Source organism: Xyrauchen texanus, chromosome 32 (genome assembly GCF_025860055.1).
Source record: "Xyrauchen texanus isolate HMW12.3.18 chromosome 32, RBS_HiC_50CHRs, whole genome shotgun sequence".
Taxonomy (NCBI): domain Eukaryota; kingdom Metazoa; phylum Chordata; class Actinopteri; order Cypriniformes; family Catostomidae; genus Xyrauchen; species Xyrauchen texanus.
In genome coordinates this window covers 37,653,265-37,797,443 of record NC_068307.1, presented here as the reverse complement: position 1 = coordinate 37,797,443, position 144,179 = coordinate 37,653,265, and the positions used below count along the sequence as shown (strand labels likewise).

Sequence of the window (144,179 nt, the reverse complement as noted above, 5' to 3'; positions counted from 1 at the left end):
CATGTGCTATTAGACCCCTGCAAATGATCCAGAATGCAGCAGCACGTCTGGTCTTTAATGAGCCTAAGAGAGCACATGTTACACCACTCTTTGTCTCTCTCCACTGGCTGCCGGTTCATGCACGTATTCAATTCAAGGCCCTGATGCTGGCATATAAAACAGTCACTGGGTCTGCTCCAGCATACCTAAAAACATTTATGTAGAGCTACGTTCCCACCAGAAGCCTGCGGTCGGCTAAGGAACGTCGCCTTGTCGTACCAAAACAAAGAGGCACCAAACCACTTTCCCGGACTTTCAGTTTCATCATACCACGGTGGTGGAATGACCTTCCCAACTCAATCCGGGAAGCTAACTCACTCTCTATCTTCAAAAAACGGCTAAAAACACATCTTTTCCAAAAGCACTTAACCGGTCACTAAAATAAATAAATAAATAAATAAATAAATTATTTACATTTCTTGTTGCACTTAAATCTGTTTGGTGTACTATTCTGATGATAGTGAAACTTTGTAATATGGCACTTTTTGTACCACTGTCTCCCTAAGATGATTCGCTGATGTTCTTCCTCTTTTGTAAGTCGCTTTGGATAAAAGCGTCTGCCAAATGAATAAATGTAAATGTAAATGTAAGTCATGGATTTAACCACTGGAGTTGTAATGACACGCAAACTCATGAGCTGAGATGAACCCAGATGCGGGAGTTTATTGCACTGAACACAGGAAAAGAAGATAAGAAATGTGAGGTGAGTATTCAGGTAAGGAACAAAGTCTTTGAACACAGTCTTTGGTCATACACCTCTGACTAAGGCACAGATCCACCAATGGTTAATTCCAAACCAACATGTGCCCAAACAGGTAACTTAAACTTCAGACAGGTTCAAAAGGTGAGTCACTTTCATAAATTGAGGAGCATGTTTGTATAACAAGACATAATGTTCTCAAAGTCACGTTTCCAGCACATTCAGAGAAGTGTGTTGTATAACAGACAAGTTTCAAACAGGTAAGTGAATATGTAGTAAACTCAAGTTTCACAAAGTCACTTATTCTTGCACGTCTGGAGCAGATCGTTGACAAACAGGTGATGGGTCAGGAGGCCTGGGATGTGGCCACAGAGCAGGGATGGGGTCAGGAGAACTGGGAGTGAGAACGTGCAGAGACTGAGGAACGACCTCCATGGTCGTGAGCACAGGCAGAGACTGGGGAACGACCTCCGTGGCTGTGAGCACGGGAAGAGACTGGGAAATGATCTCCATGGCCGTGAGCATGGGCAGAGACTGGGAACAACCTCCATGGTCATGAACAGGGGCAGAGACTGGGAACGACCTCCATGGTCGTGAACATGGGCCGAGACTGGGAAACGACCTCCGTGGTCGTAAACACTGGCAGGGACTCTGTAACGACCTCCATGGTCATGAACAGGGGCAGATACTGGGAAACAAACTCCATGGTCGTAAACATGGAGAGCGACTAGGGAATGACCTCCATGGTTTTAAACATGGACAGAGACTCGGGAACAACCTCCGTGGTCATAAACATGGACAGAGACTCAGGAGTAGGAGCCCTTCTTCTCCTCCTCTTCTTCCGGACAACTGAGAGCATTGTTACAGGAACAGTCAAGGCTACTAGCATTGGCTCTGGGACAGTCGAGGCTACTGGCACTAGCTCAGAGACGGTCAAGGCTACTGGCACTGGCTCTAAGACGGTCGAGGCTACTGGTACTGGCTCTAAGACGGTCGAGGCTACTGGCTCTGGGATGGTCGAGGCTACTGGCACTGACAGTATCCCTGGGAGGCTTGGGATCTGGCTCGTTAACCATGGGAGGCATAGGCACTGGCTCATTAACCGTGGGAGGCATATACATGTCTTGTCTATCTATGTCTTTGAACACAGTCTTTGGTCATACAGTGAACCAAGGCAGTAGGCACAGATCCACCAATGGTTAATTCCAAACCAACATGTGCCCAAACAGGTAACTTAAACTTCACACAGGGTCAAAAGGTGAGTCACTTTCATAAACTGAGGAGCAGGTTTGTATAACAAGACATAAAGTACATTCAGAGTTCTCAAAGTCACCTTTCCAGAACATTCAGAGTAGTTTGTTGTATAGCAGGCAAGTTTATATTTTGAAAGCTTTTCGGAAAAAATTGAGGATTTTGAGAATCGTAATCGACCAAACAATGTCCGAATTGTTGGAATTCCTAAGCATGAGGAAGGCCGAGATATGGAGAAATTCCTAGATGAGCTCCTCCAGAGTCTGCTCTGCATAACAGGCCATAAGCTGGAAATCGAGCGAGCTCACAGAGTTCCGGCTCGCAAATCCGCTGAGGGAGACAGGCCCCGATCAAATCTAGCCAAATTTCTGAGATCATCCGATAAAGCTCTTGTGTTACATGAGGAGCAAAGGAAACCTTCTTGGAAGAACTACAGCATTTTTTTTATCCAAGACTGTGCAAATTTGACAAGAGAGAAACATGATTGTTTCAAGGAATGCAAGAATCTCTTACAATCTAATCAACAGAAGATTGCTTTTGCACTGATGTTTCTTGCCAGCAAGCACTGTCTTTCATAAAAACATTGGTGTGAGTATGCTATTTGGTGATTTTCATGTGGCCGTCTAGTGGAACTGTCACAATAAACATACGCTCGACTGTTCGAGGAAGCTGGGCACCTTTTTTGTGCTGGTTCCGACTAGCGGAGTTTTTTTTATGTCGAATAATTTCTTCGGGACAGCTTGTGGATACATCTGCTCGTTTTGGGTGCTTATGCCTCCTGTTGGCTGGAGTTGGTTTTGTGGAATATGTCTTGCAAGACATTGTTTTGAGTTTGAATCAAGAACTGAATGGCCATTTGTTTTTGTTGTGCTGGTTACGCCTGTGGCTGGAGCTTGTTTTGTGGAGGCACACACCTTCGAGACAGTTAAGTGGATGAATATCATGTTTTTTTTGTGTGTGCGCTTACGGCTGGAGTCTGTTTTATAGACTACCTTCTGTTGTGTATTTCTGTCTTACAAATTTTTGTAAAGAAAAAACGGAGTTGAGCAATCAGACGGCAAAGTTGTCGTGGGGGTTCTCATAGGTGTACATGGACTGTTTGTGTTTAGCGGGATATGCACACGTTTTTTCTGTTCGTTTTATTCTGGGGAACGTTTTGGGGGTTAATTGTTGCACCAATGTCGAATGTGGTCTGTATTATTTTATTTTTGACAATCTATTTTTTCTTATATGTCAAAATGTCAAATGTTAATATGAGTGGATTGTCTCTCTCCACATGGAATGTGAATGGGTTGGGGCACCCCATAAAAAGAATGAAGGTTATTTCTTTTCTTAAACGTAAGAAATATGATATAGTGTAGAAACGCATCTTTCCCCGCAGGAAGATGTTACATTTGGGAAGATATGGGTTGGGCATATTTTCTTTAATACAGGCTCAAGTAAGATCAGGGGAGTCATTACTATTCACTATTCACATAGTGAAGCAAAAGTGCCAGAAAGACATTCACTAAAAAATCCAAAGCACGAGAACTCGTGGAGTTGGAAGGGAGTATTAAAAGTGCAGAGGCAGAGCTGAAGCAACGAATGGCCTCAGAGAATTAACCCAATTGAAATACAGATATAATACTATTTTGTCGCAGAAGGTGTAGTTTTGGCTATTCAGGGCAAGATAGTCATACCTTGAGTAAGGAGACAAGGCAGGGAAGCTTTTGGCTAGATATATAAAGTAGAGAGAGTCTTTTCCTACCATTCCCTCAGTGAAATCTGCTGGTGGTAAAATATGTATCTCAGCCATTGATATTAATAATGCTTTTAAAGAATTCTATCTTGATCTTTATGGATACACATCTTTGTCTACTGATCTTATGCTACAGAACTGGCTCAAATTTTTTTAGAAGTCAGAATCATTAAAGAATGGAAAGCTTCCGCCAACCATGACACAAGCCTGGATCCATTTGATTCTTAAAAAGGACAAAGATCCAAGTGAATGTAAGAGTTACCATCCAATTTCTCTGATCCAACTAGACGTACAAATATTGTCAAAAATCTTGGGGGTCAGGACAGGGAATTTGTGAACACAGATGGTGGGAAAATAGCACAGAAAAAGTACAGTTATAGGACTTAAAATGTACTCAAGTAAAAGTATAAAAACATTTAACTACTTAAAAAAGTACAATTTCGAGTATTTTTAGTTTGTTACTTTACACCTCTGGTTTGAAAAAACGAGTAAATGCTGACAGAATTTTATTTTTGGGTGAACTATCACTTCAGGGTCATTTTATAGCACCCACTATGGAAATTTGTCATATGATGTAAATCCATCATAGAAATGAGGCCCAGATTCCTTCACTCGTTATCACAGGTCTGGTGCCCGGGGTGCTGCTTGAAGATGCTGTAATTCATCCCAGATGAATATCAGTCAGCAAGACTGCCACTGGTTCAGGGGTCACCAGAGGTCATAGAGAGGGGTTACATTTGCACGAGGGGGCCAGAGGTGACGGCAGCTCTGAAACATAGACACTTGGGTTACTCCTTACTTGGTGATCACTTCGACAAGGAGCTTTGAGTTTTAGACAAGTTTGAATGATAACCGCCTGTATCTGATTCTAGATTTGATCTTCATCAAAGCACCGTTATCAGACCTTCAACCACACTTTTACCTTCAGTCATCTGTCATTCAGTGACCCAGACAGACAAAACTGTGTTTAATTAAATCTGATAGTAGTCCTTAACCTTGTCACATCCATCTAAACACATTAGCCTGATTATTTTAATAATAAATGCATTCACTTTGTATAGAGCAATCACTGACCATGATTTTTGTTTTTAACTTACAAAAAAGCCAACTGAAATGGCGTTTTTTGTGAAAGGTACATTTAAAACTGCTAGAGAAACACTTTGCCCTTCAAGTATGGTTCTGAGCTTGGACTTGCTCCATTGATGTCAATGCATGTGTTAGAATCAGTGTGCAGGGCAAACAGAGATGGTGTGTAGTAAAATGTTTGGAGTGTGTAGAGTGTTTTCAGTTAGGCTGGTGTGTATGGTGAATGTAAAGTGTGTTCAGACTAAGCACAAACTAATGAATGAGCTCTGGACCAGGCTGACATATGGAAACCATATGGTGGAGATACAAGAAGAAAGAAACAGAAGGATTAAAACATTTTTAAATTGTATAACCATGATTGTGGTTATTCTCCACAACAAGCCACTCAATTTTAGAAATAATTTAGAGTAAAGAAGGACTTAGAATTGCTGAGAAACAGAATAATATTTAAGTAAACTTCCCATCACCTTTGACGGAATGTAATGTGAAGGTTGTACAAAGTAACATTTATCTTTAACAATGCTATCAAAGTCAATAGCAGACACAACATCTCTGCTACAACATTGGCCGCCATCTTGATTGTTTTGGGTTGAATGGATAATATGGCTGCGTCACATGATTTCTAATACTTCATAATGTTCAGATATCTTCATTTCCCCTGTCCACACTACAATGTGAAGACAGCATTTTCAAATTTGGAGGGAGGGAGAAAAATATACGTTTTAATTTTAAACAAATTAGTGTGGACATGGCCTTAATGGAGAGCAAATGCAGACTTTTGCTTCTCAGATTATTCTCCTAAGAAAAAAACCCTAGTAATCTTACATGTGTCTCCTCATAGTTCAGAAGAGATCTCAAAAATGTCTCAAACTGTGCTAAGACTTTCCAAGATACCAAAGTCTGTGATTAAAACATGGAGATGTTATTAAGAAAGGAATATTCAGGGTTTTGTACAAGATAAGTTCAATCAACTGCATTTGTAGCATAATGTTGATTACCACAAAAATGTATGTCATCTTGCCCCTTTTCTTTAAAAAGCAAAGATTTGGGTTACAGTGAGGGACTAACAGTACAATGGAAGTGAATGACTTCAATCCGTAAATGTTAAAATACTCACTGTTTCAAAAGTATAGCCACAAGACTTAAACAATATGCAATGTGTTAACATGATTATAGTGTGATAAACTCATTTTCTAACCTTTTCTGTAAACAGTATATCCAATAATTTCTTCACATTTCTGCCTTTAAACCCTCCATAAATTGGCCCAATTCACTTCTTTTGTAAGTGCCTCACTAAAACTTTTTTTTTTAAAGGAGGGACGAGATGAAATATTTTTTTGTGCCAATTAATATTATGCCACAAATCCTGTCGATTGAGTTTAACTTGTATTGCACTTGGAATATTACTACATTAATAAAACCAAATTATCTGAGCCTTGCTATCAAAATTGTATTGTTTCATATACTATACATGTCATATATTGTCATATTTGTGTCTCATTTTATGTCTTCTAAGGAATTTTAAGAGAAACATCTGAGACAAAGTTGAAATTAAACAAAACATAATTGAGAACTCCATTAAATCTTCTGAGCTATGAAAGAGCAACCCATAAGCAATAAAAAAAAATCCCTCTGAGGTGCCTTCTTCTCAGTTTAGCTAACATATTTATAACACTCTGAAATTGTTGCCAAGTTCAACTCCCTGCTGCTGCCACATTAAAGATTCGTTGTTTTCCCTTCCCTGTAGAGGTGAAAAATGAGGGTGAGGTATCAACAGATATTCTGGCACGCTGAAATACAGCCGCGTTAAAATAATTACTGTGATTAATCAGAGAGTAAACACACGCAGGTCTGCTCATTATCTCTCTAAGAGAGGGAGTTTGATGACATCCGCGGTCTGTTCTGCGGAGCTCAGCTGGAAGTCTAAAGAATGAAGCCGCTTCCTCTGTCGCACGGAGATGAATAGAGGCTCATTTGTATTTGGTCATTATCTACATGTCCAAACGAGAGAAAGCAAAGAAAGATAGAGGATCTTGGGTAGACTTCAGTCGTAGTGTTACAGACAGATTGCACTTGGCTCAGACAAATCATAGTGTTCTCGATGAAGAAGTTGTGGAAAGAGATTACAGTGGTGTTCTGTTTGAAAACCTAGTGAGCTGCATCATAGGCGCGCTCCCAAGTTGTTGGCTGTTCCAAAAAGTAGGCAACATAATTAGGATTATCCTGCCTTGTCACCTAGGCTGCATGATGGTACTGCGGGCCCTAGGGCTCACTGCTCTGCTGGGCACTCAGTCTCTGTGTTTATATCTCCGCCTCCCACTGAACATGTTTACAAATAAATCTAACCTTCAGTGGTGATTCATGCTTATCACTGATAATGCGAATTCCTGGATTCAATGCGGGATCCGAACCTGAGTCTCTGACACTGTTGATGAAATGCGAATCCGTTTGCGCCACAAGGGAAGGTAAATATGCTTGATCCGAAGCAAAAATATCTGATGAGAGATGATGCTTGTTAGAGAGTCAACATAATATGGCCGATCCTAGAGTACTGGAACTCTCTGAAACAACATGCCTGATCAAGCATGATCCTGAATCCGTGCCTTAAGAAAGTAGATTGACACACAATTCACTTGTTTCATTGAATTGTAGTGTAATAGCAATAACATAATATCACAAAAAAACATGCTTTGGTCCATACATCAACAGCTGTGGTTACCTGCAGCCTAGTCCCGATGGGCGAATCACAGCCTTGCTGATGTACGGTAACAGCACTCTTGCTTACATGATTTTGCTTAAATATATATATTAACATGGCAACAAAATGGCAGACAAGTCAACAGAGATATTGATTATACGGTAAATATAATGAATTAAATACTAAGAAGTTGGTCCAGCAGTATTTTAGCACAATAGCATGTCATTTGTGAAAGGCTGAAATGCCTGCCCCCTCTCTGCTGTTCTAGATATATATATGCTTCTCTCAGATACTGCTCTTCCATAGGACAGAGCGTTACGGTCAACTTGGATCATGTGTGCCTTTTTAGCCAATCATATAATGGCCCTGATATCAATAAACCAAAGTAAATCACTGTTTGCAGATACCATACAAATAGCTGGAAACTGACACTTACCTGTCGCAAAATTGTACATGGCTTATCTTATAAAATAGTCGTTTTATTGTAGGAAACTCCACACATAGTTCACTACAAAAGGACTTTTTAGTGTAAAACATGTTAAACATTAGCAAACAGGTTCATTGAGTGTTTCCTCACAAAATCAGTCCTCTGGACTTTTTGCTAACTTAAAAGGCTCCCCCTGGCTGCTCTTGTTGTTTTGATGAGGTGCGTTGCAAGCTGAGGTGGTGCAGACAGCCACCTACTGGCCCGGATTGGCCCAAAACATCAAGGCAGGACTGCAACCTTAAAATGCTCCAATCATAGAAGAATTCCTTATTACGGCATTGACTATGTTCAGGAGCATGATTCATTTTTTTACGTGTCATTTTTCAAAGAATTAAGTACATTAAATAAAATTAACACAGTAAATTTGATAGCCATAATTTCAAAAAAAAATGTAGTTACACACTTTAGCTTTAATATAAATAAAAAATACTATTTTACCCCAAATGTTGTGTGTGCTATGAATATTTATGCTTAGAGTATTGTGTCATTATCTTAGCAGCAGGGTTGAGTCTCCCGAGTTTTTTATTTGAGGAGCATTATTTGTATGTTGCACAGATTTGCTATTTACTGTATGTTTAGTGTTCCAAATTAGTCACTGAGTTTCTATATCAGTTAGGATGCTGCATAGAAGACAGCTGCCTGTAGGCAGTGAGGGAGCTCACTAGGTTTTAGAAACAGAGCCTGGGTGTATGAAGAAAACAGACCCCTCTGATGTGCCAAGAAAATGCATTGCTCATGGTGAGTGAGTATGTGTTCAGCAGACTTAGAAAGAAGTCAGGCAGTCTGTCAGCTATGTCGGCCGGGGTCTTGGCGAGTGGCCCTTATGGGTGGGAGTTGAATGTGTGTGTATGTCTGTCTATGTGTGTAAAAGTTCCAGACCCTGTTTCCTGTATGTTTTAAAGTGGGTTTCAGGGTGTTTCCGCTGTGTGACGGGTCCCAGACCTCAAGGTCAGCAGGATGTCCAACTCCAGAGAAAATCCAGCATTACTGTAGTCCTAAACCTAACATTCATCCAAGGTCCAACCCAGCAGGGTTTCATAGCTTATGGCAGTGCATCTTTTCACAAACAGCCAAGCCAGGTGGAAGAAAGTCATAATCTATGTGTGTCTATGTGCTTGACCCGACTCCCTCACACACTCCCTTGGCAGTCGTGTGAAGGCCGGGCAGTCCTCCAGAGACGGCACACATAAATATTTTCAAGGACACACACACACACACAAACACACAAACACACAATGCATCTAACAAAAGCATTTTGCTCATTTGCACATTACAAAAGCTTCCATTTTAACTCCTACAGTACATTCACAAAGCTTCAACAAATTGTATGTCTTTTACAAGTATATAGTCTATACTTGCACGTTGTTAAAGCGATAGTATACACAAAAATGAAAATTCTCTCATCATTTACTTACCCTCATGTTGGTCCTTTCAATGCAAGTGAATGGTTGCCAAAAGCAGATAAAAGCAGCATAAAAGTAATCCATTATACTTCAGTGGTTAAATCCATATTTTCAAAAGCAATATGATAAGTGTGGGTGAGAAACAGATCGATATTTTAGTCCTTTTTTACTGTAAATCTCCACTTTCACTTTCGCATCTGAAAGTCACACGTAATGCCTGTTTAGTTTCACTTTCACATCAGAAAGGATTTGGGCACGTGTGAGGTCCGTTTCCGAGTTAAATGTCCATGGAGGGCCGCCAAAAGTGAGTTCTGAAGCACGTTTTTTCTATTTTTTTAATTTTTTTATTTACTGTAAAGGCTGTAATAATGTAATGTTAGAGGGAAAAAGGCAACCTCCAAATCACGCTTGTCACTGATTATCTGAACGTGAATCCTTGCTGGTTTCAATGCGGGATGCAAACCCGGGTCTCCCACACTGCTCATGCCACAGGAGAGGGTCAACACAGTGGAGCCAATACAAAAATGTCTGATAGGAGATGGAGCTTGCCTGTGAGTTGGCATAATGTGGCCCGATCCTAGGTTACCAGAACTCTCTGAAACAAAATGTGAATTCCTGTGTGATCATAGGGCTGTCAGGGGCATAGTGGTGATATGGTTATCTCACTAACTCTCAAGTTCACAGGTAGGGTTGCCACCCATCCCGTAAAATACTGTAACATCCCGTATTTAAAGAGAAAATGCAATACATCAATACATCAATAAATTCTATATAAATGTTCAATAAGATCAAACAATGTATGAATAAAATCACTGAGTTATAAAGACAAGTACAGGTGGAGGAAAACTTTTTACTAATAATATAAATAAAATATATATATATAAAAAAAAACATATAAACCAACCAAATTGTATGCATAAATAAGATAAAGAAGACAAATAATTGAAAAAAAAATTAAATAAATATATTTTTTACATATTAAAATATTTTTGTATTTATAAGTCATGGGTCAGGAAAGTTCTCATTTTAGCATATAAGAAAGGATATACAATTTTTATTAATAACGCATATTAACAACACATTTACTGCTAAAACTGTAGAAGTGGTTAGGAGCTGTGGTGACAACCTTATTCACAGGTCACCCCCACTTAGTATGAAACCTGTGACAGAATAAACAGTATATGCTCTCATACTGCAGACAGAGAGAAAGAAGACATGAGTAGGTGGCTTCTCTTCAGCATGTTCAGACAGTTCCAACGAAACTGACAAACCACACTAACTTCAATCAGCAACTCTCCTGCCTATACCTATACACACACACACACACACACACACATTCTGAATCACGCTGAATGAAAAGCTGAGGGGCCAAGTGCCAAACCTCATTCAATGCAATTCATAGCTGCAGGGCAGGTGTGCACAGGTTCACACACAAATACACACATTAACACATACTTAGTTAAGGGGGATGGTGTATTCTGTCACCTCTCTTTTCTTTCTTGACTGAAGAGAGCTTGTTTGTGCGTGTGTAGATCGTGCCAGTTTTTATCTCCTCCAGTTGAATTGCCTTTGGCTACATATTTTTTGTATTAGAGGGCCGTGCGCAGTCATAAAGCCAGCAACAAAACCAGAGTGGTTTTGCACAATAGGACTTCAGTCATTTAAAGGTTTAGTTCACTCAAAGATTAAATTTGTTACATTTGTTAATAAAAGTAACCCATTTGACTCATGTGCTATATTTCATGTCTTATTAAGCCATACGATGGTTTAATGAGGAACAGACAAATATTTAAGTCGTTATTTAGAAATGTCGAAAAAAGAAGTCTGTTTCTCACACAAAGCTCCCATATAGCTTCAAAAGACTTATAAAGTGCACATGTTTTATGAACTATCTTATGGTACATCTTTTTCTTTATTTTTGGAGTGCAATAGTCCCAGTCCCCATTCACTTTCATTCCCCATTTAGAATCTTCTACATTTCTAATTTTGTGTTCCACGTAAGCAATAAAGTCAACAACATGGTGTGAGCAAATGATGACAGAATTATAATTCTTTGTTAACTATTCCTACACCTCATCATTCAAGTGACTGAAACAAAACACAACATTTCATTCATATTATTTCTTAAAAAGAAAGCCTTTGACTAGATTTATGATGCTGCTTGAAATGGCTTAGAAATGTTTACTAAGCAAGTAAGCAAACGAATACAGTGTAATTTTCATAGAGCAGCTACAGACTGACTTAATTGTGAGTGAAATATTGTCGATATGAGGTCACTCTCCTTGCATGCATGTGGGTTTAAAGACTCAATGAAGTGACTATCAGAGCCAAGGGGCTATATGCTGGCTGTCGTCATTTGTTTTTGGGAAATCCGATACCTCTGGAATCCCAAAGCATTGATTCTGTTCATTGCTAGCCTACCTGCACAGGTACTTAAGGTTGGTGATGCATGCTCCAAACCAACACCTCCAATCTTAAGTCATGCGTCCACTATGCACTCCGTCATCTCTCTCTCTGTCTGCTCACTCCCGGATCTGTGTCTCAGCTTCAGTGTGGGGCAAAAGCAGAGCTTGGAACAATGGGACCGTCACTCAAACCAAACTCCTGCAGTAGGGTATGTGTGTGATGCTTCAAAGAATGGAAAGACTGTGGTGTCATCTAACTGCAAGGGGTTCTTCAGAAATCCATGTATGATATTTTACTGGAAGCTCCCTTATCTCACCTCATATTCTTTATTCTGTTATTCTATTCATTTTACACTTTAAAATAAAACACACACACACACACACACACACACACACACACACACACACACACTTTGGGGTGCTTTTAGTGTGGTGCACAGTAATGGACTGGAGGAAAGAGAGAGAGAAAAAAACAACAGAGAAAGAAACCTTGTCAACAAAACTTAAAAAAAAACAAAAAAACAAAGAGGAAACAAAATGTGTGGGTGATTGATCGAGAGACACATAGAGAGGGTCCTCTGTCTGTTCATCGGTAGCCTACTGCTTACTGCACATCACACAGTAAATACTGCCTACTATTTAAACTAGTATGTGAAACAGTATGCAATATGCAATGACACAGCCTGTGTCCCAAATCATGCAATATACACTTATACTATATGCACTTAACCATCTAGTGTATACATTTTCAAATTGTGGTATTGTATTAAAATAGAAAAATATTGGGGTTTTTTTACTACATGGAAGCATTTGCCATTTCATTTGATGAAAGTGATGTTTCAAATGCACGTGATGTGATGCAGCTAGCTTTAACACATTAGCCAACCTCATTCTAAGGCTACGTCGACATTAATCCAGATACATTAGAAAACTAATAGATAAACTAATAGATTGGATAGATCACATGACTAAATATGCGTCATCATTTTCCAAAGCATCCGTTTTCACAGTCCACACTACAAAGTGAAAACAGCGTTTTCAAATGTATCCACTTTGGAGTGTGTTTTCAAAAAGCTCAGTTTTCACGGACAAAAACGCCATCTCATTGTGGACGGAAGGCCAAAACGGAGAGAAAAAGATGCGTTTTCAAACGAAAACGTATTAGTGTAGACTAGGCATAACACTTAAATAACGTACATATTCACACAACGTAGGGTGATGGTAAAGCCTTCATCTCACATTTGAAATTGCTGTTTTCACAAATATTTTGCTATTTGCCACATTCACAATAGTTTAGTCAGGCCAGCATCACAGCCATATAACCCTGCCCCTTCCGCTAAGAGTGTACGAAGCGTCTAACATTCCACACTCAGTTATTTCGGTTGGAGTATATCATCCAAGTACTTGTAGATTAGTGTGAACTCTACTACTTATACACTACTTACACTACAATATGACAAAGAATAATACAGACGTATGAGACTTGGGAGGCAGCTTATTATTGCATACCACTCTTACTAGGGGTGTGCTGTGAAGCCATCATCTGTATCTGTATCTATTCATATGACAAAATGATCTGTCTCTGTATTCAGATAGAACTGGATGTGGGCGGGGCTTAAACCGGAAATGTGTCAAAACGAAATAAAAACGCGCATTTTTAAGTGTTACTCTTACATTTATAAACATGCCTTCAAATGACACCATTATTTATTTAAATACTACTACTAATAATAATAATGTCAAATTTATATAGCGCCTTTTAGAGCTCAAGAGCACTTAACATTTTCAAATTTAGCACAGTTTAAAAAAGAAGAAAAGCATGTTTGAGTTTCTTCATTTACATGAGCAGGAATATTCTGAATAAACCTTTATGGAGCATTTAAAAAATTTCCGGAATAAAGTCTTAACCAAAAAATTATCTAAATCGCTGATGTGAATAAACATTTGGTCAACTTTAAAAGACGAGTAGACAAACTCCAACGTGAAATCATCTCTTCAGGTCAGGAATTTAAGATTGCGCTCAGGTTTAGCTATAAATAAATACACGAGAATCATGTGTGACTGGTGTGATAAATGAACATAGACATTTCAAGAAGTGGAATGTATATATGATGTCGTATCTTAGTTAATGTTACACTTGATAAGCTCCAGACGCACACAATTAACAGAGACTGCAATCGGAGTCGAGAACACGACCATCCGATCTGAAATCGCAATGTGCACATTTTCATTCATAAGGTTTACACTTTAGAAATGTTGGCTGCACAGATTCATAAATTCATTGTAATTTTGGATATGTTTATTTAAAATGTCACTTTATCCTTGTGCAGACATTCAAAAATCTAATTTTTCATATAAATCTACCAAGGAGGTCTTTAATACCTGGAAAAATCAATCTAATAATATTTGCGATTTAACCTGTTGATACGCAATGTCACCGCACTCGGAAGTGACGTCACTCTGATTACATTTACAATATAATTTACCATATATAAATGTAATTAATGTGAACAAATTATACATCTTTTCAAAGGTCTAAGGGTTCAACATTGATATCTGATCTCTGTTTCACAATAGCAATGCTACAGAAACAGCAATTTAGTTATTTGTGCAAGGAGTACAAATGAAAACATGCAATATCAAAACGGGACTTCATAACTTTGTTATGAAAACGCGATAGCCAAATGAATCCAGTTCGCCACACTTGGGTCAATTGTCCATGTCAAGCGTTCATTGAAAAACATCCAGTAGCACTTTTTGTCCATAAAAGTGATAAATCTGAGAAATATTGATATATTCTGCATTGTTTACAAGCGATCTCGCCTGAAAGATTTACCCTTTGTCATCGTTCTTCAACAAACTCAGCATTCTGAGCAGCATTCATGTTGTAAAACTGTATATTATCTTATATATTAGAGCCTCAAAAACAAAATGAGCCTGTCTCCAAAGTCTATTTTTAAAAATACAGCGTAGTTTTACGCATAATAGCCAAGCAGTGCAATCAGATTTTGTGCCATCTTGAAATTTTACCCTGTACCCCGGCAGCGATTTTCAGAGAAAAAAGATTGCAGGAACCTCATTCTTTGTTAGATCATCTTCAAATTTGAAACATAACTTCTTTAGACTTGTGGCTTTGAGAACATTGTATTTTTGGGTTGTATTGGCACTTTTATTATAATTGTTTTAGATTATAAAAACATGTTCAGCACAAAATATTTCCATTACTATATACTTCAGCTTCTCTAACTTTAAAAAATAACAACATACATTAATTCTTTCAAAAGATACTACAACTGTGTCCATACTCCAAAGGGTTCAGAAAATACAACCATTTAAGTTCAGGTATGTCATTTTCATGGTTTGTGCTCAAAAATGGGGTGCGTATCAACAGGTTAAATGTTGCTTGCAATAAATTTAGTTTCGTCAGGGTACAAGGTTATGCTGCATTCCATTCAAGTTGGATGTGGTTTTCTACTTGATATATCTGACCATAAATGCATTCTATTCCCCGATATTTGGAGCGGCAATGCTCCCGTTAGCTTAGCAGCAGTTTGACTCTCATTAGAGATGTCGCCTAGCATCCCAACTGAAAACAATGCTGCAGCGCTAGCAGTGCTTCAGGTGTATGATTATTAAAAGAGATTATTATGTTTTATACACCCGTTTCTGCAAGCCTTTGTTAAACAAGCTTTAATATCATGTAATGTGGAAACAAACTAATTTATCAATACTTAATAAAGTTAATGTTTATCACTTACTTTGTATATCTCCCTGAGTGTCAACATGTTTGTGTGACATCATGCCCCTGCATCTTGGTGAAATCTTGGTGAGAATTTCTGCACAAGTTGTAACAAGCTGTAATTGTGACTTCAAGATGCATTCCATGGCACTTTCCTAGTAAGAAGTTGTAAAATCTGACTTTCTGTGTTCAAATCCATAAGGAAATCTTTCTCATGGCGATAGCGGCAATAATGACAGTCGACTAGTCAGCAAGATCTCGCGCTCTTCATTTTCAAATTACGTCACTTAATGCGTGATTGCGTCACTCAAGGCCAGCTAGAAGGCCTCGACCGGGACATATCCTAAAGATCACACCTACCAAGAACAAATAAATCAATCTGATTGGCTGATGAATCTGACAGTCTGACTTTAGATGCACATTAATTTGCACTGTTGAGGGATTCTGTGGAAATTCTGAAGGCCTGAGGGGGTGGAGCTAAGACTTATGCACTGCTTCGGGCATGTGATTTGTGAAACAGTTGTCACACTTCGCTTGTAAGCATCAAAGAAAAATTCTGACTGGATAACCTTTTAGTTTTTCTCTCTATGTTTATAGATTAATTAAGAGTGGAAAGCGATTCAAAATACAAAGGCAAAAAAAAAATAATTTTTTTTGTTTAATTAGTCTACAAAAGGAATAAAATCTACTCATATACTCTAAAGTGCCCATTCACTCATGTGCCTTCTGCAGTTAAAGCATTCACACATCTGCCCAAAATAAGATATGCATATCGTCATTCTTTTGTCTTATTCTGTACATAAACACTTTTATACACTCATTTTTGCAATAGTATTGGTGTCATCACAAATTACAACAACAGTGTAACCAATGCATTTTATGGCAGCGTATAGTGTGTTAGCGCATAAACTTCATTAATTCAAAATGCAAATGTGACACTCCTGTTCTATACGCTCCGTATGATACTCGAACTGACGTCTCTGGCATGGAAGGCAGGTGAGCTTACTAGGAGGCTAAAGGCTATAGCCTCTAGTGTCAGTTGCTGGTGCACCTCTTGATGTCAGGAGAGTGAGGTTTATACACATTGCACAGCTATCTATCAGCTGGCCACCGTTACACTCACCCCCTTAAACCTCACTCCCATCTGGGTCACGGCAACATTGTAATCGGCCCTGGTCACCCCGCTCCAAACAGGACTTCAATTTAATTTGAAAACACTGCTTAAGTGAAGTGAAGTTAATTTTATAGTTTCACAAGCCAAACACAGTAATTGGTCTGTGCTAATGAATGAATTGGTCTTTTCCCAAACACAGTAATTCCAAAAATGGATAATTCCAGAAGTACGGAAAGCAAATGGAGTGCACAGGCATAGCCTGCCCACACATATAGTTTTTGTGTAGAGCTCAGAAACCAAACAGGATTTGAAATAGCGCATGGGTGCGCTAACATGGAGGCTAAAGGATATAGCCTCTAGCATCAGTAACTAGTGCACCTCTTGAGGTCAGGTGAGTGAGATTTATACACATTGCACAGCTATCTATCAGCTGGCTCCCATTACATAAACAAGACAAATTAAAAAAATGTTTTATTTCTAATGATGCATAAAGTCATTGATAACACAATTTAATGTCACATTTGTTAAGGTTTTACAAGTAGTGTCCTCATCTTTAAATGTACTACTAAACGCCTCCCACAGCAGTGTGGCAGATGTCTGAATGTTCGCAAATAGTATATTGTTGCTGTTTAGAACATCTTTTTTCCCCTAAATGAAGAACAAAGAAGAACTTCTCTGGAAGTAAATCAGGGCCTTTACTCTGCTCTTACCGAGTTTTCTGTCTCTTACACACCAACACTTCCACACTACCCCAATTCTGAGGAGACAGGGATCTAGATCAGGCTTTGCCTGATATGTGAATAAACAAACCTGAATAGTCAGACTGGGTTTGATCATGTATGTACGTAAGATATTAGTCACCTGATTTCTGTGAACCTGTTGTCTATGTATTTTCATTACTTGCTAAACTGTCTGTTATGTCACTGAGCAGACAGGCCCAGACATGGATCAGGTCAGGTGAGAGGTGGGGTGGCAGGACAGCCCAAAAGGCCAGTATACGATCACCCGGAAACAAGTGGCTTTTTAGGAGTGTTCACCATTGTTGTGTTGGAAGGGAGGGTCAACTTGTTTTCTCTGGTTTACTGATTGACTAACATTTTGAGTGGAGATAATTTTTTGCCTACTTCTGTTTAAAGGTGCATAATATTTTGTAGGTTTTATATAAAAACAAATTGATAGCACTTTTGAAAAATATTTTTAAAAATGAAATGACTTACACTCACATTAGAAGAACTCTAGTAATATAAGCATTCCAGAAAAATGTGTTTTATTCTACATAAGGGTGGTCACTCCTCATGGTTCAAATCCAGCCGAGCCGAACCAGTGGTGGACAGTAACGAAGTAAATGTAATTCGTTACTGTACTTAAGTAGCTTTTTTGCGTATCTGTACTTTACTGAAGTATTTAAATTTGGGGAGACTTTTACTTTAACTCCACTACATTTCAAAGTAAAATATCTTACTTTTTACTCTACTACATTATCAAAATCAGTCGTTCCTTTTTATTTATGAGTGGATAAAAACGTAACTGGTCAAACGAGCCACCAATCACAGTACAGCGCACGCATGCTTTGTTTTGAACTTGCCTTGGCGGCATCTACTAAGCGCGAACCAGGGGTGCGTTTCCCAAAAGCATCGTTAGCCAACTATGGTCGCAAGTTCCGTCATTATCATCATAGTTCAACGAGTCTGTGTTTCCTGAAACCATCGTTCCAACGAACATTCGCAAACAGCATCGCAGAGTTGTGTGGTTGGAACGACAGCTCTCGACCTGTGGTTAGAAGCAGAGTTTCTTGTTAATATAACATGTGGGCTTAATAAATTATTATCTTGAGCCAAATAAGCAAGATGACATTCAGTACAATCAGTATCTTTTATTAAGAAGACATACAAATGTCCTTTATGTCTTTTAGTTTGTCAATAGATTTAAAGCACCGTTTTTGAAGAGTGAGTGTGCATGTGTGAACGTGCTCTAGTGCGTAAGAACGAGCCAATGATTGAATCTGGAAATAAAGCAAATAACTGAGAAAAATATGAGATAGTCCTCAGATTACATGTCCGTAATTTATAGCAAAACATCTAGCATTAATTCGATCGCAAACAGATTCATTAAAAGTAGTTTTTACTCCACCACATGTGTGACATCATTAACCAACGTGGTTGAACAACCAATTTGCGACAATACGGTTTCGGGAAACAGTCGTGACTAGCAAGTTGATTTCTTCAACAGTGCATCGTACTACGGTAGTGGAGCAGCAAGTTACGTCGTTGTACGGGAAACGCACCCCAGAGCCGTTAAATATGAGAGTTGCGAACAGACGGTTGCGACAGTGATCTCGCCGCCACGCGGTCACGTGATTCGTGTAGCTCTCAATAGTTCCAAACAAATTGCGTTGCCAATGATTTTAAGCGGGGCAGAGAGCAGCAGCTATTATTGCAGCAATTATCGGTAAATATTGACGCATAATGTACATTGCTTATTATGTTGACACTAAAATGACTTGCATATAATAGCATTTTTTTTGTGGGGAGTAGCAGAAACACTGCATTAATACGTTTTTGTGTTTAATTTTGGAGGGAAATTTGCTGCTCCCATAACATAGAATATATATATATATATATATATATATATATATATATATATATATATATATATATATATATATATATATATATGTGTATGTGTGTATATATATCTATGTATGTGTGTGTATATGTGTGTGTATATATATATGTGTAGTGTATATATGTGTATATATATATATATATATATATATATATATATATATATTTAATGGCATTGTGCAGGTTTATGTGAATGTATCATAACATTAGGATGTTAATAATTATGACCATAGACACTCGAGAAAAATATATACAGTAAATACTGTAAATGTATTATACCTTATGGGAACAGTCCCTTCCTTCCAAAACTAAACACACAAAAAATGTATTCAATTCAAATATATACATCTGACTAATTAATGTCATTTTATTAATAGATTGGTGTGCCAAGAGTGACATTAGTCTTCATGTAGACTGAGTTAAGCAAGAGTCTTGTGACAAATTATTATAGGACATTATGGCCATAAAAAAATCCATAGTACTTGGATACTTAAGTGCATTTGAAGGCAAATACTTTTGTACTTTTACTCAAGTGAATGTTTAAAGGCAGCACTTCTACTTTTACTTGAGTAATATTTTACCTTGAGTATCTTTACTTTAACTCAAGTACATGGTATGTGTACTTCGTCCACCACTGAGCCGAACACACAGTCTGTGTGTGTTTGCCCTGTAATGGACTGGCCAACTGTCCAGGGTGTTTCCGTGCCTTTGGCCCGAGACAGCTGGAATAGGCTCCTGCACTATCTGCGACCCTATATTGGACAATCGCCTTTAGAAGATGGATGAATGGATGGATGGATGGAGAACATCATAACAGCTTTGAAAATCATACTGGTCATTCATTTGGATGAGAATAAACTGATCATGGATAAGAGTTCTTAAATCTATGTATAGCAACTGTATATTGACTTGGATATTCTATATAATTTTATTTGCAACTTTGTTATTACTGTATGTGCTTTGCAGGACAGGTTTCTTTGTTTTGACCTTTTGTCAAGCCTGAGATCAGTTAAATAAACATGAGCACTGTCTTAGATAAAGGTCAAAGCATTAAGAAACTGGCATAAAAGTGCTCATAGCCAAAACAAAAATGTGTCATCAACAGTGGATGAGTCACAGTCAGTCTGGCTTACACGTGAGCTGTGACATTTAATTGTTAATACACTGAACTGAGACCAGCTTAGCTGTTTCTTAGGAATCACTCAGGAGGGAATGTTTCGGGATCAGAGTTGAAGACAACATCTATCTGGATTTGACATTTAAAAACTGCCTTTTAAAAATTACATGCAAAACTGCCATCATGGTGCTAGGGTGTTCTGACTGTGTTTTAGCATATTGCTAAAGTATGTGGTTACTAGTGGTTATTTACTGGCCCAAATCTGAAGACCCCACCCCTCTATGATACTCTTGTTGATGTATGTCCCTAAACATGGCTTGGGTTCCTTCAATGTTAGTCGATTCATTTTTTGGTTGTCTGTTTTATCATCCACCATGCGAAAGTCCAATCACTTTGAAAAGTACTAGCATAACTCTTCTCAAGAAGTTTCACAACTTGGGGAATCATTCATGTCTATAGCACAAATGGTGCAGAGCTGCATTTCATAGATCATAGAAACCATTGGCGCCAATGGTCTCTACGATCACCTCAAGCTTGCGATGCTTTTGAGAAATGCAGCCCAGGACAAGTTATGTGACAAAGTGTAATACTTAGGGTTAGGGGTTTATTCAAATAAATCCTAATCCTAATATGAACAATAGAAAAAGTGTTGCTTACTTATGTGACCATTTTAACTGAACTTGAAAGTACCCATGGTTTAATATGGTAAATGTGCATCTACTGACTCTCCTAATCCTCATTCCTTTACCATTTATTGATAATAAGAGGACAATCTACAGAGTAGTCAAAACTGGACAAGAGAGAGAGACAAGCATATAGAACAGATAGTCCCTCTACAATACAATGTCACAATTGAAGACAAAATGTCTACAAAAACGTGTATATTTTTTAAATATTTATATTAATTAATTTTAAATCAAAAGCATAGATAACACTCTGCACATGCACTGTGTTATGCTGAATTCAGAGTTGGTTACTTTATTTCAGAAAGCAGCTCAATGGGAGTCTTTTCTGTTCATGGCTCTTTGGTCTTAGTGTTTATTCTCTCTTCCCATGATAAAAATACATTTTGACACAGGATGTGAGCTTTTTACTGATGTGTCCATGAATAGGTCCAGTCAGACTTGGGGAAGTGGACTGTGACAGAAGCTTTCACACTGTCCTTTTCTGTTTTGTTCTATCATTTTTCCCCCAATCACCCACATACAGAGGTTTTATCTCATGAGGACGTCCATTTTCTTTTTAACAGACAAACTGTAATATTGATAGTGATGGTGTCTTGTTGGACTTCGTAGACAAAGATAGTCACCCTTGATATCATTTTATAATTTAATCTGTATAATTAATTACTTAGGATGATGCAGTTAAAAAAATCCACTTGAAGAATAAAGATTCACTTAATCAAATTTAAATTAAAAGGGTGAAGTGTACTGTTAAAATCTTAATTTGCAGAGACAACTATAAATAAGCCATTTGTAGGTTGATTTCCACAAAAATGTTAACAACATGGCTCTGTGGAGCTTTCAACATTGTTCTGTTTGTTTGAGCAGTTTGACACAGCATCACTGGCTCAACCAATAGCATGAATTTGGGCCAGTACAGCCTGTTTAACTGAAGAATGGCAACTGGGGTTGACGTCTAGTAAACGTCATTCTGCGTTCCTCTAGTGAGATTAGTATTTGCCACTACCAAGGAAAGGTTAGGGTTAGGGTTGCTATGTGACTCAAAATAAACATATAAATGTTGGATGTAAATCTGACAAGACTACTGTCAGAACAAGGGTTACCATCTAATCACAAGCCAAGAGTTTTTGGGAGATCAGTTTAGGATCAGCCATAATTTTTACAATTTTGTTTGGAAAACACTGCTCCATTAAGTTAAGTTAATTTTATTGTTTCATAAGTAGGGCTGTTGATTTAACGCATTAATTCAGTGTGATTAATTTGACCAAAAATAACACGTTAAATAAATTAACGCAATTAATTGCATGCCCACGGACCATAATAAGGAAGATTCCTGAGAAATGCAAGCTTTTAGTACCACCTGTTTACTCCAGAGGGCAGAAAGTAAAATTTCAGCTGTATGAGCAACGCACAGTTTATACAGTGAAGAAAACACTTCAGTAGGCAGAACAACACAAACATGCGTTACGTTCTTGCGTTCAAAACACTCGAAGGAGCGCAAATGTGATCTAAGGGATCTCAAGATGTGTTTAAAGATTGAGTATTAAACTATATTTAACTTGACACAGTGACCTAAACATTTTATGTTTATGACGTAACACACCCGAGACGTCTGACGTAGGTGTAAATTGACAGGCCCTTAAACAAGCCCTCATAATAAATCTCCAACTTTCTTTTGCTGTATTGCTGTGAACTGTATGCCAATGACTGACTTATGATCAATAATATGGTAGTAAACAATACATTGTATTCTAAAGCCGCTTTTTGTATGGCCTTATCAATGATCAATTCTTCTGCTACAGGAATGAAAAGCATTCTAATTATCTGAATATTTTATATATATTAATTATATATATACCGTGTAATTAATTAAATTCATAATTAATCGATTATCAATTAATTCAGCCCTATTCATAAGCCAAACACAGTAATTGGTCCGTGCTAATGAATGAATTGGACTTTTCCCAAACAAAGTATTCAAAAAAATGTATAATTCCAGAAGTACGGAATGCAAATGGGGTGCACAGGCATACTCACACATATTATTTTGTTTAGAGCTCAGATATAATGCAATTTCAGCCAGGAGCAATAAAACCTGTTATTGAGGATGCAAAACTCTGTAGTCTCACTGAACGATCCCACTGACTTATACCACTTGTTAAGTGTTCCCCAAAGGAGTTTAGAGATGATAAAGATTTGTTTGGATGAAATAAGATCTCAGCAAAGATCTAGGTAATCTAGAATCAATCTCCTACCCAAAATCCAAAGCTAAATCATAAGAACAGACACAATATACCTAATTTCATATCTGTATGAAATCTAAGACTGAGAGGACAGGAAGTGTGGAGTTCCTCTATAGCAGAGCCCCTCTCCTGCTTTAGTTCTGCCCACTAACTGTGGTTCACATGGTTGTCTGGATGTACATTCCCCCACAGGCTCTATGTAAACACTCTGGGATCTGCTTTAAAACAGCCCAAAGGGACAGAACTACCAAATCAGCCACAGATGTTTACACTGCCGCTCCAGCTGCTGCCCTGAACAGGAAGTGGCCATGGCATGAGCAACTTAACTCATCTGTAAATATGGCAGTAAATAATCCTCTGTTTTAGAGCAGTGGTACTCAACTGACTCAAAAACTTCCAGAGTTTTTTTTAGGAAGGTTAAAGCACTCCGAAGAGACCAGGAGGTCAGAGAAGCTGATCAGTTAAATTAAGTTTACAGAGAGATGTTCTGTGGGACTGTTTTGGGTTTGCATGCACAACTTCCTGTCGGTTCTCCTTTCCCATGAGCCTTGTGGACCATAAGAAGACCTTGTATCTTTTTCCCAAAGCTTCATTAGCCTAATGAAAACAATTACAGACTATGAGTCAGCCCAGCTGGTTCTTTTAAAGCAAGTTCATTGATCTGACGGGAACATGTTCTGAGAAACGTGCATTTTTTTAAGGAACAAGAAATTTAGTAGGGATACAGGAAGACAAAACTTTTGACTAAAAAAATTCACTTAATTGTAGACTTTTGGGCAGTGTGTAATTTCTGTACCACTAGCATCATCAAACGGAATTAATAAAGATTTATTTATTTGTTCTTGGTGGGTGTGGTCTTTATGATATGTCCCAGTCCAGGCCTTCTAGTTGGCCTTGAGTGACACAATCACACTTTAAGTGATGTAAGTAATTTGAAAGCGAAGAGCTCAAGATCTTGCTGACGAGTCAGCTGTCATTGAGAAAGTGATCCTTATGGATTTAAAACCTGAGATGTTCTTCATGATCATGCAAATGAATAATTAAACAGGAAATGAGGACTGATTTTCACTTCAAGCAAATTGGTATGTGCTTTTTCTATTGTTATAGCAACATCAGGAGTTGCTATAACAATAGAAAATACCTAAGTATAAATTAGGCTGCTGGAGCATTCAGCATCTGTCAAGTTTTTAAAAGTAATCGTGTACCCTGACAAAACATAATTTATTGCAAGCAACATTTAAATTGCAAATATTATTAGAGAGGTTTTTCTTCGTATTAGACCTCCTTGATTTTGGCTTTTGTGTGTGTATGTGTTTTTAAAATGTCAATTGGTATTATTAGTTGACAGCAACATAATGTATGATTGTCTTATTCATTGTGAAACTATGTTTTATTAATGGCATGAATCTCACTGAAGGCCTAGACTTAAAATGCACTCAGGCTGACACTGCTTTTAACTAGTTGGTCCCAAGGTCATTTTAACACTTAAATTACTGTTTAATCATTTGAAACCTGCCAAACTTTATTGTGAAATGTTTTTCTTGAAAAGTGTGCTTGTGTGCTATCTTTCTTTAAAATAAATGCCACATGGTTTCATGTTATGTAATTGTTAAAAATGCCAATACTTGTCAGTATAATATGCCTTCTGATTAAGTCTCTCTCCTTTGCCGAGATTGAGCGACACACAGTGTCCAGCACAGCAGCCAATCAGCGTCTGCTGATCTACGTGCAGGAGAGCATCCTGCCCACGTCACTCAGTGTTGAGTTCTGATACGGATGCAAACTTAGCCATTGCATGTAATATAGTTTATATATTTCATGGGTGTTTCATGTCAATGTAAAGTAATTGCATATTGTTTGCTTTTCATCCAAGGGAGTGGGGTCTCTCACAATTCTTCCCAAAACACTGCCATGAATAAAGAATGGTATTAAAACGTCCTGAAAGAGCAAATTCTACCAATGATCCAGGAGCAATTTGGTGATCATCCATGCATTTTCTAACATGATGGAGCACTATGTCACAAGGCAAGAGTGATAATGAAGTGGCTCGGAGATCATTACAAATTTGAACATTGAAATTTTGGATCCGTAGCCAGGCAACTCCCTAGATCTTAATCACATAGAGAACCTGTGGTCAATCCTCAAAAGCCGAGTGGACAAACAGAAGCCCACAAATTGTGATCAACTCCAAGCACAAATAAGGCAAGAATGGATCACAATCACAATCAGGGTCAACACTGTAAATATTGACTATTTGCATAAATGTAGTGTTTTTGCCAATAAAAGCCTTTAAAACATATGAAATGCTTCATTGTTTTCCAGTAAACCATAGAAACATGTGAAAATAGAATCTACAAATACTGAAGCAGCAAACTTTGCAAAACACAAACTTTATGTCACTGCCAATACTTTTGGCCATGGCTGTACAGATAATTCAGCAGGAAAGGGAATCAGCAGACAAATCAGCAGTATGCTCAAGAGTTATCTCAAATTAAGCAGCAGATGCAGCAGCTACAAATTTAGGCCAACAGCCTGCAGATAAACCCCCACCATCTGTAATTCCTGCTTGTCAACCATGCCCTAGCCAACCTATTCCTGCACCACAATGTGGTAAGAACATGAAGTCTGCCGAGACTTTTTTTAAGCCTGTGCCATCACCACGCTTCCGACAACAAGATAGTCCCTCAGGTCCTGAACAATCCCCAGCTTTATTGGACTGGAGGTCCCTAAGGAGGAAGAAAACTACTTCCATGAACAGGATTAGTATTCCCCAGATCAGCCAGAGTACTGTATACAGCCTCTACATCCTACAATTCTGCCTGGCGCTGCCAAATGCACCATAGTTCACAGAGTCGAGTACCTTAGCTTGAACAAGAACCAATGTACAGAGGCCCTACTCCCACCATACCAGACTTTGTACATACAAACCCGAGAGAGTTTTCACAGCTGAAGATCACCTTAGGAGCACACTCCCTGCTAATGCCACAGAAAGGTTTCAATTTCAGATCATTTCAGATCATTTCAAACTAGAATTGGCGATACACAATGCTGATTCATACTGTCACTCTCAATACCATCTCATACTATAGATCAGCAGTATGGCCTGCCACACCAGCTTCCATTACAACAAATAGCAGACCTTATTGATGGCCCAAATATAATCAGAGGAGAAATAAATCCTTCAGACCGCTCACCCTAAAAGTTCTTTCTCTCGTTGGTATGCTGGGGCAACTTAGAAGGAAGGGCACCTTCAAACTGCAGTGTAGCTCCCATATCTCCAGACTTTTGGGGAAATTACCGCATGATTTCATATCTAGTTTCCGCCGGTTTGTACATCCACAGCATGTGCCCATTCCAACCCTTTTGGATCTATCTGAATGGCTAGAGTATGAAATCTAAGTACAGGAGGACACTTTAAGTTTCATAACCAGTCAGCGAAGAGGGTCTAGAGCACTGACTCGAGATATGATCAAGATTTCAAGTTTTCTAATAAGAATACTAACATTCTACTCAACACTGAGAAAGTGCTGATTGACACAACAACATCATCTCCTAACATGAATACAGTTCCAAAACTCAACTGCCCCTACTGCAATCACACAAAGCACTCCTTGAATAATTGTTCTAATTTCAAGCAACTCACTACAGACCAGAAGCATAGTTGGGTCAAGGAGAAAAAACGGTGTTGGCGCTGTGGACATCAAGCATCAGACTGCAGCCGGAAAATGCGCTGCAAGCAGTGTAACAGCTGACATCTACTTGTCCTTCTTGACACTACAGTAAAAAATGCTGAGGGCTCATGTACTGTGTCAAATGAAGCTGCTGTCACTACTACCAATTCCTGTCTTCTTAATACCATGAATGAGATTCTTCTCATTCGAAAGCTTCCTTCTAGCCGAAAAGTCCTGCTGAAGATCAGCAAGGTGATCCTCAGGAATGGAAAGCACCTAATGACTGCCTACACCATTCAAGATGATGGTTCTGAAAGAACCATCCTTCTACACAGTGCTGCTCAGCAGCTCGGCCTTAAGGGTGAACCAGAAGATCTACCACTCTGCACAGTCAGACAAGAGCTTCAGGTCCTCAGTGGTCCAGTGGTGTCATTCTCTGTCTCCCCCTGTCACAGCCCACAAAGGTGTTTTACATTAAAGGTGCATTTATGGCCCAACAGTTAAGCTTGGCTGAACATACACACACAGTCAAAACATTGAGGGACACATATCAACACCTACGGGGATTCCACTGCAGCATTTACAGACTGTCAGTCCTGTACTACTTATAGGTCCAGACTGCCCCCATCTTATTACTCCAGTGGAGCCGGTCCACCATGGTTCATCAGGGGGACCTGCTGCCATCAAGACACGCCTTGACTGGACATTAAAGGACACTGTGAAGCATCTCCAGCATGAGATAAATGAACAGGCTTGATTTTTCACCTCAACTTCATTTCCTGAGGCAGACCTCTATAAGCATGTGGAATGATTGCGGCAGATGGATGTGCTTCCTTGGCACAGCGAATAAGCTACCACCAGATCCAGACAAGACCAGGAGGCAATAGAGCTCCTCAATGCCAAGACAGTCAGAGTCGAGGTAGATGGTGTAAAAAGATATGCCACTCCTCTTTTGCGGGTCAAAAACATGTCAGAGCTCAATGCTACCAAAGAAGCAGTGTTCTCACAGCTGAGAGCCAAAATCCAGCTAAAAAATTGGCTAAAAATCCAGACCAAGCAGCTGGCTACATGGCAGAGATTTATAAATTAGAGCAAGCAGGCTATTCTGTTAAGCTGAATTAGCATGCTGAACAGGACTCTGCCTACTCATGGTACATCCCAGATCACATGGTCCACCACAATGAGAAAAACAGGGTAGTTTTCAATTGCTCATTTCAACATCAGGGCCAAAACCTCAATGATCTCTGGCTCCCTGGACCAGTATTCAGACCGTCTCTACTCACAGTTCTGCTCAGATTCCGGGAACACTCCATTGCAGTCAGCAGTGATATACGGGGGATGTTCCACCAGATCCGATTGCTCCCAGAAGACAGACCACTTCTGCGATTTCTCTGGAGAGATCTCAAGGTACAGGAACAACCCAGTGTGTTTTTGTAGCAAGTCCTTCCCTTTGGGACTAACTGTAGTCCATGTTGTGCAGTTTATGCCATTCAAAAGCATGCCTTTGATCACAGCCAACCTGGAGAAGATGTAAGACATTCTGTCATGAATGCCTTTTATGTCGACAATTGTCTGCAAAGCTTTAACTACGACAGAGGAAATCATAAGTTTTGTTGACAAAATCAGAATCTTACTGGCAGATGGCGTGCTCGAATTGAGACATTGGTCTAATAATCAACTATAAGCCATCTACCCTCAGATTTGAAATCTGAAATCTGAGCTCTGGATTGCCCATGGACGAACAGATACACAAGAATCTGCTGAAATATTTTGGGGTTCACTCTAAATGAGTTCCTTGTGCGTCTTAATAAAGCAAGACCAACTGACATTATTCACAGCAGCACCATCCTTGATTTTTGATGGGAATGATTTCAAGGTATAGACACACAGTCTCTTCACTGTGTTGTACATTTGTTTACAGTGTTTTTGGATTGATCTGCTGATGAAATATTATAAAAATATCTTTCCAAGAAATTTCAGTTGACAAAAAAACTCCAGACAACATAAATTGTTGAAAATTAGATGTGATCTTGGAGCTTTTTGATAGCTTTTATGCCGTGTATGTCATCGAAGAGATGATTGCCCTGTCCCAGTACTCGCACTTCAGGTCACGCCCACTTAAGTGCACACTTAACCCACACTAAATCTACTTTTGGCCAAATACCGCTTCTAAACGGTCTTTCAATGCAAGTTATTCATTATAATCAGATATTAAAACATAACTGTAACATACGTCTTTAGTGTATATCTGAATATATTCGATATAAAGCATTAATGTTCACCACTGGTTAGGATGACTTAATAGCATCATCACAATTACTGAACAAGTATTTATGGATATTTAAATGCCTTTTTTTCTTCTCATATTTTACAGCAATTTCTGACAAAGCAATTTTACAGTTTTAATGTTTAACATATTTTACATATTTTAATGTGCAAAGTATTGAAAATCAAAACGAGTACAAATAAATAACTAACAATTAAGTTCACACAATCAACCACAGTAAAAACTGTAATAACATGTTTTTAATAACACACAACACTTAACAACCAGTAGTGTGATTATAAATGAAAAATGGGTTATAAAGTTAGAGTTATTAGTTTAAGAAAGCAATTTAACAGTCACCACTTCCAACAACAATCAGTCCTCTGAGAAAAATTATAAAATTTGTGGTCACAACCCAGACCAACATTGTTAAGTCTACGAGTGTCCCACTATGTAATCAAAAGTCTTATGCACACTCACAATCTTCACGTCTACTTGCACACTGTGGCCAAACACTGAAAATATTTCACACAAGAGAACAAGTGAAAGACCGGAAGTATGGGTCTTGGGACAGGGCCGGTAAATCTATCCCTCACAACAAAGATGGTGCTTCTATGAATAAGGTATATGGCCTGTCCTTCGAGATGCCTGCAGAACCACTTCCTCAACAAAAACTCTATTTTAGCTAGGGGCGGACTGGGACGAAAAAGTGGCCCTGGACTTTCTGGCCCAAAGCGACCCACCAAACCCAGCCCGCAACACACTACACCATAACACAGTGGCTCATTGGTTGCATTTTCAGATTCAATTTCAAATTTTTAAGTTGAAAAATATATTTCTGTTGACTTCTAGTCATGATAGGGGGTCCAGTGCAAACATTGTCATACATTTAAAACGGATGTTTTGGAGAAAGTAGGGTGGGTCCAGGATTTCGTTTCTACGTATCTATGATCTTTCCTCTGGACCTTAGCCTTCGAAATATATGAGGTACTCGAGATGACCCCTGCGGCATCGGGAGTCTAGGATGTCTCGGACTGCATAGACCAGTCTGTCTTCCAGGATTAGTGGCTGGAGGGGTTCGTCTGCCAGATCAGGTTCTGAGGAGTGAGGAGAGAGTGAGATGGGTGGTAAGGTTTCAAAAAGGAGACGTGAAAGGTAGGATGAATGCAATATTCCTTGGGGAGTTGGAGTTGGTACGTGACAGGGTTAATTTGTGTGGTGATTGTGAAGGGACCAATGTAAAGGAGACTTAGCTTTTTGTGAGGGAGGCCCAACCTGATGTCCCTCGTGGAGAGCCACACCTTCTGCCTAGCTGGTTAATAGGAGTTGAAGATCTCCGAAGATACCCCTCATCCATCTGAATGCCTTCAGTGCTGATGTCGTAACCTAGCAACTGGAGGAACATCTGATGAAAATAAAATTTCTCAGCCTTGAGGTACAGGTATTCCCTCATCTTTTCCAGCACAAGTGCAATATACTGACGATGGTCTGTCTCGTTCCGGAAGTAAACCAGAATGTCATCGATGTAGATGAGGATGTATCTCTCGGAACAACTCATTCATGAAGCCTTTGAACACAAAAGGGCCATTGACCCATACAGCATCACCCGGTACTCATAGTGGCCTGTAGGAGTTATGAAGGCAGTCTTCCATTCGTCTCCCTTCTGGATCCGAATGAGGTTGTATGTGCTGCGAAGGTCCAGCTTGATGAAAATTGTAGCTCCTCTTAACAGGCAGCCGGAATGAGGGGAAGCAGATATCAGAACTTGACGGAGATCCTGTTGAGGGAGTGGTAATCAATTCAGGGCCACAGACCTCTGTTCTTCTTCACCACAAAGAAAAAACTCGAAGCAGCAGGGGATGTGGATGGCCGGATGTAGCCCTGGCTAAGGTCCTCCTCGATATAGTCCGCCATGGCCTTTTGCTCAGGGATGGAGAGAAGGTCTATTGCGCAGTCCCATGGTTGGTGAGGAGGTAGTTGTGAGGCGCGTAGGGGGCAGAAGACATCCTGAAAGTGGGAGTAGCAGAAAGGGATCTCCACAGAGGTGGAACTAGTAGGGCTCTTGATGGTGGTAGTGTTGAGACAGAGTAGTGGAGATTTCTTGACAGATGCTGAGGATTTTGGAGTGTGACGATTGGGAACAGGAAGGAAAGCACTGGGGTCCCCACCTCAGGATGTCACCGGTGGACCAGGAGATGACGGGGGAATGTCGTATAAGCCATGGACATCCCAATACAATGTCTGCGGTGGAGCTCTCCAGAACCAGTAGGATGATGTCTTCGCTGTGCAAACATCCAACTTGAAGTTTCACTGGGCCCAAACAGTGAAGAATTATACCTCTGCCAAGGGGCTTGCTGATTATGTATCTTGAGGTTGGGGTCACATGGGTACTTTATTCTGAGATAAAGCAGAAGCAGTAAGTGTCACACTGGTTAACAATGGAGAGGAACAGACATTTGGAGTGTTAACGTGACTCACCAGTGGGCGTAGAGGATGAATGGGACATGCTGAAAAGATGTAACCATTACCACCACAGTACAGGCACAGCTGCTAGGTTAGCCATCATAAGCGCTCTGCCGAGTACAGCCGAAAAGCATCAAGCTGCATAGGTTATCCATCTGGTTCTGGAGAGTGGAGGAACAGGTGGAGAATGCCAGGTGGGCAACTTGTCAAGGCAAGCCTTCATTCTTTTGGCGATGTGGATGGAAAGTTGAATGAAGAGCTCTAGCCCCATGGTGTCATCGAAAGAAGAGAGATGCAGCCGCAGCCTAGGTTCGAGCCCCAGACGGAAGTTGGTGAGGAGAGCGGGCTAATTCCATCCACTGGAGGAACTTGAGATTGTAATCGCTGATGGAACTTTGCCTTGACGGAGATTATAGAGTTGGTCACAAATGGATGAATCTCCCACTGAGCGTCCGAATACTTCCCTGAAGTGTTCGGTGAAGCTTTCGAGTGACTGAGTTACAGGGCTGTTTTGCTCCCAGAGTTGCTTCTCAGCCGATCCAGAGTATGGCGCTGGATTGACCACAGGACTGGCAGAATAGACCGGTGAAGAACAAATTGCGGAAGTGTTGGTCTAGATCAGAGGTGCAGAGGGGTTGGCCGATGGGGCAAGAGCTCGATGGAGAGCGCTTCAGTTTTATTAAAAAAATCCACTACCGATGAACAAACGGAGCAGATTTGGAAATGTTATTAGTGCTGTTAGGCTTTAAAATGTGTGACCGATCACGGAAAGTAGGGACACAAGTCGGTTTTGGGGCATTTTGAGTTATTCACAGATTCTGAAAGTGTAGTCTCCAAGCTTTCCAACGATTTGTAACACATGGAAATCTGACAATATTTGGAGAAGTTGTGGCCATTTGAAGGTAGGCACTCAAAAAGCTAAAAGGGAGAAAACGGCCTCAAAAGATTGTGCAGTTCTCACCTCTCTCTGCTGCTGGGAGTGACAATAGGGCTCATTTACATCTCATTTAGATAAGCCATACCCCCTGTAAAGCTCCCCCCTGTAAAGCTGTAAAGCACAGGGGGGAGCAAAAAGGTCAGGAAAATGTGCCATCAAAGAAAAAAAAAGTTTGCAAACAGGTAATAAATAAATGTCTCTTAGCATCTACCGATAAAACTGTATAGGCAACTCTTATGTACACTGAGTGCTTTTCATACAAGAATGTAAAACTAAATTCAGGTGGTTGGTTGATAAAGTGACATTGCAGGTGTTGTAAACAAGAAAAAAGGTCTTTGTGACACAGTCCAATGAAATTACATTCAGCATCCTCTTCTGTGGACTCTTCTGTGTTGTGACCCTTGGCGCTGGGCATGTGATGTCTCTTGCCTCGTCAGCACAGAATGGCCTGATTTTTTCATATAGATAGGTCTGCCTGTCAATTTTCAGTCCAGGTGGGGCCAGGACAGGAAGACCGTCGACAGGGGGCAGATCTGCTCCGTCGCAGCAGTAGCTGATATTCGACAGGTTGTGCATCACGGTGACTTTTTGCAAGCACCACACCTGGTCTCTTGGCTTCAAAGCTGTGACAGAAAAAGCACATAAGACATTTTAAACATGGCAAAGTATTTTCTTATAAAAAACTGTCATGTGTATGTTGTTGCTATGTTATATTGTATGTACACAATGTGAAAGTTTCAATTACCTGAAGTGCTGATAACTCTTGATCTGTGGGAGTCTACGGAAGTGGCGAGTCAGATGCTGCTGCCAGTCGAAGGTCTGGACTAAAACTTTGCCCTCTGCCGTTCCAACAAGCTGTGGGATATTGAGGTGACTCACAGGAGAGCTGTTTTCCACAACCTCATGACAAAAAGAGAAGAGAGGAAGAAAAAAAAGATCTTCAGTTAAATGTTTCATTGAAGCAGAACAGAAAACAGCACTGAAGTCATTAAAGCAAAGTAAAGTTAAAGTACCTCAGCGATGTCTGCCAAAGTGTTGACTCTTGTCTTCATGTAGGCTTGCTTGATGAGTCCAAAGCCACAGTCAGGGGAAAACTTGGTGTGGCCAGCAATAAGGAAGTGGATTTCAATTTTATCGTGAAGCTTGTGTCCAACCCGCCAGGCAAGGTACCAGAGCATGAAGTTGTTCTTGTTCTGCCCACTGCAGTTGTCACAATGAAGATCCACCTCTGTTTCTCCAACTCCAAAGTTGCCGAAGAAATGATGCATGTAGCTGATGACTTCATTGCTTCCCTTAGTAGATGACATGCCTTCATCAATCAGGTAATTCACCTGTTTCTGCAGCCCTTCACATGAAACACCAAATAGGCCACATTTCCGTGGGGTCAGGAAGTACATTGGTCCTGGCTGGAGAGGGTTTGAGGGAAAGTGTAACTGTAGGAGACAGAGGGAGAGAGGGAACTTGGATTAGATTAAATTAAATTTGCATCTATTCATAATTGTCTAATAAAGATAAAACTTACTATATTGATGCTATTCTGCATTTGCACTATTTATTCTCATGCACCAAATCGCCCTTTAAGGGACATTAATAAAGTAAAGTGAAGTAAATGTGTGTGAAATATTACCTGCTGAGCAAAATCAAAACTGTAATGCATCCTAATCTTCTTGCTTGCTGGTAGGGATGGTCCAAAAGACAGGTTGGAGCCAGAGCAAATCTTTCTGCAGGCAGCAGTCATGTCGTTGTAAACAGCCCTCTCTTTCTGCACAAGGGAAAGATGATCTTGTTGCTTCTTTACTGCTTCAGACTTTCTATCATCTGGGAGGTTTGCACTTCGTATCAGCTGCTCGTTATTGCTTTGGCACTGCCAGCAGAGATCTGTGCGTGGCCGGCAACTTTTGATGTGTGGGAGAAGTCGGTTCCACAGTGCTTTGAAGCTGGTTTTACAAACTGCACGCTCACCTGAAAAACAGATATTGCTTATGGTTAATTGTATTGTAATTGCTAATAGTGCTCCGCATTATTTCACTTTATAAGCACTCAATTTTAAATCAATGTTTACACATACCAAGCTCCTTAGCAGACTTCACGTAGAGACGCCACACTGAGGCCTTGGACACATGAGTTGGCAGCAACTTCACATGCCAATCCTTATGCCCAGGCTGTCGGCCAGGCAGCATGATGGCATTGTCTTCTGCATAGTGTTTTATGAAGTCCACAACTCTGTTGATATCCTCAGGGCTGATGAACCTGGCTGGTGGACGTGGCAATGAGTGCTTCTTCCTCAAACGTGGTCTTGCCCCATTCTCCTCATAGTGTTTGACTATATCAGCCAGGGTGTCTCTGCCAATGCTGAAAAAAGGGGAAATAAGAAAAACGTTTAACATCATGGTCTTGCTAACAGGCATCTTGTCACCTATATCAAAATGTATTGTACAAATTATAGGTACTTTTACTTTACTGAAGTAAATTTTATGATGAATACTTTTTACTTTTACTTACTTTAGAGCTTGTATCTGTACTTCCTGGTTTAGTCTTGTTTTAGTCCTGGTTTAGACCTCAGTTAGTGGTTAGACCTGGTTCGAAGTCAAAGGATTAAAAAATCCTAAATTAAGTCATTAACACCAGTCAATTCAAGCAATTGAAGCATTATTCAAATTAATAGCAGAAGCTCACATTACCATCTTAAAGCTCATTATAGTAATGGGGGTTTTGGCAAGTGATATGATGCTAACGATTAGCAGCTAACGCTACAATTAAAACGACAGTCCTGAGCTAGCTAAAAACAATAGGTAGGTATTGGAAGGTCTAAACATGGACTAAACATGAGATAACGTGTAACGTGTTCTTAGAATGAACAAAAAACGACAAACTTTGATGTTTATGGAAACTCACCCCATAAGAAACAGAAAAGTATTCTTGCAGATCTCGTTGCCTCCAATGAAATAAGTCGTTCGGGCACACTTTCTCTTTCGGGTCTTCTTTGTGGATGTAACCATCTCCGAAGTTTGCACTGTGCGCCTGTTTGCCTCTAAATGTCCAATAATTCGCATGTCCTGCCACTCTTTTTCCGCAGCTAAAGAATCCAGCCGTATGTTGTACATAATGTCTGGAGAAAGCTTCTGGCTACAAGACTGTCTCCCATGCAGAGAGTTCTCTTTTCTCCTCGTGTAACATTTACAGTCAAAGTTACGGATTTTCCCCATTTCTCTATCTATATCCCCATCAAATGTTACTATCGATATAGCCTCTGATATCTTACGGTCCAACTCGCTCTGACGCCAGTCCGATACATTCTTCCTCGTCTTCATCTTCGCTCAGTTGTAGATTAGGGATATTATTCAGTCTTATCATGCCACTTTCATCGTCGCTCAGATCGTCTTCAGAATCAGTGAACGCTTGTTCATAAGCATCCGGCTTGTCGAAGAAGTACTTCAAAACATTTTCGTTGTAACGGCCACGGTTCAGCTCGTCTGCGACATTCTTTGCGGCGTCCATCTTCATTGAATTTTGATATCAGATAGAGCCGGCTAGAGCGCTGCATAATAAGTAGCCACGCTGTTGGGGGCGGGGGCAAAAGCGCCGCGGCTATTCAGTACGGAAATACACACAGACAATGACACGCCCCTACTGCATGCTAGAATCTCCGAAAAACAAGCCGATTTCAACCTCAAAATGTACGCTTTTAAATATACCAATACTGTTATCTCAAACATGGAGAGGCTTCTTCATGATCTCAACTAACAGATTCTGCAAAAAAGCGGAAATCACCAATTTTGGAAAAAAACACTTGTTTCTCATTTTGCTCACAAGTTGTGCTGCCAACTTGTGTCACTGGTTTCCGTGACGGGTCACATGTGTAGTATTTCAATGGTCAAGGAAATAAACACAAAAAGCCTTCCCCGGATTCTTTTTAGAATCAATTCCCAGCCCTAGTTAATATGCACTTACAGATATGCGCTCCGATGTGTATATAATTAAAAAATAAAAGACCACATTTTTTTTGACAAAATTTCAAAATAAAAGCCATTGTATTAGCTTTAACGTACAGAGTGTACTGAATATGCGCTCTGGAATGGGGTCCACGCGGATATGTTGGAGCCCAGGGCAGCCGCCTATATTGCCTGTAGGACGAGCCAGTTTTTGCGCAGCACCAGGCCAGCCCAAATTACCCAGTGGCCCACAGGGAAAACACCCGGTGCTCCCGTTGGCCATTTCGCCCCTGATTCCAGCAGATGCATTTTTATTATCTGCCCCTTTTGCATATACAGATAAATAAGTGTTTATTTAGTTGTAGAGAGTGACCATGAAAGAAAAAAATAAAATGACACTAACAGCTGTTACTGGTTTCTGTCTCTCTCTCTCTCTGTGTGTGCGTACAGGTACCTCAAACAGAATTATGAGTACTCAGGAAGCATCACAAGAGGCTGTGGTGAAATAATAACCTCTACAGCACAATTACCTTCTCCATGAGAGCCTTTCAATATCAGTAATGACACCATCAACAAAAGATTCCCTTTGTGTATGGTGAGTAAATCCCAAACTCCTTAGCATGATGGAACCCTTACAGAGTATGAACACCATTCAGCAGGTAGTCCACACACTTCATAAATGAAACAAATTGGACAAAAATTGCAAAGCCTGGATTTGCTTGAGAGGACCACTCCACAAAAAGGCTTACAGGCATGTAATGATGTTGAGTGCCAGAACTGTAGATAAGATTGTAATGGTTCTCCACAGGATATCACAAAGGTCTTCAATGGGATCTATTAGCTCTGGCTTTACATTAGCTGTCTCAATTAAACATATTTTAAGAAAGGGGTTTTGTTGTGTATGGACGTTAATACCATTAATTATATTTTTAAGGAGTTCTAATCATTTTCAAGATTATTATGATGTGTTGAAATAAATCAGTATGGTAGTTCTTGCATGGAAAAACATGTCAAAATGAAATATATGCACTGGATGCACTGGTTCTTAGTACTGGACTGACAACATATGAGGTAAAGTAGTTAATCAATAAAAAATGGAATATACACAAAAATGTAATCACTTTAGATTTTATTTTCTTAATTAAAATGAAATATCTATCTATCTATCTATCTATCTATCTATCTATCTATCTCTTTCTCTCCATCTATCTCCACACACACACACACGTAGAATTTCACGGATTTAATTGTAAAAAAGGACTCAAATATTAATCTGTTTCTCATCCACACTTATATCACTTCTGAAGATGTAGATTTAAACATCTTTCATTCTGTTGGCGCCGTGGATGGAAAGTTTAATTAAGTGATCTAGCACCATAGTGTCATCGAAGGAAGAGAGATGCAGCCGCAGTTCGAGCCCCAGACGACTTTAAATTCTAAACATCTCTAAATCTAAAAAATTAAACATTCTTACGCTGCCATTCTGTGCTTTTTGGAGCTTCAAAATATTGATACCCATTCACTTGCAATGTAAGGACCTACAGAGCTAAAACAGTTTTTTTTATACATATATTTGTGTTCAGCAGAAGACAGAAAGTTATTCACATATGGGATGGCATGAGAGTGAGCAAATGAGAGAATTTTCATTTTTGTGTGAACCGTCCCTTGAAATATACTAGCTCTTAGCGCTCCCTGCTGGTTATATCAATGAACAGCAAGTACTAACTTCACTGATGTGGGCGTATGGCAAATAACTCCAAGCAAGATTCAAAAATCTGTGTCCCACCTCATTCAATATTTTTTCTAATTCTGCTTGTTACTGCATCTGTAGTAAATAATGGATGTTTAACTTAACCAATATTTGACCTGCTCTATCATTTTGAGTTTTATGAACTAAAGTAAAAAAGGAAAGCATTTATAATACAACCCCAATATCAAAAAAGTTGGGACAGTATGAAAACTGTTAATAAACACAAAAATTACTGATTTGTAAATTATATTCACCCTTTGGTTTATTGAAAGCACTACAACTACACATTATATGATGTTTTACCTTGTGAAATTTTTTTATGTAAAGTAATTTCAAATCAGATTGCAACACACTCCAAAATATTTGGTACAGTCAAGTGCTTACCACCATTAAACATCACCATTTCTTCAACACTTATTAAGCATTTTGGCACTGAAGACACAAGTTTGTTAAGTTTAAAAAGTGGAATTTTCCCCCATTCATCCATTATGCAGGTCTTCAGCTGCACAATTGTATGGGGTCTTTGCTGCCATATGGTTTGCTTCATAATGCACCACACATTCTCAATTGGAGACAGGTCAGGACTGCAGGCAGGCAATCTAGCACCCGCACTCTCTGATTACACAGCCAAGCACTTGAAATCTGGGCAGTATGTTGTTTCCTGCTGGAACATCCCTAGAAAAGACGGTGCTGGATGATAGTATATGTTGCTCCAAAATGTGTACATATCTGTCTGCATTAATGGTGCCCTCAGAGATGTGAGAGTTCCCCAAACCATGAGCACTGACATATCCCTGGCCCATACAGACACTGGCTTTTGGACCTGATGCTAATAACAGTTTGGATCGCCCTTTTCCTCTATGGCCCAGATAACACGGTGGCTTTGTTTTTAAAAAAAATTTGAAATGTGGACCCTTCAGACCAAAAAACACAGTTCCACTGTTCTTCTTTCCATCTAAAATGAGACCGAGACCAGACAAGCTGGAAGTGCTTCTGGATAGTGTTGATGTACAAAGAGATTTTTTTTTTGAGATTAACAAAAAAGCTACATTTTATTGCTCATTTCAAAATATACTCATCTGTACAGAGACAAAAATTACACGAAAACATATATCTGGGAGAAAAATCAAAGAAGACAAAAGGGAAAAAATTCATGGGGAAGACAAATAACATAATAACAAAAGCTAATTAAATATATAAACTGACCATACTAAAATCTAAAACTTTCAAATTGTTTAATTAAAGATAGTTCAATAAGAGAAATATAGCTTTGTTAAATTTTGACTGAGTCGTTTGCGATGGCAAAGTCATAGACACCTCATTAAATACAATACTTGTCTGTTGAATGGAGACACACAAAAGTACAATATATTTAAATCAGCTTCAGTCTATGAGCTAAGCGTGTGGTCAATGATATTCTCATGGGTGGTCTCCCAAACACAACAGTACTGGTCATTTTTCATAATAGATTTTCAGTCTTTTCTGAAAATTACAGAAAAGGGCATTTAGGATTTTTCTGCTTATAACCGCCTCATCCAGTTCAGGCGTCTTGTCTGTGAAAGGGCCAGGACTCACTCAAGGAATGATTGTATGACTTTCTTGGCTTTGAATGACCAATAATCAACATCAGCAGACATCCCCACTTCCCATATTAAAATTGCTCTAGTTGGGTCAATAGTTCAGCAGGCAATATGGGACAATATCTATGGCAGAAGTCTGAAAAGTTAAACATTTTTATTCCAAGAAACTATCCAGAGTGGTCAGACTGGAGGTAGGCTTGCTTGTAACAGGTCTTGACACCTTCTTCCTCTTTGACTTCATGGCGAGGGGTCGAATCTCAGAAAGAGGTGACTAGTGCACGTACTACAGTTAAGGAAACATTAATAAATGGAACGGTGGGTAGCTGATGCATAACATCTCTATGAGAATGATTTTTTGAAGGTTAAAATCTACACGAGTGTATAAGGGAAAGTGTACATCTCTTAGGTACTGTCACCGGTCACCATTTCTTTTAAGTATTTTTTATTGTCTTTTTGCCTTCACTAGTTCACATTTTATCTTAGTTGGTGGTGTGACAAATTAATTTGTAAAAGTACAAATATTTCATGTAGTCTCTACATTAATGAGCTCATAATAGCTACATAGTATAATGATGTTTAAATTAGTTTAGATGAAGTATAGCATGTCATACCACAGAACATGTAAACTTTCAATGTTTACTGTCAGCTACCCATTCACACATGTCCATGTTGACAATTAATCTTACCCAAATAAAAAGAACTTCAAATATTTTTTCCCCCAAGTATGATTGTAGAAATACAATTATTATCATGGAACAAGGATACAGGTTGGATAAATTTGGCTCTTCCACCAAGTCCATCATAGCCAGTTCTTACCTGGTGTGAATAAAGTAATAATGCATTAAAGTTGAAAAACAAAATACAAAAAAATAAAAAGCATATAAATAAGATACAAGTTTCAAGATGTATGCACGTGTTAGCTCAGATTTTTTTAAGGGAACTTACAAAAAAAGAGAGAGATATAAATCTTACAGTGCCAAATTTGGATGGGTCCAGCATGCTCCCAAACGTGTTTTTTCTGAAGAGTAGAGAGTTCCGTAACATGGGGCCCATCAAAACGTCTTCATCTTTAACACGAGTGTTCTGAAAGCAAAGATATAAACATTACATCTGTATACTACTCAAACTGCCTTAATACCAATTTTGCTGTATTCTCAAATATAAATATCTTGATTTGGTACATACATTACGTCCCAGTGCATTTTCCATTTTGTTGGATGAAGATCTGTGGAAAAATGATAAATAAATAAATTTCTGAAACGAACCAGACAACTAAATAACAATATAAAATGGAAACCCACACTGAAGGGTCGAGACGCATCTTCTTAGATGGGACCTGGACAGGCTTCTTCTCCACATGTTCAGGTGTGTTAACGTCAAAGGTCAGGTTGAGGTCAATTTCCTGAGAGTCTGTGTGCGGACCATGACCTGGCTTCAACTCCAGAGGAGCAGGACTGCAATACAGAGATGAACAAAGCATTAAGCTAATCAATCAAATCAATTCTCCTGGATCAAAGTATTTAATCTACCAAAGGTACGATGTAGCTAAAGATAAAATAACAGGGGTTTTCCTGCAGACACCAATGTGAATTTTCATGCTGCAGAAGCAAATTCCATGATATTCGTCTCACGTTCTGCACTTTATAAGTGCTAAATATGCTTCTCATCGGAATCGCGCATTTGTGTGGCACTACTCAAGCCAGGTTTTCGCATGAGTGTGGCACAGGCAATCACAGAACCTCGCACCGTTCTGCTTTATCCTACTGTATCACTGTAGTGCTCGCACCTGAACTGGCCTTCCAATCGCGGTGCAGACCATAAAACTTACAGTATGTGTAAGGGACTAAAATGGCTTTACCTCATCCATGCTGTGCATGATTAGAATGTTTATTTTTTTAAATTTTTTTTTGATCAACAACTGACTGTAAAGAACAGAAAGGATATTAAAAGGGACATTATTCAATAACAAATGGGTTGCCTGGATCTTGTCTTTGGACACACATTACACAGAAGTTTTTGTCTCAACATGCAGTGAAAGGATCTTGCTGCTGAATACTCCACCACTATACCACTATACTATACTACACTATACTACACTGGTGAATTTAATCTAAACATTTACCAGCCAGTTACCAAATATATAAATTTTTAGTTGAATAGTGTGAAATTTTGTTGCAAATGCAAGTGATTTCCTTTCATCGTAGTAGAGGGTTGCGCAGAGAGTAACAGATTGAACTTGTGATTTAAGAATTGATATCGTTCAAATGAAGATTGCGATGCATCGGAAAATCTATATTTTTACCCTACCCTACAGGCTACCCACAAATTGTGCTGCTGGGAAACCCTAATAATTTTTGTTTAGAATAAATTCATAACAACACTTTATTAGGAACACCTGTACATCTACTTATTTATGCGATTATCTAATCAGCCAATCTTGTGGCAGCAGTGTAATACATAATGTTCACATCCACCATCAAAATGGGGAAAAATGTGATCTCAGTGATTTTGACCATGGTAATTGGTGGTGCCAGAAAGGTTGGTCTGAGTATTTCTGAAACTGCTGATCTCCTGGGATTTTCACACACAACAGTCTCTAGAGTTTACTCAGAATGGGGCCAAAAACAACCAGTGAGCAACAGTTCTGTGCTTGTATTGAGCAGAATAGTATCTCAGAATGCACAACACGTTGAACCTTGACAAATTCAAATACTACTAAAACTAGCATGGTCTTACCTATGCTTATGGCACTGCACTGTAAATATAAGGACAAGGGCTTTGTAGTCTGAACCTCCAAGACTTATGGACTAACTCGGACAAAGTTTTCCTTGTGTAATTATGTTCTGTTTGAATGCTGTTTATTATAAACTGCCCTTGTTTTTGGATATTCCTAAAAATCACTTCAATCATTAAGAGGCTAATAAAAGGAAAACAATATCTGTTATGGAGTTGGAAACAAATATTTTCACTTGCGCAGTCCCAACTCAGTAAAGTGGTTTACTAATGGGTACAGTCTGTATATTATAACTAGTCCTATAATAGATATAAATAATAAGGTGTTTATTAAATTAAGTTTAGTTTGATTTGATTTCACAAAGCACAATAAAGTAAAATAAATTGTGCAAAATTCAAAAAGTTCCAGGAGCTTAGACGATTAAAAATAACTAATATCCAATCTAAACGTGACATGCATTTAATTATTACATATTAATAAACTGCAATTATTCAACAAAAAGTCTGTTTACATCAAAGACCCTTTTTGACTAAAGAAAAATATGGGATAAAAATCCTGTCAAATGTATTGCGGTCACGGATCCAAAAATAATGAATAAAAAAATAATACGTGAAAAAAAAAAAGAATATGTACAAAAATAAATAAAAAGTGCACATCAAAATAATTAGCATAAATAACAAGCATGAATCAAATATATATAAACACGTAAAAAAAAGAAAAGAAAAATTAAAGCAAACTCATCAGAATTGCAAACAAAATCACGTGTTCTTTGGTTATATTACTGTTTTTTTGCGCTCTGACAATTAAGGTCATATTTAAAAAATAATAATTATTGTACGCTTATGCTGTATTTTTCTTTGCTTTTGTTTCCAAGTTCTGCACTTGTTTTTCCAAAACTTCCATTAGCCATTCATTCGAAGAGGGGAGGTGACGTCACTTCAATGCAACTCCGATGGCTACTGCTCAATATTATATTATTTGTGGTTGATAAATACACTGTTTGTGTCTGTTTTGAGTATTTTCAGCCAGTTCTAGAAAACAATGTGTTGTCCGAGTAGGCCATTATCATAGTCCATGAACACATGTATAGAGCCAGATGAATTTTGTTTGCAGAGTCTTTAGTTTAGGAATTATTTAATACTTCCTTGTTTGTAGGTTATTGGCTGCATATCTTAAAAAAAAAAAACAAGACTGGGTTGGTGTGGATGTTTTTACTAGCTGTACCAATGTAGTCACGAGTTCAGAACCCAACTTGATCTGCTTTTCCATTAAATAAAATCCAGATCCTGACACCAAGGCCTATTACAATAGTGATGAATATAGAAATGCTGACATATAATTGGATATTGTTTATTTTATTAGATCAAAAATCTAAAAAGGTGTGCATTATTGCTGACACCTACATGCACACTTTGGAGTCAGTTGTATAGTCATTTTCTTCAAATGTTACTGAAGTTGTATACTCTGTGCTATGGAAATGTTTGTAAATGTTTTGGATATGTATGCTCCAATGTTGCTGTATCTTTAGATTCAGTCCCTAAATTTCCAACCATTTGTGATTAAAGAATGTCCAACATCAAGACAAATTTACTGCATTATTTATTGACGTTGGGGCGCTTGGCCACTTGTTTCTGATTTCGCTGCAGTATTGTGGAGAAAGAAACTACATGTAGCCGTGCCAACAATGCCAATGTAGGATCAGTACATAACGGCACATTCAGCAACATGGAAAAGTGGATCAAGTTGGGTTCTGAACTCAAGACTATATTCGTACAGCTTGTAAAAATATGCATCAAACATCCACACCAACTCAGCCTTGTTTTTTAAAATATGCAGCCAATAACCTACAAACAAGGAAGTCTTAAATAATGCCTAAACTAAAGACTCTGCTAACTAAATTCATCTGGCTCAATACATGTGTTCGTGGACTATGATAATGATCTACTCAGACAATAAATTGTTTCCTAGAGCTGGCAGATAATACTCAACAGACACAAACAGTGTATCTATCAACCACAAATAATATAATATTGAGCAGCACCGTTGGAGCTGCATTGGAGTGACGTCACCTCCCCTCTTTGAATGATTGGCTAAAGGAGGAGTTGTCGATCAAGAACTAGTGGACCAATAGGGATGCAAAACACCCCCTGATTTACAGTACTTGAAACTACTCACAGATTTTCAGAAAGCACAAAAAAACAGTAATATAACCAAAGAAAACATGATTTTGTTTGCAGTTCAGATGACTTTGCTTTAACATTTATATATATATATTTTTTTGCAGCACATTTTAAATGTGTTTATTTATTTTTAATTCATGCTTATGTTTTGATCTGTGCTATTTATTTATTTTTACGCTTATTATTTTTTATTATTGTATTTTTTTTATACTGATGGAATTTTGATCCCATAGAAATACACTGAAGAGAAATAATAAACCTGATTCCACACCTTTCAAACACCAGTCTGCTGATGGCCTCATTAGTGCGGGTGGGAGTGCTTAATGTCCTCTGTAGTATTTCCACCTTCTTCTTCAGGCTCTGTTAAGAATCAGATTTCATATCAAATGTTTAGAACCACACAGTTGAAAGTGAAATCCAAAGGGTGATGTACGCCCTCTAGTGGCTGTTCTGAATACCAATTTGTTTGCAGCTGTTGTTGACCTACTACACTTGTCTGTAAAACACCAAAATGTATTTTTAATCTCAAATGCATTTTTCTACATATACACTAGGATTATAATGGAAGTTCCATGTCAGTTCATCTTTTCCTTCAATTTCATTTGTGAACAAATTATGCTACTTTTAACCTCAAGATACTTTTAAAGGAATAGATCACCAAAACATTTAAGTTCAGTCATTATTTAATCAACCTTATGTCTTTCCAAAATAGAGGTTGACGGATAGTGTATTATGCCAATACTGATAACTAAAGTTGGCGGAAAAGACAGATAACCGATTAATCGGCCGATAGTTTTCAAAATCTATTTATGAAATTTTAACAAAAGAATTCTAAGTCTTTCCTTACAAATACGGGCACAGACATAGTGGCTAAAAGAGTCCAAAATGAATAAAATCCCAGATGCAGTTTGTTCAACCAAAATCCCAATAATAACCAGAAACAAATGAAGATTTGATGCTTAACGTGGGCGTTATAATACAAGCAGGCCCAAAACATACAAGGGACTCTTATTTTGAAATTACAGAGACTTGGCTCAGTTATGATCTATATTTAGGTTTAGTTATGATCTATTTGCCATAGTAAGCCTTTTATAGCCTATATATTTACCAAATGAAGAGTTGTATGTATTTATAGATGAAACCAGATGAGGTTCAATGTGCAAATATCAGCTAGATTTTTGCAGATAACCGATATTTCCAAAAAAGACACTGTCGACACAGATTAATTGGTAAAACTGATATATCAGTCTACCTCTATTCTAAACCCCTATGAATCAATTTTTCTGTGGAACACAAAAGGATCTAATTGTTTTGGCAATAGCTGATTTCCATACCATAGCAGTTGATAGTAACTCCCTTTATAGGTTTAAAAAGCTTCCAAAAGTGTAATCAAATTAGTCCACGTAACTTCTGTATCATAAGTCTTCTGAAGGCATACGATCACTGTGTATAATGAACAGACTGAAGATGCGTCCCAAGCCACATATTTCTACACTGTTTTACCACATTTTTTAGTGTAAGTAGTGTGAGTAGTATGTTTACACTGAAAATGCAGCAAAAAGAACTGTACTTTAAGTACCTGAATGATGGACTTTTTCAACCGTCAAAACAGAGTATGGAATGTTGAACACTTCATGCACTCAGTGCACGTGGCTTGCCGTACATAGCAGAAGGGGCAGAATTACCTGGCTATGCCACTTGTCTGATATAACTGTTGTAAATAATGAAGAATGTAGCAGCTAGCGAAACTTCTGTGAAGACAGCACATTACAAATGTGAGTTGAATGCTTTATCATCACCCCAAGTGGTGCGAATATGTACGTTGTTTAAGATACATGTGTTGAACTGAGATTGGCTAACGTGCTAAAGCTAGCAGCAACACATCACTTGTGCTTGAACAGTCACTTCCATCAGCTGTAATACATGAATGCTTCAGTGTTGTAAAAAAACTTTGTGTTCCATTTGGGATGATAATACACTTTGAAAATTCATACGCTTCATAGCTGAGTGCATAGCATATTTTGTAAGTACATAGTGTTTTGTGTGTTGTTTGGGACACAGCTTTTTATTCATTCTAAAATCTAATTATTGATCAATTTGTGTAAACAGAGCACAAATCACATTAATGATGGCGACACATCAAAAACATCAGACTATTTTGACTGATATTACTCCAAGTCTGTTCATCATACAAAGCGATCGTATGCCTTGAGAAGACATGAAATGATGCACACCACTTCTATGACAATTTTTAGGTTGTTTTTAAGCTTTAAAGTGAGTTACTATATACCACTACTTTGATATGTAAATCAGTGATCGCAACATTCTATAAAATATCTCCTTTTGTAATTCGTAGAATCAAGAAAGTCAAATAGGTTCGGAATGACATAAGGGTGAGTAAATAATGACAGAATATTCATTTTTAGGTGAACGATTTCTTTAAACGTTTGTATCAAACTGGAAAAAAATTATCAATACAGTTAACCAGATAAGCAATTTTGATTCTCTCACAGTGATCTCTTTGTCTGCGTTGGACAGATCGTTCTGAAGTGCCTTCATGTCCTCCTTTGTTCTGTTTGTCTCTTTTGTGGCTTTCTGAAACTATAGTAAAAAAAAAAAAAAAAAAAACACACACACACACACACACACACACACACACACACACACACACACACACACACACACACGTGTGCGAATGAGACACTTCTACAGTAAAACGTTTTTTTTTTTTTTTAATTAGCAATCAGACACAGAATTCAGTGTCTTGACTGCCGGGCCATTGCTAATATTCAAAAATATTTTATGTTTGGGCCATAGAGACAGTTGCAACAAAAGATGACCGCTCGATTTGATTGAGATTTTTGATGGACAGTTTTAGAGAGTGACCTTGCTGTTAGAAGAGATCAGTTCCCTTTTTAGCTTCTCACACATCTCATTTGAAGTCTTCAGGCTTCCTTTCAGGTTGTCGTACTCCCTGAGGAAAAAGAAAATATGAATTTGAGCACGGTTCTCTCTTTGCTCTTTAAATATAAAAAACTGCAGCATTTGAAGGGAGACAAAACTAGTATGTGTGTTTATTAAAGTTTTAATAGGTTGGGGAAGTAAAACTAATGAGGTTTGAGGTTCCAAGCTAAATGATTACACAGCATACAAAAATATACAGCAGTAAGAAAGTGTTTTTTGTTGACCACAGGGCAGGAGAGTAGATCTTACTTTTTCAGAGAGATACAGTATATGGATAGCTGTTCAACAGCCGACTGACCAACACCCATATCAGTGATCATGGCCTCCACCTCTGCCCTCTGACCCTGTAACACCAGATCTAAACTACAGGACAAAATAAAACCGTAATTAAATCTGCATTTACAATATGCCATGACCCTAAACGTACATAAACGGTGACGTTTGAAGGTCACTGATGTTGCACACTATCTGACAGCATGGAAGATTGGGCAACTACAAGTTCTTTATCTTTATAAAACATTTTAAAAAAGGCACATGATTGGTACCTCTCATAGGTTTTCATTTTCACTCTGAGTCGCTTGGCTTCCTCCTTGGCCACCTGGCTCTCACATTGTTGACTCTCCAAGAAGCTCATCTGTTTCTGAATTTTACAACACAATGCAGACAGATGCTGACCTAAGGCCGCTAGATTCAACCAAAATTTACCTTAAAAATGTACACCAAAATGTCCAGGAATTAGAGGATAAAGGCACATACCCGGAGGACAGAACACAGCATCTCTTTGTCACCAATTTCTTTCCTGACTCTATCCAGGTCTTTCTTCTGTCTCTCTATTGTCTCTTTTAGAGCATCTACTGATTTCTGCTTGTCCCTCCATTCTTTTTCTGAAATACAAAACAAATGCAAAGGTTTAACAAAAGCATAGCATCTGATTAAAGGGGTCATGTCATGAGGATTACAATTTTTACCATTTTAAAATTCCTTGATATTTTGACATACAAGAGGTCTTTCTTCTATAAAAACATACGGTAAATTTCAGAACTCAAAACTTGACCCCCTATGCAATAAAAGCTTTTATTGAAACCAAGCTGCAAAAACGCCTTGTTCTGTACTTCCACGACTACCCTATGCCTTAAGGGTACATTTATTCATGACCGCCTCTACAGCTTAAAAACTTCAAAGCCTATTTTTACATCAACACACCCTTGGCACTGCCCACAGGTGCTTCAGTTTGTAAACAGAAAGAGAAGGACAAAAAAGCCTACTATGTCCAAACTATTCCTGAACACCAAAGGGGACCCATCTGGACTATTTTAAATTATTTTTGTATTTAAACATGCACAGTCTGACGTCTTTGACTGCTTGATACATATCTCAGGCTGCTTTTAAAAGTTGCCATGTCAAGTGACAACTCTGAAGAGGAGAATCCATTCTCTGTCATTCAGCTGCTGCCTCTTGCTGTGTTAAGCACAAACGCATCAACGATGCATTCTTTCGCCCGTCTGTATTATTTTTAATTGTTGGTGTATGAAAATATGCACTGCATGGACGTCTTTGACCGTTTAGATGCGTTTCCGGCAATGTGCATTTCAGTGTGGGATGATACTGGAAACTGGACGTGTGTGGGTCTAGTTTACACCGTGCACTGGACTATGTACGTGAGTCATGTGGATGTGTCTTCAGCGTATATTGCTTGTGAACAGTCATAAAATGATTCAAGCTTTGGAAAGGAACTGTTATTGAAGGATAGGGCAGTTTAAAACATTTGGACCCATTGCAAAACAGTAAGTAAACAGTTCCATTCATGAATATTTCAAATGTCATGACTGTTTGATAGATGTCAGTATGGTGCTGACATCCTGTTTACACCGGGAACGTCCACAGCGCACAGCTTGAGGCTGCCTACACCAGGTGTGTTGACAACACAAACTTTCTAAACCATTTATTTGTGTTGTTGGCAGTAGTAGCACCAGCGCCTGCAGGAGAAAATGGAACGGGACATCTGTTTACTGTCGGCATGACACACTGCATTGGACACTTCCATGGTAGACAGCATCATTGCTTATAGAGTTCTATTGCTTTTGATGCAACACTCATGTTCAGTGAAGACAAGGTGTGAGTGTTAACAGTTGTGTTCAAGATTAAGAGTTTAATATATTCAGATGTAATGTGTTGGATGTGTGTTATGTGTAACCCCTGAAATTGTGTTTTATAATGCTGTGGAGCTTGTTCATTTTCTTCCGATTAAGGAATTTGAGGGGCTGCACGATGTTAGCCAATCAGAACAGTAGGTATTGAAGTTTTAAGGAGGAGCTTAAAGTATTGTGATTCAAAACATTAAAATGTGATTATCTTTTAATCACTCGTTTTTCACCAGCTACAGCCTCTTCGTAAGCAAAGGCAGTGATGTACTCATGTGTACATGTTGTCAGTTTGATCATAAATCTATACACACGAGTACAGCACTGAGCGTTTCAGACAGAGGACCAGAGACAGGATGGAAATTATAATATATTAAAACACTATGCCTGTTTTAATGCAAAAAAACGTAACTAACATTATCAGTGGACCACAGGGAAGATAATAAAACTAAAAATAAGAGCATTTCATGACCCCTTTAAGTGTGGGGATGGATGGACAGATCAAGATGAACAAGTTAGTTTTGTCTTACCTTTTTCACTAAACACTGCTTTCATTCGGTCAAGCTCATTCTGCAATCAAAACAATAAGAATCGAGCCAATGCTGTCAATATATTGTTTTAAATAACTCTAAGCATAGAGTGAATTATAATTGTAGGGTTTTATATCACCTGTAAACTTTCAGGATCCATTGGCATCCCGTTGTCTTCTGGGACTATGTCAAAAAACAGTTTGTTGATAATGTGTCGCGTGCTGACCTAAAAACAGAAAAAGTGAGGATTCCAATTCAGTTCAATCCTCTGATATATAAATACATTGTTTATTTAAACATTTTTAAATAAGAAGATTAAATCGGTTCAATAACTAAGCAATTGGTTTACCTGTTTCCTGCATTGTGGACAAGTTTTGTTTGGGGCAGACTGAAACCACTGGAGAAGGCTTTGTTGAAATGAAAAGAAATGTGAAAAGTAATTACATGTCATAACAAACATTATATAACATGTAATATATCCATAATTGAATTTATGAACAGGTTTATGAATAAGTGTTTCATGATACATTGTTTAAACAAGCTTAACTAGTGATCTGTGGTTGCATTGCATTACACAATGTTATGGTATTTAAATATTATAAAACTTATTAAAGTGTTACCAATAAAGTCACATCAAGTAGAAAACATCCAGTATTAAGGCAGATAACACTCACCAGGCATAGTGAAAAGTGTGACCACAGTGAATTGCAGCAACATCTTTGGAGTTATCAAAGAAATCCGAGCAGATGGTACAGTAAGCTCGAATGGGCATCGTGGATCTATTAGATAATATTAGACACATTTAAGGTCAAAATAACTCTTCTGATTGCAGTTCTGTGTTGTGTTTATTACTATGAATGTAATACACTGTACCACATATTCATTTATTTATCTGCATTCGTTTTTACTCACCCAGACGATGCTGAAACGATCGAGAGATCTTATATACGCAAAGATGATTAATTAAATTAATGTATCATGTTTGTAATGTCAGGTATATCTTTAGTGTAGATTCGAAGCTCCCGGGTCCAGTGAAGTGCCGCGCTTATTTCAAACGTAATGACTCCGCCTTCGCGTCATCAACATGAGCCCAAGTGCTGAGAAAATTCACGGAAAACTTATTGGGATCAAGTTAACGGTTGAAAAAGGTAAACGGGATTTATACGATTTACTTGTCTACATTAATTTTACAGGAGAATAATTACACATAGTGGACGTATTACTCATTTACAAAAACATATATTTTCGAGAAGCAAACTACATTTCCCGTAGTGCGTTTGCCGCGTGATGACTTCAGTGACAGTTCTGAGTTGATTTTTGACCCAAGACTAGTACACTGATTTGGATAAGGACCCTTGGAGGTACAGTAAGTGCAAATCATGATATAATTAGTGCCAACACTTTACGGGCAGCATTAGTTAGACCTGGCTTGGTTACATATAGCTGGGTAAAGATGTCTTAAATTGAAATTAAAATGTTGTAATGGTTTAGCCTTGAGGGGTAGTGCTACTGCGTTAGCTTGTGTCGTGGGAGGATTTACACTAGGATTAGGAGAGCAACAAATTGATTCTGTTACAAATCGCGATTCTTGAGCCAAACGATTTTAAAATCGTCTTCCTGATTAAAAATCGATTTTTATAAAAAGTTTGGAATACTGTTCATATTTTGCTGTTTAAGAAGGAAATTTGTACTTTAATTCACCAAGTGGCATTCAAATGATCACATAGTCATAAAAATTACTGATGTAAGAAAAAAAAAAAAAAACAGCACCATCACTATTTGAAAAAAGTCATTTTTTTAATCAAAACTAGTCAGGCCCCATTTCCAGCAGCCATCACTCCAACACCTTATCCTTAAGTAATTATGCTAAATTGCTAATTTGGTGCTAGAAAATCACTTGCCATTATATCAAACATTGCTGAAAGCTATTTCCTTTTTAAGTGACGCCTAACATTATCTTTGTGTTCGTTTTTGAGTTGCCAAAGTGCAATATACTCTCACGTCTTAAGGTCAATATAAGGTCAAACATGGCAAGAAAGAAACCGTCTTCTCTAGAAACTCGTCAGTCAATCATTGTGTTGCAGAATGAAGGCTATTCGAATGCTTGAAATGGCCAAAAAACTGAAGATTTCATACAATGATGTACAGTCTTCAAAGACAAAGTACAACTGGCTCTAACAAGAACGTAAAGAGATGTGGAAGGCCAGATGCACAACTGAACAAGAGGATAAGTATTATACAGAGTCTATAGTTTGAGAAATAGATGCCTCACATGTCCTCAGCTGACAGATTAATTGAATTCTACCTGCTTAAGACCAGCTTCATATACAACAGTAAAGAGAAGACTCCGGGGTGCGTGCCTTAAGGGAAGAATTGCAAAGAGATAACCACAAAAAGAAAAGATTTTAGTTGGCAAAGAAACAAAGACATTAGACAACAGAAAATTGGAAAAGTGTGTTATGGATCTTAACCTCATTGAGCTTTTGTGGGATCAGCTAGACTGTAAAGTGCGTGAGAAGTGCCTGACAAGACATCTATGGCAAGTGCTACAGGAAGCGTGGGGTGAAATATAACCTGCGTATCTGGACAAACTGACAGCTAGAATGCCAAGGATGTGCAAAGCAGTCATTGCTGCACGTGGAGGATTTTTTGATGAGAACTCTTTTAATTAGTTTAAGAAGTTTTTCAAATTGTAATAAATTTTTTAATTGTAATTTTTCACATTATTACTGTACAGACTGTACGTTGTGATCAGTTGAATGCCACTTTGGTGAATAAAAGTAACAATTTCTTTCCATAAGAGCAAAACCTGTACATTATTCCAAACTTTTGGCCACCAGTGAATATATTTGCAATGATTAATATATAAATATAGGAAGCTATATTTGTGCAGAGTTCCACATTAACAGGTTATCTCTGAGAAGTTTTGTCTCTTTAATGCAGGGTTTCTCAACTTTTTTCATCTTTTGAACCCCAAATTCTTCACGGACCCCTGCCCCAAAACCACCATCACAACAAATATTATATTATTTACTAGAAGTATAAAAATTATCTCTGTGAGTTCCAATAAGAATGTCCAGGCACTGCTGTGCTTTTGTATCAGGCTTCTGAGCAAAGTGTTTCTATTACATTTACATCCAGCGATTGTACAGCAATTAACAAGGGAGAAATACAACAATACAAATTATTCAAATCAAAGACAGCACAAACAAACACATCATACAATGAAGTTAGGGAGACAGTCTGTTGCTCAGCTGAGGTTTTAGGGCCATCCACAGGATGAAACATCACAGAGAACTAACATGATCACACGTAAAGTCAGCATGATGTTTCCGATAGTTTCGGTACCCTAGGATCGGCAACTGTATGCTAATGCGCTGATATGCAGTGTTCTTATCAGACGTGTTTGCAGTGGTTTCAATGTGTTTAACTTTTATTTTTGTCTTTACTGCACTTGCAGAAGTATAACCTAGTGAAAAAATACACTTCTATTTAAGATACATTCTCTTAAAGCAAGCCTAAATATCTTATATGTTGCTTCTCAAGTAAATGTATCTTGTTTTGAGGAGTTTTATACAATTTTAAATGGAAAACAAGGCAAAAACACTTGACAACAAGAGGATTTTTTTGCAGTGAATTTCTTCACCGAATTAAACTTAATCAAAAGTATTTTTCCCTTTAATTCAGTGAATGTCTTTCAGTGAATGTCCTCTTTATTGTTAGTAAGCATGTTTAATAAAACCTTTTAAGTCTAATTCAGATGTGAAATGTCTCGAACACAATGGTGAATCCGTTATTCGTCCTCTTTCAGATTGTAAATTCAAGTCAGCTGACCTGTAATCAAGGAAGTTTGGGTTAAGGAACGATAGTTTTGAAGGAAAACAGATGAAAATACACCTTGCCATATTCACCAACATGCAAATTATGCTTCTTTCAACTCTACACATGGTTGTGGCAGGGTTTAAGCAGACTAAAAGATTGGAGAAGTCCTGCATACATCACCAGAGAGAAGTCTGTTGTTTCATCGGAAGATCGTGTTATGACATTTTGATTAAAGATTATGAGGTGAAATTCAAATAAATAAATAAATAAATAAATAAAATTGTGTCAATGTACCTACTTTCCAGGCTGTCAAAAGGGCTGAGAAATTAAATTAAATTAGAATTTTTACCATAAATATCATAAAAAATGGAAATAATTTCAAACTGGTGGGTGACGCCACACACTGGTGTCAGTATTTTTTATGGGTTGCCATAGACTCAGATGCGGAAGAATAATAGCCTAATAATAATATAAAAATGAACAAACACAATAGAAACTACGCCCTTTCAGGGCTTTGCCTCTAATAAAGGGTAATAGATTTGCATGGCAATGGTTTCTTCTGACTATTTTACAGGTGAATGAGTTTGTGCTAAGTGTTGCCAGACATATTTAACTCAATCTTTTCTCTAAACATCGTGACGGTTCCCACAGGCATCCATCATTTAGCAGCTGACGCTTGAGTTTATTGTTTAGAGTTTAGGGAAGTGCAAGCAATTGCATATTTACTGAACTTACGGGCAAGTCTTTCCCCTCACAGCCTGGTTTCCATTTCCATTAAAAATCAAACATAGAACAATCCTCTTGTTTATTCAATTTAAGCACATGTGCAGATGTGGTGGCAGAAAGCCCATTGACTGTTGTGTTATGCTGCCTTCACGTGCTATCGGAATTATCGTAAATACGAGTTTCCCACTTGGGATTTGCACACAGACAACCCTCGAGTCTATGAAAAACTATGAAACCAGAGTTTCCGACAATGGCGGAGTCCAACTTTCAACATGGCAGAGGAGAGTACGGTTTCTGTAGTGAATGACAGGTTGTTTCAATTTTCTAATTACAGCTAATTGTTAGTGCTTTCCGTTTTGGTCAAATTAATTTATGTATATCAACAACAATTCTATGCATGTTGTACATTTTTACACTGTGAAAATAACTTGTATTTGACAAATTCCATTATCATCTGCTAACTGAGTGATATGTAATATGGTGACAAAATAAATGTTCCTCAAGAAATATGTATGAATGAACCTGGCATCGTTAATTTTTCCCATTCTTTCCAACACGTGAACACGACGTACTCGTAATTACCACTTTAGAAAGGGAAGTAGGATAATTCCAAAAGCACATGAAACCACCACTTCCGTGTTTGGCTTAAACGGTGATGTTGCCAAAGGATTGTCTATTGCATCATGTCTTGCTGAAAAGCAAAAGACTAAAGAAAAAGGTCACAATATAGGCTACATACTTTAGGCTACATGCATTCATAATGAATTCATATAGAGTTTTAATGTTGTATTAACTTATTTTAAAAAAGAAAACACAAATTAACTATAAAATATAAAAAACATGTCCAGAGACATCAAAGTAGCCTCATTGGTTTTGTATTTACCTGCTAATTAATTATTTAATGTAGTCTTACAGTTTTCTTTTATTTGGCCTAAAGAAAATTCATTCCTTTGAACCTGCTGATACCCTGGGTGAATGATTCCTCTTTTAATATTTATTTTTGTCAGTTACGGCTATAATTTTACTACCAGACACTGGTGTAAACTCTATGGATTGTACTAAGACATTCAGGGCTGGTTTATAACACTCTTTGTCTCAGTGAGTATAGTTTCAATGGTGTGTATAGTAAGCAATAATGTTTATTATTTCTTGTCTTTGTGGTGTAGGGATCATGCAGTGAATCAAGTTCCTGGCACTGACTGGTGGTGTAATACACTGTCCCCTCTCTTCTGCTGGGTTTGTCTTGTGCCCGATACCAGGATGGCAGCAGATGTCCACAATAAGGGTGTACCCTGGGAGGTTAAAAATGGCAACTTGATGCCTGTGGATCGACTCCAGCAGGACCGATCAGACAGTCCGACCCCTGGCCTGGTGGAAGGGACTGAGCCAGGTTAGTTTAATAATTCACACTGTGTGAATTATTTGTTTTTGTCTGGGATGTTTATTTCTGTTTAGACTGAGTGAGGGGAATGAAGTTCTCTTACGAGAGGTTTTCTCGTATTGCGTAAGCTAGCTTACGCTACGGGAAAGATTCATCTTTTCTGAGATATTGAAGCCAAAAAATTATCCTTAATTTTTGTATCCATTGTCAACGCAGTGCGGCAGCTGCAGACCTTGAGCGGGCTATCTAGCGAGCTCATAGGTTGCTCTGCGGCAACTGCTGCAGCCTATAGACGAGCTTGGGCGAACTCGCATCCAATGAGAGGCGTCCGCGCGCTCACTGCATCAAAGCCCGCCAAAATGGGCGTGACTAGAGTGCATATAAGCGTAGTTCGTAGGCTGGAACCCTGATTTTCATCTCTTCAGCGAAGCTCTTCGCATCACTGAACTGGAAGCCGCGTCGCCGTTCGAGGGGCATCAAGCAAGCGTGGACAGCGTTCGAAGAAGCCGGCCGTCTTCGCCACCTTCAGCCGTCCTGCGAGCTACGCCATCCGGCGACGTATCCTTTTTAAAAGCAAGCTAGTTCTTAAGAACTTCACAAAAGAGTACGAGCGTCTTTTTTAAGATGCCTCGCTCCACTTGCGCCTCATGCGAGGATGCGGTAGCAGCACACCTTTTGCCCGCCCTCCGCGAGATGGCGGTCTAAACCGCCACCGGTGAGCTGCACTGATGGGTCACATTCCACACAGACCGGCACCGCCGCTCTGTCGTTCCCGTCCCACTATGTGCTTATGTATTACACAATCAATGACCCGCATTCTTGCCGGCCAAATATTATTTCCCCACTCATAAGGGCTCCCCCGGGTCCCCCCTTAATTCCCTGGGGCTTATACAGTGGATGCTTGGCGCGCACGGCGTTGACAATGGGTTCCCGTAGCGTAAGCTAGCTTACGCAATACGAGAGAACCTCTCGTAAGAGAACGTATCGGTTACCTAACGTAACCTCGGTTCTCTCTAGATGAGGGAACGAGTATTGCGTAGCCGGCCGTGCTCGCGCCACGAGCGACTTTTCGCTTCAGTCAATGAAAACCAGGGTTCCAGCCTACGAACTACGCTTATATGCACTCTAGTCACGCCCATTTTGGCGGGCTTTGATGCAGTGAGCGTGCGGACGCCTTTCATTGGATGCGAGTTCGCCCAAGCTCGTCTATAGGCTGCAGCAGTTGCCGCAGAGCAACCTATGAGCTCGCTAGATAGCCCGCTCAAGGTCTGCAGCTGCCGCACTGCGTTGACAATGGATACAAAAATTAAGGATAATTTTTTGGCTTCAATATCTCAGAAAAGATGAATCTTTCCCGTAGCGTAAGCTAGCTTACGCAATACTCGTTCCCTCATCTAGAGAGAACCGAGGTTACGTTAGGTAACCGATACGTTTTATGTTGCTTTAACCAATTAGTTTGAGACACTTATAGTTCCTAAGCCAACAAACAGGATTTCTATGGTGAAACCATGCCTTGTTTCTTAGTTATTCATATCCTTGAAGTTCCCTATTGAATTTATTTTTTTCAGTGGTAAAATAACTTGCATATATATGTGTTAGCTTATATGTTAGCATTATGTTTCATATTTGTGTGAGATGTTCAAAGAAGTCTCCTTGAGGTTTTCCCAGAACCTTATATATGGAGGTGGAGAGTGTGTTAGAGGTGTTTCCTGAAGTTTACTTATCATTTACTCACCCTCATGCTGTTCCAAACCTTTATGACTTTATTTCTTCTGTGGAACACAAAAGCAGATGTTAGGTATTGAAAGCCCCAGTCACCATTCACTTTTATTGCTTATTTTTTTCCATATAGTGAAAGTGAATGGTGACTGAGGCTGTCATTCCTTGACATTCTGCCTGGCAGATTTGCTATCCATGGAAGAAATTCCTACAGTCATTCATTTTGGGTGAACTATCCCTTTAAGACCTTAATCAGCAGGTTTTTTACGAGACCCTTATTTTAGTTTTGGACTGATACAGGTTTTTCAATGACCAGTACTGATATCTAGAGAACAGTGTGGCTAATGACTAGGGCTGGGTATTGAGTTTGATACATTTTAGGCACTGACCGAATTGCCTCTAAACAATCGAGTATCGAAAAATGTCTTGTCGTTCTGTACCAAATTTCGATATCTAAGGGGTTAATCTCGTCAACTTCAGTGATAAGCATGTGACATGCCCAAATCTAAAAGTGTTGTTTATTGGCTGTGTTTAGGCATCAAGGAAAAACACTAGTATCAGAAAATGGTTTGAGTTCCAGGGCTGAGAAAGAATGTTATCAGTAATATTGCTAACACTGTTCTACATTACAGAGAAATACTAAACCATAATAATGAGTCTTTAAAATATAATTTTTACAAGCGCACGCACGAAGCAAGCCGCAGTGACACCGGGAAAAGCAGTAATGATTCTGAATGTGTCTGAAAAACCAGCAAGAGACTGTCTGAACATTTTGTTAATTAATAGAGAGAAATACTCATTCGGGTTGAGTAAACAGATCTACGGTACGATATTTGACTTGTTTTCCCATTAATCTATTAAATTATTAATAAACTGTTATTATTATCGAATTAATATAACAAAATATTTTCCCATAGACACAAAGACACATGTTTGAAGGAACGCTCTTTATTATATTATAAAGCACAGATGACAGAAAAGACGTATATGCGCATATATGATGCGCTGATACAGAGATGTGCAGTCTCGTGGAACATGCACATCTAAAGATCTCACTCTTTGTTTTTGCCTTCCGACTTTAATTTTGTTTTATGAGTGCTGCAAATGACCTCAGACATCTCAGATCAGGAGGTGCTTTGAGTTCAGTTCACTTTATTTCCACAGAGCAGTTTATTGAGAACGCAACTCTGCAGCCTATGTGCAAAATCACTAAAGCAAGAATATTCACTAATCACTCAGCCCCAAGGTTTCCAATCTAATTGTTTATATATATATATATATATATATATATTGTGAAGGAGGGAACTAAACAAATTTATTCACACACATGATATATTTTCCTGGATAATGAAATACCCGACGGGTAGAGATTGCACAGATGAAGCTTCTTTGCCTGAGAGATGTTCACAAATGTTGTAAAGCCATCTTTCAAAAAGTTGAACAACACATTTGAAATGAACTTTTAGTTAAAATAAAAATAAAGTTCAAAGTTTAAAAATCAAGGTGTCTTGCTTTATTGTGTAAGCTTAACCCTAACCATGTTTACAGAAATTATCCCATAGTACCAACTAGCGTCCAACCAGGGGTAATATCGGTGTTCGTCACTTTCCTGCGCAGTTTTTTTTTTTTTACCAAAGCATCGAAATAAGTATCGTTTAGGAACAGGTATCGAAGTCAAGGTATCGATATCGAATTTTTTGGAATGATACCCAGCCCTACTAATGAATGATATACTGAAGGTACCCAATCAGAATGAACATTTCCCTACTGCAGCTACCATGGCAACTATCCACTTGCTGCTCTAAACCAATATATGGCACTATAATTAGGAATGCACCCAAATTGACTTGGAATGTCACAGACTCAGATGCATTTTTACTCTGACTTGTCATGGATTCGAGCCTATGGAACTCTTTCCAAGTTCAGCCGAGTCCATGGCTTATTCCAACAGACTATAAACTAAAAGGCAGTTTCACATGGGACACAACAGCCGGTAAAATCACTAGTGGCTACTGCCTTCCCCTTAGTGGACACGTTTGTGCAGTCAAGTCGGTGCTCTGGTTGCGGTTTTGTCATGGTTACAATCAAGAACAACACATCACAAAATAAAAAGAGAAAACTTTTATAAATATTGGGCTATGAAGTATTTTTTGCCATAATGTATACACACATGTAGGCTATTATTTCTATTGTCTCTTGCAGTACACGCTAGATTCATAATTGCTTAATAAAGTAACTGTTAATATGTTTAAATAGCTTAGTTGGTAAATCATTATTGCTAAAGCAGACAGTTGCTCGAAACGGATTAAATAAGACGGCACCTATTTATTATTGATATATATCTTCAAATTATTGAGCATATTTCCACTATTTACAACATTCAACAATGCACAGTCAAATATTAGAATATTATGGGGTAGCGGTTTGATTATAATTTTAATTATTGACTATGAAATGTATAATTCAATGGCAGAGTTTGTGTATGGAGCTAAACTTCATGTAACTAGTTGAAGTTGGTAATGCCGTTTCTTTGTTTTTTTATGTATTTTTGTAATCCACCGGGTAATTTATTCACTTCATGCTTTTTTTAATAAATTACAATTTTACAGAAGAACAGGCCAACGTGGCCGGCGCTCAAGAAAATATCAATTAGTTTTACCTTTGGCGGCAGCTGCTGCGAGATGCACACAAATGGATCAATGATTTGCACTTATTTGCTTTCCGCGCTTGAACTAGACACTTGTGACTGTCATGTCCCATGTGAAATGGCCCTAATAATGTTAGAGTGGGCTTTTTCAGTGTTTCGGATGTAGCATTTGTAGTCAAAGTTCTCAGCGAGTGCTGATTACAACTAGGGATGTGCAAGGGTGGTCGACTAATCGACTTGCCATCTAACAGACTTATTGGTTATAAACTATTGTTAATATTTTTAGTGGTGGTGGTTTTTAATTAATTGACTGATGTAACTTCTTTAGGGGTGGTCACACTACACTTCACACTTCATTCACTCCCATTCAAATGCATCCAAATGCGGGAGACCAGAAGCGCAACCCCATGTAAAGATATTTCGTACAACGCTGCATTCCGAAGTCCAAGCTTGGTGGACCTCTTACCATGGTTTCTATATCAGAAAAGCTATTTCATTTTGAAATGAAAAACAGTCATCTAAATGCATTTTAGATATTATTTCTTTTAAATTACTATAATTACAATAGTTGCTCTAGACCCTTTCACACATGCAAACTTGTAAATTGCAGTAAAATCATTAGATTGCCTTAACTGGTACCACATCTGCTATTTTAAAAATGAAAACAAAAGGTATAGTTCAATGTATCGTTTAAGTATTAAAGGGATAGCTCACCCAAAATTTTAAATTCTCAAATGTTTTTATTCACCCTTATGCCATCTAAGATGTGTATGACTTTCTTTCTACTGCAGAACATAAACTAAATAAATCATGAAATCATGATTGCCAAGGAGACTGCTGTCAATCTGTACAGTGAAAAAGGAGTTCTATTTTGGTCTGTTCTCACCTAAAATGAACTGGATCGCTTCAGAAGACTTCTATTATTGATCATTTTTGGAGCTTTTGGAGTTCTAATCACCATTCACTTGCAATGTATGGACCTACAGAGCTATTAGAAGAGATATTCTTCTAAAAATCTTTGTTTGTGTTCAGCAGAAGAAAGTCAAACACATCTGGAATGGCATGAGGTTGAGTTAATAATGAGAGATTTTAAATTTTTGGGTGAATTATCACATGCGTGCCATCAAAATAATTGATACTCAAATTGGCAGGCTTGTTGAGGAGAGGTCCTATTATCAGACTTTAGCAGACTGCCTGACAAAAAAAACAGGTGTAAAAATTTGGGGGTGGGCTCTTTTGACATTTGCATTAAGCAAATTCTCACTATGTCCTAGCAACCACCCAGAAAACCCAGCTCATTAAAAGCAACTAAAAAGAACATAGCAACTGCCTGAGCAGTTACCCAAAAATACCCAAATCTCTTGGCGACAAGTTTTGACTCTGGGCCGAAAACCAAAAATGCTTTATATACAGTGTGTATGTATGTACACTGGCGGCCAAAAGTTTGGAATAATGTACAGATTTTGCTCTTATAGAACGAAATTGGTACTTTTATTCACCAAAGTGGCATTCAACTGATCACAGTGTATAGTCAGGACTAGAGCCCGACGGATATGGGATTTTTGAGACCGATACCAATTTTTAGAGGGGGAAAATTCACCAATTACATATATGGTGGCCGATATAGTTAATTTTTGAGCTGGAGTGAAAACAGATCTTTTCTATGTGGATTGTTCATTGATTTTGCACCGATATGATTAAGCAAAGGTACTCAGAATATTTGATATTATTATTATTTTACATTGTCAACAAATTCTAGAAATTAACACTGAGAAATTAAAGAATAAATAAAAATACAATAAATAGCTTAAACATCAGTACTGTATATTCAGTATCAGTCAATTGCTGACCATTTGAAATAAAAAATAAAAATACAATAAATAGCTTAATTATCAGTTCTGTATGTTTAGTATCAGTCATATGCTGACCATTAAAATAGAGAATAAATAAAAATAAAATAAATAGCTAAATAAACATTGGTACAGTTTAGTATCAGTTAAATGCTGTCTATATTAATACTGCAAGTCAATTAGGGGCAAGTTGTAAAACAAGATTTACACCTGCCGAGTCAAGAGATTAACAGCGGCAGCTGTGTTACACCGTATTCTGCTATACAAGTTCAGGGGAAACTTTAAACAGTGGAAAACCAGACTTTTTTTTCGATTGACTGGACAACTGGAATTGTTCGATTGAAGGGGGTAACAAACTGTGAATCCTAAACAAAACAATTTAGTGAATACATGTTTACATATTAGCTTCCACTCAGCTGACAAGCAATGAAAGTAGCTACATTGTTTGCTAGTTAGCTATAAGCTCATTGTCATTGAGAGTAAAGGATGGACCAGCATTGCGTCTCACCAACGAGGTAACAACGTAGTGTGAAATCAACACTCAACAGACAAAATCCACCACCGCTGAGCTGCAAAAAGATGATCTGATGTTGACCTTTCAATCTGCTAAATTACTTACTACACTGACAAACTATAGCTGGCTAACATAACAAACAGATGTGATAAACATAAGTGACATGTTTGTCAGGGACAGGGTTAACATTATTTTTGTTATATTGAAAATGGAAAATGATGGGGTCATTGTTCAACTTTCCGGTATGAATTTCACAAACTACATAGCAACTTACAGAGAAGACACCGCTTAACTCTGCAGTGTCTGCAGAGCCACCATCAGTTCAGAGTCAGATCTGTAAACAATAGAGTCGGAGCACGCTCTGTTGGACAAACTACGTTATGACACCAATTCTAAAGCATTATTTTCTGCATTAAATGTTCTGAAAATAAGTTTTCATATCTGTGCATATCTGTAAACATAAACACCGATTAGTGTTGTCAAAAATACAGAGTATCGAGTATCGGGTCTACCTGGTACACATGCAGAGATGGGAACTTTTGGAAGCTCACAACAAGCAAAAGATGACGACAAGCAAAGCTGCTGCAGAGTCTCATCTGAATCTTGTCGAAAATAAAAGTGGAAAAAGCCAGGTTTGGACTTTTTTTGTATTTGAGGCTGATGAAAAGGGAAACATCATAGATCAGCAAAAACGTATTTGTAAACGGTGCTTTCGCAATTTGCTGACGAATGGAGGTAACCCATCAAACTTAAAGCACCTGAAAGACAGACACCCGGATTAATTCAAGCAACCAAAGCAGGTTAGTTTAAAAGCATATTATCATTTGCATTAGGGCTGAAACGCTTAGTCGACATTATCGACAACGTCGAAAATAAAAAAATGACGAGAGAAATTTTCATTGTCTGATAGTCATTTAACATAAAATGAAATCATATTGAACTGTAATGATGCACGAGAGCAGCACGGCAGTTCACGCCTGACGGAGGAGAGGAATAATTACACAGATTACAGTCCAGATGCACTCTAAACTTTCACAGCTTCATTTTATGTAGATCCCAAAGTATTAGGGAATTATAAAAAAAAAAGTACATTCAGAAGCAGTCTCGTTGTGGAATAAGTGGAGCTGGAAAAATCCCGGCGTTACAAATGCAGTTATATTTAATGTGTTATAGCTTTATTAAAGTTCAAACAATACAGAAGCAGCTCAATGAGTTGCGCGAATGTCCCGATCTAAGGGGGAGAGATTGAAACTGCACCTGGCTGAGAGACACTCATCCCTCGAGCGCTCACACTTAATGCAGCTAGATTAGAACGCGATTGCTCGCGACTTATTTAATCATAATATGTGTCACTGTGCATTTCTTATTGTGAAGAAAAATGGCAATATGCAACTTTATTTATACGAGAGCACTTTGCACATTAGTTTGGAAATTGTTTTTTATTCATTCTATTGTATGCTTGTTTATTTAGGTTTTTTTTTTTTAGTACTTGGTAAAAACTTATATAAGATTTGCTCAATGGCATGTTTCTGTTCTTAGTTCTGCTGCTAATGATTTGTTGACTTTGTTAATAAGAGTGTTGTTTAGTAAACTGTTTTTGCTTTGGTACTGAAAATGGTATCTAGTACCGTGAAATTTCAATGGTATTGGTACCGACTACTGATTTGTTTGGTACCGTGACAACACTAACACCGATACTGATATATCGGTTAAAGGCTAATATATATCGGTCGGGCACTAGTCAGGACATTAATAACTTGAAATTTTACTATTGCATTTTGGAAAAAAAAGAGTTCTCATCAAAAAATCCTCAACGTGCAGCAATGACATCTTTGCAGATCCTTGGCATTCTAGCTGTCAGTTTGTCCAGATACTCAGGTGACATTTCACCCCACGCATCCTGTAGCACTTGCCATATATATGGCTGTCTTGTCGGGCACCTCTCACACACCTCACAGTCTAGCTGATCCCACAATAGCTCAATTATCTGTTGTCCAATATCTTTGTTTCTTTGCCCACTCTCCCACTTTTCCTTTTATTTTTCTGTTTCAAAAGTGGCTTTTTCTTTGCAATTCTTCCCATAAGGCCTGCACACCTGAGTCTTCTCTTTACTGATGTACATGAAACTGGTGTTGAGCGGGTAGAATTTAATGAAGCTGTCAGCTGAGGACATGTGAGGTGTCTATTTCTCAAACTATAGACTCTGTATAGTACTTATCCTCTTGTTTAGTTGTACATCTGGCCTTTCACATCTCTTTCTGTCCTTGTAAGAGCCAGTTGTCATTTGTCTTTGAAGACTATAGTGTACACCTTTGTATGAAATCTTCAGTTTTATTTTTGGCAATTTCAAGCATTGAATAGCCTTCATTCCTCAACACAATGATTGACTGACAAGTTTCTAGAGAAAGCTGTTTCTGTTTTGCCATTTTTTTTACCTAATATTGACCTTAAGACGAGCGAGTCTATTGCATACTGTGGCAACTCAAAATAAACAAAGACAAAATGATTTATTCAACTAACCAAATAGCTTTCAACTGTGTTTGATATAATGGCAAGTGATTTTCTAGTACCAAATTAGCAATTTAGCATAATTACTCAAGGATAAGGTGTTTGAGTGATGGCTGCTGGAAATGGGGCCTTTCTAGATTTGTTCAAAAATAGTGATGGTGCTGTTTTTTACATCAGTAATGTGCTGAATATACTTTGTGATCAGTCAAATGCCATTTTGGTGAAACTCAGCAAAAGAAGAAATGTCCCTTTTTCAGGACACTGTATTTAAAGATAATTTTGTAAACTACAGATCTTTATTGTAAAATGTTTGAACAATATTTTCCATGCTTGTTCAATGAACCATAAACAATTAATGAACATGCACCTGTGGAACGGTCATAGAGACACTAACAGCTTACTGACGGTAGGCAGTTAAGGTCACAGTTATAAAAACTTAGGACACTAAAGAGACCTTTCTACTGACTCTGAAAAACACCAAAAGAAAGATGCCCAGGCTCCCTGCTCATCTGTGTGAATGTGCCTTAGTCATACTGCATGGAGGTATGAGGACTGCAGATGTGACCAGGGCAATACATTGCAGTGTCCGTACTGTGAGATGCCTAAGACAGTGCTACAGGGAGACAGGAAGGACAGCTGATCATCCTCGCAGTGGCAGACCTTGTGTAACAACACCTGCACGGGAAGATCAGTACATCCGAATATCACACCTGCGGGACAGGTACAGGATGGCAACAACAACTGCTTGAGTTACACCAGGAACGCATAATCCCTCCATCAGTGCTCAGACTGTCCGCAATAAGCTGAAAGAGGCTGGACTGAGGGCTTGTAGGCTTGTTTAAAGGCAGGTTCTTACCAGATATCACCGGGAACAATGACGCCTATAGGCACAAACCCACCTTCGCTGGACCAAACCGGACTGGCAAAAAGTGCTTTTCACTGACGAGTCATGGTTTGTTTCACCAGGGGTGATGGTGGGACTCTTTTATCTTCGAAGGAATGAGTGTACACCAAGGCCTATACTCTGAAGCGGGAATGATTTGGAGTGGAGGGTCCGTCATGGTCTGGGTCGGTGTGTCACAGCATCATTGGACTGAGTTTGTTGTCATTGCAGACAGTCTCAAAGGTGTTCATTACAGGGAAGACATCCTCCTCCCTCATGTGGTACCCTTCCTGCAGGCTCATCCTGACATGAACCTCCAGCATGACAATGCCACCAGCCATACTGCTCGTTCTGTTCATGATTTCCTGCAAGACCGGAATGTCAGTGCTCTGCCATGGCCAGCGACGAGCCATGGGATCTCAATCCCATTGAGCACTTCTGGGACCTGAATGATGTGAGGGTAAGGGCTAGGGCCATTCCCCCCAGAGATGTCTGGGATCTTGCAAGTGCCTTGGTGGAAGAGTGGGTAACATCTCACAGCAAGAACTGGCAAATCTTGTGCAGTCCATGAGGAGGAAATGCACTGCAGTACATAATGCAGCTGGTGGCCACACTAGATACTGACTATTGTTGATTTATTTATATATATATATATATATATATATATATATATATATATATATATATATATATATATATATATATATATAATTTATTTATTGATTTTTGCCTAAGAAGCAAATACTTGCCCTACAAAGTGCTAATAAATTATTATGAATACACAACAAAGGACAAAAGCATACCTTTTCAAGTTCAAGTTTTCTTTGAATCTGTTCATCATCCATATTGTCAATATTGTTGTGAGTGGGGAAATAAACAATGTATTTTTGGCAGTGTCACTCACTGGTTCAGTTTCAACAGCCCCGTTTGCGTGAGCAGTGAATGCAATGTGTGTTGAATTGGACTCTTGTTTGACTCTGCTGATTTAGTGTGCGTAATTGGGTTATTGGGATATTTAACCTTGATATGTGATGGTGACTCAAGCTAAACAGACTCACAGCATCTGAATATGCATGGAAAAACACAATTTATTAATGCATTGATATTCAAGAGAGTGATCGCTTTATTACTTTTGTAAATGTACACTTTAATAGGCTACTAGGTAATGCAAATACTAACAGAATGTGTGTTTGCATTTAAAATTTCACCAGTGTGCTTTCATTAACTCCTTTGAGTGTTTTTGTGCGTTTGCGCTCGTCATGTGGACACACGCATACACTCACTCTACAGATACGCATCTCAGTTAAAAGCACAATCGTGTTACCATCAATAAATATTAAAACATTTGCTGCTTTTAAATCTTTTTGCATAAAATGCTGCATTTTCTTCATCTCAGTGTCGGTGTCTTGATTTTAAAGTTACTGTTTTGTTCAGATTTTTGGCTAAGATTTTAGCTGAAATTTCGGTGTATCCCAAAAAAGCTAGAGAACCAAAATATTTGCATACTACCAACAATTTCAAAAGAAGGGGTTTCAACTAACAGAGTGAAATCTTTTATATTTTTAAGCTTTAATATGCTGCTCTGAATTGAAACAGGTACTCTGCCTCATTCTAAATACACACTACTGCTAAAATGTAATTGACATTATCCATATTCATGTCTCTGTCACTTGCTCACACGAGCATTCATAATTCTTTTCCTGCCTTGATAGGTGCTGGACAGGAGAGTGCCATGTTTGTTCACGCCCAGTCCTTTGAAGACCTGACTGCCGAAAATGAGTCCAGCACTGCTGACAATTCAGTAGAGGTGGGCGGCACAACTCTGGATACATCTAATGAAGGGGAGGTAAGAAACAGTCAAGAGGAGGCTCTGGAAAGCGATGAGGTGGTGCAGGAAGTAGTCTTGGTGGCTGAAAGGGAGCAGAAGGAGAGGCAGACAGAGACTTTGTGGAGCAACAAGCCGAAAGAGGAGGATGTGACAAGTGAAACATGGCGGAGTCACAGAAAGCATGTATTTGTCTTGAGTGAGGCGGGAAAACCCATCTACACACGCTATGGCACGGAAGAGGCACTCTCTAGTATCATGGGAGTCATGATGTTGCTCATGTCCTTTGTGGAGGATAAGAAGAACATTATCCGGTCCATTCATGCAGGTAAGAAATTACTAAATGGACAGCAAAAGAAGCATTTATTTATTATTTATTAACATTTAAAGGGCGCTACTCCTTTTAAAAAAAAATAAATTTAGACGGTAGTTTGGTTTTTCATTACAACCAGATAAAGAAACATAATACTTAAATAAAATTAAAAACAAAAAATATAAAAAATACAAAAAACATTGCCATATACAAGTACAGTAATAGTCTATTTGTTTAAGCATTCTCACTTTCAATTCCATAAAAGAAGTACCATCAAGTTATTCTAAAAAGTAATAAAACACTTTCCAGAAGGACCAAGTATGTGAAGTTTGTTTTTTATAAAATATGTAATCTTTTCTTAGGCATGAGGTCACCCCATTCATCCATTGAGGCCATTCCAGGACATTTTTCCAAGATCGTGCAATCACACGCTTGGCTTCCAATAAGCAAAGAATTAACAACAATCTTTCATATTTGGTGTTTTTAAAATGTTAAATTCTTTCCCAATAATTTGACTTATTATATTCAGTATTTTGACCCAAAAACAGTTAACTTTGTTGCACTCCCACATACAATGGAATAAAGATCCCTTCTCTTGTTTACATTTATAACATACATCAGGAATATTGGGGTTAAAGTGATGTAAATTCACTGGAGTGATATATTGTCTACTCAGCCATTTCTACTGAAGCAGTCTCAAATGAGTGCTTATTGTTTGAGTTTGAGTTTTTAAGAATGTTGTGTGCCACTCTTCCTCGGTTATATCAACCTGCAGATCAGATCTCCATACATGAAGTCTGTCATGAATTGATTCTCTTGATTTGGCCACAAACTGTTTGTACAACACCGATATTTGACCCCATACCTTTCAAATAGTTAAATGTAACATTTTCTATGGTAGAGAAAGGGGGCTCAGGTACATTATGGCCTTGTCTTGATTGAATAAAACTGCGTAATTGTAAATATTTGAAAATATTTTTTTCAAATTACATAAATTCTCGCTCACTATAAAGATCAGACACTTTACTAATACCTTGACTTGACAAGATTTTTAAACCTGAATCAGCTCTACCGGGTCAAAAATGATCATAACCAATAATTGGTGAGAAGTTGTGCTAATCCACCTAAATGTGCAAGGGCCCCAAACCACTATAGTATTTTTTATATATGTATATAGTATATGGACTTCTACTGCATTTATTTAACTTTTTAGAATCTGCTGAATACAGATATAAATTCAAAGGAATTGAAATAGAATGAGCCTCTATAAATACCAAGTCGGTGGATAATCCTTCTCAAAATAAAACATTGCCACTCTAATTTGAGCCGCCCAGTAGTACCATTTTAGGCAGATTTAGCCCCCCTCCATCATAAGGCTGGTAGAGTTGGGAAAGCTTAAGTCGAGAGCGCTTATTGTTCCAAATTAAGTTTGTTAAAGCTTTTTCATCATGGTAAAAAATAAAGGTGTGGAGGGAGGGGGATGGATTAGAAGAGATATAACAATTTGGTTAGGATTGGCATTTTTAATATATTAACATTTACCTATTAATGAAATGGGGAGTTTTGTCCACCTGTTCAGTAAATCAGTTACAGAATCTGATATAGGTTTATAATTAGCGGATATAATTTAATTAAAATTAGGTGTAATTTAAATCCCAAGATAAGTAAACCCCTCTTGTGAAACTGTAAAGGGTAGGGTTGGGTATCGAGTTTGATACATTTTAGGCACCGACCGAACTGCCTCTAAACTATCGAGTATCAAAAAATGTCTTGTCGTTCAGCACCAAATTTCGATACATAAGGGGTTAATCTCGTCAACTTCGTGATGAGCATGTAGCATGCAAGATGTGCCCAAATCAAAAAGTGACCGTGATTGGCTGTGTTTAGGCATCAAGGAAAATATTGTTTGGATGTAGGTCTATAAATAGCTAGCTAAATCGATGCTAAAAATGCTTTAATCCTCTGGGGTCTACGGACACGCTGTCGCGTCCAGCTGCACTTTTTCATCATTACAGCGGAAACAACATAAAATTATCCATCATTTTGGGGCATACAGATAAGTATAAGACATCATTAGAGACTATAAAGTGTCTACATTTATTTGTGTACACTCACAATAACAACAAAACCTTGTGCTTTTGGAAAATAAAGAAAATAAAAAGGGTGAGCTGTAAGTAGTCTCTGGGTTTGCGAGCATATATCTGAAACGCATCACAAAACTGAAATAAAACTCTTTGAATACTTATCACACAAACATAAAACATTATGTCTAAAGAAAGCTTAAAATGTCTACTTTTAAATAAAACAATTCAAATTTAAAACAAATATTCTACTTTAATGTAATCTGTATGAAGCAAAGCAATATATAGTTTCACCTGGCTCAGCGAATTATCTCTAATGTGTCACACCCACCAGCAGAGCACGCCATTCATACGCTAATGTTCTGAGACGAGCAAATCAAATGGTACACGCCCCCGACTGTGCTTTTGAAAACATATAGTTCATTCACTTATCTGCACGTTTGGAAGACATCATGATACACAAGTGAGAAAACGCGTGGATAGTGACGAAGAGTTACAATTTTCCTTAGAAGAAGAGCGGGACTCCGATGAACGTTTGTATTTTGAAGAGAGACTTGATCCAGCCGAGGATACAATTTCGGATGAGTAAGTCATTTAGTTTTAATTAGTTGACATGCTATTTTATATAAACATGTACATATTTTACTTGTGGGACTGTTTCCAGACTTGCTAGCCAGGATTCAAAGAAATTTGAAACATGTCCTAATAAGCACGTTTTAGTTGCATTTAAATGCTGTTTCGGCAAAAGCAGGTATTTAAATTCTATGCTATATGATATAAATATGATTTGTAATATGATATAAAAATAATACTATGTTTAGATTATATTTTAACTAGTGTTTATGCTGCCTCATTATCATCAACATAGCTTGTGCTTGCAAATATGTGTTCAGGATAAATTAGTAAAATGCACTTTAAATATGCCCATATTAGAACATCAGCATATTATTATGATTTCTGAAGGATCATGTGACACTGAAGACTGCAGTAATGATGCTGAAAATTCAGCTTTGATCACAAATTGCATTTTACAATATATTCAAATAGAAAACTGTTCTTTTAAATTGTTAAAAAATAGTTCACACAATGTTTTTACTGTATTTTGGATCAAATAAATGCAGTCTTGGTGAGCAGAAGTGACTTTTCAATGGTAGGGTAGGTCTAAAATTAAGTAAAGCCTTTATGTAAAGAAAATGTATAATCAGATTACTTCTTTTAAATTAAAACTTGATTTGGATCATTAAGTCTCCTCACATTCATTCTCTCTCTGATACATTCCTCATTGATGGGCCCAGGGGAGGGGTCTTTTGTCTCCTTAGGTGTGAATTACAATCAGTATTCATAATAGTTCACGCCTCCTTGCATATGACCTTTCTAACTCTAAAAGTGTCTTACAAAAGTTCAATTACTATATTGTTTTGTATGAATGAGTGGTCAGGATGGTTTTCACAACATTTTGTAGCAAAATCTCTAGGCTACAAGATCCGGTTCTCAAAAGGCTTGATGACAAATGATTAGTACGTGTTATATGGCCTTATTTCAATGATTTATTTCAAAAACCACACATAAACGTTATTTTCTCAAAAATACAAACATGTACACACATGTTGCTCACATATTATTGTAGCCCAGTTTGTGCTGAATACAGTGTTATCAGACTTAAGCCATTAATGTGTTTTTAAGCAACTGAAAAAAGCACAAATGACCCCAGAGGGTTAATTAAGGTTGACAGTAACTGATTAAGTTTAACTCACATTAAACTAGTTATCTTATTAAATCATACTTATCCTTAGGTTTGGCTGAATTAAGATTTTAGCTTTTTTTTTCTTCTCCACATTAATGTTATAGCCTCTGCCCCTGCCGACCCTGGCATGAGGAGACCAGAAGGCTCTGGAGATGAGTCTTTGAGTCTGTAAAAAAAGTCAACAAACTGAAAAAATAAAACCAATGTTTTTTGAGGTAATGTTTGTAATCCTGTTAACATTATCGACTGAGACAGCCCGCCGTCGGGCCATTAAATGTACAAAATAAAAGTATGCGATGCACAAAACTGCTGTGTGTACATTGGTACACATGCCACATATCTTTGGAAAGCTACATTTCTTGATTTTCTATTGATATAAACCATTGTAAGATACAATCACAGCAGGTACAATCTATATCTTTGTCAGACCACCAACATATAAACAAACAATAACAAAATTTAGGCAACTCACCTATGAAGCCTCATAGTAGTCCACTGATCCATAACTTCCCTACAAAAACGGTGTTGTTTCATTGTCAAATGTCCAAACGATCAAATCAAGTAAAATGTTTTGTCCAAATCACATTATTACATCAATAAATATCCACAGACTCTTGTTGCATCATTTCAAAGCACCTGGCAGCTGTACCTAATCTTTCACATATTATCGCTAATAACTTCAGTTCAGATGTAAACATTTCCTATATCCGGTATCAAAATGGATGCTGCACTCTGACCTTTCGATTGACACCTCATTTGACCTAATAGGAGCTTCCATGTCCTGTCCAAAGCCTTCAATAGCCAACCACAGTCTGTTTCGAATGTAAGGGCCTCCCCCCTTTCCTTTGTTTCCTGATCAAACCTGTTACAGCCAAGAGTGAGAATGACTGACGCATCGTATAGCCAATGAAATTATGAAAACAGTGATATGCGGCTTTAGTGGGAAGATTAGAGCATGGTTCTGTAATGTGTGTGCGCAAAGTTGTCTTGCCATTACCGAGTGTTTTGTGTGTTTGTGCGTAAAAGCTGAAGAGTGTTGTTTTGGAACGGTTTACACATTTGGAGATTTAAATATGGCGAAACGGATGCGAAAAACAGGATTTTCGCCCCAGGATGTGATATATGAAGGCATTCATTGTGAAAACGATGAGTTTGGAGATTAAATTTCTGAAAACAATACAGATGATTCAGAGGCAGAGGAAATGTTTATGGAGAGATGAGACATTGCTCTGGACAAGTAAGTGTTTTCTTGTGTTTTATAACATGTATTACTGTATATTCCGCATAAATATGCTTTAGTTTGAATAATGAATACACATTTTGTAATTACCCTTTGTCGTGTGTTTCCTCAGTGAGTGTTTGAACTGTTTGTGGGAGTTTTTTGTATTTGTTTGTGCGTGTGTGAGGTTTTAGTTCATTGTTTGTTTCAGATCTATTGACATGCTATATAGATGTTTTTGTATATTTACTGTAAATAAAAGTTGAAAATAAGAATATATGTTGTGTTTGAGTCTCTTTGTTACAATGCTGAATTCGTGGAGGTGTAGGCCTATCTATTTGTTCCATAGTACATTGGCAAAGTATACAGTATTTACAGTAAATATACATACAATAATACATATTTACACACTCGAAAAGAAAAACTATATATATATATATGTAGAATACAGAAAAGATGGAAAAGTTGTGTCTAGCTTTGTAAATTACATATATTTATTTATTCTCACTATAGGCAATTATCTGATGAATCAGATATCTATTGGGAGCCGGATACTTCTCCCCCACTCAGCAAGCAGTCACATAAAGTGGAGCAGCAGGACAGCACCTCATCAAGAGAGGAGCCCCATGTAAAGGAGAGGTCCCAATGAACCAGAAGGCTTTCAGAGAGACCCTTGCTGAGGAGCTGGCAGAGTTGGGGTCTCACTCCACAGCCAGACCCGTATCTCCTGCTCCACAAAGAGCACATCACAGGCCGTTGCACATCACCAAATCTTGCACCGCTGGTCGTCTGAAGTGCAGGCAGTGTCCTGCAAAGAAACCAGTGAAGTACTCCTCCTGTGATGTGCCTTTGTGCTTTGTACTCAAACGTGATTGCTACAATGACTGGCGTGTTGCTAGAAACATGTACAATGTTATAATGGTTTGTAAATACTTTGTGTAAAAATTCATGTAAATAGTTTGTTGTGTATTTTTTATATAAACAAATTTTCCACCATAGCACTAGTTTTGACTCTTTTATATGCACAACGTTTAGTTTCAAGAAGGGAAAAGGCACTCTAATGTATTTATGCATCAGTTACTCTGTGTCAGCAAAACTAATAGTGGATCTGGATCTCTAAGTGTCATCTTTTATTAGAGCCCAAAATTATGACTGTACGTTGACTGTACGTCAAAATTAGTAGCCTTTTTGTCCTAGGTTAACAAAGGGTCCTTTTGTAAAACGCCTGGGTGTACCCTTAGAAAAACATGTGTAAAATATTCATTTTTTAACGGTATTGTTATAAAATTTGAACTTGGACAAGGTAAGGCTTCATGCTGTGATCCAATTGTGTTCTCAAGCTAATAGCTACAAGTTATAGTCATCTGCAGGCATCTGTATGCAAAAAAAAAAATTTCAGGCAGAAAAACAAACTTCTATTTCATTGTGTTCAAACTTCTATTACTCAAAATGAGTAGCACTTACAGTAATTCTGAATTTAAAAAACTTCAGAGTGTCCCCTTTCAAATGTGACCAAAACCATGCATGTACTCCAAAAGGTTCAAGAACAGCTTTAAATTTACTTTGGGTATGCCTTGATTAGGCGTTTTAGGCTAATTTTACAGGATTGGGAGGAGGTTAAAACGGATTTCATAAAATTAGTATCGAAAAAAGTATAGTTTAGGAGCCGGTATCGGTTTTACAAATTTACAACTTCAATTTGTAAATTTGTAAGGGTATGGGTTTATGTACAAGAATGAGAACCCCCCCCCCCCTAGAATGAGAATTAAAGGCGGCTGGAAACACTTGCCCCGGCCATCTCTTCCTCAACATAGCCACATCCCCTGGAACTAAGTGAGTTTCCTGAAGAAACACAATTTTACATTTACATTACATTACATTTATGCATTTGACAGATGCTTTTATCCAAAGCGACATCCAGTGCACTTACAGGGACAATCCTCCCGGAGCAACCTGGAGTTATGTGCCTTGCTCAAGGACACGACAGTGACCTTCTGATTAACAGTTATGTGCTTTAGCCCACTACGCCGCCACCAACCCTCCTCCAATTTTTAATACCAAAGAAGACATGTATATTCTTCTTGTGAAGGAGAAAAAGAAATAAAAAATCCCTCCCATAGTATAGACACATAACAGCCGAACAGAACCGTCGGCCAACTAACAGGTATTTCCCAAAACGAAATACCATCACCCCTCTTCTCTTCCCCAATTAAACACTTCCCACAGACTTCTCGAAAGAACCTGATTATGGAATTTTGCTGGTCCATCCCCGAACTCTTTGAAGTGAGGAATAGCTTGCCTGATCGCCGGAAGAGTCCCGAAACAGTCAAAAATGTCAACCCAACATCAAGAACAATAAATTATAACACATAACTTATCAGCAACAAAGCCAGTGAATTGCTTACATTCCTTAAACTGGTCTCAAAGAAGAAAAGCTTAATTTGAATCCTATTAGGCACTGTCTTTCAGATCTTGCAAAAACCTCTGCGCGTCTGAAGGATTGGTGAACATATGACTCTTTCCATTGTATGTTGTACACAAAGTAGCTGGATGTAAGATGCCTTAATGGAGATTGAGGATATTGAGATTGCAAAGAACTTTCTTTACCGCATCAAATCTTTTTAGTTTCTTATGCAGTTCAGCTGAGACATCAGAGAAAAACATATACTTTTTGTTTTTGTCCAACATCACTGTACCTTTTGCTCTTGCTGCTTTCAAGGTGTGGACTTTGTCTGCATAGTTTGGGAATTTTATTATCACAGCTCTTGGAGGAGCGTCAGAGTGATCTTCGATGACACTGCAGATTCGGTGGGCCCTTTCGATCACAAGGGGACCTGGAAGATTTTCTGGGCCGAGGATCTCAGGAAGCCATTTCTCCAAAAAAGCAAACCTGTCTATCCCCTCTTTTTTTCTGGAAGACCTACTAGTTGTAGATTTGATCATCGACTGTGATTTTTCCATGTAATCGACTTAGGAAGAGAGAGATTCAATAGTAGTTTTCAATTTCGTTTTGAGTTTGCACGTCAAGTCAAGTCAATTTTACACATGCTTCAAAACGTCCACCATTGTGCCTGTACAAAAGTAATAAAAAAATCACTAGTATAAATGACTGGCGTCTTGTTCATCTGACCCACATCATCAGCAAATGCTTTGAGAGGCTAATCAGAGATCACATCTGCTCTGTGCTGCCCACCTCTCTGGACCCATTGCAGTTTGCCTACCGCAACAACCGCTCCACTGATGATGCCATTTCATCAACAAATACACACTGCTCTCTCCCATCTGGAAAAAAGGAACACATATGTATGTGAGAATGCTGTTTGTAGACCTCAGCTCAGTATTCAACACCATAGTGCCCTCCAAGCTTGATGCGAAATTCTGGGCTCTAGGCTTAAACAGCTCGCTATGCAGCTGGATCCTGGATTTCCTGTCAGGCAGACGTCAGGTGGTTAGAATGGGCAGCAACATCTCATCACTAACCCTCAACACTGGAGCCTCACAGGGCTGTGTTCTCAGCCCACTCCTATATTCCCTATACACACATGACTGTGCCAGTGCCATCATTAAGTTTGCTGACGATACTACGGTGGTAGGTCTGATCACCGATAATGATGAAACAGCCTACAGAGAGGAGGTGCACACTCTGACACGCTGGTGTCAGGAGCACAACCTCTCCCTCTACGTCAGTAAGACCAAGGAGCTTTATAGTGGACTTCAGGAGGAAAGACCGAGAACACAGCCCCATCACCATTAATGGAGCACCGGTGGAGAGAGTCAGCAGCTTCAAGTGCCTCGGTGTCCACATCACTGAGAAACTCACATGGTCCGTCCACACAGAGGCCGTTGTGAAGAAGGCTCACCAGCACCTCTTCTTCCTGAGATGGCTGAGGAAGTTTGGAATGGACCACCACATCCTCACACGGTTCTACAACAGTACTGTAGAGAGCATCCTGACTGGCTACATCACTGCCTGGTACGGCAATAGCACCGCCCACAACCGCAAAGCCCTGCAAAGGGTGGTGCGAACTGCCAGACACATCATCGGAGGTAAACTTCTCTCCCTCCAGGACATATACAACAGGCGGTGTGTGAAAAAAGCTCGGAGGATCATCAGAGACTCCAGCCACCCGAGTCATGGGCTGCTCTCACTGTTACCATCAGGCAGGTGGTATCACAGCATCAGGACCTGCACCAGCCAATTACATGACAATTTCTTCCCCCAAGCAATCCAACTTTTGAACACTTGATCTCTCACGATCATAATCAGCACTGCACTTTTTTAATCTATTATCTCACACTGGACTGTCATAATTATATTCTCCACAATAGAACTACAGCATATATATATATATATATATATATATATATATATATATATATATATATATATATATATATTTAGATCCACGTTTTATTTGTATTGTTTGTGCACTGTATATTGTGTGTATTGTTTACTGTACATTGTATATTGTTGTGTTGTGTAATTATGTGTACATTTTATATGTAAATTGTGTTGTGTAAATCTGTTGTTTATTGTAAATTGGTATATGTCTCGTCACTGTCTTATTGAGTGTATGAGACAGATCTGGAAGATTATTTGTGAAGCTATCTTTAATGGTCGAAAGAATAGTTCTACCTGAACAATAGCGTGGTGTAGATTGAGTTACATTAGCTGATCGCAGCATACAAGAGACAAGGTAATGATCCGTGATGTCATCGCTCTGCTGCAAAATTTCTATATTATCAACATCAGCTCAATATGACAGAATTAAATCTAACGTATGATTATGGCAATTAGTTGGTCTCATTGCATTTGTCTGTCTCCAGGAGAGTTGAGAATCTCGAAAAATGCTAATCCCAATGTGTCATTTTCATTATCTATGTGATCGTTGAAGTCACCAACAATTAAAGCTCTATCTATGTTAACTACAAGATCTGTACAATAAAACAAATTGCAAATTCACCAAGGAAATCAGAATAAGGCCCGGGTGGTCTATATACTGTAGCAAGGGTAAAAGACGACATCGTTTTTTTATTATATCTGACGGTGTCACATTAAGCATTATTAGTTCAAAAGACTTACATTTATATCCTGTCCTCTGAGTAACACAAAAAACTTCACTGTAAATTGTAGCAACACCTCGAGCCTTCAGACGAGGCTCATGTTTATAACAATAACCTGGGGGGAGTAGATTCATTTAAACTAATATATTCATCTAGTATCTACAATCAATGATCTGTGATCATTTCATTTAAAAATTAGTTATTTGGTAGAAAGAGATCTAATATTTAGTTGCCCTATTTTATATGATTTTTATCTTTAACTTTAACTTTGTTTTGTTCAAGTTTGACCTTTAATACAAATTTTTCTAAATGATTTAGGGAGGGTTATGTGGTTGGTAGTTCGGGGAACAGACACAGTCTCTATGAGATATCTTGGTGATACAATCTCTTTGTGTTGTAGTTTATGTGACCTGTGTGACGTCTCAAGGCAGCTAGCAGACGCTTGGATTAACCAGTTTGTCTGCTGTCTGACATTGTTTTTGCAAATTCGCACCTCTGTGACGTTGTCTTGTTTGCTTATCCGATCTTTGGCTTCTGTTACCTGTGATGTAAGGGCTTTGAGGTTGCACTGCACTCCATTGATCGCCTGGAGTAATCCATCTCATTGCACAGCAAAGTCCAATTTCAGAGAGTGAATAGCCTCAAGAATTGCAGAGGATGTTTCTTGAGTAATGCCTGTCTCACCCTCTTCAGTATTAGCCTCCATAGGTTTAGCATCCACCTCAGTTTCTCCCGGTAAGGTCGATTTAACTTGTTTTTGTGACGTTTAAAATTTAAACTTTGCCAGTTATGAGCGGCATTAAAAGTAAATAACCGTCTGTTCTGAACTTTTTAAATAGCGGATAGATACACACTCACAAGAGCTTCACTGATCTTGTTTAGTGTGTCTGATATCAACACAGACGAGAAGCACGAACACCTAAAGCTCCTTTAATATAGGTAATACACTTCAATAGTGGATACATCTGCTTGACATGTTGTGTTTGTGCTTAAATTAAATTTCAACCGCATCTGGTAGAAATAGCACACCACGCTTTAATATCATGCAGTAACATGCTGGTATAGTGTTGATGTAAGTCATCATGAAACCGAGACCCTCCAAATCCGAACACAATTTTGGGTTTAAAAGATAATATTTTCAATTACAGTAATATTACTATATTTAATGCAGACAAAATTACAGTACATGAACGGTATGTTTCATGAAGAGTTTAACAGATTACTGATTCGACACCAGAACAATTTGACATTGGACAACAGGGCAGAACAGCATGGTAGTAAGATACATGTGAGAATGGAGGGAAATTAAGTATGTGGTGTGTGGAAAACTGCATATAAATATTAGAGAGATATTAAACAGAATTGTACAATTTTAATGTATTTTCAGATGGCTACAGGGTGGTATTCCTGCGGAAGAGTCCTCTCATCTTGGTAGGAGTCTCCCGTACGAGCTGCTCCGACCGCGAGTTGACGCGGGAACTCCAGTACGTCTACTACCAGATCGTCAGCCTGCTCACCCTCACGCAGCTGAACCACGTCTTCCAGCACCGGCAGAGTTACGACCTGCGCCGCCTGCTGGCTGGGTCTGAGCATCTCACCGACAACCTCCTGCGTCTACTAGACCAAGATCCGGGCCTGCTACTGAGCGCGGTGATGTGCCTTCCACTGGCCAGCTCAGCACGTGATGTCGTCTCCTCCAGCTTGCAGGCTGCAAAAGCCAAGAACCTGGTATTCTCTATCCTGCTTGCAGGAAACAGGTTGGTTACATTGGTGCGAAAAAAGGACCAGTTCCTGCACCATATGGACTTGCACTTGCTTTTCAACTTGGTCTGTTCCTCATCCTCCTTCCGAGAAGGCGAGGGGTGGACACCCATATGTCTGCCCAAGTTTAACCCAGCTGGCTTTTTCCATGCCCATATTTCGTACGTCGAGCCATTCTCAGATCTGTGTCTGATCCTGGTGTCCACTGATCGTGAGGACTTCTTTAACCTCTCTGAATGCAAGAAGAGGTTCCTGGAGCGTTTGCGCAAACGCAGTGCCTACCAGTCCCTGCCAGAAGCACTGAGCACACCCAGTTATCCTGTATCACAGGTCGGCATTCCTGAGCTGCTACATTTTGTGTACAAATCTAAAAGCTCTGGGCTCTATACAAGGTAAGAGAGCATGTCTAGAGTAGAGTCATGGTCATTGAAAAAGCCCATGAATTAAATAAACGACCAATTCAAATAGAGGTCACATCTTTCAGAGGGTGACAGTTTATGTACATATAATATATATATATATATATGAGATGTACTTTGTACACTGTAAGAAGTTTAGGGAATTTGTCCAAATTTGTCACAGAAGTATTGCAGATATATATATTGTGTTTTGGATTTTCATGTGAACATCCATTGCTTTGCTTAACCTTTCATCTAACTTTTCCTGGCAGCCCTGACCTTCCTGCACCATACCAGGGTGAAAAGGAGCTTGAGAGGGTGATGGGGTTGTACCAGTATCTGCACAGCTGCCTGCATCACCCCACACGCCCCCTGCGCTACATTTACCACTGTGCAGAGACTGAAAACCTCTGTGCCTTGGTGAGACATCTGTGAAGTGTATTAGACTGGAATTATTGGACACCAGTCAGAAATTTTTTAATGTGTTTGCATAAATAAGGAAGTATAGATTTAATGATGGTGATTTCTGTGCTGTATTACCAATCTTGTTTTACAGATTGGTAGGAATTGCATTCTATTTTGGTGCTCTTTATTCTTTGGTGGAATAGTTAACTCTGTAATGAAAATTCTGTCATTTATGCAAAGTCATGTCGTCGCAAACCTGTGTGAACACAAATGGTGAAGTTTTTTTATGAATATCCTAGATATACAGTGGGTACGGAAAGTACATTTTTCACTCTGTTATATTGCAGCCATTTGCTAAAATCATTTAAGTTCATTTTTTTTCCTCATTATTGTACACAAAGCACCCCATATTGACAGAAAAACACAGAATTGTTGACATTTTTGCACATTTATTAAAAAAGAAAAACTGAAATATCACATGGTCCTAAGTATTCAGACCCTTTGCTGTGACACTCATATATTTAACTCAGGTGCTGTCCATTTCTTCTGATCATCCTTGAGATGGTTCTACACCTTCAATTGAGTCCAGCTGTGTTTGATTATACTGATTGGACTTGATTAGGAAAGCCACACACCTGTCTATATAAGACCTTACAGCTCACAGTGCATGTCAGAGCAAATGAGAATCATGAGGTCAAAGGAACTGCCTGAAGAGCTCAGAGACAGAATTGTGGCAAGGCACAGATCTGGCCAAGGTTACAAAAACATTTCTGCTGCCCTTAAGGTTCACAAGAGCACAGTGGCCTCCATAATCCTTAAATGGAAGACGTTTGGGACGACCAGAACCCTTCCTAGAGCCAAAATAAAACAAAGAGTGAAAAATGTAAGGGGGTCTGAATACTTTCCGTACCCACTGTATATACAAAAGAGCAATATATTCTATATAATGAATGTGAATATGGACTTGGGCTGTCGAGCCCCTCAAATGTCCATATGACGCATGCTCTATATTCTGAAGCCATACGATAGCTTTTTGTGGTAAACAGACTGAAATCTGAAGTCGTTGTTCACTTTAAAAAAACGTCCCCTCTGATCTAGCTTTTAATCAAATATGGCACCATTGATGTCAACGACACTTGGTCCTAAGGCGTGTGTGAACCAATGACTTTTGGTGTTGATGTGCCTTTTCTGTAGTCCAAACAACTGTTTCGTTGGAGGGGAAGATTATCAGCAGCCAGGTTTTTCTTCTATTGTTCTTTAATTTTTTTGGGTTACACAAAAGTAAGGTAGTCTAACAAGTTTTGAACAGAATGAGGGTGTGTAAATGATGACAGTATCTTCATTTGTGGGTAAACTATTCCTTTAGGTATACTTAAGCCACTTTTCCACCATCGGGCCAAACAGTTTTGAGCACAGTGAGGAACAGTTCCAGTAGCATTTCCACTTTGGTACGGTTCGGCCTGGATTTCTTGGCATGGTTAGCTATCCATGCTTGAAGGAATATTCTATGTTCACTACAAGTTGAGTTACATGTATTACTTGTATTCAGCCCTCCGCCCTGCCACACACTCATTGACAGAAGATGATTGACAATATCAGTAAATGGAAAAAACATGGATCCGGAAGTCGCCAGATATATTAAACAGTAGACCAGGGTGTGAAATTTGCACCTGCCAAATGTGATGAGGCTGAATCCAGATCCTTATTTGCAAGCTCCTCATCCAAATGCAGGTATTTCATGAGCAAGTAAGTTTGCTCATCTACCCGCAACAGTTGTGGCCGAACTGTAAGACGTCTCAGAGTAAAGCATGAAAAGAAACTTAGACACATAGACATGCGCTTGAGGAAGCACATCATTATATTTTTAAGAACAGTCAAAAGAAAAGCCATTATTTCCCGTGTCTGATGCACTGTTTGTTCAGAGGTGTGCAGCGGTAGGTAGACTCCTGGAACACGTGCAGTCTTTGAGTGATCACTCTTCTGTTTCTGTCATATGAAAACTGTGTGCAAGAATAGTGTCTTGTATGAGAATGCTGCAAATGACCCAAGACCATCTCGGGAGGTCCTCAAAGTTTAGTTCGCTTTATTTCCACAGAGCAGTTTGCACTTTGCATGCATTGTGAGCAGAAGTCTGCAGATTTGCTCAAATTCATTTTTGTATTAAAGAACCAAAGACTAAATTAATTAAATCATAAAATAATTCAAAGCCACATTCACCGTGAACCTAAAATTGAGTTCTGATTTATTTTCTTTAGGCAGCATTAACTGTATTATCAAAATGCAATACAAACACAAATTCGAGAAGAACACATTTGCATTAAATCCACTAAGTAAATAAAACCAAAACAACCAAAGTGGCTGAATCCAGACACAAGACAGAATCAAGCAACTCTGAAGTGTCAGTGCTCTGCCACAGAAGTCAAGAAAACAAAACTGAAGGCAGAACCCTGACACTATTAGTAGTTTCCCACTTGCTGTCATAGACCTGGGGTCAGCAACCTATGGCACGTGGAGGGGTAATCACTGGCACGCCAGCGATGGCGAGACAGGAGTGGACTATTTGATTTATATAAATTCAGCACTTCCATTTCAATCTACATCTTTATGTAATCCTTCCTCATGATCATGCAGCGTGTTTTCATGAGTTAAATGGAAAGCTAAACAAAAAGTTAAAATGTGACAAGACTACAGTATATCCAACAAATTTGTGCAGTGCATGCAAGCTATTCGCGAATCACAAGCTGTCAGCGGTTCACTTTCGGTTAATTTTGCAAGTAGTAAACGTGTCCCTGTGTCTTCGGTCACTATTAATCCTTGAGATTTCCAACCCAGCGTTAGGGCTGAAACGATTAGCCAATGTAATCGACAACGTCGACATTAAAAAATTGTCTACAAAAATGTTAGTTGTCAAATAGTCGTTTGATATAATTTAATGTAACATGTGATCAGTTTAAACTCTAATGATGAGATCAGCACTGCAGCTCGCACCTGACTTCGGAGAGGAAGAATTACAAAACTCACTGTCAAGAATGCACTCTAAACTTTCCAAACAGCTTCAGGTGATGTAGATCGCAAAGTATGAGGGAATTATAATGCAAAAATACAAAGTGAGTAAATACAGAAGCACGCTCCTTGTGGAATAAGAGGAGCTGGAGCAAAACTTGCGTGTCGAGCGTCTTTAAAGGAAACACCCCGATGTTACATCTTAAATGCAGTTATATTTAATGCATTATATCTTTATTAAAGTTAAAATAATACGGAAGCAGATTGTGTAAATAACTACATACTCCGAAACTGGCATTTTTCTGTGCGGTCAGTGCCTATTCTATGAGTTGTGCAAATGTCCCAATCTGAGGGGGAGAGACTGAAACCGCACCCGGCTGTTGCACACACTGTTGCAAGGACGCTTGTCCCTCGATAGCACATATGTAATGCAGCTAGATTATAACGTATTGGCTCGCGATTTATTGAATCAGAATATATGTCACTGTGCATTTCTTATCGTGAAGAAAATTGGCAATACGCAGCTTTATTAATAAGAGGGAGTTTGTTTTTTGTGTGTTAAAGATGGATTGAAGTGAACAAAAAAGTGAGAGCTGTTAGTCTTCACCCCCATTATACACTGCAACAAAATACGTATTTGATTTGTTTTTGTTTTGGCTAGTTTTCCAATATAAATATATAAAGCTCTTTTAAAGCAACATACATTTGTTTAGCAACTATACAGAAGGAGAAAAGTTTTTTATCTGAGAATGTTGAATATAAAATTACAAATACAAATATTTTAAAATATCTAAAAATCCTTTAAAGAAAAAGATGCATTCACCTGAGAAGCAGCATATAAGATATTTATACTTTTAGAGAATACATCTTGAATTTAAGTATATTTTGTCTTTACTGTACTCGCGGAAGTATAACGAAGTAAAAAATACACTTAAATACAAAATACACTTACTGTATATTTAAGATACATTGTCTTAAATCAAGACTAAATATCTTATATGTTGCTTCTCAATTAAATGTATTTTGTTTTAAATGGAAAATAAGACGATAACAATAGGATTTTTTTGCAGAGAATTTCTTTACTGAATTACATTTTATAAAAAGTATTTTTCCCCCTTTAATTCAGTGAATGTCATTTAGAGGTAAGCATCGGTACAGCCATTGACCAGGAAAATAAAAAATGGCACTCCATGTCAAAAAGGTTGCCGACCTCTGTCATAGACCAATACTTGCCTTATGGCAAATGGGGCCGTTGGAGACAGTTAATGTTTGGATTTTGGAAGGTGGTTATAAGATTTTTTTATCCCTTTATTTTAAAGGTGCGATTAATTGCGTTATTTTATTGAATTAATGCGTTAAATCGACAGCCCTAATATATATATATATATATATATATATATATATATATATATATCATTATATTACTCGTACAATATTTTGTCAATAAATGTCCTTTTTAGCTAGTTTGTGTCTGTGACATGCACAACCCCATAGCAGATGATGGTAAACCTCTCAAATTTTTCTCTATGCTTTCCTTTTTGCTACTTGGGACATGTCTTTCCTGTGCTTAGCAGAGTAAAAACCAGGGGAAAAAGCAGTCCAAAAAACAGAAACATCCTCCATAGTACCTCTCACACCGTCTCCAACTGACATATTTGTTACACACATTCAAGAACCACAGTGGAAAAAGAAACCGTAACCATGCCAACTGGCATAGAACAGCATGGTTTGGCAACAAGAACTGTGTAGCCCGTTGATGAAAAAGTGGCTATCCATGTCCTGTCTGTTCAAACAATGATGCCATTGCTTCTTTTTGATGAGTTGTTTTGTCAAACCCCACCCCTTCTGTAGGTTACAAGCGGCTTTGAACTCTACCTCTGCTTCAGTCCTCTTGGAACAAAAGCGCTCGCTGTCTCTTCTGTCAGTAAACTGCTGAAGTGGATCAGAAAGGAGGAAGATCGTCTGTTTATACTCAGTCCCTTAACATATTGATCCAGTTTATGCCTTGTGCACAAAAAACACTAGTGAAACTCTGACCACACATGATCGAGAGAGCATCATATGCCAACACAAAAGGATGCTGTTGATGACCTTTTGAAGCTTATTGACCCCAGACATGGGCCTGATTTTTCTTTGCATACATTGGCTCACATTTGCTAAAAGGTCTACTGTCCAAAAATGTTAATAATGTTGGCAAATGATACATCTGTATATTTGTCAAAATTATGAAAATTTTGGACAGTTGACTAAATAGTAAATGTGACTGAATTTAAGCAAAGTGAAGTCAGAAAACTGTTTTCTTTTTTTTTTTTTTAGGGCTACTCAATCTGGTGTGTGGATGATTGTATTGGTTGTATTCAGAAATGTTTGTCTTCCTGATCTTACAGGGTAAAACTGAAGGGTATTTAAACTTTCATATGAGTAGACATCACAATATGAAATACATTTTTTCCTGATGATTGCGATTTAACATTGTTTAACTGCTGGGTAAAAAGTAAAGAATTAGCACTAACAATTAATGAATGCTCACAATGTCAGTACACTACTGGAACTAAACTGAAAACCTTGGCCTCTGCTTTATATAATAGACCTGTCGCTGTTTCAACTTAATGCATAATAAAATAACTTCTCTAATTTTAAATAAGACAAGTTAACAAAAAATACTGATTGCATTACTAAAATATGTTAGTCATGTTTTGATTTAGATTTTTTTTTGTATATGAGTAAATAAATGTGAGGTTTTGATTGCTGTAAACAATTGCTGCCCAGTTTGGTAAAATTCCAAGAACATATTGAGTTGTGGGACCAAGTCTTTAACCAATCTGACTTAATTTCTGTATAATATGCATCTGCATGTAAAATTACCATTTCACTTAAGAGACTCAACTGACTTGGTGCTATTGTTGCAAATACACAAACCACAAAAATTGAAGCAGAATCCCCAAGTTTGTTGATTTGTATGACGTTAATGATCTCCATGTCTATGTGAAAGGATTCAATGACTGAATAAGCTTTACTACTGAGGGCTTTTCCCAAACCTGGTTGTAAGGGCCATTCATCTCAGAGATAACTCCAAAGTTATGTAACTTTTATATTATGATTTTATTTTGTTTCGTAGACACTCATGCTGGCAATTTGCTACTAATGCTTCAACATAAATCAATATAAGTGAAACTTGTGTAAAACATTTGTTGTTTTGGTTTTTCATTGTCTTGTAGGAAATGATGGGATAATGACTTATATTTCAGAGGGAATTTTTTCGTAATTTGCACTAATGCGCAAATAACTTCTCTATGCATCAAATTAACTCAGAAGAACAAAGTGAATGCAATGCACCAAGTTGTAAAATGTCAAAAGCAATTCCATTAGCCTCAAACACATTTAGTGCTGATTTATATGGTTATCAGACATTTTCCTCCTCTGCATGGTTTACTTAATGAGGCCATGACATGCCTTTATTTTTATTATTTTAAAATGTTCCTTAAGATTTAATTTATATTTGATTTTTGCAACCAAAAAAAAAAAAAACCTCATTTATTTGTAAAACATGATAATTTCCCTCCCTTATTCTGACCCTATGTCAGAAACAATCAGTTTTGATGCTGCTACTCATTTAAGACTTGACCACGAAGACCCACTGTTTGATTGGCTCTGCTCTTGACTGACCTGCTCTCTCTACTTGCCATCTCACTGCTACTGGGTGGGCTAAGGAAGGGATAAGGTAAAGTAGGCATTGATATGTTTTTGTGGAGGTGGTCAGATGCAAATGTCTACCACAGTGTGGGGTGGGAGAAAGGTGCCTCAGGTTGTTCCTTGTAGGGTACTCCGCATTACAAGCCTCAAATGGTTAGGATTAGGGATGTGGGTAGGGTTAGGGCATCTGCTGCCTGCCAGGAACAAACCCATGCACCTTTGTACAATGGGCACCACAGTGTCATCACAATGTGGAGGAAGTAGAGAACGAGTCATTTAGGTTGCAAAAATGCTGCTAATTTTTCCTGGCAAAAGTGACGACCTCCCTTTGCATGAAAATCAGTCTAAAGGCTTTAATAGGCAACCTAGGAAGTTCAGGAAGGGCACGTTTTTTAAGTTGCGTTACAAGCCATACTCACACTGGAAAAAAGGCGCATATTACGCGAAAATTGTTACATATTGCACCTTTAAATTCAAGGCACACTGTTGAAGTCAGAAGTTTATATACACTAAGTTTGAAGTCATTAAAAGTCTTTTTTAACCTCTCCACAGAGGTTAACTATAGGTTTGGCAAGTTGTTTAGGACATCTACTTTGTTCTTGACTCAAGTCATTTTTTCAGCAATGGTTTACAGACAGATTGTTTAACTTTTAATCGACTTTAGGCAATTTGCCAATTAGCTTCTGGTGTACTGAATTGGAGGTGTACCTATGGATGTATTGTATGGCCTACCCTCTTTGCTTGACATCATGGGAAAATCTAAAGAAATCAGTTAAGAAAAAAATTGTGCACCTCTACAAGCCTGGTTCATCTTTTGGACCAATGTCCAAATGCTTGAAGGTACCATGTTTATCTGTACAAACAATATTATGCAGGTTTAAACACCATGGACTGCAGCCATCATACTGCTCAGGAAGGAGACGTTCTGTCTCCTAGAGATGAACAAAGTTTGGTGCCAAAAGTGCAAATCAATCCCAGAACAACAGCAAAACCTTGTGAAGATGCTGGAGGAAACGGGTAGACAATTATCTATATCCACAGTCAAATTAGTCCTATATCGATATAATCTGAAAGGCTGCTCAGCAAGGTAAAAGCCACTGCTCCAATAAAATGCCAGACTACAGTTTGCAAGTGCACATGGGTACAACAATCTTACTTTTTGGAGAAATGTCCTCCGGTTTAATTAAACAAAAATTGAACTGTTTGGCCATAATTACCATTATGTTTGGAGGAAAAAGGGTAAGGGTTGCAAGCCGAAGAACACCATCCCACCTGTGAAGCATGTGGGATGGGCCAAAATTCCAGCAACTCATTGTGAGAAACTTGTGGAAGGCTACCCAAAACGTTTGACCCAAGTATAAAGGCAATGCTACCAAATACTAACAAAGTGTATGTAAACTTCTGACCCACTGGAAATGTGATGAAAGAAATAAAAGCTGAAATAAATAATTCTCTCTACTAATATTCTAACATTTCACATTCTTAAAATAAAGTAGTGATCTTAACTTACCTAAGACAGGGAATGTTTTCTACATTTAAATGTCAAGAATTGTGAAAAACTTGGTTTAAATGTATTTGTCTAATGTGTGAACTTCTGACTTCAAATGAATATGAATAGTGTCCATCATGTGGCACAACCTGTGACTGAGTCATACAGTGAGCTGTCATATATGCAGAAATTGAATTGACACAGGTTCTTATTTTCCATTGAATACTGATTCAAATAAAATGCTAATCTGAACTCTTAATTGAATATGGAAATGAGAGTGCATTGCAGGATCTGTTATTCAGTCTTGTATAACAAAGAAGAACATTGAGGTTTCTCTATTGGTTGCATGTATTACATGGCACAAGAATTTTCTGTATAGTGCACTAATATGCTTTACAAAACAACCTCTTAGACTTGGATTTATCATGTGAATATTTAACAGTCTTGCCTCCTAGTGCGATATTCACAAAATCAATTTGTAATTAACTGAGGATTTTAGTACGATTTTGAGACATACTTCTCTCCACCTCTGTAAGTCTTGTAGTTTGGAGTCATTCTAAAGTTTTGTAAAGTATAATATTCACCACTGTGCCATGGCTATAACTTGTAATTATCTTGTAATTAACTATCAACACTAACAAAAATGTAGTTGATGTATGCTACCATGGTTTCTGGATACATTCCATGACAATATCATGGTTGTTTGGACTTGTCATGGAGTATAATGTAAATGTTGTATATTAATATGTAAATTATTAAGTAGTAGTATTTATTAAACTAGACTACCGTTAGCGTCTGATACCAAATGGGACCTTGGGCTAGTACTTTTTTCTAAATTAAACCATTTCGTTTTAATTACAATATGAATTATATTATTATTCATTAACAATAATGCTGTGGCAAATTGAATGTATTATATTTATTCCTTAACAAACATTTATTATGAAAGTTGGGCTCATGAATATTAATTAGATCGCTTTAGACACGTGTGACCGTGTAACGTCTAATGAGTTCTTTGACGTAATTAATATTTATGAGTTATGCCTGTCACGTAGTAGGACTCGTTATTTCGGTGGCCCGTGTCTACGTGTGTGTAATTTTGGTTTGACCGTAATGGGCGGGGCCTGTCTGCTTCGGTCAATGCCGCTCATGCCTCAAATGTATCTCTAAATTGCTCACCAATATCCTAACACATCTTTCCAATGAGATATTTTTTTCCTTTACAAGTTTTTATTATTATTTTATTCTATGCATACAACTACAATTCATATAGGCCTACTGTGACATTCTATTTTAAAAGTGATTTCTTCCCTTTATTTATATTTCTGTTCCTGAATGTTTAACTGGGTTGGAAATGCAGCCATTGTTTTTTATCCTGCTTAAAATCAAGATTCCACGGATTGATTACCAGTAACAGGTAAGCGACTTTTTATTGCCGATTTAGTTTTAGATTTAAAAGTAGCCTACATACATTTATGTCTTGCAACACACCTCTTGCTCATAGTTGGCTCTTATACTAAGTTAAGCTATGACTGACTTGTATTTAGGCCAACCATTCCCCACCCCTGGATTTAGTTATTCCAAAATAACCTAATTTAAAAATGCAATACACACATAACAATGACTTAAAAACACTTGTACTGCGATGCCCATGTTTAAAATTCTACGTTCGAAGTTAGTTTTAAATTATTATTATTATTATTTTTAATGGGGCTTAAGTAAAAAATAAATAAATGGTGTAATCGTCCGGAGACGTTAATAATCATAATCATCATAATAATAATGATAGTACAAGTCTCATTAAAAGCTGACATTCTTGGAGAAAAAAAAAAGAAGAAAGAAACGTTGGCATGAATAGCTTGGAATAATCTTTTATTATTATTTCTTAAAAAATAAGCATTGAAATTGTTTTAAAATATTATTAATATTTAAAAAACCTTTGTCCACCAAATACTATAAATTGTCATGTGACAAAAACCCTATAAAAACAGAGGGAACCCTTTAGACTCTCCTGACTGTGTATGAAGTTTTAATAAATATCAGCTATTTTGACTTTTTTTAAGAAAAGCATTTTGTACATGTCAAATGGACAAAAAAGTTTTTTTTTACTCAACAAATCACAATATTTGACTTTAATGTATGATTAAGTTATGTATACCCACGTATATTTAAGTTGAAAGAAATTATGAATATTTGACAAGATGGTTACTTAACTTGACATTTTTAAAGTAATTCAGTCTAATTTGGTATAACATGCTATTAATGTTTTCCAAAGAACTAATAAAACCAATATAGACAAAAAAAAATAACATTTCTATGACCTTGAAACGTGAGTTTTAATATAGACTTTGAAAAGAATCGTCATGTTTTTTCATATATATATATATATATATATAATGTAATAACAATTTGTTTGCAGAAATGAAGAAAAAAAGCTTGTTTTGAGTGAAAATCATCTTTAATCGCTATAAAAGCCTCCTAGCAGGGGGCAAAAGACCTCCATGTGGCTAATATAGAACAAATATAGGGCCAGTATTTAAGAAGACAAAAAGAAGGTCATCATATGCAAATACATATGATATAGCTTGATATTTCTTTACATATTCAATATACAGTAAATACTTTAACAAAGGGTATACCGTGTTCTCTATATTTTAATAATTTTGGGTATGTTTTAAAGTATTCTAAAACAGCTCCTTTATTATTTTGTTTTTAGTAAATGAACAGTGAATATATTGGAGTTACAGTGTTAGTATACAGATATTTATCTGCATGATTATGATATTACAAATCTATTCTCTATTAGAGCAGACATCACTTCAGAAAGCATCCAAAGACGATGTTATTTTATATATCCCTGCAAGCTTTGGGATTCCTTGAGATTTGTGAATTACCATCACATTTCACTTAGCTCAGAGATAGGTAATCATTAAAGTTATCTTGGACTTGTTTTTTTGGATGTGTGTGTGTGTGTGAGTCAGCAAACACGCATATGCCTAAATGAAACCAGTGGAAAGTTACTTAATATTGTATAAAGGAAAAAAGAAAATAAATTGCATGCTGTGTTGCACAAGGATTAGTCTACATGTGGTTATTTCTAGATATGAATTGTTGCATCTAACAATGGGGTTATTTGATGTCCTTAGGATGTATTTCATATACTTTTAGTGCTCATGTCAAAGCAGTTTGCAGAATACTGGCAGTTTGTGCAAATGTAAATTTGACTGCACTTACTAGGGAAGATCTATTTCTAAAAGTGAAACTGTGCCATTCATTTATTATTATCATTATTATTATTATGAATGATATTAGTATTTTGGGGTAATTGCAAAAGTTAACTCACCTTAAATGCATGCTTGTCTTGCTACAAATAGCTAGAATGGGAAGTCACTAAAGATGCTTTCTTTTAATGGTCAGTGTTAATATGTATGCTCAGGTTCTTTGCTAGTCAAAAACACCTTTGACCTGCATTGAAATATAAACCCCATGTGTTATTCTGTGTATAATTGATCTTGAATGACATTCAATCTAAATGTCTAGATTTGTCATCTATCATGTATTTAAAGAATTATGTAGGCTATTGAACTTTGTACATTGTTTTACTGAAGATGAATACATTCTGCACATTTAGTCCCCATGCATTTAGTGCATAGGTGCTAATGCTGTGACACGTTTTGGAACAGTAATTAGTTCACTTGTTACTTAAAATGGCACCTGGTGAAATGCAAAACAGTTTTTTTTTTATTTTTGGACAAAAAAGCACGTTGAGGGTGTGACAAGAATGTCAATTAAAGAGGCCCTCAGTCCAGAACATGGTGATGAGCTGTTAATAAATTGCTAAGTTGAACATTGTGTTTTGAAGCCAACCACATATTACTTTTTAAATACTTTTTGCCCATCTTAGGTGCTTTATAAAAACTCTGGCTATGTTCGGAAATACTTATCTTATTTTTGCAGTATGCAGTGTGTATACTGTGCACTGAATGCACATTTTCTGTATGCATATTACACTATTGTTTGAAAATTTCCTGTAATATGTAGTTTCACATACTAATAGTATACAGTGTGCACTATGCAGTAAGCAGTGATTTGTTAAACTGTTTTTTTTTTTTATATGAAAGTTTAAGTTTCAGAAATATTTTTCCCATTCATGTTTTCAATAGGAATGTCTTAAAATTAGCTTTATGCTAATACGGTTTCAATCTCTCTCTCTCTCTCTCTCTCTCTCTCTCTCTCTCTCTCTCTCTCTCTCTCTCTCTCTCTCTCTCTCTCTCTCTCTCTCTCTCTCTCTCTCTCTATATATATATATATATACATGAACAAATAAATAATAAACGTGTACACATGAACAAATAAACATTTCAATAAAAAAAAATTCTTCTTGAAGAGTTCTACACCAGGAAGGTGAATTCAGAGGTGAATCACAGCATTACAAACTTTGATTTGAAGAAAAAAGTATTTGAAAATCAGACTAAAAGACAAAGGTACAAAACTGTGTATTTAACATATTTAATGGAGTATTGAACTACAATTAGGGTTGCCAACTTTTTTTAAAGATGTTTTTTTTTTTTTTTCATGAAGTTCAAAATAACACAGAATAATGACTTCAACAGAGGACTTTTGAGTTATCATTAATTATCAATTCCCTTATGGAAAAGATAAATGGGATTTATACTTCTGGAACCAGACTGTTGCACTCTATAAGAATGCATGTTTTCACTAAGTTCTATCCTTTCATCAGGGCCAAACCTAGCATTTTGAGGGCCCTAAGCAGATTTTCAAAGTAGGCCCCCCTACCTACAAATACAACTATTGAAACACACCAAACATAAATAACCAAGCAAGTTTAAATTTCACTGGGAGTGGGAAGAAATGCACATGTGTACCTCGTCACTGCTGTCTTTAAATGCAGAGCACGGCTATAGAGCGGTTTCTTCAGGTCCAGGAAATGGGTAACCGAGTCGCCTCCATGACCCTCACTTTCACCCGGCCAGTGAAATGCCAAGCCGCTGGAAAAAGTCACCAAACACACGTTCCAGACCGGGAAATGCATGTGTGCGCACATCAACCACCTTCTCTGCACTGCTTAATGTTTAGTGAACACCCGATCGCGTTTAGGCTACATTCAGTGATATCTCATTCCCATTAGATGCTTTATTTACACCATTTGTGTTAATTTTTATTTAAAATGATTGACTTTCTGATGGAATGTACAGCAACTGTCTGTCTTTGCTTATATGGATTGATAAGGGGAGAATAGTGAAATTGGCAAAAGGTGGATGTGGCATGGGGGGGCGTGGTCACGTGTTGGTCTGCGGTAGAGGGAGAGCGGTAAGGCTCGTCACCTGTCTCTCATGATAGTGATGGCGGAGGGAGTCCTAAAAAGCATGCCAGACCATCAGAGAGGGGGGAGAGAGTGACCTGAAAGCTACAACAGTAAGAGATTCGGAGAGTTTACAAACTTTTATGTTTATAATGACGGTTACCTTCGTTTGTTTGAAAAACCTGCAAATTAAATAACTGATCTTGAACCTGCTTTGTTGTCTCCTGACTCCTCCATTGCCCCGAACAAAAAACCTTGCTACAGTGGTGCCAAGAACCCGGCTTTGGAGGCGAATGCTGTTATGGAGTCCTCACCACTGGGCGAAGTCTTTAAGACCCTCACCAGTATCCAGCAGTCCCAACATGAAACCTTCATCGAGGTATCCTGGGAGCAGGAACAACGCTTTCAAGTCCTGCTCCAGGCACAAGTGGAGGACCGGCAGGTGCTCAGTAGTCTGATCGCCAGGGAGGGGGCTGGCGCTGCAACCTCCTCGGAGCCTATTCCACCGGTGGCCCTTACAAAGATGGGGCTAAATGATGATCCAGAGGCTTTCCTCGACCTGTTTGAGAAGAGCGCAGAGGTTTGGAGCTGGCCTCCCGATCAGTGGACAGCCCACCCGACTGCTCTCCAGAGAGGCGCAGCTGGTGGCACAACATCTTCCTGCTGCCAGCCTCCTGGATTACAATCACCTGAGGAAGGCTTTCGAGCAACAGGTCGGTCGGACCCCTGAGCAGAGTCAACAGCTTTTCCGCTCTTTGAGCTTCGGGAAGGACGGATGCCCGTTCGCCCGGCGTCGTGGGAGGAAGCCGTCCAGCTGGAAGAGGACTACATGGCAGCATTCCCAGGAGGCAACAAAGCAGTCTCTTCTTCTCTCTCTTCTCTCTCTCCACCCCCTGTGCTTCATGTTCCCCCCTCACTCCCACCCAGTTCTGGCTCCTCTGAGGTGGGGAAGAGCCCCACCCAAGCCCCACTCCTGGTCCAGAGGACCCTTCCCCTTGTCTGTCTCCCTCCGCTATCCCCTCCAGGTTGGCGAGACCGCTCCCACGATTGTGGAAGGAAGACCTGGGCCAGCCTGCTGGAGCTACGGGGAAACCGGGCACAACAAGGAGCGGTGTCCAGTGATTGAGGTGGGGACACTGGTCTGGATCCCCGATGCTCCACAGGCTTCCCCTGATCAGGCAGGGGCGTATCGGATACCAGTAAGAGTAAAAGGGGATACACATCAAGCTTTGGTAGATACAGGTTGTTCTCAAACCTCAATCCACCAACGCTTGGTGCAAGGCAGGGCATTGGATAAAATAAATGGGTGAGGTGTGTGTATGGTGACATTCACATGTATCCGGTGGAGACATTGAGATATAATTCAGGGGAAAATGGCATAGAGTCATTCCCTCACTAATTCTGGGAAACATTTGGCCTGGCTTTAAAAATCTATTGTGTGTGGATGGTTCCTACAAAGTAGGGGCGCGGGGTGTGACATGTGATACTATGGCTGGTGAGGCGGTGCCAGGGCCGTCAATGTCGGCTCCGCGTCAGGATGCCGCAGATGATGGAATTCCCGTTCTCAGGGACGTGACGATTCCCTCAAGCACACCTTTGACCAAGTGAAAGTAATTGATGGTCAAAAGCTCCAGTCCGGTGTTGCACTCACATACTCATACTTTTCTATTATCAAAGAGTGGTTGTATTGAGTGATGCAGGACACTCAAACCAAAGAGAATACAAATCAGCTGTTAGTACCAAAGAGCCATCGGGAAACACTCTTTTAGGCGGCTCACTATAATCCAGTGGCTGGCCACTTAGATTACGAATAGACTTTGAACCGTATAATGGCAGTTTCTTTTGGCCGGGCATTCACAGGGACGTTTGCATGTGGTGTGCGGCATGCCGAGAATGCCACCCCAAAAGCGCCATTGTGCCCTCTGCTGTTGATCGAGGTCCCCTTCAAGAGAATTGCCATAGATTTAGTTGGGCCATTAGAGCGGACTGCACGTGGCCATCACTTTGTATTAGTTCTGGTGGATTATGCAACGTGATATCCGGAAGCAGTGCCTCTACAAAATTATCTCCCGAGTGGGGATTCCAAAAGAAATCCTCACTGATCAAGGCACAACATTCATATCAGGTACACTTCGCTATAATTTAAGTATTGATATATGAAATTTTAGGCATTAAGTCAATTCGCACAAGCATTTATCACCCGCAAACCGACGCGTTGGTTGAAAGATTTAATAAGACCTTAAAAACATGAATTGTAAGTTCGTACACAAAGATGATAAGAATTGGGATAAGTGGCTCGAACCCCTACTGTTTGCAGTATGAGAGATCCCACAAGCCTCCACCGGATTTTCCCCGTTTGAGCTACTGTATTGATTGATGTCATATGGGACACATGGAAGGAAGGACCTTCGAATTGTAAAAATCTAATTTAATACATTCTTGACCTTAAAGCAAAACTCCACACTTTGGGGCAGGTAACACACTCGCTCCAAGCGCAAGAATGTCAACGCCAGCTGTACTACAGGGGCACTCGACTACGGGAATATGCACAGGGAGATATAGTGCTTGTATTGCTGCCCACTTTGAGCTCCATATTACTTGCCAAGTGGCAAGGACCCTTTGAGGTCACACGACGAGTCGGAGATCTCAATTATGAGGTTATGCAAATGGACAGGGTAGGGGCACGTCAAACTACCATCTCAAACCATGGAGGGAGGCGATACCTGTAACATTGGCGATTGTAGTTCTGGAGAGGGCGGAGCTTGGGCCGGATGTATCTCCAAAAGCAAGTTAATTTACCCCGGTACCTTGCGGAGACCACCTCTCACATCTCTCTCTCTCCCTGAGCTTACAAATATTACCTGATTGCAAGCAGAATTCATACACAAGAAAAAGATTGTTCAGGAATAATTAGAGCCAATGCTTGAAATGGGCGTAAAACAGGAGTCGCACAGAGATTGGGCCAGCCCTGTAGTTCTGGTACCAAAGAGCGACGACTCGGTCCAGTTCTGTGTTGACTACCGGAAAGTGAACGTGGTGTCCAAATATGACGCTTATCCAATGCCGCGAATTGACGAGTTACTCGATCGGTTCAATGAGGATCAATTTTACTCAACACTGGACTTAACAAAGGGTTATTGGCAGATCCCTTTAAGTCCAATGTCCTGAGAAAATATGTTTTTTTTTCCACACTGTTCAGATTACACCAATTTGTGACTCTTCTGTTCGGTTTGTATAGGTATCTGGGGTTCCACTTTGGTCACGGGCAGGTGCGTCTACAGGTTGACAAAACCGCAGCGATCACAGCCTGCTCGACGCCCAAGACCAAAAATAGGGGTAAGGCAGTTTTTGGGGCTGGTTGGCTTCTACCGAAGGCTGTGCCTAGTTATTTTGATGTCACCAGTACACAGATGGTTGTGGCTGACTTTCTCTCCAGAAATGGGGGAGAATTAGACAGGCCATATTTTGGACCGCCTCAGTGGTGGGGGCATGTGATATGGGGGCATGGTCATGTGTCGGTCTGCGGGAGAGGGAGAGCGTCACCTGTCTCTCATTATAGTGATGGTGGAGGGAGACCTAAAAAGCATGCCAGAGAATAAGAGAGGGGAGAGAGAATGACCAGAAAGCTACCACAGTCAGAGTTTCTGAGAGTTTATGACCTTTTATGTTTATAATGGTGGTTAACGTTGTTTGTTTGAAAGATCTGTAAATGAAAGAACTGATCTTGAACCTGCTTCGACTCTTCCATTGCCCTGAACAAAGAACCCTGCTACAGAGGACTTGAATCTGGATTGCCCACTCATCTAACCAACTCTCTTACTAATGTCACCTCATCAAATGTTTCAGGAAGATTTCATTCACAATATTATCTCTCCATGTCTGTTCGTAGCATATGCAATATCGTTAATAGTTTTGATAGGTTCAATCGGATTATTGGAGGGCATAAAGTTGGTCTATGTGACAAAATTCCTTTTTACACTTTGAAACTTGTCAAATTAATATTTAGTGAACCAAAAAGCCATAAACTAACAGGGCAGCTGCGTGTGGCTCTCCCTCTCGATTTTATCAATCTCCTCGGCTGATTAGCCTGATTCGGGGCCGGCCATGCGCATTCACTGCCCGTCTCCGCCCTTCTCCACATCACACTCTTCCCTCATTTGCCTCAGGCCGGAGAACCCCGGCATGAAGTACACCCCGTGCTGGCTTGCTTTCCCCATCTTTCGAGTCCTGGGAGGTTAGGCGGACAGACAGTGATCCGGCGGTCAGTAGCGAGCCCCTCCTCCCCTCGCAGACAGCAGATGTTCCACGGCGTCCAGGCGGCCAGCCGCATCTGCTCATTGGGTGGAGGGCAGTGGCGAGGACTCCACAACAGCTCATCCCTTGTCCGGGTTTCTGCACCAATGTAACATTGTTTAAAATGAGCAAGGAGGAGGCAGAAACCAGCTGAAAAGTCAAAGTAATATTTAATAAAACAAAAATACAGAAACATAAACATACATGGCAGCTGTGTGTGGTCTCTCTCTCCCAAACTGTCGTATCAAGCTCAGTTTTATCCCTTTCCTTGGATGATTAGCCCAATTGGGGGCTGGCCATGCACATTCATGACCTGGCCCTGCCCTTCTCCTCGTCACACACTTATTGCAAATAATTATTTGGCTATACTGAACCCGTGGTAGGAGGTTCCCTGGTGGCAGCAGGCCCTATGCAGCCACAAATGTCACTTAATAGGCAGGGCCGGCTCTGCCTTTCATACATAATAATTTTGCCTGATTTTATAGTTTTCAGCTAACAGTAGTGTAGATCTCTAAGCTCTTTCCACATGTTTAAATCCATTCTTCAGTACTCATCAGTTTTTCCCACAAAATCAGGGGAAATGTGATTAGGGGGCTTAGGTTGCTCTGGAAAGCACAATAATAAATGAACATCATCTGAAAAATAATGAAGTTGCTATTTGCACACTTTTTCAGTCAGTTCATACAAAATTAAAAAAACAAAACCTTAAGTCCTTTGTTATTTTTCTGCTTTCAGGCATCCCTTCTTTGCTGCTCACGATGTCTTCATTGAGATACATTTGCTGGAGGTAACCACTAAGGCAATAAGGACATTTTGTTTAACCCTGGAGTGGACATGGTCCACTGGGCCACTCATCTGATGACATGTGTCTGGATTCAGGCTGTAATGTCTTCTACATTGGACACTTGTCCCCCAACAGCTCCCATTGCTGTGGACTTCTCAGTTCCGTACCCTATGCCCTTCTTTCAGACCAGGAACCCCATCCAGAACATAGTGACCAACTCCCTTTTCCAAGAGATCTACGTGGCCTCACAGAACATCATTGAGGCATTAAACAGCACTCTTGGTAAACTATGGCAACTCTGTACGGGGCCCGTGGGGAGCCCAGAGTGTGAAATATGTGATTTGTGTGATATTGAAAAGGATCGCTTCCATGAGAACACAGACAATGAGGTGTTGTTACTAGACACATTTCTTATGTACCTGTACACCTGTGGGAGTTCCCAGTACGGAGTTTGTTATTTCCATCAGCTCCATGAGAATGGAAGACCTCCTGGCCCCTCCAAGTGTTTATTTAGGAAAAAGTTCAACTCTCCTGACTTTTGTCCCGATTGCATAGCCAGTCCTTTGGGAACAAAAGTATCCATGGTGGAAGAGGGCCAAACAGTTTACTTCTTTGTTGCTGCAACCGTGAACGACAGCGTGACACAAAGATACGGCCGCATGTCCATTTCTGTACGTAGACCGGTAGCAACCGAGGATGGTTTTTACACCGATGTCCGAAGGTTGACAGTTTTGCCTGGTCTACGCCAAACGTACAGCATTGAATACGTCTACAGCTTCTACACACATGACTTTGTCTACTTCCTCTCTGTTCAAAAAGAGAGAACCGACATGGATTCATCACCCTATCAGACAAGACTTGGACGTCTGCCACGCCACGAATGGGAGATGCGACGGTACCGAGAGATTGTTTTAGAATGTCGCTTTGAACCAAAACGGCGAAGGAGAAGCAATGGTAGTGAGCCTTTCAAAGATGTTGTCTACAATGTGGTGCAAGCAGCTCACTTTGGCAAGGCTGGGCGGGAGCTGGCAGATGAGCTGGGTGCGGAAGAAAAGGATGATATCTTATATGGTGTGTTTGCTGTAACTGATGACTCAGGTGTTCCGGAACATGACTCAGCTCTTTGTGCATTTCCCATGGATACGGTGAACACAGCAATAGATGACGGAGTGGAGGACTGTTGCAAGTCGGGACCAGAGCAGCTCTCCAGGGGCCTCTGCCACTTTCAGCCATGTGAGAGCTGTCCACATGAGGTTGGTGCATTTGCAGCTTATTAACCCCTTAATCCCACAACATTAGGATGAGTGAATACTGACAAAATTTTAATTTTGTGTAAACTATCACTTTAAGTGGAATTGATGCTGCCATCATGCGCTTTCAGGATTATTCAACTTCTCACTTATTAAGTTATTATACATAATAATTACAAGTATGTCAAGTTCATGTGGTTTGTTGTCAGAAAGAAAAGGAAACATGGAGGATGCAAGGTTCATTCATATTTCTTGTTGAACTCTTATTTTGACACTGTAATACATGTTAGTCAGCTTGCCTTGCTGACGATCATGGAATTTTGGTCAAATACATGCTATATTTTGTGTAAAAAATGAACAATATGCATCAAATTGTTACTGATATACATAAATGTAGATGACCAAAACAGCAAGTGATAACAACGTATCTGCATTTAGAAAAATTAATAAAAACCTATCATTCACTACAGAAACAGTACACTCCTCCGCCATGTTGATGGATTACTTGTCCTTCCAGTTTAGAAAATTGAGTAGGAAGGTATTTTTATGCTGTTCAGGATGTCTTCTCGGTGCAAAATCTGACCTAACAACCATGTCACGTACAACAAATGAAGAAAAAAAAACACACACACATGAAATCTCAAATATGTTTTTTTTTATTGCATTTTAAACCACTTACGAATTAGCTTGTAAAAATCACATTTTATGTGTTTCTGTCCTGTTTAGACTACTAAAACCTAAATGGATTTGAGTCAGATAGGCCAAAAAATCCGATTTTTTATGTCTGTGTGAACATAGCCTTTTTAGTGGTAGTGATTTTTTTTTGTTTCACTGACTCGATTCTTTTGATTCTGTTCACCAAAAAGATAAGTTCAGATTCCTTCATTGGGCCTCATTCATGAAACACAAAAATAACTAATTTTTGTGTAAATCTTTTGTTAAGCCATTCTGACCTACATTTTTGGATTAATTAAAGTTTTCGTATTTTCAAAAAGTTGGTATGAACAAAATATATATCCGCTCCCGACCATGTCTAAATCACATGTAAGACATCTGAAAATGTTGGGATCTTTGAAGTAAACTGATATGATTACATTTAGCTAGAAGTTAACTTTACTTAATAAGTTAAGAAAAAATTTACAAAAAATTAAATAATTAGCCTTAAAAATAACATAACTTGAACACCATAGCCTATACTTTTGAAACGGGTCTTTGCTGCTTGCATTTATTTCTTCGTTTTAAATATAATTTTAAATCTGCTTTTTGTTTTTCCAGCAGAAGTGGATGACATGGTGTGAAAAGTTCATGGAAAGACGTAGTTTGCACTTGATTTTCTCGAAAAAATGTATGCCACCTAACGAGACTGGTTGGACAGTTTTTTTTTTATTTGATATGAGCAATGTAATATAGGTTTAATAATTTAGCTTAGCCATCGGTAAATCACGTTCAGTTGATAATGTATGGTCAATGTTAATGCTGTTAAACCCATAAATAAAACACATTGTGGCAGGTGCATACACAATACTATGGGGAAAAAATAGAAAAGTTGTATAGCTTGCAAATCTGTAAAATCAAACAACGTTTCAGTCAAAGATCGTCTTCGGGTATTCTATTAATTTCTCTGAGGATTGTTCCAGTTGCGATTATTTCACTGTTATCATCATGATTTACCTGAAAAGTTTCACAAATTGATGTTGGCGATGTGCCGCAAACTGAATTTTTATTGACTTCTTGAACTGTTTGATTCACAAAAGAGCCGATAATGACAGTAAAAACCTGCAATGACAGTAAGTCCTTACTTAATACGCTATTGTGATTGCTTAATACAAATTTTACGATGTGAATGCCCTTGATTCATAAAAATTATTTCATTACTTTTCCACATAGATGTTAACAGAATTTATTAGCAAGTCTAGTCTAGTCCAATCTCACAGAAGAGCTACTGCAGCACAAATTGCTGAAAAACTTAATGCTGGCCATGATAGAAAGGTGTCAGAACCATGGAGTGTATGCCGTTTTCAAGGCAGTGGATTATAATCATTTTGAATGAACTTGCACATGCCCCCTATTTATGAATCTTGGTACTAAAACCACTGTCCACACTCAGTGAAACTCCGTATTTGACATTCAACTCGCCTCAATTTCCAGATGGCCTTCTTTGGCCCATCGGTTATCGGCAGCCCAAAGGCCATTGACCTAGAGTAAGCACCGAGGACGCCCGATGAAGCCTCGGAAATGACAGTGGGAATGCAACTGAACCTGGCACACACTAGCATGCCCTCATTTGGCTCAATAGTGGAAATGCAGCTAATATTTGTACGTGAAGACCAGACGGGTGGAAGAGCGGAGCCACACCACTTCAGGGCTTACATCTGGGACTGGATTCACAAAAATGTTCTTTAGAAAAAATTAAGAAAGTTCTTAGGATAAATTATAAGTAGCTCATAAGAACGTTCCTAAGTGCAATTCTTGAAAAAGTCTTAAGAAGTTCTCAAATATTTCTACTTTGACATGGAGGAAATGAAATGAAACAAAACCTTCAGTAGACAGCTGAGGAAATTACTGCAAGAAAAAAGTTCTCCTTGGGAAGCTTGATAATAATATCACTTCGGAAAGTATGAGGCAGGTTAATGGGAAAGGGTGGCAGAGGCTGCCTCCGCTGTGGCCAACTTCGATAGAGATGTGGATGAGGGGTGAAAAAGAAAGTCACAGCTTTCTAATATTATAATCTGTCACGTTCCTGTGTTGTCTGCCCTATGTTCTCTGTTTCACACATCACGTTTATGTCATGTTTCCGTGTTGTCTGCTCCGTGTTTTCCGTTTCACCCGTCACCGATCCCGTTCCATGTCACGTTTTCCCTGTTGCATTAGATATACCATGGAACACAGTAAAGACATCATCAAGTGGAGAAAATATGGCACAACAGGGAAAACGTGACATGGAACGGGATCGGTGAGGGGTGAAACGGAAAACACGGAGCAAACAACACGGAAACATGACATAAACGTGATGGGTGAAACAGAGAACATAGGGCAGACAACACAGGAACGTGACAATAATCATTGTTTCTAGTAACTCTAAAGATCGCGGAGAGAGAACGCTATATGCAGCACACACATTAGCATGATTGGTCACCACATCAATAGCCTTCAAAACTATATTTATAGTTGTTTGAAACTAGGGATGCACCGAAATTGCGGCTCATATTATATTTTATATTTATATTCATATTATATTTTCGGCTCATATAAAAAAATATGAGCCGAAAATATATACCTCCTCGCCCCGCCCCTCAGTGCTCAGATTTCACTCTGGATCGATCTAGCCCTTATCACGGCGCTACCAAACAAAGGCCGATCATGTCAGCGGTGTGGAAATTCTTCAAAGTTTCTGATAAGGACATCACATTTGCGATCTGCAGTGTTTGTTCAGCAGAACTTTCAAGATATATATACAGAGTACAGCAAGAGATTCTACAGGAAAGCGCCCCGATCCACAGCAGTGCCACAACTAGCGCTGCTACACCACATCTTATAATATAGAGGCCCTCTGCCATTCTGTGTTCTGCCTTTTGTTTCAATTAAAATTACTGTTGCATATTTAAACTTTTTCAAAGATGCTAGCTAAGTTCATTACTTGACTGTTGTTTGTATATTATAGTTTTCTAAAACTTTACATTATTTGGATAATTGTTAATAAAATCTGTAAAATTTGATTTTTACAGAACTGAATGAAGAATAATATTTAATAATGTTTTAATATATTTTTTGTCCATTATTGGTGTGTTACTTTCAATAAAAGTGTGATTTATTTTATTGGTTTGTAGTTTTTCAATTCAGATTCATTAAATTCATGAAATTAATGAAAAAGTATAATATTAATACAATTATACACATAGGTAAAAAAAAAAAAAAAAAGTAAATTTCGGTTTCGATTTTCAGTGCATCCTGGATTTCGGTTTCGGCCCAGAATTTTAATTTCGGTGCATCCCTATTTGAAACATTTACATGGTTTGAAAGCAGAAAATAAAAATATCATTAAACAATCACATAATTGTGACTTCAGACTCAGCATGAAAACCCAGCAAATTAATTAAACATCTTACTTTTTAGAAATTAAGACTGCTGTGAGGTTATTCTAACTTTTTAAGAAAGATTTATCAGAGAATTTGAATGCTTCTTACGTTTTTTTCTTAATACGTTTTTTCGGGAATACAAAATTGTGAAGGTTCCCAGGGAACCATTCAACAGGTTCCTTCAACTCAAGTGAGTACTTTTATTTAGCTTTCACAGGGCGCCACAGCACGCCAGCTTCACCTGGTCTGCTGGCTATGTGACTCTTTTATGCCGCTCTCCCCATGGTCACTGTAATCAGAAACAGGTGTTAGGCATAATTTAGCTCAGGTGCAAGCGCCCTTACCGCTCTCTCTCTCTCTCCGGACGGACACTTCACCACGCCCCGCTGCCACATATCCCCATCGCCTGACTCAGGCCAGGGACACGTCTGGACTGCCTACCATCCGGTTCGGGTTCGGGTTGAACCAAGCGATGGTGGTTTGATTACAACCTGTATCCACCAATGCTTGGTGAGTACCCCCCTTGACACTTACCGCTATCCGGTATGCTCTGGCCCAATCGGGGGCTCTGCACCTCAAACACGCTGGCCCAGACGCTACGCCCGTACTTGCGTTTGCGGGTGCCCCCACCTGAGGGTGAAGGCGGCTGAAGATCGGAGCAGGGGAATGTGTCCCCTCCCATGGCCGGGGAACTAGCCTCGGAAATCCTTCTTGCCTGCATGGGGCATGAACTGGCCCTGGAGAGAGAGTAGAGCGAGAGGGTAGAGAGGAGGGGGAAAACACAGGGGGAGAAGAGAGATTAGGGCTCCTCCACCCTTGGGATCGCGGCCATATGGTCCTCCGCAAGCCAGACGGCTTCCTCCAGCAACGCCGGGCATGGCACTGGACCCACTCCGCTGTTCTTTTTGGCAGACGTTGTATGAACTGTTCCAGTACCACCTGGTTGACCAGTCCCTCGACATTGCGGTTCCCCTCTAGCAGCCATCTCCGGCAGGCGTCTCGGGCAGTCGGATTTCTCCATCTTCAGGCTCCGGAAGAGTTGGCGTTTCCTTCCGGACTCCGGATGGCCTTCTTCAAGTCTGCATAACTCAGGAGGCTCCGGATCACATGCCAGTCCTCTGCTTGAGCCCGTAGGATCTCCAAAAACTGGCGATCTTGGTCTTGCCGGAGCTCAAGCAGGGTCTGATGGTGGTTCTGATGCAAACCAGTGAGGGACTGGTGGACCTCTGCCAATTGGGAGGACTCTACGTGGCGACTTCCTTCCAACACCTTGGATAAGTCTCCCGGGTTTCAGCACCAGTGTGAAGGTTCCCAGGGACAACACCAGTCAACAGGTTCCTTCAACTCAAGTGAGTTCATTTATTTAGCTTTCACAGGGCGCCACAGAATGCCAGCTTCACTCTCTCTCTCTTTCCGGATGGACACTTGACCACGCCCCCACTGCCACAAAAATATTCTTAACTATATTCTGAAGTTAGAAATTAAGAAGAAAATGGTAAGTAAGAAACCAATTCTTCTTCAGAACATTTTGTGAATCCGGTCCCTGGTTAGAAGTGGATCCCTTTGCGCTGGTGTAGAATTGACCCTAGATGTCTGCTGGCGAGCCATAGCATTTGTTTACACATAGAGGTAGGTGTGTATGCGGACAATTAATGGCCCCAGGAAAAGGTTTTGGTGCTGAGGTACGATGGGATCTATCCACTAATACTTGCCTGTCCTAAGCATCAGTGGCAAATGTCTCCAGTAACACCATATTCACAAAGTCTGCTTATCTCGTCTGCTCAGCTGACTCGGGCAAACCCACTATACGAAAGTTTCGTCCTGTGGGTAAAAAAAAGGGAAAGTCAGTAACAGATTGTTACATTCAAAAGAGTAGTGCTGCATTTCTTTTGGTTTTATGCAGAGGCATAAATGTATTATGTAGCTTATGTAGCTTTCTAGTTGATTATGTGGTACCATGATATCTTAAAGAAGCCTAAAGCCTGGTTTGTCCTCTTGTTTTGAATGCCACACTATGGGTCATAAAGGTCCATTGAGTCTGCTTGAGCATTCTGTTGTGTGGGCTTATTCAGATTGCCACTTCTCTGGAGGATGATAAAATGCTAAATGAGGTACACTCATAAACCATAAACCATCTATGGTCTGAATGAAAATACAAAATCCTTTTAAAACCTTTTGTAACCCCTTTTTGAACACCAAGGCTCTCTAAAAGCTCTTGTTCAGAAACTTTTGAACTATGTTATGTCTGCAGCACAAACAAAACACAGACTGTTTAGGGAAAAGCTTTGTCTTTTTTGTATGATCAAAAGCTATTTTGACTTGTGGCACAGAAAAGCAACAATTTGGTCTGTGAACTGCTGATGTTGGGGCATCAATAGTGGAATATTGGAATCCTTTGGGAATAAAATTGTTGGGCCCTTGAAGAAAGTTGTTTAACAATTGAAATATTATAAACTATAAAAAGGCGTTTACCATGTGGTGTTGTGAGTACTTATAAACCTCTCTGTCATGTACATTTAACTCCAACAATAAACATAATGTACAAGTGTGCAGTATGTTCATCAATTAAAAATAATATACTTTAAGGCTGTGACAATAATTCAGGTTTATTGAAAGAAATATGAGTTTGGTGTTGCTACTTTATATAAGTATTTTCTTGCAACTGGCCCATGCCTGACCTGTTGGCATAATAACATTGAAGCCCAGGATTTCCTTTTGGATTTTGTCATATTTTAGCAGTTATGTTGATTATGGTGATCATATTTTCAAAAGAACTGGTTTTGCCATTTTAAATTTAATTGAATCATTAAGTTCAAAACTAAGCACTTTGCTGTAGTTTGTTTCTATTTTCCTCCTATATTTAATCCCTTCCCTTTTAAATGGACCATCTTTACCAACATATAATTCTCATTAGGTTAATGCTGGTTAGTGCTGGTATGGTGCTGGTGGACCAGTATAGCCATGCTTTTCACAAGCAAAACCAAGCTGATGAAGTTGGTTGATACCAGCACACCACCATTCCATGCTGGGCGACCAGCCTACAAAACACAATGTAAGCTTGCAACTAGCAATGGTGGTCTTTTCAGCAGGGTTCTCAGCCCCTCACCTACCCTATGATGCGTAAATGCGTAACTTGTTTTTTTTTGTGAGATCTGGCAACACTCTTAACAGCTTTGATGCATTTGCTGCCCCTCTCTTGGAATAATATATTTGATAGGATCAGTTGTCAGTGCTAACCAGAGTAGACAGGGGTATATCTATCAGTAACAGAGGACCTGCAAGATTGAATATCTTTAGTGCTAAGTGCCTCATAACGATGCAGGGTACTGAGTTCATTGACATGGTAAGTGTTTTAAATCTACCATAAATACTTGAACACCATGAAATCAAAACTGGACATTTGTGACTGTTAGTCCCTGTCTTTTAGCTTTGAGGTCAGTGTAATCAGTTCAATGGAAAGGAGGAGGCGAGAACCGGCTTTTAATGATAAACTTAAACAAAAGACACAAACACACATATGACGGACATGTCCGTAAACGATCTCGCTCTCCCGCACCACCGTCTGCCATCTGCCTTTATCCCTCTCGGAGGCTTAATTAGCCTGATAAGGGACAGGGTGTGTATAATCCCCGGGCAGACCGGAGTCAGATTCACGACCCCCGGCGGTCAGAACGCCCCTCCAGGTTCTCAACGACTCGTGGGGACACTCCTCCGCCCCTGGCAGCGGCCCTACCACTCCAGGCCGTCGGGGAGACACTTCCCTCCTCCCCTCGCAGACGGCGGTCTTCCTTCGAACCCTCCGTGTTTCTGGGGTATGACTGGGCTCTCCTCCGCCCCTGGCAGAGGCTCCATCGCGCCAGGTGGTCAGGGAGTCCAGTCCCCACTCGCCTCGCGGACGGCGGCCATTCACCGCATCCGGGCGGTCGGTCTACTCCCTCCCCTGGATGGATGGCAGTGTCGAGGACTCCGCGACGGGCATCCCTCCTCCTTCTCGGGCTTCGGCACCAGTGTAATCAGTTCAATGGAAAGGAGGAGGCGAGAACCGGCTTGATAATATAAATAATAGTTTAATATAAAACTGAAGTAGAAGACAAAACACACACCGTAAACAATCTCTCTCCCCCGCACCATCCTCCGCAGTCGGCCTTTATCCCTCTCGGAGGCTTAATTAGCCTGATAAGGGACCGGGTGTGTAGAATCACGACCCAGCCCCACCTCCACCCTGCCACAGTCATCTATATGCCATCATATTCCTAAAAGTTAACAAATAATTTTTTAGCAGCAATATAAATTTAAAATGTGAAATACTTTTCAGGGAAAATTGGCCCAAAGCTATTGACTCATTTTGCGCTCATGGGCATATTAAAATTTTTATACCATAAAATGTTGTCTAGAATGAGAATGTCCCTTCCTAATACCTGTTTCACATAAGCAATGTATCACCATAGCAGCATTTTTCCTGCACCATTAAAATGTCACAAACAGAATGGTGCCTCCTCAGTTCAGATGATCCTGTCACAGGCTCAACAATCTTCAAATATTAACATGTGTTTAACCGCAAAATGTTTTATTATACTTAGAAATACATTATTTTACATTATACTATCATATCAATATTTGACATACCCTAATGTAACTAATTCCTAAACCTAACCAATTATCAACAACAATATAAAACATTTAACAGACAGGTAAATTTAGTCGCAACAATGTTAGTAAGATTGCAGAATTATATAGATATTTGAAGGACCTTACCCCACCCCTACACCTAAACCTAACCAGTATTCAATAATATAAAATTAATAATGTAACAAGCAAATAATACATCAAGCAGAAACTAAAGGTTCTACTTGATGAAAAATCTGCCTCTTCGTGAAGACAGTGAAGTTTTGTTTTGAGTGTGTGACACATTATATATATTTACTGTATATATGGACATTCCAAGGCCCCAAAAAGCCACACTTAAACGTATGAATTTCAGTACATATATATAATAATTTCTTTACAAAATGAATCACATAAATCAGGGTAATTCAAACTCCGAGGACCCCTAGGTGTCTGCAAGGAGGTAATAGGGGTCCGTAGAAAATTTCAGACATCAAAAAGTGTAAAAATTGTCAATTAAAAACATTACATAAAAAATAAATAAATACAAATTTTAACCTTTACAGAATTTGACATTTATTACCAATTCATTCTGCTTTACAAAGACTAGTTGGAAATCACAAGAATAAACTTGATTATTTATTCTATTAACAGCCATAGATTTTTAACAGTAAGAAACATTAATAATTCTGAATATAGTTTCATATATTCTGAAATACTAAATTATATAATATATTATGTATTTCTAAGTGTTCGTCTCTCCTTACTTTTTAAACTATCAAACATAGTTTGTGTTTGTGTATCTCTCTAAAGAGTTTCTCCCTGTTTTCCCAATATTCTCTATAAACTTGCTTTGAATTTTTATTAGATATTTTATTATTATTATTTTTTTCAATTCAATTCAAATCAGTTCAATTCATTCATTTTTTATGTATTTATTTTTCTCCCATTTTCTCCCCAATTTGGAATGCCCAATGATTTATGCATCTAACATTACTCTAATAGTGGGTAGAAGAAAAAAAAAACTACTGTAAACTTCAGTAAATATTTCACAGATAATATCTTAATTATTTAGGCTTTAGTACAATGACAATATAATAGGCAATTATGTTTTTGTTTTTTATTTAAAAGTCAGTTCCCCTCAATTTCACACTGGTATCTTATCAGAGTAACTACAGATAGTTTGTCACCTTAACTATGGACATGCTCCGTCCAATGTTGGACATCCAGAATGGGTCCACATATTTTCTATCCTAATTTTGAACATTAGACCTATTTTATTATTTAAAACCTAATAGACTTATTTTGTGAAATGTTTTGCTTGAAGTGTATTTGTGCTGTCTTTCTTTTAAATGGCACATGGTTTAAATATTTTGCTCTATTTTGTTCTTTATCTAATGCAATAAGATTATTTTTTACCTAAAGCTTAAGTGTCCAAATACCTATGTTTAGCAAATATATATATATATATATATATATATATATATATATATATATATATATATAAACTAAAACACCTAATTAAACAAGACATCATACAAATATCATGCATTATCCAAAGGATGTGACTGTGAGTTTGATATAAAACACTGTGTACAGAAAGAGGGGGAGTGTGTGTTCTTCAATGAGTTAATAACAGTGACAGTGTAATTGTAATGTGCCATTCCAAAGAGAAAGACTTATGCACACAACATCATTCAAATTAGATATAGACCTACTTTTTTTCATTTCTTTTTCCAAAACACATGAAATGCATAAAGCATTTTTGAGAACTATGCTGAATTTATTTGTTTTAAAAATATGATAGGCTGGCAAATAGGGAAAATAAAAATCTATTTTCAGGCCAAGTTGTGGCCTGAAACTTTTCATAGCTATATGAAAAGTTCAGAGTACTTTTCTTCACAATGTTCTAGTTAATGGTTAGAGCCATTATTTGGTTGGCCGAGGCTTGTAAGAGTTATTTCTCTAGTTTGGAAGATCAGATTCCCAAACAACTCATGAAATGCATCTTATAGCCACATCTGAGAGCTTGAATCACAGCGGAACACTGCGGTACTGAAGTGCAGAGGCATTTGAGATCCTGTTCTTATGTGTTATGTTTGGAACTTGTTTGAATTTTTGTGGTAAAAATCTAAATTGGCAGCCTTGCTGGAATATCCAAAATGCATTTCTCAAAATAAAATAAAACAGCCTGGTGGCCGAAGCCGGAAGTATTATTGAACATAAGTATTTTTTACCCAGAAACTGGTGCTCATACATGTTTTATTAGATGTACCCCCAAGCCTCAACCCTAAATCTAACTGTCAGTGGAGTATAAAAGTAATCTAAATTGAGCTCATCACTGATTTGCAAACACATTTACTTTCTGGTTTCAATGTGGGACCAGAACCCACCCTAGTGAAAAAATGATATACTTAAGCACACTTTATTCTTGAGTGCTTCAGTATACTAAAGTGTATTGCTGGCAGACTATAAATTGGTATTCTTAAAGTCTACTCATTGGAACAACTCATTTTGTACTTAATACATAAGTTTGCACTTAAGAAAGCAGTGCTGTGGTGCAACTAAGATGTGTTAAGTATACTTGGTTGTGCTAAAATGGAACTGTATCAAATATACTTTTGTACACTTTAAATATCTACCCTTGTATTTAATTTTTGAAATACACAGAATTTAATCAATGTGAACTTATAATGTATTTTGGTGACATTACAATTGCAACTCGATAACATTGTAAGAGTGCTGGACATACATTAATGTTATAGTGATAATATATATTGCCAGCCCACACCACAAATTAATTCCTGCTGGCATTAATATATGAACTTCTGGCATTTGAAATAATAGTACTATAGCATGGGTATTACTGGGAAGAAAGTTGGGGGATCAGTCATTGCAAGGCTTTGATCACTGTCCATTTACAATGTACACTGGATATTTGCACTTAATAATTCACCTATTCATACGGGATCACAGCTGTCTCAAAGCAACACTAATCGCATTCAGGGTAAAAAAATAACCTGTGGCGTAGTGGGCTAAAGCACAGAACTGTTAATCAGAAGGTCACTGGTTCGAGCCACCACCATTGTGTCCTTGAGCAAGGCACTTAACTCCAGGTTGTTCCGGGGGGAATGTCCCTGTAATAAGTGCACTGTAAGTCGCTTTGGATAAAAGCGTCTGCCAAATGCATAAATGTAAATGTAAATGTAACCCCTTTTCATAGAATAAAACAACATTTTGCATATTGCAAAAAATGGAATAATGAACAAATATTGCTTTGCATCCTGTTATTGCGAATGAGGAAATTACTTCAACACTTTCCTCTTCAAGTCACACAATGTCATATACAACATGCTGCATTAAAAAGGTATAAAACACAGGGCATACTGTACTTGTGTAACATTGTTGAATGCAGACACAAACAACAAAAGACTGATTGAGACTGATTTAATAGATACATCAAGAGGAGGAACCCATACGCAAGATCGCACAGTTGAACCAACTCAGTGTTCCAGTAGTATTATCATTATCAATGGCTTAACAGACAGCATTTCATGTTATTGAAAAAAATGTTTGAGCAACAATTTGTGTGACCTGAAAATAATGACAAGCACATAGCCAGTCTCTCTCAGTGGAAGCATATTTAAATATTTTTAGTTTGATTGCGTCAACATTCAAACTGTGTTAGGGGACAGTTTTAGACTAATATTTATTTAGATAAATAACTAATCACTGTGATTTTGACAATCTTGGAATCTGGTCTGGTATTAATTGGGTGTACAACACACTCTGCATACTGCCTACTTTATGTTGTTGTGATGATGTCACAACCAGCCTGTTTGAGGGCCCCCACTTCAAAACGGGTTCTGGCATGGTGACTGCTGCACATGTAAATTTAGCATCACTGTGCAATTAAAAAAGTACTCAAAATAATGTGTTAAATATCATTTTTAAATTAATAAGTTTCTAGCATTAGTAACCTCTTGCTCTAAGACTTCCGAGTTATAAGACAATCAAATAAAGAGTTTGTTCTCTGTGAATATGATAACAGGATGTTGAAATGCAAATGAAAAATGCATTCTTAAAAGTTCTCAGAACAGACATGGCATAATTTTAAATATATAGTATACATACAGTATATACAGTATATTAGGAACATATTTCTAAGTCATATTACTAATTTGTTTGTGCTTGAAGAAAATTGTTGACAATCGCGTTTAACACTGTTCAAACAAGTTGTAGAATCATAAAACTTGTTGTAGATGGAAACAAGCACCTAACCAAGGCACTTTCTTAAAGCACAATATATTTGAACTTTATACTTCTAATTGCATTTGTAAAAGCTATACTACTTTACCACTTAATTTGTAATGATCATAGTTTCTCTGTATGCAATTGAAGAAAGCAATTACATGGTACTTTCAATTAGTACCTAGATATGTTAATGTAATTGTAGCATACGTATCATTAAATCATTGTATTTTAAATACAATTTGGTGTATTACTTTTTCACTAGGGCAGGTCTCCCATACTTCTGACGCTACATTCGTGCAACAGGTGAAGGTAACTGATGCAAAAATGTCTGATTAGAGATGGCTCCGTTTTCAGGGTACTGGAACATTTGGGAAGCACATGCCAAATTCCTGTGTATTCATGTAAAAAAAAAACATGCTGGACCTAGTGTCCTGTTCCCTGTCAAAAAGCTACACTTTGATGCTGCGCTGACTTAGCGCTTTGGGATCTTTTGTTCCTAAAGCGCTAAGTAGCGCAGCATCTCGTTCCGCTTTTATCAGGGAACAGGGGTTACAGTTAAGTAACCCAAGACGTTATCTTATAACTTGTTATTTGTGTTATTGTTTTTTTTACTTTTTTTTTAAAGACATGAACATTTAATCTTATTAAAATTACTTTCAAAAACAAGATTAAATTGTGTCTGGGTAAATTGCACCCAGTGGACCCATTTCAAAGACTGTGATGGAGTTCTGCCTTAATATAAGAAGTGTACATAAATCTAGCTAACTTTTTCATATCTAATCTTTTTTATTTATTTAATGTAAATGTATATTTATATTCTTTGTTATATTACCCTTGCATTCATTAAAAAAAACAGTAAATACAGCTGCAATAGGGCTTTATATACAGCTACTGAGAGAGTGACAGTAAATTTTCCATATTTCTCTTTTCTTACTGCCGTATTCCTTTCTCTATTTTTGTCCTCTTTTGAAAGTTGTGGATTTATAATAGTTGCTGTTGGAGCAAACAAGAACACACAAATAATAACTGCTATGGTTTCCCAATTACCTCTATAGAGGTTTACCCCACTGTATTTTACTTTCACAAGTTTGCATGTCCAACTAGTCTTTGAAGTGGAAATGGTAAACAGATTGGTATGGGTAAAATATTTTGCTAGCTGTCCATAAAGGAGGGGTTTGAGCAGGAGGCACGACCCGAGCTCTGTATTTCCCCCCAAACAAGCAAGCCCTTTGTATGGCCAATAAACAAGTTGACAGGTTTTAGTTATACATGCACAGTATGCATATTGACAAGTGTAAACAGAAAGTTGGTTGTGCAAAGGCAAAAAAGAGAGAAATGTCTGTAGTCTTCACTGACCCTAAACAACACATGAGCAGAACAAAAGAGAAATCAAATTACCTAATTGGTTGGAGGAGGGAAGCACTGCAGCTGTAATACAGGAGCTAGGAGTGAAATAACCACTGCGACAGTGGAGTAGATGAGACTGAATAGATTAGGAGCTCCTGTGGGAGCAGAGGGAAAGCACTGTTGTGGCAGTGGAGTATTTGAGACAATAGTAACTTTGCTCCTGCGGGAGCAGAGCGGAAGCACTGCTGCAGTAGTAGAGTTGAGACAATAGTAAAGTTGCTCCTGTGGCAGCAGAGTGGAAGCATTACTGCTTCAGTGGAGTAGTTGAAACAACAGTAATGGTTCTCCTGTGGAGTTATAGTTAAAGTACTGCTGTGGCACTGGAGTAGTTGAGCCAAGATTTAGGTTGTTACTGTGGGAGCAGAGTGAAACTACTTGCTGTGACAGTAGAGTAGTTAAGACTGAATAGTAAAAGATGCTCCTGTGGTGGAAGGAAGGGGAAGCATTGTGACAGGGAAGTAGATGAGACAGATTAGTGAAGGTGCTCCTGTGGGAGAGGGGAGTGAAAGCACTGCTGCAGCAGTGGAGTAGTTAGGACAGTTGAAATGGTGCTTTGAAGGAGATTAATATAATCCATGCTGTTTTATGCAAATTAGTTACATAAAACTGCCATGAGTCTCCTGTGAGGGAAGCAATAGAGAATCTATGGCTACAACTGTGATAAAACAGTGCAGATCCACGGATCTGAAAAGGAAGTTGTAAAGGTCACAACACGCAAATGAAAGGTGGGTGGGATAAAGGAATTCAGCTGATATATCAAGTGTGGAAACACCTGTAGATGCACTTCAATAAAATGTGTCAGAAACTCAAACTGTGAGCACTTGAGTAAAATGGAAATAGTCCTGCAGACACACCTGTCAGGGAAGCAAAACGTTAGGACAAGTATTTTTGCAAAATATAAATAACTTGGAATTTATAATATTTAAAAATAATATGGCAGTAAAATTAGTACATTGTAAAAATGTAAAATTTTGCCAAGTTCTGTGTGTCGTATCATGCTGTATTTGGGCTAATTTTAGTCAGGAGCATCTGCTATAAGTAACCGTGTGTGTTTTCATATTCTGATGTGTTTTATGAAATAAGTAAAAATGCAATGAAAAGCCACATTTATTTATAGCTTTGTGTAAGTCATATAAAAAATCACCTTAACTCACAATAGTAGAAGGTAAAGTGTAACGAGGCTGTTCTAGGTGGGGATTGAACCCGGGTTTCTCACGTTCCAAGTCACTGTGTAAACAGGTTGAGCTAACTCCCAATAAATGAATCCAAGAGCAGAGGCAAAAGACAATCTTTACTGATAAAAGATCAACAAAACAAAGGAAGCCGGGCTTCCAAGAAACAGTGAAAAGAAAGATAGACACAAGGGTCCAATGAAATAAACATAGACTGTACACAGACTAGCTTGCAGCAGGTAACATAGGCTCAAGACTGAACAATAAAGCATGGCACAAACACACTTAAATAGGGCAATACACAGGTGTGATACATCAGGCATAATGAGTGGTGTGTTCAGCAGGAGTCAGGTGAGAGGCGGCACCTGCTGACCAGTAGAACAATAGCGGTCCAGTTAAGGGTTCCTTACAGGAGTCCCCCCTCTAAGAACGGCTCCTGACATTCACCTTGTGGAGTCTTTGGGTTCGGTGAAAATCCGTAATGAGTGTAGGGTCCAGAATGTCTCGAGCATGCACCCATGAGCGCTCCTCTGGGCCGTAACCCTCCCAGTCGACCAAATACTGCAACTTTCCACGGACCTGACGGGAATCCACCAGCCTACGCACAGTGTGAGCTGGTTTTCCGTCGATGATGCGGGCAGCTGGGGTAGCTCTGCGAGCTGGGGACAGAGAAGAACAAACAACAGGCTTTAACCGAGAGACATGAAACGTTGGGTGAATTCTCATGGACCTGGGCAGATGTAGATGGTAAGCTACTGCATTTATCTTCCTGAGGATCTTAAAAGGACCAATATAACGTGGAGCCAGTTTGCAAGATTCTACCCGGAGAGGCAGATCTCTGGTTGCGAGCCACACCCTCTGACCCGGACGAAGCATAGGTCCCAGCCTCCGCCGCCGGTTCGCTTGCCTTTGTTGTTGTTGAGAGGCTTTCATTAAGGCTGCCCGGGCCTTCTTCCAAGTCCGTTGACAATGGGGAACGAGTTGAGCAGGAACACATACCTCTGGCTCCTGTCCAGGGAACAAAATACTTACAAAATACCATACTGGCACTCAAAATGGGACATGCCTAGGGAAGAATGGTAGGGAGTATTATGTGCAAACTCTGCCCAGACTAATCGAGAGCTCCAAGTCGTCTGATTGTCTGCTGCCAAACATCTCAAAGTTTTCTCTATCTCCTGATTCACCCTCTCTGTCTGCCCATTCGATTGGGGGTGAAAACCAGATGACAGACTGATGTCAGATCCAATGAGGCGGCCAAATGCCTTCCAGAACCGGGAGGTGAACTGAGAACCTCTATCGGAGACGATATCCTGGGGGAAGCCGTGAATCCTGAACACATGCTGCATTAGGAGCTCTGCAGTCTGGCTGGCTGTGGGAAGTTTGGGTAAAGGTAGGAGGTGACAGGCCTTGGAAAATCTATCCACCACCACAAGAATGACTGTATTACCTTGGGATCTGGGCAGACCTGTGACATAGTCCAGAGATATGTGCGACCAAGTATGCTTAGGGATAGGTAGAGGATGAAGTAGTCATTGAGGGTGGGTTCTGGGCTCCTTGTTCTGGGCACACACAGTGCAAGCGGCAACAAAGCCCCGGACGTCTCTTTGCAACTTTGGCCACCAAAACCTCCTCTGGATGAGCCTGCAAGTTCTAGTAGCCCCAGGGTGACTGGAGGGGAGGGAGGCATGTGCCCACTGCAACACATCAGAACGTAGTCGGTTAGGTACAAAAATACGTCCAGGTGGACCATTACCTGGATCCGCCTGCTGCCATTGGGCCTTCTTAATGGCAGCCTCAATGCCCCACTGCTACTATTCTAGAGGTGGGTAGGATGGGCTCTGGTCTGGTCTCCTCTTCTGGGTGGTCAAACTGCCTCGAAAGTGCATCTGGTTTTGAATTCTTGGAACCTGGGCAGTAAGAAAGAACAAAGTCAAACCGATTAAAAAACAGAGCCCAGCGTGCTTGGCAGGAACTCAGTCTCTTGGCCTCCTGAATGTAGGTAAGGTTTCTGTGGTCTGTCCAGATGAGGAATGGATGTTTGGCCCCTTCCAACCAATGCCTCCACTTCTCCAATGCCACCTTAACAGCCAACAGCTCTCGGTTTCCAATATCGTAATTCTTCTCTGCTGCAGTTAGTCGACGGGACAGATAAGCACATGGGTGAAGCTTGTTGTCAACCCTGGCTTTTCGGGACAAGACTGCCCCTACCCCAACATCAGAAGCGTCAACCTCCACCACAAAGGGCAACTCTGAGTCTGGAATGGTTAAGATAGGGGCAGACATAAAGAGTCTTTTGAGCTTGTTAAAAGCTTGATTGGCCTTCTCAGTCCACAAGAATGGTCGGGCAGACTTCTTGGTGAGTGCGGACAGAGGTTCTGCAACAGAGCTGAAGCTTCTTGTAAACCTCCTATAAAAGTTGGCGAAGCCAAGAAAACGTTGTACCTGCTTCACAGAGTTAGGCTGAGGCCATTCCTGCACTGCACGCACCTTGTCAGGATCCATCTGGAGGATGCCCTTGGAAACGATGAAGCCGAGAAATGGAGTTGAAGACACGTGAAATTCGCTCTTCTCCAGCTTGACGAAGAGACTGTGTTTAAGTAACTGGGACAGGACCTGTCGAACATGTTGAACGTGTTCTTGGTAGTTGCATGAGAAAATGAGGATATCTTCGAGGTTGACAAAAACGAAATTGTTCAACATCTCCCGCAAGACATCATTAATCAATGCCTGGAAGACGGCTGGGGCATTGACCAGGCCAAAGGGCATAACTCTGTACTCATAGTGGCCTGTCGGGGTGTTGAAAGCCGTCTTCCACTCATCCCCCTCTTGAATCCTGACCAGGTGGTAGGAATTTCGGAGATCTAATTTAGTGAATATGGTGGCACCTTGCAGGATCTCAAAAGCAGATGTCATCAGGGGCAGGGGGTAACGATTCTTAATGGTGATGCGGTTAAGACCCCTGTAGTCGATGCAAGGCCTGAGGTCACCATCCTTCTTCTCAACAAAGAAAAACCCAGCTCCAGCAGGTGAAGTCGAAGTACGAATAAAACCACTATCCAAAGCTTCCTTGAGGTACCTCTCCATAGCAGCCCTCTCCGGGGCAGAGAGAGAGTAAAGCCTACCTCGTGGTGGAGATGCTCCAGGAACCAAGTCTATGACACAGTCATATGGTCTGTGTGGAGGAAGGGATGTGGCTCGGGACTTGCTGAAGACTTCCTTGAGATCAGCATACTCTGGAGGAACTCTAGAAAGTTCAGGGGGAATCATTGGAGGCCTAATACTCTGGGTCTTCGAAATGGGAAGATGAAGTGCATCTGTGGCCTGGGGAACTTGATACGGCTCAAAATGAAAGGCTGGGCACTTCCCGGTGGCAGAATTGAACTGAGAAAAAGGTAGCCCTTGAGTGGTATACATGTCTGGATTGAGGTTGGCAGGCCTCCTGGAGAATGTCGACAATGGTCCTGGATATACCTCCAGTATCTCAGTAGAACGGCAAAAGGAAAGAGCAGAAACACAACAGTTAGTTCCCCAACCTTTAACTACACCTCTTGACCAGTCAATATTTGGGTTGTGACAAGTTAGCCATGGAAATCCAAGAACTAAGGGGATTTCTGGTGACTGGATGAGAAAAAACTGTATTAGTTCCTTGTGACCCCCAATTTCAAACTGAATAAGCAAAGTGCAATGACTAACCTGTCCCGACCCCAGAGGCCTGCCGTCAAGAGCTGTGATGGTTAGAGGTTGCTGTAGGGGCACAGATGGAATGCCCAAAGACTAGCTTGCAGCAGGTAACATAGGCTCAAGACTGAACAATAAAGCATGGCACAAACACACTTAAATAGGGCAATACACAGGTGTGATACATCAGGCATAATGAGTGGTGTGTTCAGCAGGAGTCAGGTGAGAGGCGCCACCTGCTGACCAGTAGAACAATAGCGGTCCAGTTAAGGGTTCCTTACATAAAGTTCACCCAAAAATGAAAATTCTCTTATCATTTACTCACCCTCATGTCATCCCAGATGTGTTTGACTTTTTTTCTTCTGCTGAACACAAATGAAGATTTTTAGAAGAATATCTCAGCTCTTTAGGTCCTTACAATGAAAGTTAATGGTGGCCAGACCTTTGAAGCTCCAATAATCACATATAGGAAACATAAAATGTATCCAAATGACTCCAGTGGTTAAACCTCAGAGGTTCTACCTCAGAGCATCCATAAAATTAATGCAGCAAAGATAATAATAATAATAATAATTAATAATTCCATACATTTATATAGCGCTTTTCTAGGCACTCAAAGCGCTTTACATAGTATAGGGGGAATCTCCTCAACCACCACCAGTGTGCAGCATCCACCTGGATGATGCGACGGCAGCCATAGTGCACCAGAATGCCCACCACACATTAGCTATTGGCAGAGAGGAGATGGTAGAGTGATGTAGCCAATTCAGGGATGGAGATTATTAGGAGGCCATGATAGATAGGTGCCAATGGGGGGAATTTGGCAAGGACACCGGGGTTACACCCCTACTCTTTACGAGAATTGCCCTGGGATTTTTAATGACCACAGAGAGTCAGGACCTCGGTTTAACGTCCCATCCGAAAGATGAACAGATATTTGTAATGAAAAATGTAAGGTACTGCAGATTATCTTAGTCTTTCAAATGTTGGTAAAACAAGCCCTGATTATTTGAATACATATCTGTGAACAGAGCATGGAACACAACATGACCTGCAGAGACCAGCCCACCCTAGTGTCTCAGCCATACTACAGAGTGGACCTCTTCAACAGACAGATGAGTGGCGTACTGCTCACCTCGCTTCTGGTTACCAGCATCGAGAACAAAACAATAGCTCATATAGGCACATCAGATGGGAGGCTACTGCAGGTAGGGCATATAAATCATAAAGAAAAAGACATTAACTAGCTTTTCCAGTTTTATTAATTTCTATATCAACTGAAAGTACAATACTGAATGTGTTATATGTTGTGGAGTTTAACTTCAGTTCTTCTAAAATTACAGCTTGTCCTGAGAAGGTCCAGCCCTATAGTCTTTGCCAATTACTCACTTGTTGAGAACCAGAAGGTGTCGTCCACCGCAGCGGTCCTCCCCCTAGAACATCTACTGTTTGTGGTGGGAGATAAGGTACATTTAAAAAAGAAAATAAATAATTTTTCTTTAAGCAGACACAGAAATGCTTGAAAAATATCTCATGTTCAGAATTGTATACTACCATACTACTTTTTGGGGGGTAAATGTTGTGACGCTGCTAATTTAGAGGGGTCATGAAATGCTCTTTGCACCAAAATAGTCACAATTTAGTAATATATGATAATTTTCTACCATGTCTCTGGCCCTCTGTCTGAAACGCTCGGTTTTGTATTAAGCGCAGCCTTAAAACTTCAACATAAACAACTACTGTTATGATTGGTTAACAGAATGCAGCCCCTCGAAATCAGCCATATTTGAAACTCAATCGGAAGAGAATGAACGAGCCCCTCAACATTATAAAACTAAATTTCAGGGTTTAAACATAATGCACATCCAACACATTGCATCCGAATATATTAAACTGTAAATCTCAACTGCAACTGTTAACACTCATCACTATAAACTATCAAATAATCATGATATTTGAAATATTCATGAATTAAATGGTTTACTTACTGTTTTTCATCAGGTCCAAGTGTTTTTAACTGCCCAATTCTTCAATAATAGTTGCTTTGCAAAACTTGAATTGTATTGTGACTGATTCACAAGTAATCCACGCTGACATGAGCCAAAAGACAAATACATTCCATGCTGAAATATGATGATGACACATCTATATGGCCATTCATTGCTTTTGGCTGGATAACTTTAGTAGCTTTAAAAACTATTATTATCATGCCATAAAGACCTGCAATCTATGTAGTATTGTTACATTTAATTACTCTTTTCAATTTCTGAAAGTTTACTTGAATACTTGAAACTGCTGTTAGAAACTTTAAGGAATTATTTCTTAATTAGTTTCTTTTTTTATTACTATTTACTTTTCACAAATAATTATTTGGAAACTTGAAACACTGTTTATCAAATTCAAAAACGAGGTTATTATTATTTTTAGTACTGAGAATCATCAAATTTCACTGGTCTTATTATAATGGCATAAGGAAAAAAGTAGATCTCATGCCATAGAAGTGTGAGGACCCCTGATTTAGCCCTATATTAACTGTGTTTATATTCATAACTAACAGATGATTCAGGTTCCTCAAAGAGGCCCCGGCTGTCATCACTTTTTGACATGTACCATGTGTCTGACCATGCCCAAATTCATGGGTTGTGGCTGGTGCTCTGGCCAGTGTACCTGGGCATCTGAGTGCAGGGCCCACTGGGGAAATGAGTCATGCCCGCCTAGCGTCACAGAGGTGAGATGTGACCAAATGTAATTAAACAGAGCCTTTATGTTTGATATTACAAACCAAGGGCATACTTGAATATTGTATCATGTATAAATGTTGTGATTATATTTACTATATTTGTGAGCAAGGTAGAATAATGTCCAAGTATATCTAACTGCAGACCATACCTTGAATTTGTTGTCATCATTGACTCTTTTATGCTTACAATCTGCAAAAAGACAGCAACACTTGAAATAAATGTTAGATCAAAATTTAAGTGCATTTTTAACCCTTCAAGAAATGTTTATATTTTCCAATCTGGATCATAGTCTGGAAAATATTTGAACTAGTTGTTTATAGGAACATTGGTTTATTTGGCCAACATCCTATTTGTGTTCATTTAAGATCAGCATATTATTTGCAAATTACTGTTCTGTGTAGTTTTTCCCCAAGACAGCGCCCCCTGATGGTCAGACTGAGATGACTCTTTGCGGATGGGAGTTCCAGTCGCCCCTGCGACCCGCTATAACGACCAGAACCCATGAAGTGAAGCTGGGTGAGACCACCTGTGTGGTCCAGCCTCACAAAAGCAACAGCACCCAGTTAGTATTGTTGAATCCCTGTTCTTACAGATAAGACACAGCTGTTAAAGTTGCTTTGTTAAAGCTAAAATGTGTAATATGTGTAACACCAAACAGAATTGCAAAAACAATCACTTTTAGCTCACTAATTTCTGGAGTGAGAACCAGTGTTACACTTTTAAGTGAAATCAACCTACAAACGTCTTAATAAAAGTTGACTGAATGTTAAGCTGGAAAACGGAAAATTATAACATTAACAAAATTACACACATCAGCTTTATCATAATACTGAAAGGTGCATTCAGTAATTTTTTATGCATGTTGTCTTGGACTTAAACTGACACTAAGGGGCATAGATGCAGCATCATTCAAACTCAGTTATTTTTAGTTACTGATGCATTGCAGAAATTCACTATTTACAGTCAGCCATGATTATTTTAATTCATGAGTGAAAGTGTCTAACAGGGTGGTTAATAACTGAGATTAAGTAGTATTTGGATGGTCATGTGATCTTAACATGGCAGCACCCATGAGGGGACCCTCTCCATGTAAAATCAAACCGCATTTATAAAGCTATGTTATATTGATGTTATATTGAATAACTTGTTGAAGTTACAATATGTATTAGAGCTGTAGTCTAGTGGGCTGTGCTCATGACATGTGGTGCTGATGCATTGCTGGTGACCCAAGTTTGAGTCCTGATTCTCCCTCTCATTTTCTGTCACCTCTCTTCATTCCCTATCCAGCCAAAAGGTCATCAAAAAAATAAAAAAATACTATGTTACTTTTTGCTCTCTAGTGGCTGAAGCATAAAACTGCAAGTTACTTGCAGAGGAATATTTAATGCGAGTTGTGATTAAACACTGCTCTTCTGGAGGATGAATCTAATGGTTTGAGCAAGGACTCAGAAGATTACCTGCAGAGCGGAGCCATGACGAGCTATTTTCATGTTGAAATTATGTTATTTAAAAAAAAAAAATGTATAACCAATATATTACTTTGAGGAAGATAAACAACACTCATAATTATATGTTAATATGATTATTAAAGCATTTTATCCATTACAAAATACACAATGTTTGTATTGTACTACACATATCATATTAACCCTTATTATTTTCCACTTTCAATGAGTTAATTTTTTAACCAACATCAGTCCTGATCATAACTACCAAATGTTCATAAATTTTCAGGATTTTAACCCTTTAAATGTCAGTTTATGTCAATGGTTATCAACATTGATTTTTATGCATTATTATTTTTTGTGCACTCAGATTATAATTTTTTTTTTTAAACTCAAGAACTTAAGAGGACAAAAATGTCAGCATAAAAAAACTGCCATAAAAATACTATATATTAATATTATTTTCAACCTTCACTGACTTAAATTTTCAGTCCTGTTCAAAACTACCAAATATTCATTAATTTTCAGGATTTTAACCCTTTAAATGCCAGTTTTTTACATAATGCCACTGATGTTTTTCACTCTAACACACACACACACACACACACACACACACACAGTTGTGTTTCCATGTTTTATGGGGACTTTCCATAGACATAATGGTTTTTATACTGTACAAACTTTATATTCTATCCCCTAAACCTAACCCTACCCCTAAACCTAACCCTCACAGAAAACTTTCTGCATTTTTACATTTTCAAAAAACATAACTTAGTATGATTTATAAGCTGTTTTCCTCATGGGGACCGACAAAATGTCCCCACAAGGTCAAAAATTTCGGGTTTTACTATCCTTATGGGGACATTTGGTCCCCACAAAGTGATAAATACACGCTCACACACACACACACACACACACACACACACACACACACACACACACACACACATACACGCTCACACATACACACACACACACACACACACACACACACACACACACACACACACACACACACACACACACACACACACACACACACACACACACACACACACACACACACACACACACACACACACATTTTTCAATACACACATACAAAACACACTCTGACATCCATACCAACACACCCACTCAATGTTAGCTGCATCATTTATTCAACTGGCCAGCAGTGCTCTATAATACAGAAACTGAAAATAAGAAAATAGCATATATATGCTCCTTAGGATGAACATGAGAAAAATGGCACCATATGGTTGAAAATATAATGAAGCCAGGGCTTCAAATGAAAGCATTATATCATATATTTCATGATTTTATGCTTTAATGGCACTAGGATCAAATATTGCAGTTTTAATGCGCTTCAACTGGGACTTTTTTGTCCAGATGGTCCTGAGTGTAACTATTTTGTGTACACAGTGTATTATAGATATATTATAGGAAATGAGGTTGAAATATCAAAATTCTCCCAAAAATAAACACCTTAGGCAAAGTTTATGCCATTGGCTTTAACACAGCCAAAATGATCGAAAAACAAAAATGTCCCGAAGATCACACAGGTTAAGAGGTGAAACTCGTGAAATGGCTGCTATGAGTCCAATTGAAGGCACTTTATTATTATATTACAATCTACAGCCTAACTGGACAATGCAAGTGAACCGTCATACTACAATAGTAGGTCTATGTACTGCAAACAATAAAAGACTGTAATATAAAAATGCAAAATGAGGATTTAAAAATGAAAGAAATACTTTATTAAACATGACAATAATATGCAGGAATATGCTATATAAAAATTACAATAATACATTTTTAACCCTTTATTTAGAAGTAAAGTTACAACAGAGAGATGGTTACATTATAGACAACTTTAGATGAGTATAAATTCATGGGGAACCACCTTGTACCTATTGTGGCTTTTTAGATCTGTTTAAACATCTGCTAAAAGGATAAAATAGTAAGTTCCATACATGGAGTTATTGCTTCTGAAAATACTTTATTTGCTTACACTGCTTGCAACATTTAGACCATTAGGTCTTCCTCAGGCATAAAATAAAAAAAGAGAAATAATAGCCTAAGATATGATGAAGGATGTATGCCTGTGATTTTGCGCTGAATCTGTCGCAACAGCTCAAATTCCCTCAAAATAAAAATATTTTTTGTAGGCTTACTGCAGTAAATCAGGGTAAGACAAGGACATGGTTTTGAACATTAATTTTTATGTACTCACTATGCACTCACCTTTGTTAATTGTAACCAAAAAAATCTGACAAAGTGCAGCTTTAAGTACGACTTTTTTAATGAGAATTTTTATTTTTTTACATGAAAACAAAAGACTTGATTTTATATATTTTAGTTGACATAAGCATTCATAATTCTCACAAAGATAAATGCCACCAGATTTTGTATGCTAATGCATTTTATATTCCTATTATTTTCTTCCCAGCCTAGTGTGCAAGATCCGCTCTGGGGTGTCAGAACCACTTTTTAAACCTGTGAACATCACGGCCAAAGTGCATGAAGGCCGAGTAGAAGGCAGTTACTATATTGAAGGAAGCGCAGAGATGCCTGGATTCACCTTTGTGGTAATCAATACATTCGTTATATAAGCAAAGCATAGTTAAATGTATAGTTCATCCAAAAATTTAAATTATCTTATCATTTACTCACCCTCATGTCATCCAATATGTGTGACTTTTTTTCTTCAGCAGAACATAAATTAAGATTTTTAGAAGAACATCTAAGCTCTGTAGGTCCTTACAATGCAAATTAATGGCGATCAGACCTTTGTAGTGCCACAAATCACATAAAGGAAACAAAAAAGTTATCCATATGACTCCAGTGGTTAAATCCATATCATCAGAAGTGATTTAATAGAGAGGGTGAGAAACAGATGAAAATGTACATTTTTTTTTTTTTTTGCACTTATCTCAACTTTCACTTTTACATCTAAAAGCCACATGTGGTGCCTGTTTAGTTTCACTTTCACATCTGAAAGTGAAATTGGAAATTCAAAGTAAAAAATTACTCAAATATTGATCTGTTTCTCACCAACATCTATCATATAGAATGAGGCAGAGTAATTAATTAGATTGGTGAACTATCCCTTTAAAATCCTCTTTTGAAAATCCTTAAAGGATCAGCAGCTTACTTGACCGAAAGAGCTGATAAACATTCACTGACCTTTTCCAGAATGTCTGGCCAGCTTATTTACTTATCAACACTGTGTATCTGTTCAGGTTCCAAACATCACTGAAGTTCAGCCTGATTATGGGCCTGTTAATGGGGGAACCCTAATCACCATCACAGGCCCTTACCTTGACTCTGGAAAGAACAGGAAGGTTACTCTTGATGGAGAAATGTGTCCCATCCAAAGGTGTGTAATGGTGTGTTACGATTTTATATTGTAATGGAACAGGTTCCTTTAGAGTGAATGTTGTTCTCTCTCTACAGTGTATCTGTGGTCAGAGGAAATCTGTCCTCTATCATTTGTCTCTCTCAGCTTGTAACGGAGGTAAAAGATGTGGTACTCCGTGTTTATATTGATAAGTCCCGTGTCGCCACCACTAAAGTGTTCCGTTACAAGATGACACCTGAGGTTCTTGCCGTGCTGCCGGATTGCAGCTTTGACAGGTATAGATGCAAAGAGTCACTGTAGTTACTCCACAATGGATTCTAAAATGATATAGAATGTCTAATATTAATTTTTTTGCTAAATTGCAGTGGGTCAAGAATCGTCATTGAAGGCAGGAATCTGGACTCGGTCTACAGAACTGTTATTTATTTTAAACCCAAAGAAAACCACCTAAAACCTGTTGTAACTGTATGAAGTGTAAAACTTTGGTCCCTTTATAGATATCTTACAAATGATTAATCATTTCGCTTGCAGTGTTGATTCATTACCCTATTTCTTTTAAAGCTACAATATTAAGTTATATGCCGTTTTTCAAATTTTCCTTGTTTAAAGGGATAATTCACCCATAAATGCAAAGCCATCATTTACTTACCCTCATTTTGTTCCAAACCTGTAAAAGTTAATGTCTTCTGTTAAACACAAACAGATATGATTGGCAGACTGTTAGGAACTGACAGTCTTAGACACCATTCACTTTCACTGTATGGAAAAAAATCATTCTGCCTAATATGTCTTTTTGTGTTCCACAGAAGTAATTTGTGTTTGGAACAACATGAGGTTGAATAAATTATGACAGATTTGTCATTTTTGGGTAAACTATCCCTTTATGATTATGTACTGTGTATAAATTTGGGTGATTTTTACTCTTTATCTGTAATGACCACAACAATTCATAATTTCCCCTAAGCTTTTACCTCTTAATTAAAGATATTCTGTTTAAGACACATGTGCAGTGCATGTCAGAATTTATTATTGTATATTTTGAGCGTGTGGATTGCAACTTCAAAGCATTAGTCATTCACTTTTTTTCATGTTTCTTATTGGTATTTTCTGCAGGAGTGCAGGGGTAAAGCCAATCCCACCCGAATGGAATGCCTCACCCCCATTTTCCATCGAGATGAGACTGAAGAGGGCGAGCTCTCATTTGATATGGATGGAGTGCTTGGCCTGTGGAAACAAGACTTCTCTTACCACCCCTACGGCAGGCCCATCCCGTTTGAGACTGAGGGTCACATACTAAGACTTTATCCTGGGTTTGATGAAGTGTCCTTGCATGTATGTGGATCGATCGCTTTATCTATCTATCTATCTATCTATCTATCTATCTATCTATCTATCTATCTATCTATCTATCTATCTATCTATCTATCTATCTATCTATCTATCTATCTATCTATCTGTCTGTCTATCATCTATCTGCCACCCACCCATCCATGTGTCTATCTATCTATCTATCTTTTTCTTTCACAGCACCAGAAGCTGAACCTTGTGAGTTCTTGCATGTCAATCACAATGACGGTTGGAGATGTTGACTGTGGTGCTACAGTTCTGGATAATGAAATCACCTGCAGGATTCCTAATAATCTCACCATACCCAGTGAGGGCTTACCTGTGAAGGTGAGAGTTGGAAGTATTAATGCATTAAATTATGTTTTAACCAAAGAAACTAATTTGATTAGGCAGTAAGATGCTCCCCTTAGTTGGACTATCTTGCAATAACACATTCTCACTCTAACATCAATGTTTTCCTTCACAGGTAACAGTTAACGGGTACACCCATAATGTTGGTACTGTAATCTTGGTCAGTAACCACTACATGGTGGGTATTGTGCTTGGCATACTGGCAGCTCTGGTGACTGGTGCGGTACTGGCCTTCATTGTCCTAAAACACCTGAGAAAGCAGAAAAAAGGTGAGCAGAAATATGTCAGTGCTTGTTAAGATGTTTCATGGGTTCTTTAAGGAAAATAAACAAAACTTTCAAACTAAAATTTTTGTCTCATTAAGCAATGTTTTCTTTTTAATCCCCAGATTCGCTGACAGAGAATCGCCTGTCTTATTTTTCCCACAGTCGTTCCCGTAACAATAGTGTGGAATTAAGCCCCTTCGGAGACTACAGACGTGGTGAGACAACAACATATATACATCAACAACAAATTATAATCTCATACAATCAATTATCAGTGTTTTATTATCAGTTTTTAAAGTTTTCACTGAAAGTGTAAAGTTTTTAGATTTGATAAATATCAGAAGGATCCAGTGTTGGAGTAACTTACTAAAAGTAGCTACGCTACTAACTTATGATAGTAGCTCAGTGTAGCAGGTTTGTTATCTGGGAAGAGGAGTAAGGAGGCAGCGGACTGTCAACGGGAGTATTTTTATTACATCTTCAGCATCGTTCACAAAACTTAAACAAAAAGGGCACACAGTGGACAAGTAGTCACACACACACAAAAAAAGTAAATGCTTCTGTTGCGCACACACACACAGGTACAGTCTCTCTCTGGTCACTCTCTCTGCCACTTAGTCAGAACCTTTTTATGTCTCCCTCCACAAGAAACTGGTGTTAGAGATAATGATAACCCAGATGACGAGCCTTACTGCTCTCTCTCTCTCTCCCCCACAGACAGATTCACTACCATGCCCCCATCACCACACTAATTTCACAATAGTGTAACTTTTCGAGGAACGAAAAGAGTAGCACTGTAGCGTCAAAGCTACATTTGTAACATTACTGCACAGGCAGCAATGGAGCTAAGGGAGTGATCAAATATGCTCACCTAAAATTTTCTCTGTCTCTCAAATGTAGCACTGGACAATCCAAATAATTTAAGGTAGTCAGTTTGTTTGGATGGTTCATGAAAACAACCTAATTAACATAAATGGTTCACTAATTCACGCAAGCCCCTGCACAGCCTTAGAGGGACTCTGTTTACCACTTAAAGTTATGAGTAGCTTGCAGCTTAGGAAGCTACAGTTTCAAAGTAGCTTTCCCAACATAATATTATTAACCCTTCCATTTTTTTCTTTGTCCCTTTTAGAACTACCCCTCACAACTATTACTACACCCAGCGCGGCTGTGGCGTTTCCTCGCCTGGTCTATAACGGTGCCCTGGACACAACCCTGACCCCACTTATGCCCCCAGAGAAGATTACCATCACCAGCTTTCGCCCAGAGCTCCTGGAAGAGGTGAAGGATGTGCTGATCCCAGCCTCCATGCTGAAGGTCCACCACCACCAAATCATTGGAAAGGGTATGTTTATTATGAAAAAGCATGGCAGGCAAAGGGAGTTACACCATATGCTGAAAACAGATTTTATACACATTTTCATTTTGGTCACATCTAAGGTTTTAACGGGGATGTACAAGTTTCTTTTCTTGTAAAAGTAATTAGAAATAGTAGAAGATCATATTTTGGACATGCTTGCTGGTTTGAACATGAAGATGATTGTCAATATCAATAAAGTGTACTTTTTTCTTTAGGCCACTTTGGCACAGTTTACCATGGTTACCTCACTGATCACAACAACAGAGAAATCCATTGTGCAGTAAAGTCTCTTAACAGTAAGTAACACCTCAATAGAAAAAGTCACTGAAAATCAGCTCTGCCAACTCGTGTAGTTTAAGCTGTTAAACTATATGCTTCTTTCTTGGGATGATATACTTTTAACTTTGGGTAGGTTATCTTGTAAACAGGAAATAATATCAGAATGTACTAGCACCTAAAAAAACATCTTAAAAACTTGGTTAGCACATTTTGTTAGGCAGGTTATTTGATGTAATTCAGAGTTTTTGTCCTAACCAACCATGTCCTGGGAAAGCGAAAGTTTGTTCTATTGAGTGACAGGACATTCTGTCAATAACTTTGTATCCATTTCCACTTTGTCAGGATGAACAGCCACACCCACTGTGTAATCTCATTGGTCCAAAATCCCATTCCTCATAACTGTACATTAAACATCAAATATGTTCTGATTGGCTGCGATTATATGGCGTTGCGCAGCTTTATGGCCAGTGACTAGAAAATTAATACTGAAAACTTAACAAATGTTCTGCAGAACATAACAAAAATATGTTTTTGCTTATTTTAATAAGGCAAGTTGCTCATTTTGAGCTTGTTTCTTTTGTGAACTCTGAGAAAACAGCAACTGATATCACCCGCCCTTGGCACAGATTATTTTCATTTTAAAAAGAAAGTTATTAACCATTTTTTTATTTTGTTTTAACCAGTTAACATTTGAAAACAAGGCTGTGGAATGCTGGAGTCGGTTACTGCTTAGAATGAAAATAAATTGAAAACGTTTAGTTTTTTCAGTGTGCACAGACAAATTGCTAGTCACTGGAATCTTATCGCATCGTGTCTCAGTTTTACCCTAAAATGGCAAGTGTATTGCAAAAATGCAATGTCACTAATAATTTAACAACAATATTTTATGCAAAATTATTTTTCATTTCAAAACATTTGAAATATTGCTTCAGAATGCTAAAAGATCCTGTCAGTTGTCTTGCTTTAATAATGAAGGGCGCCGTTTGGCCGTGCCTTCAAAAGGGACATAAGGTGACAAATCTAAACTATGTGGTTAACACATCCTTAGACATAGGTCCGTTTTTTAAGAGACCACTCCATCTCTTAATGTATATTTACTGATATAAATTCATGCATGAGACCTGTATTTTCTCTTAATGTCATTTTGTCTCTGTCTGATAGGAATAACAGATGTGGAGGAAGTAGAGCAGTTTTTGAAAGAGGGAATTCTGATGAAGGGTTTTCATCACAGTAACGTTCTCTCTTTGCTGGGTATCTTGCTTCCCGAAGAGGGGCTCCCTCTGGTGGTCTTACCCTACATGAAACATGGAGACCTCCGTCACTTCATACGCTGTGAGAAGAGGGTCAGTTGCGAGAATGTCAAATCTAGCACATCTTAAATATGTGGCATTCTTTGCTTTCTATCTGTCTTGCACAGAAATTTTACATTCAGATATGAATTTCATTAACTCTGAACCTGGAAAATCACTATTGCACAACCTCCAGCAGTGCAATTCGTGTTGCCAAAGACTAAATTTGAATGACCCAAAATCACAGTCTTATGTACATGCATTGTCCTGTATCTTACCACAGAATCCCACGGTTAAGGATTTGATAGGCTTCGGGCTCCAAGTTGCTAAAGGAATGGAATATCTGGCACAAAAGAAGTTTGTACATAGAGATCTGGCAGCACGCAACTGCATGTGAGTTTTTTGCATGCTGTCTTCACACAAAGCTAATCCAGTATTAGCAATGATTTGAACAAATTTACAGATTCTGGATGCAGGCTTGAATTAATATGAATGAAATAACCTTGCTAAAAAGACCAGCATTGCTGGTCACCAGCTTATTTTGTGTTTTGTGTGCTGGTCTCCCAGCATGTGATGCTGGTGTGCTGGTATTCGCACAAGGCTTTTAAACTGATTTAACGAGCTTCATCAGAAAGTCCATGCTGGACAACCAACTTCACCAGGTTGGATGCTGATGAAAACGTTTGGTTACGTATGTAACCTCCGTTCCCCGAGGGAGGGAACAACACATTGTGTCGGAGAAGCGACACTAGGGGTCTCTCTTGAGCGCCGATATCCACCTCTGATCTATGAAAAAAGGCCCATGAGAGTTGGCAGCCGGTATTTGCATGTCCCGCCCCCGGACATACGGGTATTTAAGCGGCGCAAATACGGGAGTTCATTCAGGATTTTTCTGAGGAGCCGGAAATGGTCCGGCCACAACAGTGGTTTGGTTCAGCGACATGGCGGAGGAAAGACACAATGTGTCGTTCCCTCCCTCGGGGAACGGAGGTTACATACGTAACCAAACATTCCCCTTCTGTCGCTCTCTCCACGTTGTGTCGGAGAAGCGACACTAGGGGACCCATTCCAATCTTGCCATGCGCTGAACCGTGTACGTGAACCGCCGATACAGAGGTGGGCAGGGATTTCATCCAGTGCCGCGCATCATCTGTACCTGGCTACACGTACCCTTCCCCAATGCCTCATAAGAACATCGGAATCCTTCTAGTTACCCTGGAAGGGGAACAAGGCGATGTTTGCCAACATGGAAACGGGCCAGCCTGGCTGGGCCTCTTTTCTCTCTATGTTTCTCGCGAAGGTGTTGGGTGTTGCCCAACCCGCGGCTCTACAAATGTCTGCTAGGGAGGTGCCCTTGGCCAGTGCCCACGAGGACGCAACACCCCTTGTTGAGTGAGCTCGGTCCCGCAAGGGTAGGGGCACGGCCTGGGTGTGATAAGCCAGTGTGATGGCGTCGACAACCCAGTGGGCGAGTCTCTGTTTGGAGACGGCATTCCCTTTCTGCCGTCCCCCAAAGCAGACAAAGAGCTGCTCGGAGCGTCTGGTGCTCTGTGTGCGGTCCAGGTAAATGCACAGGGCGCGCACTGGACATAGCAACGAAAGGGCTGGGTCTGCCTTCTCCTGGGGCAGCGCTTGCAGGTTCACTACCTGATCTCGGAAGGGTGTGGTAGGAACCTTGGGCACATAGCCCGGTCGTGGTCTTAGGATCACAGACGTATCTGCCGGACCGAACTCCAGGCAAGTGTCGCTGACAGAGAACGCTTGCAGGTCCCCGACCCTCTTGATAGAGGCGAGCGCGATCAGCAGGGCCGTCTTAAGAGAGAGGGCCCTGAGTCCAATTGATTCAAACGGCTCGAAGGGAGGTCTCTGGAGTCCTGCCAAGACTACCGAGAGATCCCAGGAGGGAACTAGGCCTGAGGGATTCAACCTCCGGGTGCCTCTCAGGAACCTGAGGATCAGGTAGTGCTTACCCAAAGACTTGCCGTCTACAGGATCGTGGTGGGCGGCAATGGCGGCAACATACACCTTGAGGGTGGACGGGGACAGCCTCCTGTCCAGCCTCTCCTGTAGGAACAGGAGCACTGACTTGATCGCGCATCTCTGCGGGTCTTCAGTTCGGGAAGAACACCAATCTGCGAACAAGCGCCACTTTAGGGCATAAAGGTGCCTGGTAGAGGGGGCTCTGGCTTGGTTGATTGTATTCATAGCGATCGCCGGTAAGCCGGCTAGCTCTTCCGCATCCCGTCCAGGGACCAGATGTGGAGGTTCCAGAGGTCTGGGCGCGGGTGCCAGAGCGTGCCCCGTCCCTGAGAGAGGAGGTCCTTTCTCAGGGGAATTCGCCAGGGAGGAGCTGTCGCGAGAAGTCTGAGTTCCGAGAACCAAGTCCGAGTGGGCCAGTAGGGGGCCACTAACGTGACTTGCTCCTCGTCCTCCCTGACCTTGCACAGCACCGGTGCAAGAAGGCTCACTGGGGGAAATGCGTACTTGCGCAGCCCCGAGGGCCAGCTGTGTGCGAGCGCGTCTGTCCCGAGGGGAGCCTCTGTTAGGGCATACCAGAGCGGGCAGTGGGAGGTTTCCTGGGAGGCAAACAGGTCTACCTGGGCCTTGCCAAACCGTTCCCAAATCAGCTGGACCGACTGGGGGTGAAGCCTCCACTCCCCGCCGGGCAGGCGTTGTCTTGATAGCGCGTCCGCTACGACGTTGAGCTTGCCGGGGATGTGAGACTTGAGTCGCTGCTGGCTCCATAGGAGGAGACGGCGGGCGATTTGTGACATGTGGCGGGAACATACGCCGCCTTGGCAATTTATGTACGCCACCACCGTGGTGCTGTCCGATCTCACGAGGACATGTTTGTCCCGAACTAACTGGAGGAACTTCCTGAGAGCAAGAAGGATGGTCAGCAACTCCAGGCAATTGATGTGCCAACGCAGCGGTGCCCTTTTCTAACGGCCCGCTGCTGCGTGCCCGCTGCACACGGCACCCCACCCGGACCGGGAGGTGTCGGTTGTGACCAGAACGTGTCGGGACACCTGCTGCAGGGGCACTCCTGCCCGTAAAAAGCAGAGGTCTGTCCAGGGTCGGAGTGTTTTGAGGCAGGCGGGGGTGATCCTTACCCGATGCGTGCCGTGGTGCCATGCTTGTCTCGGGACTCGAGTCTGGAGCCAGTGCTGGAGTGGTCTCATATGCATCAACCCCAGCGCGCGACCGCCGCGGAGGACGCCATATGCCCCAGGAGCCTCTGGAAAAGTTTTAGAGGGACCACTGTGCCTGGCTTGAAGGAAGCGAGGCAGTCCAGCACCGACTGAGCACGCTCACTCGTGAGACGTGCTGTCATTGAGACTGAGTCTAACTCCAACCCGAGAAAACAGATGCTCTGAACCGGAGTGAGCTTGCTCTTTTCCCAGTTGACCTGAAGCCCCAAGTGGCTGAGGTGCCGGAGCACCTGGTCTCTGTGTGTGCATAGTAACTCTCGAGAGTGTGCTAGGATGAGCCAGTCGTCGAGGTAGTTGATAATGCGGATGCCGGCTACTCGTAGCGGGGAAAGGGACACCTCTGTGACCTTCGTGAAGAGACAGAGACAGGCCAAAGGGGAGGACTTTGTACTGAAACGCCTGGCCGTCGAACGCGAACCGTAAGAAGGGTCGGTGTCGTGGCAGAATTGAGACGTGGAAGTACGCGTCCTTCAGGTCTACCGCTGCGAACCAATCTAGATGCTGAACACCAGCCAGAATATTTCTGTGCGTGAGCATTTTGAACGGGAGTTTTAACAAGGCCCGATTGAAAACTCGCAGGTCCAGGATTGGTCGTAAGCCACCGCCTTTCTTGGGTACAATGAAGTAAGGGCTGTAGAAACCCTTCCTCATTTCGGTTGGAGAGACGGGCTCTACCGTGCCCTTGGCTAAGAGGGTCGCGATTTCCGTGCGCAGGGAACTGGCATGCTCACCGTGTACTGCGGAAAAGCAGACGCCCCTGAAGGGGGGCGGGAGCCGGGCAAACTGAATTGCGTAACCGAGTCGAATGGTCCGGTGCAGCCAGCGTGATGCGTTGGGAAGTGAAAGCCACGCTTCCCAGCTCTGCGCTAGGGGCACCAAAGGGACGAGTATTTTGAACATACCCGGCGGGGCCTCGCAGCGGGGCGGAACAGGTAATGCAGCGTCGGGCGGCTTCGTTGCGGCCTGAGGCTGAGGTGCTGAGAATAGACTCAAAGCACTTACCTTGCTCCGCGCGCTCGGCAGGGGGCGGGTTCGTGACTGAGGAGGAGGTCTGATGTTGGCGTCCTCTGGACTCGTCTGAACCGGCCGGCCGGGGGACAGTCGTGGGCAGGCGGAAGGCGGGATCGCCGCGTCCGGTGTACCGGAACTGTCGTAATCTGAAAGCATATTGCCGTGAGAACGGCATTTGCGGGCCAGGTGACCCAGAGGCAGAGGAAATAGCTCTTTTATTGAGAATGTGGGTACCACAGCCCCCGTCAGGGGGTGTGGCAAATGAAAAAACAAAGGATTCTCCACCCGGCCCTCCACCGGGGGACGGAGCGGTCTTACCACCTCCGGAGCTAACGTCTTCGGCTCTGGGTCGACTGTCTCAGGAACGCTTGGGAGCCTTCAGGGTCCTAGAGGGGGTTCGTGAGACAGGGGGTGTACGCCGCCTGCGGGGTGCTCGACGCTGGGGCTGAGAGCTGGGCCCGGGTTGGGGCGGAGCAGGAGCTGGTTTCTTCGCCGCAGGGGGACTCCCTCGGCGAGCAGATGGGGCAGGGCCCGTAGCGGCAGGTGTGCGGCGGGGCATGATGTGAGAGATGGCCTCCGTCTGCTTCTTCACCGCAGAGAACTGTTGGGCGAAGTCCTCGACGGTGTCGCCGAAAAGGCCAATCTGGGAGACAGGTGCGTCCAGGAAGCGGTTCTTGTCAGCCTCACACATCTCGACCAGATTGAGCCAGAGATGGCGTTCCTGGACCACTAGGGTGGCCATCGCCTGTCCGAGTGCCTGCGCTGTGGCCTTCGTCGCTCTCAGGGCGAGGTCGGTCACTGAGCGCAGTTCCTGCAGCACATCAGGATCAGGTCCACCCCCGTGCATGCTTCTGAGTGCTTTGGCCTGGTGGACTTGCAGGAGGGCCATCACATGCAGGGCGGAGGCAGCACGTCCAGCCGCACTGTAGGCCTTCGCGTTGAGCGATGATGTTGTCCTACAGGGCTTGGATGGGAGTACGGGGCGGCCACGCCAGGAGGTAGGGCTACCGGGGCATAGATGGTACGCAACTGCCCTATCGACCTGGGGAATCGCCCCGTATCCGTGGCGCTCTCCGCCGTCGAGGGTGGTGAGAGTGGAGCGGGCACCTAGACGAGCGGAGAGCGGGGCTCTCCACGTAGACGTCAGCTCGTCATGCACCTCCGGGAAAAACGGGACCGGGGGGATGCGAGGCCGCGAACGGCACGCTGCCCCCAGGAACCAGTCATCCAACCGTGAAGGCTGTGGGGAGGATGGACTTTTTTTGGGTTCCAATCCAACCCCATGCTCACGGCGGCCCGGGAAAGCATGTCAGACATCTGAGCATCGGCCTCAGCCTGGGCCTGCTGGCCTGAAGGCGGCAGTCCAGGGGAGTCCTCGGCATCAGACATCACACTCTCCGATGCAGCGGTGAGCTCATCTGCTTCGGGCTCGGGAGGATAGACAGCCAGGCCGTGAGGCGAGCCGCTATCGCCGCGAGCATGGACGGAGACCAGCGAGCGTGTCGGGGAACGGGAGGTTCGCGGGGGGATACCCGGCGAAACTGCACCCGCTGCCGCCCCCAAATCGCCCCCAGCGCCAACAGCATCGTCCTCAGTCCCGTGGGAAGAAGGAGCAATGCGGGGTGCAGCTGGGGTGTCAACAGAAAGCAAGCCGCGACCGCAACGTGGTCATGGTCATGTTCTCGCAGTGAGAACATGAACCATCCACAAATGCCGCCTCGGTGTGATCGCGGCCCAAACACACGAGAAAGCACCTGTGGCCATCTGAAGCAGAGAGGCTTCTACCGCATCCAGGAACAACACAGGGGCGGAAGGGCATCTTGAAAAAAGACGCGTCCTGAAAAGGACGTTCAACGCCGCTGTGTTTTGCTCTTTTTGAGAAATTACTCTTTTAATAGAAATTTGCTCTTTTAAATACACAATGTGTGTGTGTGTGTCTGCGCTGTCAAAGCGCTCAGGGGCAACAATGCACGCCGTGCAATGTGAAGGAGAAAGCCGCTGTTGTGCGCCGTCAAGAACCAACAGCATGCAGATCGTCAGAGGAAACAGGAACGTTAGTGGTGTGTAACTCGCAGCAAACTGCAGACAGACCATCGGCTCCGAAGAAATTTTCTGAATGAACTCCCGTATTTGCGCCGCTTAAATACCCGTATGTCCGGGGGCGGGACATGCAAATACCGGCTGCCAACTCTCATTGGCCTTTTTTCATAGATCAGAGGTGGATATCGGCGCTCAAGAGAGACCCCTAGTGTCGCTTCTCCGACACAACGTGGAGAGAGCGACAGAAGGGGAAGTGTGGCTATTTTGGTCAAACAGCTAGACCTGCACCAAACCAGAATGAACCATCTTAGACAAGCATGGACATTGCATGCTGGTTAGGGTGGTCTTTATTTTTAAGCAGGGTTAACTTTGAAGTCAGATTGAACAGCTCCAATTTTTGTCAATTAATATGGATTAATGTTCTGTAAATATGCTAGCTCAAATATGTTCAAAATAAGGGTATGTTCTTTTTAAATGTGTTACTGAATGAACAAATATTTCTCAGGCTTGATGAATCATACACAGTAAAGGTGGCAGACTTTGGTATGGCTCGAGATGTCCTAGAAAAGGAGTACTACAGCGTCCAGGATCACAGGAAAGCCAAATTACCTGTCAAATGGATGGCCATTGAGAGCCTACAGACTCAGAAGTTCACAACCAAGTCAGATGTGGTGAGACAAAACTAAAACATAGTTTAGTTCTAATCAGTGGATGAGAATTAGAATTCTTCTTGAATTTCTGAGCTTTTTCTTCTCAACTCTCTTCTCTCTCTCTCTCTTTATGCCTTTACTGTAGTGGTCTTTTGGGGTTTTAATGTGGGAGATGCTCACACGAGGAGCCAGCCCCTACCCTGAAGTTGACCCTTATGACATCACACATTACCTCTTAAAGGGACGGCGGCTGCCACAACCACAATTTTGTCCAGATCCATTGTAAGTTTCAAAGAAAATTTTCTCCTTTTTCATTTAAAAATGCTTAGTGTAAGGTAAAGAAACACAATATCTATTTACATTACAACTTCATTTTTTCACTCAGCTAAAGGTTCACCCCAAAATGAAAATAAGTTGTGTTTTTCCACCATTTGAGGTTCAGAGGGTTTAGAGCTTACTCAGTATTCAGAGCTGTGGAAAAAATCAACCAAAAGGTTATTGTGAATGTCCCTTCAGTTTCCCAACACCTCAAGCACTAAACAAAGTTAATCATCATTCACTCTCAAAGGGAGCAACTCAATGAACAGACAGTGGGAACAAACACTGTCAAAACAGACTTGATGTTTTCTGAGTGACACTGAGTGATACGTACAAGCCACATAAAATCACTTTGCAAAAATGTAGGTATAGTATCGTGTTTCTATAAGACAAGGTTGAACGGATTAGTCAGAAAATTCCACACTAACAAAAAGTACCATCTAATAACATCATTGTACTGTGGTACCGCTATAGTGCTTTGTGGTTAAAGCAAAGTAATTACCAATTTTTTTAAAAATAAATATAATTCTAAAAATAAAAGAATTGGTTAGTGATTGAGGATGTACTAACAGGATGTGGAAACATGACCAGTGACAAGGTTCAACCATGGAAATTGTTAAAGTGTGTGTGAGTGTGATGTTCTATGCAAATGTGTGGTAAAACACATTGACTCAGAGGTCTTTCAAGTTCACTTTTAAGTAAAAAAAAAATCTGCATGACTTGTTATGCAAGGTTATTGCATGATTTCATTCATTTAGAAATAACACATTTAAAGACATTGTTTATTAAACACATTTAAATAAAATGTAGATACTTAATTACAGTTAATCAATTTGTACTTTCCAGGCTGATAGATTAGTTAACCTCACCTCGGTATCTGCAGGTATGCCATTATGTTACAATGTTGGGACCCCGATCCAGAAAGGAGACCAACCTTTTCCACATTAGTTTCTGCTGTGATGAGTATTTTGTCAAGCCTGGAGGGGGAGCATTACATCAGCCTGAAGGTCACCTATGTCAATCTGGACCAGCCACGCCCCTATCCTGCCCAAACAGACTCTGCCGATGAATACGATTCATCAGATGCTGATGCACGCTCAGTCTCTAGCTGAATGGCTCACTGGTTTGGTACTCACAAGAAAGGGAACTCTGGCCTTGCTGACAAGAGTGTGGCTATGTTTGGAATTTCAATCTACCATAATATTTTAACAGTATGAAGTATGTATACTGTTCACAGTATGCAGATTCTTCTATATGCATGGAAAACCCAGAAGAACTACTACATTTGTCAAAATATGCAGTTTACACCACACTGAACGGGATACTGTATCTCGCAATGGTAATGATATCGACTTGACATTCCATTTCCTGTGTGATGTATAAACTGAAACCACCGTGATTTTAACATTTCCTTTTAGACTCCATTATTTCATCCGACAGCCATAAGTTAAGAGGCAAAAGCATTTATTTCTTAAGGTGATAACTGGACAACAACATGCCGTGTGGGTAGGTCAAGTGACAACAGCATGGCATACTACCGTTTGAAACATTTAACTTTGCATAATGCATACTGATTTGCATACTAGTTTCTTTAGTAGGCAGTGTACAGTATATACTGGGCAGAATGCAGTAAGCAGTACACTAGTATTCTGTTCCAAATATAGTCCAATATGTGTCGGGATGATGATCAAGGAACATGTTGTTAAACTGGTAAAACATCAAAACCCTAGAGCACTGTTTGACCAATACATGGCTGAGTCACCATCTAGCATTGTGTGTGCTGTATTTTCCAACACAACTACAGCCAAATAATGATGTTTTGACTGTAAAGTTGCAAATAAGGTAATGGTGCATGTCACTGCTAAAAGGCAACAGTGACTGCACAGAAAGTGTTAACATGCATTTATGTATCACACTGAAGCACTGTCCTCCCCAGGATATATTTGAGTTATAGCGGATGTATATTTAATTTATGGTAAGATTACTTATTACTTTTTTCTGTAATTACATATACAGTCTATATATCTTGGTCTGCACTTTAATTTGAAAGTACATTTGAATCAATTACCCTTTATTTGGCTTGTAATTATATCAGATGCTTCTTGCAAAGATACTTGGAATGAGCCAGCATTAAAAAAAGAGTTGAACTAAATGTAATGCATCATTTGCAGGTTTTGCTTCAGTAATGCAGGCTGTTGAAATAAGTGAGATTTTGACAATGGCATTGAAGTTTGACGCACATCTCAGAATAAAGCCCAGTTTCAAGATAAGAGTGTTTTTGTGTGTGCTTAATAATCATGGGTTATTCTTATGTTTTTAGAACATTAAGAAATGTAGCATTGTGACCTTTTCTTATAACAAATTAGAAATGTTATAACAAGTGAAGCACATTTTACCCCACATTCTCAACTGTAATGCATATATATATATATGAGAGAGAGAGAGAGAGAGAGAGAGAGAGAGAGAGAGAGAGATTTAATAGAGCTATTCAACTCAATTTGTAGAAGACCCTGGAAGGCTAATTTGTCATGGTTTTGCTTTGGAATGGTGTCCTATAGGTTTTATTATGTTTTTTTATTATTATTATTATTTATGAGTAAAATAAGGTCAGTGGTAAACATTACTTGAAAACTTTTTGTTACACAGTCAAACCTCAAACATGAATTTTGAAGTTGCCATGTTTTAAAAAAAATTTAAGTTGATAAATAAAGACAAAAACCACAACAAGCATGTGAGTGTATGTGCCTGAGGAAACAGAAAACCATTGCAGTCAGTCCTTGGGTGCTTCCAATGTCTTTCTAGCTTGTCAGTCCACTGGCGGCCATCTTTGGAATGCTACTGGGCCCCCCCCTAGAAAAAGCTAGAAAGACATTGGAGGCACCCAAGGACTGACTGCAATGGTTTTCTGACGGACGGACAATATTATGATCAAAGAACATATTACAAATCAGCAGTAAAATCTAACAACACTGGAATCATAAATTGTGCTTCTTTACCTTAGATAACATTTTAAAAACAATTTTTTCTCGGCTTGTATAGCTAATTTTTTCTCGGCTTGTAACCACTTGACTTGACTTGACTTGACTAATGCACGTGTTTTCTCAAATTGTTTTACAGGCGATGTCTGTATCTAAAAAGTGATTGACTGTTTTACCTGTAAGACTGGACTTCTAAATCCATTGACTATAGGCCATTCTAATTTATCCTATTCATTTCAATAGAAGTGGCTTGTCTCTGACTAAATAGTCTCTGCTTCTCCTCATTTCTTAAATCGTGCATCCTCATTTCCTCGCTCCTCCGTCCTCATGTTTCCTTGCTTCCGTTCCTCATTTCCTTGCACCACCCTCTTAGGAAATGAGGACTGTGGAATTGAAGACAGTAGGATTTGTAAAATGGAATGGCTCACTCACTCAATGGCCCTGAACTCTCACTGGCACATCCTAAAACCCTCCTAAAATCTTTGCGCTCTAGATCCCATAGTCTTACATCTCACTCATGCGGCCTCTTGGGAGCCACAGAGGAGCAAGCTGTAGAAGAGGAAAGCGGCTTCAGCTTTGATAAAAAAGCGAGCTAAGAGCCAAGTTTCATGTGCTCACAGTGAATGCAGTCTCAATGAGTACAGTTTAGAAAAAGAAAATTATGTGATAAAAACAATGCACCCAAAATAGGTTTTATTGGGCCTCATTCATGAATCTTTCTTAAATATATGAATACAATTGGAGTAATTTGCATGTTAGATGGCCCAAGATAAATTTTCTCTGGTTTCACAAATGCTTCTTACTTCCAAGATATCTTATTAAAACGTGTGTATGTTAGTGAATTCCAAACATTCGTGAATAGGTTGTGTCGTGTGTGTGCACGTTTATTTACAATGATCATAATTCATGCCCATGAAAACACCATCTAAGGAATGCATTAGATGTGCAAGGAAACGAGATTAGGTATGCAGAACAGTAATGAAAGGAAAGAAGTGCATTCAAATCACACAATTTAGATTCAGCAGACGTGCTGGTGTGGTCACAAAGAAAGAGATAAACTTACTGTCATCGCATGTTTTGGATGCCAGAGGTCCAAGGTAAAGGTCCTATAAAAATGGCTTTACAGGAAGCTTTAGTGTAACAAAAGTTCAGATCATGTTGGCAGGAGG

The 144,179-nt window shown here is 39.5% G+C and overlaps 4 protein-coding genes and 1 long non-coding RNA gene across 8 annotated transcripts; 2 read left to right on the top strand and 3 right to left on the bottom strand.

Moving 5' to 3' along the window:
• Positions 1-28,288: 28,288 nt before the first annotated feature.
• mon1a (MON1 secretory trafficking family member A) lies at positions 28,289-87,519 on the top strand. Of its 4 annotated transcripts, XM_052101317.1 has the most exons (7): positions 28,289-28,405; positions 37,047-37,191; positions 56,190-56,413; positions 68,238-68,678; positions 80,159-80,924; positions 81,203-81,350; positions 86,190-87,519. In XM_052101317.1, the coding sequence occupies exons 2-7, from the start codon at positions 37,157-37,159 to the stop codon at positions 86,328-86,330; spliced, it is 1,755 nt and encodes a 584-aa protein (XP_051957277.1). In that variant the 5' UTR covers positions 28,289-28,405; positions 37,047-37,156; the 3' UTR covers positions 86,331-87,519. The 4 variants fall into 4 exon arrangements, with proteins under 4 accessions (XP_051957277.1, XP_051957279.1, XP_051957278.1 ...); XM_052101319.1 differs by lacking the exons at positions 28,289-28,405; positions 37,047-37,191 and adding an exon at positions 51,543-51,623; XM_052101318.1 differs by lacking the exons at positions 28,289-28,405; positions 37,047-37,191 and adding an exon at positions 51,776-51,836.
• On the bottom strand, positions 33,143-34,402 carry LOC127625996 (uncharacterized). Its single transcript, XM_052101494.1, has 4 exons — positions 34,292-34,402; positions 33,678-34,097; positions 33,410-33,564; positions 33,143-33,287 (listed from the first exon to the last, which is right to left on the bottom strand). Exons 1-4 carry the CDS (start codon positions 34,400-34,402, stop codon positions 33,143-33,145), a joined length of 831 nt encoding a protein of 276 aa, XP_051957454.1.
• Positions 34,440-35,637, bottom strand: LOC127625896 (uncharacterized). The gene is made up of 4 exons (XR_007968380.1): positions 35,560-35,637; positions 35,167-35,240; positions 34,733-35,016; positions 34,440-34,626 (listed from the first exon to the last, which is right to left on the bottom strand). It is a non-coding gene; the product is annotated as an uncharacterized LOC127625896 (long non-coding RNA).
• On the bottom strand, positions 39,473-51,512 carry traip (TRAF-interacting protein). Its single transcript, XM_052101321.1, has 16 exons — positions 51,388-51,512; positions 51,150-51,254; positions 50,825-50,882; positions 50,615-50,701; positions 50,476-50,515; positions 48,561-48,688; positions 48,350-48,444; positions 48,054-48,167; positions 47,727-47,814; positions 47,352-47,441; positions 45,112-45,200; positions 41,228-41,380; positions 41,112-41,151; positions 40,899-41,009; positions 40,692-40,742; positions 39,473-40,197 (listed from the first exon to the last, which is right to left on the bottom strand). Exons 2-16 carry the CDS (start codon positions 51,245-51,247, stop codon positions 40,081-40,083), a joined length of 1,359 nt encoding a protein of 452 aa, XP_051957281.1. The 5' UTR covers positions 51,248-51,254; positions 51,388-51,512; the 3' UTR covers positions 39,473-40,080.
• A 3,133-nt stretch (positions 87,520-90,652) lies between the features above and the next one.
• mst1rb (macrophage stimulating 1 receptor b) lies at positions 90,653-142,423 on the top strand. The gene is made up of 21 exons (XM_052101310.1): positions 90,653-90,937; positions 99,872-101,173; positions 121,394-121,570; positions 121,706-121,828; positions 122,920-123,090; positions 123,505-123,665; positions 126,998-127,136; positions 127,791-127,927; positions 128,005-128,184; positions 128,275-128,374; positions 129,023-129,241; positions 129,437-129,583; positions 129,723-129,876; positions 129,996-130,088; positions 131,006-131,218; positions 131,449-131,529; positions 132,674-132,855; positions 133,085-133,194; positions 139,570-139,735; positions 139,860-139,996; positions 140,916-142,423. The coding sequence occupies exons 2-21, from the start codon at positions 99,971-99,973 to the stop codon at positions 141,142-141,144; spliced, it is 4,122 nt and encodes a 1,373-aa protein (XP_051957270.1). The 5' UTR covers positions 90,653-90,937; positions 99,872-99,970; the 3' UTR covers positions 141,145-142,423.
• The last annotated feature ends 1,756 nt before the right edge of the window (positions 142,424-144,179 follow it).

Coding starts and splice junctions, on each gene's coding strand:
- LOC127625996 (XM_052101494.1), bottom strand. CDS start 34,402: ATGACTGCTGCCTGCAGAAAGATTTGCTCTGGCTCCAACCTGTCTTTT. Junction 34,098..34,291: donor GTTTTGATTTTGCTCAGCAG/GTAATATTTCAC, acceptor TGTCTCCTACAG/TTACACTTTCCCTCAAACCC. Junction 33,288..33,409: donor AAGAGTTATCAGCACTTCAG/GTAATTGAAACT, acceptor TTTCTGTCACAG/CTTTGAAGCCAAGAGACCAG.
- mon1a (XM_052101317.1), top strand. CDS start 37,157: ATGACACCATCAACAAAAGATTCCCTTTGTGTATG. Junction 80,925..81,202: donor AGCTCTGGGCTCTATACAAG/GTAAGAGAGCAT, acceptor TTTTCCTGGCAG/CCCTGACCTTCCTGCACCAT. Junction 81,351..86,189: donor CTGAAAACCTCTGTGCCTTG/GTGAGACATCTG, acceptor CCCCTTCTGTAG/GTTACAAGCGGCTTTGAACT.
- traip (XM_052101321.1), bottom strand. CDS start 51,247: ATGCCCATTCGAGCTTACTGTACCATCTGCTCGGATTTCTTTGATAAC. Junction 48,689..50,475: donor AGCAGTGTTTAGTGAAAAAG/GTAAGACAAAAC, acceptor TTTGTATTTCAG/AAAAAGAATGGAGGGACAAG. Junction 40,198..40,691: donor GAGCCAAATTTATCCAACCT/GTATCCTTGTTC, acceptor TACGTGCACTAG/TCACCTCTTTCTGAGATTCG.
- mst1rb (XM_052101310.1), top strand. CDS start 99,971: ATGGTCCACTGGGCCACTCATCTGATGACATGTGTCTGGATTCAGGCT. Junction 123,666..126,997: donor CACAAAAGCAACAGCACCCA/GTTAGTATTGTT, acceptor TTTTCTTCCCAG/CCTAGTGTGCAAGATCCGCT. Junction 129,584..129,722: donor GTGAGGGCTTACCTGTGAAG/GTGAGAGTTGGA, acceptor TTTCCTTCACAG/GTAACAGTTAACGGGTACAC.